We start from the raw sequence: 144,179 nt of genomic DNA, 5'->3' as shown, positions 1-144,179 counted from the left end.
ACAGCAAATTGGCCTGAAGGTCAATTCCTCCCAGTGTTATCAATAGCAATCAAGGCTCAACTACAATAAGACTGTGCATGCAGCCCACAAATGATGCACCAAGAGTGTTTACCTCAGGTGACTGGAGAGGCTGAGCCACTGGGCCCTATTAGACACCTACCACACAAGGCCACTCTATCGACTGAAGACTTAGCAGCTACCCAATACATAGAAACAAACACAGGGAAGCAGCCAAAATGTAGAGACAAAGAAATATGTCACAAATGAAAGAAAACAAAATACTGAATATAAAATTCAAAACCACAGTTATAAGGTAACTCAAGAATCTTCTGGAAACCTCTGTAGAACATAGTCAGACCTTCAAATATCTTAGTGAGAAAGCCAAAAAAAAAAAAAAAAAAAAAAAAATGGAAAAGTACCATCAAAAATTAAACATACACTGACTAAAATAAAGCATAATATACAGAGATTCAATAGTAACTAGAGGATCCCAAGAATCAAATCAAAGATTTGATATACAAGAAAGCAAAAAACATCCAACTGGAACAGCAAAAAGAAAAAAGAATCCAAAAAATATGAAGGTAGTGCAAAGATCCTCTGGCACAACTTCAAGCATATCAACATCCGAATTATGGTGGTGCCAGAAGAAGAGAGAGAGCAAGATATTGAAAATCTATTTGAAAAAAAATGACAGAAAACTTCCCCTACCTGGTGAAAGAAATAGACTTACAAGTCTACGAAGTGCAGAGAACCCTAAACAAGAGAAAACCAAAGAGGACCACACCAAGACGCATCATAATTAAAATGCCAAGGACAAAAGAAGAAGAGAATCTTAAAAGCAGCAAGAGAAAAAACAGTTACCTACAAGGGAGTATCCATATGACTGTCAGCTGATTTACCAACAGAAACTATGCAGGACAGAAGGGAGTGGCAAGAACTATTTAAAATGATGACTAACAAGAATCTACAACCAAGATTACTCTACCCAGCAAAGCTATCATTTAGAATTGAAGGTCAGATAAAGAGCTTCACCAATAAGAAAAAGCTAAAGGGTTCATTACCAACATACATGTATTATATGAAATGCTTAAGGATAGTCTTTAAGGAGAGGAAGAAGAAGAAAAAGGTAAAGATAAAAAATTAATTACAACAAAGTCACAATAAATACATATCTATCAAAAAGTGAATCTAAAAATCAAATAAAAAATCTGATGAACAGAATAAACTGGTGAATATAATAGAATCAGGGGCATGGAAAGGGAGCAGACTGATAAATTTCAGGGGTAAGGGGATGTGGGGGATGTGGGAAGAGATTGGACAAAGATCTTACACCTATGAATGAGGAAAATGGAGGACAAGGGCCTGGGATGAGTGGGAACCGGGTAGAGGGGAGCTTTGGGGGTAAAGAAGAACATTTGTAATAATCTGAACAACAAAGATTAAAAAAGAGATAGCAGCATAAGAAGAAAAAACACTAAACAGTTCAGCCCAGCAATGACTGTTACAGAAAAACAAAGCTTGAGAAGAATAAATACAATCTTTCACATGTAAAAACAGTGTTAGCATTAAAAAAAAATTTTAAAAATTGAAACCTGTAAAGAATTTTTGTGAGTTTATTTGAGCCAAACTGTCAACATATGCCAGGAAGGAGAACATCAAGGAATTGAGATAATGCTCCAGAGACTGGCCAGTTGCATTGCAATCAAAGGATGGACATAGGTGGGTTACATAAAATTCATTGTTGATAGATTAAGGAGGTAGGATGAAGCAAAGTGGTGGAAAACCTTTAGGATTGGATAAAAAGTAAAATGATGGACACATACTTAGGTGGGTGCAGGAACAATTAACATGATAATAAAGGAATTTGTGACATCTGTCCTGGTGCCCATCACATTCAGTTGTGCCTCAGGGGCTCCAGGAGAAGGAAAGTTACAAGTTACACAGACATCTCACAGATATGTTATCTTGGAGAAAAAAGGGCAAATGGGCTCAGGAAAGAAGATCTAAGTTGGTCTTTGTCAGGAAAAATATCAGCCTAGGACATAACTACTCACTATAACCTGTTTACAGTTAAATATTTAATTTTCAGACCATATTTTGTGGTTATTTTAGGTCTCTGAGTTTTCAAGACTGCCACGCAGGCCTCCTCTGAGCTTGTCAGGTTAGCATGTGGCTCCTTTCATCGACAACAGCAACGGAGGACAAAAATACCTCCTGCACAGCACTGTGGTACAATGAAAGAGAGGGAAATGGATGGATGAAAAAAATTAAAGCAATATAGGGAACTTTTACATGTTAATAGAAATTTACAAGTTTCTAAATTAGAATTAGGAATATGTTGAAAAAGTGTAAGGCATCTAAGAAATTAGAATGTGTCTACAGATGTTTGATCCAAGTGTTACCCCAAAGAAAGAAATTAGAGACTACAAACAGATAACAAGCCAAGCTCAAACTAAAAGTTTGTCTCTTATCTCAAAGTGGCTAAAGAGTTAAACATATTCCTCATTTAGAAAGCGTGCACTTCAAGAGACTCCCATGCATTATTTATAGTACTTTGTATTTAGTGGATTATGCATCTTTTTATTCTTCTCTTTCCAACCCCTGCTCTCCAGTTCCTATTAGCACAGTAACCCACTATTAAAATAAAGTAGAATAGATTGACATATTCTTGATGGCAAAGTAAAATATTTGGATTTTGGCATACACTTGAGGAAGAGGAAGAGGGAGAGTGACTGAAAGGGGAAAAATATTTTACTTCAAATTTCTCTTCCAAGAGAAGCCGGTATCTCTTTATTATGGCTCAAGAAATTAAGGTTCCACCAGATGTGTATGCTTCCAAAGTCCTTGAACTATATACAGGGGGAAAGAGCCAATATTTATTTGGCATCTACTTTCTGGTCTTAGAGAACCTAGTGAGATAAAATGTGACAGTATAAGCACAATGCCTGATAAAAAGTAGCTGCCCGTTTAAGTTTTCTTCTACATTTTGTGTCTGCCTGCTATACAAATGTAATTCAAATTGGCTCATGTTTCTTCTTAATGCCTTAGCTTGCAACATTTGAAGTTGAAAAACTCCTTTAACATTCTGAAAAGAGAAACACCTGAGGACAGTTGAATTGAACTGACAGTTTGATCTCCATTTTCATGCTCAGGCAGGACAAACGATCCTAATTGAGTTTGCCAACCATCGATTTCCCAGAACTTTGCTATAAAACCAGTACTCTGTAGGATTATCCCCAATTGGAGAGGCCAAACCTATAGTCTGTTTAATCACACGTGTGCCACACACTTGTACCATTCACAAAAGACAAGTCCAAAGACCTTTGCAAATTCCCACATGTATAAATGTCACTACAGCATATAATTTCCCACATAAATCTGTTGAGTGTAATGATTCATTTAAATAACCCCTTCAAACTTCCAAGGAGGGCTTCTGTATACCTGATGATAAGCCAAGAACAACAGACATGTTGATATTGAGAAACAGTGCTTGATGAGGCTCACCTAGGGCCCCGTGGCTTTTTTCCACTCAGATTGGCCTCAAAGACTCAGTGTTTGCGTCATGAGCCTCAAACATGTGTAAGTACTGCAAGCCATGAACTTTCCAGATTTTCTGTGTCTCGTCAAAGCCAGGAGCATTAAATCCGTGAATGATAAGGGTCCATTTGCCATGAGAGCAATTCAGGAGAACATCGGGAGGTGAAAGACACTTGCTAGAATAGGAAATGAAATCAAGCACATAAACCCCCCACAGGGTCACAAATGAGAGACTGCATATATCTGACTCTGTCTTTACATAATCAGGAAAGATGTGCAACAACTGAGAATAGACAGGAACCAACAGCCTGAGTAACAAGCTCTGCCATCAGAAATAAATATCCCATGCTCCCATTATGCAATGAACATCCATTAACATATAACCCTCAACTTACAAGGGCACATGGGAGTCCTGCCAACAGGACACTATGTGTCGAAGATGATTAAATCAGCATTGCAGAGAGGAGAGCACAAAAAAAGAGAGGACTTCTAAGCAATTTAATTACCAGCCCCATGTTTACTGGAAGACGGAGTTGGAAATCTCTTATCACCAGTTATTTGTAAGCTGAAATTTCAGACTAGTAGGAGAAAGACAACATACCAGATGCACTTTCTCACCAACCAACTCTGCTGTTCTGTTACAAATGCCTTTCCACTTTAGTGTTGGGTATTCACATAAATACTAAACTCTAGTAAGCGGTGGTGGTGGTGATGATGATGATGATGGTGATGATGATGGAAGTCACTGACACTTACTAAATGCTTTCTATCTACCAGGCTCCATGCATGTACTAAACATGATTTATGACATTTAACCATCTCAACTTCTGTAAGTAAATTTTATTGTTTCCCCATTTTATAAGAAAGAGGAAAGATGCACGAAACTAGTAAGCATATCAGTAAAGACAGAACTCAAAATAAGATGTTTTGGCTCCAGGGTCTGAGCTCTAAGTTTCCTGAAGCATAATTAACAGCCCTTCCAGGCCACCTTCTCCATCACACCTTCTGGAGTTAGCTCAGCCCCACAGACTGGCTGCAGGCACATGGCATTGGAGGACATTTGGTCTATTTCCCATCCAATACCAGGCCATTGTTACAAGATCCTTGACAGCTGGTCATCAGCCCACCACTTCCAGGGCAGGCAATGCAGTACTCTGATCTCCCCACCTTGCCCTGTTTTTGTTTTGTTTTTTTTGTTTTTTTAGATTTTATATATATATTGTGTATATATATATATATATATATATATATATATATATATATATATATGATCGGCCTAAGTGACCATCCAACTGACCATTCGACCTTTCAACCAGTAGCTATGATGTGCACTGATGACTAGGGTGCAGATGTTCAATGCCCAGGCATGGGAACGTGGAACAGACTAATGAATCTCAGAGGGATGGACGGAGGGGGCTGGGTGGGAAGAGATTAACCAAAGATCTTATATGCATACAAGAGGCCCAGTGCAGGGATTCATGCACCTATGGAGTCTCTTGGCCACACCTGCAGGGATTGGGCCAAAACCAGCTCTCTGACATCCCCCAAAGAGTCCCAGATTATGAGAGGATGCAGGGCAGGCCGAGGGACCTCACTAGTACACAAATCTGTGCACCAGGCCTCTAGTTGACATATAACAATGCATTAGTTTCAGGTGTCCAACATAGTGATTAGATATGTGTATATATTGAATACTTGTGCTTTCTCACTATAAAAAATGACTATTTCACCAAATTCTTGGTGAAATCCACCTGCCATATTTTGTCAATTTTAAGATATTTTTTTCAATTATAAAATCTCTGTGAACTTTTACAATTGCTATTAGCTATATGGCAAATTATGGTATTGCATGTATATTTTTCAACCACAAAAGTATCACTATCAAAACATGTATTAGTGTCAATATCTTAAACAATAAAAGGTAGCTTTACCTAATCATATCTATTGAATAGTTTTTAACAAGAATGCTGTAATATTTATTTTGGAATTGAGATGAATTATTTTGGAATTTAAGAAATATACTCATTTGCAAATTGTTGGGTTCAAGGGAGCAGATAAAAATCAATAGTTACTTATTAAGGGGAAAAATAAAGTTATTCTTTTATGAATAAGAGTTGGATCTGAGCATGAAAATCAGATACCTTTCAAATTCTATGCCAAAATAAAATATAAGATACCTGCCTTAGACCAAGTATCATATTATCATGTCAACAAGGGATACAAAGATTATGGTTATGAAGGCAACTGTAGAATTAATACACCCTGAGTCTTTCCACTCTTTCCTTTTAGAAAAGTTATTCCACTCACACAATGTGCTCAAGTATATGAAAAACATGTGTAGTCCAATGCTAGGTCACTGAGCAATGGGCATTTACTATCTCTACAGCTATATTTATTCACTTCTCAACTTCTATATGCCAAACACTTTGAAAAGCACTATAAATATAAAGATAGACAAAATGAGTTCCTACTCTGAAGGAGACCACATGCAAGCAAAGAAGACAATTTTATAAGATTACTGAAAATGGCCCTCATTTTTACCTGGCTTATGATGGGACTAAACCTTCCTGTCCATTGGAGATTGGAAGAAGGAGACTATATGATCCAAGATGGGCCAATTATTTTGTCTCTGCTGTCTCTCAAGAATCTAAATTGATATGGATGCAACATCAGTAGTTGGATCAAATGGTGAAGAGCAAGCATGACTTTCCAGGGAACCCTGCCCCTATTCAATACTTTTGTTGCCTCTTTTCAATACTTCTTTGTCCACTATGTCAAAATTTCTCTGAATTACATGAGATTGGAACCCCCAAATAAACCTTTTACTAGAGGTTTGTGATCCTTTCAAGCAAGAAGGGGAAAGGTAATTCAAGCAGAATGATATACAATAAAATACGATAAAACATAAATGATAAGTATGAGAAGGAAAAATTTAAGTATGATTAAAATATCTTAAATAAAAATTTTCTTTCCAAAGTTGTTCATCATATGCATTGTGAAGTAACTTAAACAAGGAGGCCATTAGACAGGTGGCTCTAATGTCTTGGCAGCCTATATAAGCAAACCAAATTCTAAAATTGTGAATGCTTAAAAGTTATGAAATCAAAGCCTAAGGACATCCAGTCACAAACAGCCATCTAGGCTCTGAACTGTAGCCAATCAATGATCTCCTTACTCTTCTCTATACAAGTCTATCCCCACCTCCTGTTGGTGGAACACTCCAAATCACTTCCAGTTTGATGCAAACCAATTCAAATGCATTTTTATTCAAATAACTCTAAAATATTTAGTATCCCACAATTTACCTTATATATAATGTTCATACAAAATCATTATCTATAATAATAAAAGGCCAGGCATCACGACCATAAAGACCAATGAACAAGTTGCTATGAGGTGCATTGACCACCACTCAGTCTCTCCCCCCATCCCAAAGGCTCCCATCACTGGATGGCCAACGGGGAACCACAGGAACTGGGCTGGGTGGCAGCAGAGTGGGACTGGGAACTGGACTGGTGGGGCAGTGACAGCATCATGAAGGGTCAAGAGGTGGTGGCACCATAGTGGAACATGGCAGGGTGGTGATGAGGACCTTCACAGAGCGTTCCAGGGCAGCAGTGAGCAGGGTCATAGAGCAGCAGACATGGCTCTGGGACCCTACACATGCATGATTTCATGCACTGGGCCTCTAGTATATAATATGTATGCATATATACATATATACATGTCATGTGTGTATGTATATATACATATACACATTTATGCATGTATGATATGTATGACTACCAACATAAAATAAATACAAAACAAAACATTGTTATATTGCAAAGCAAACTAGTAGTTTTATATTTTTCTTTATTTCTTGCTCTTTCCATTCCTTCTTCCTTCTCTTCTTTGGAAATTCATGTTGTTGAACTATTCTGCATTTAAGCACCAGCTCTAGTAAATTTGGTATTTTTAACTTTTCCTTTAAGGTCTAATTTTAGTCTTAGTTTTATAATTATATTTATAATGCAAATATATAATAAAGTTATTATCAATGTTTCTTAAACACTTAAAATTTTTTTATGGTTGTAATATTATTTTATTGTTTAACAAAAGTGATCAGATTAGCCCTGGCTGGTTTGGCAAAGCGGATAGAGCATGGGCCTGGGAATCAAAGGGTCTTGGGTTTTATTCCAGTCAAAGGCACATTAAAAAAAAAAAAAAAGACAATTAGATCTTCAAAACAAAAGTGGTCCAATTAAACAAAAAGAAAAATAGAAATAAACTGATTTAGAGATGAGTGTAGCTGTAAAGGAACAGGAGAGGAGAACAATGCTACTTTTGTGATTTTTAAATCCATTATTTTTAGCACCATAATATTATAATTGAATTGAGAAAATATCAATTAATTTGTTCATTCAAATATCTATTGAGAACTACCAATTGAAACAACTGTTTTAAACACTAATGTGACAGCCTTTAAAAACTTACAATCTAGAGTAAGAAAAATCAGGCATGCCTAAATTTTTCAGTTTCTAAATTTAACATAAGGTTAAAAATTCTAAGGGTTACATTGACATAAAGGCAGACATATAACCAATGGGACAGAAAACAGTATCCAAAAATAACCCCATACATATACAGTCAAATGATTTTTACAAGGTTGCCAAGACTACACAATGGGTAAAAGACTGTCTTTTCAGATAACGGTGCTTAGACATGCAAAAGAATGAAATTGGACCCTTATTATATACCATGCACAAAATCAACTTAAAATAGATTAAAGACTTAAACATAGCCCCATAGCTATAAAACTTCTAAAAGAAAACATAGGGGTGGGAGGATTCACAGCACTGGGCTTGACAATAATTTCTTGGATATTATAACAAAAGTATAGACAACAAAAGCAAAAAAAAAAAAAAAAAAAAAAGCCAAACAGAATTATATCAAACTAATAAGCTTCTGTAGAGCAAAGGAAACAATCAAGAGTGAAAAGACAACTAAAGAATGGGAGAAAATCTTTGCAAATCATAATTTGAAATGGGGTTACTATAAAAATATATAAGGAATTCATACAACTAAATAGCCAAAAATAACCCAATTTAAAAAAAAAATGGATAAAGGATCTGAGCAGACATTTCTCCCATAAAGGAAAACATACAAGTAGAATAAAGAATATGAAAAGATATTCAACATCACTAATTATCAGGGGACTGCAAACTGAAACTACAATGATATATCACCTCATACCTGTTAGGATAGGTAGACATTATAAAAAGGGAGTAAATAGAAAATACTAAATGTTGGTGAGGAAGTGGAAAAAAAGGAAACCTTTGTGCAGTTAGTGGGAATGTAAAGTGGTACAGCTGCAACGGAAAACAGTATGGAGGTTCCACTTATAATTAAGAATAGAACTACCATAATGCAGCAACCTCACTTTTGGGAATTTGTCCAAAAGAACTGCTATCCTGATCCCAAAGAGATATTTGTTTCCCTGTGTTTACTGCAGCATTATTCACAATAGCTAAGAGGTAGAAAGAATCTACATGTCCATTAAGGAATAAATGGGTAAAGAAATGTAATTACACACATACACACACACACACACACACACACACACTAAAATTGTAGTCAGCCTCAGAAATAAAACAGTCACAGAAGGACAAACACTGAGTGATTCCACTTATACAAGGGAGTATCTAAGACAGTGGAACTCATGGAAGCAGAGAATAGGATTATGGTTGCTTGGGCCTTGGAGGAGAGGGAAGTGGAGAGTTGCTGTTCAGTGGGTGCAAGATGAAAAGTTCTCAATACCTACTGGACAACAATGTGCATACAGTAAACAACAATGTTCACTTAAAATTTGTTAAGAGGGTATACTTCATTTACGTGTTTTGTTTTGTTTACCATAATTAAAAAATTATAAGGGTCAAATAAAATAGCAGATAAAGGAGAGATTTCAGGAGAAGGAAAGGTTATCAGAGAAAGCTCCAAGGGAGAGGTTGAATAAGTCACAGGTCTTCACGATTTGGACTTTTGGAGATTATTTGCAAGACTGGTGGAGGCCCCATAGGAACACAGCAGTAACGTGAAGGAAGGGGACTGAGATATTTCAGGACATGGTGACTAGTACATCTGCGCTGGAGCAGAGCATGTGAGAAACAGAAAAGTAGGACAAATAGAACCTAGGGTTAGATTAACTAGGTTCTGATTATGGGACATCCTGGAAAACAGGCTAAGCAACGCAGATTTCACATTTCCACATGTTATGAAGAACTGAACATTCTGGGTCTTTAACGATATGAAATGACAGGGATAATATTTAAAATCCTTAGGATGCTATATTTGCAGTTAATAGAAACATTGGCAATAGTGGACCTTTATAAGACAAAAAAAATAAATATATTCATAATGTTTAATTTTCCTTTTTTTCTTATAGATTCATTGAACGTAATCTATACTAATAAAGGGGTAATATGCTAATTGGACAGGATAGACCAGATGTCTTCCGAACCTCATTCCAGATGTCCTTCCTGATAAAGCCAGTGGCATGACCAGCCTGAGGACCCTCACCCTGACCAGCCCTGCTCTCCAGTGGGGACCCCCCCACCCCAATCTGGGGTGTGGTTAGCCTGCAAACCCCCAGTGGCCCCAAACGCAGGCCAGCCCCACCCCTCAGCAAGGACTCCGACCCCAATTAGGGGCATGGCTGGCCTGCAACCTCCCAATGACCCCTCACCCAGGCTGGCTCTGGCTCCCAGTGGTGACCCCCACCCTGATTGGGAGCATGGCTAGCCTGCAAACCCTCTGCAGCCCCAAGCCCAGGCCTGCCCCACCCCCCAGTGGAAACACCAACTCTGATCAGGGCATGGCCAGTCTGCAAACTCTGGCGGCGCCTTGCCCAGGCAGGCCCTGCCCCCCAGGGGGGACCCAGATCTGGAGCTCCCTTCAGGGCAGGCCAGCCACCCCCACCTGTGCACCAGGCCTCTTATCCTATATAATAAAAGGGTAATATGTAAATTGACCTAATGGCAGAACGACCAAAACAACCACTGGATCAGTCTCTATGAGACTCACTGACCACCTCTTTGTCCCTTTCCCTGCCGGAAGGCTCCGATCACCTAATGGCCACCCACGGCAGAGGTGGGATTGACGAGCGGGCAGGTGGAACAGCCAACCTCTAGGTCCTTTACCCCGGCCGTCAGGCACCAATCACTTCATAGAGAATGGGGAACTGGGGGAGGGAGGGGGGTAGCAGCGGTGGATAGGGCTGGCTGCGAGCAGCTGGGAAAGATAGCCCTGATCACAGGCCAGGCCTAGGGACCATACCCATGCATGAATTTCATGTGCCAGGCCTCTAGTCCTATATAATAAAATTAATATGCAAACTGACTGAATGGCAGAATGACTGGTTGCTATGGCAAGCACTGACCACCAGGGGCATAAACTCAACACAGGAGCTTCCCCCTGGTGGTCAGTGTGCTCCCAGAGGGAGAGCTCCACTCAGCAAGAAGCTGGGCTTACGGCTGGTGAGTGCAGTGGTGGTGGCAGGAGCCTCTCCTTCCTCCAAGGCAGGGCTACGGACCCCTCAGGGAATGCTCACCTGCCAGCTTAGGCCCATTCCCATGGCAGATGGACAGCACTTGAGGGGTCCCAGACTATGAGAGCGCGCAGGCTGGGCTGAGGCACGACCTCCCACCCCCCTTCCCCAGTGCATGAATGTCGAACAGTGGGCCTCTAGTAATAATTATAAATCTCAAATGTTTACTGTACTTATATAGGCGTCCTAGATATAGGGAAATAAGAAAGGGGCATAAAATACTAAATACTACCTTTGCCTTAAGTAACCCTTTTATCTAGTTAAGAACACAAACTATGTCATGCAAGGCAATACGCAATTGGAATGTGACCAAATAATTCATGTTAGGGTCAAATTAATATGTAGTTTCAGTGAATGGAAAAACCAGGGAGGGCTGGCTTAATTAAGGAAGGTTAGCCGGAGTCAATGTAGATTAGTGGTTAAGGAAACACGCTCTGGAATTAGAATAAATTGTGTCCAAATCCCTACTGTTTAATTAACTGAGTGATTTGGGGCAGAGTAACTTAACTATTTGGGATGTTTCTTACTCTATAAAATTGGGAGGATTCTAGAAAAATTTATGTCAAGCCCAGAATTGTTCTATGCACACAGTAGACCAAATCATATAGTCATTTATTTCTTTCTCTTTTTCCTTTCCCATAAGAATAAATCAGAAATATCAGAAAAAGAAATCAGAAAATATACTATTCATTTTTGGCTAAAAAAATAACATAAATTATCAGGATTTTTTAATAAAAACACACGAAAAAGGGAATAAAAGAAAAAAGGCTCTGTAGTTCTACCTCACAAAATACACTGAGATTTTGTTCTCTATGTGAGAAAGAGAAAGAGATCCTGCTTTACTGCCTGATAATATAAGGACTGCTTTCCTACATGTGAATAAGCATTCTTAGGGCAGGACAGCCAGCTCCCACCAGGCACCAGCAAGATCTCTGTGCCTAAAGTTTTGCAAACATCATTATTTCCTTAAGAAAGAGTTTTTAAAAAGTCATTGTTATCATTATTGTTATTTGTTTCCTGGAGTTCTCTCTCCTGTGAAAATTTCTAAGCTCCCGAAAGAAAGTTTAAGTCCAAGAAGAGATCACTCCCAGTCGCAACTGCCTTTGTTAGCCAACAAGTCCTCTTATTTTGGGTTGTTACCGGTATGACTCCCACGTGGTACAAGTCTGCTGTCCCCAGTCTCATCTAGGGAAATACATACTAACTCTGAAAATGGTAACCTAGCAACGTGAGGGTGCCAATATCCACTGAAGAAAGGTGCTAAGTGATCTAGCTTCTAATCCAGGAAAAATCAACCTTTTTATTTTTCCTGTCAATACTGAATGTACATACCTTGGGATTATTTTTAATGATTAGATTATTGTTTATAATAAAGATTAAGCACACAGCCATTAAACAAGTATTCATTGAACATCTCCTATGCTCAATTAGGAGCACTGTTCTGAGCACTCAAAATAGAGCAGTGGACAAAGACAGACAAAATCTTTGCTTATGGTTCCTAATTTTGGTGTTATTTTTTAAAAATAATTATTTTTTTCTCCTTTTTTATTAAATTTATTGGGGTAACATTGGTTAATATTATATAGGTTTCAGGTGTGAGTTTCTATGTTATAAGATCTGTATATTGCACTGTGTGCCCACCACCCAAAGTTAAATCTGCTTCTAATCTTTCATTACTGTAAGCCACTCAGCAATATCTCTATGCCTAAAGTTTTGCAAATATCTCTGTTTATTTCCTTAAGAAAGAGTTCTGGAAGTAAAAATAAAAAACACAAATTTCATAAAGACTCTTAAAACATATAATAAGCATGATTTCTAGACAAGCTGAGCCAGTTTTACTTTGACCAATCATATGAGAGTATTCAATTCATCACCCTTCTGCCAGGATATTTTTTTCATCACAGACACAAATACATTTACATACACACACATTCTGTCATCTTTATTATTCAACAAAAATAACTAGGCTTATAATTATACTAAACGTGTCAATCATGTTGTGAATCGGGTGAATGTCATGACAGCAAAGGTCACTGCTTGTGACTGAAAGCTATATTCAACAGATAAAACCTGGAATGGGCACCTTATTTATAAGCTGGCCAGATCTATGAGATAATTTAACCTAAAGGAATTTAGTCCAAATCTTAGCCAATTCTTTAAAATTTGAAATCTTAAAATATAGAGATAATTCATCAATTTGCATGATTGAAATTAAAGAGATCCTATATAATAAAGAGCTAATATGCAAATAGACCCAACGGCAGAACAACCAAACAACTGAACAACCAGTTGCTATAAAGTGTCCTGACTATCAGGGGGTGCATGCAGAACATGGCGGGCATTGGCAGCAGGCAGCAGAGCACAGAACATGGCAGGCGTTGGCCGCAGCGGGATAGTGGAGCAGGTGAGCAGGGGAGCCAAATTAAGGTGGGGCGCCGGTTGCTGTCATTGGGGTGAGCCTCTGGTGGTCACTGAAAATTCTTTGCTCCCGTGTGTGCTGTAATCCCATCCCGCACTCGTACCTGCTGCCACACTAGCCCCACTTGCACCTCCTGCCTGCACAGGAGCCACTGCTCACACCCGTGGCCGATGCCTGTTGCTGGTTCCATTCACCCCTCAGGGCTTCTTCACCTCCCCCTGCTCCCGAGGGGCGATCAGGGCTGGCAGCCGCCTCTCACTCCCGCTGCCAGCGATGACCCTGCTCGCACCCGCTGCTGGTGCCTAGCACCGGTCCTGATCACTTCGTGCCATCAGTAGGTGCAAACAGCAGCTGCCTTCCCTGATCACCCCTGAGGGTTTCTCCACATCCCCCTACTCCTGAGGGGAGAACAGGGCAAAAGCTGCTGCTCACACTCAATGATAACGCTGGCTCCTCTCTCGCCCACTGCTGGCACTGGCCCAAATCGCTCCACACTGTCAGCAAGTGTAAGCGATGGCAGTGGGAGCGGGGCTGCCAGCAGATAGGGGACCAGGGGCCATGGCAGCAGACACTGGGCAGGGGCATGGAGGATGGGCTGAGAACTGCCCCTTTGCCTACTTCAGCCTCAAGGCCCACAATTCCTTTCAAGGCGCACGAATTTATTCATTGGATCCCTAGTATGTAATAAAAGACCATGTGGAAAACAAACCTATTTATGAAATAAAACCTCTGAGCTAACAGAAGCTATGAAATAAAAAGAAAGTAAGTACTGAGGATAATGTATAAAAGCAAGAATTAGACATGAGAAAAAAAATTAAAGTTTGACAAAGGAAACTAGAGATACTATGAAATATTAGGAGAGTCAGAAGAGAGACGCCAAGAAGAGAGCCCAAAACAATCACAGTGTTGGCAGAACTGTGTTGTAAATTATCCTTCAGCCTGTTCACTGGCCCACAAGACAGAGCTGGAGTGCCGGTGGCAGAGGTAAACAGAAGCACACAGAAGCATGAGCATGTGACTGGCAGGGGAAGCACTGGAAATGCTGTGGAAAACAAAGAGAAAGGCTGTGTAGAGACAAACTATTGAAAACACTTAGCTCAGCCCTGGAGCAGAACTGCAGCTCCATAACCTATCTGTGTGCCCTTCCCATAATGCCATTCTCTGAAGTTACCTAAACATTCTCATTTCCTGCAACTCAAAATAAACTAAAACAATAATGTTTTGCCATTTATAAAATATTTTCTCCTAAAGTGTTTCATCTAAACCCCCCCCCCACCCCCCAAAAAAATGTTCAAAGTAATTATGGCTCTCTCTTTATTGTTCTTTTGTTTTGCAGATAGGGCTCAGAGAGATTAAACAATTCATTCCATCAGTTCTGTTGATTCCAAGTCATCTCATTTAGAAAAATGTACTAAGAAATAGTAAAGTAGCAGAAATCATACGCCCACACACACACATACACACACACACACACACACACACACACACACACACACACTGCAAAGATACAGTTTCTGGCATCAACAAGCTCACGGTAGAATAGGAGAGATAAGCAAGAAAACAGTAAATTATGGTACTTATTGTAATTATAATGATACTTATATGCATAGGACTTTAATTACAGAGGCAAGATCTCACATACAAATGTCAATGACAGCAGTGAGTACTAGTGCTATTCAGTGGGTAGCCAGAGCAATGGGAATTGAAGTCAAGGAATATAGAGCAACTAGACAGAGAAGGCTTCATGAAGTAGAGAGATAACAGTACCTGTCACATCAAAGATAGTCAATCAATTTCTATTGAATGAAGAAATGAGCTAATAATAATCCCAGAAGTTATTATTGAAACACTGGTAGGGGTTAGCCAGGTAGACAAAGAGACAGAAGATTATATTTAGGAGGAAAAAGGAATTATGGAATCTTTGGGGAAGTTATTTGAGATGATTGGGGGAGTGAGAACATGAATGGGAATTTAAATATTGAGAGGGAGTTGGATATCAAATCATGCAAGGCTTTTTTTAAAGCCATTTTAAGAAACTTGGCCCTTATTATCCTGAAGTCCTTAAATAATATGAATTGTAGTTATACAATCACATTTGCATTTTAGAAATTTGTGCCTGGTGGCCACATGAAAAATGGGTTGGAGGAAGACAAAAATAGAACAAGCAGGTAAGAAAGGATTCTCACGGTAGCCAAGGAATGACACATATGGTTGATACTAGAGGCCTGGTGCACAAAATCCATGCATGGCTAGGGTCCCTGGGCCTGGCCAGTGATCAGGGCTGATCAGGGCCTGCCAGCTGCTGACAGAGGGGGCCCCATCCACCTGCCAAAGCACCACCGGGCAGGTAGCCTCCCTCCGCAAGCTGATTGATTGTGGACCCCCACCACCACCACCAAATTGATCACCCCACAGAGGGTGTCTTGAGCCTTGCTCTGTGGGGGCAATTGTGGGGCAATGGTGAGTCCCCCTACCAATTGCATCACACTCACCTTAGCTGGCCTAGTGCCAGTGCATGTCATATCATGGACTTCCGGATGGTCATTGGACAATCTTTCTGTCGTTCAATTGTTTGGTTGATTTGCATATTATGCATTTATTATTATAAACTAGAGGCCTGGTGCATAAAAATCCATGCACTGGAGTGGGGGTCACTCAGCTCAGACTGCCCCCTCTCAGAGTTTGGGAGCCCTCAGGGGCAGAAGGCCACCCAGTGATCAGGAGGAGGCGACACCCCCATCCCACGTCTGCTGTTGCCACTGCTGGCAGTGTAAGTTTTGGGCAGCCCTGGTTACCTGAGTCTCAGGCGGCCCTGGGCAGGTGGGCAGCTGACATCTGAGGCTTGCCTATGCCTCAGGCCAGCCCTGGGCAGCTGGGCTGAGGATGGGTCCAGCCACACCGTGCACCTGCCACACACACACACACACACACACTCACACACACACACACACACACTCACACACACAAATACACACACACACAAACACACACACAAATACACACACACACAAACACACTCACACACACACACACTCACACACACACACACTCACACACACTCACACACACACAAACACACACACACAAATACACACACACACACAAACACACAAATACACACACACACAAACACACTCACACACTCACACACAAACACACTCACACACACACACACACATACACACTCACACACACACACACTCACACACACACACACTCACACACACTCACACACACACACACTCACACACACACACAAACACTCACACAGACACACACTCACACACACACACACAAACACACTCACACACACACACACACACACACACACTCACACACACACACACACCCAGTAGGGCTGAAAGGACTGAAAGGACTGAGAGACTCTGGTGGGGCTGAGGGGAGGGGGCACCGCCATCTTTGTGAATGTGTGACAGTCAATTTGCATATTTCCTCTTTATTTTATAGGAAGAGACAGAGAGCATCAAACTGAGTAAGAGGGCACAAGTCAAATGAGGAATTCAACAATTCATTAGCTCAGGTGTCAGTTATCATTTAGTTGTATAGAGTGATGGACAAAAGGGATAATGCACTGACTTTCAGGTCACTTTTGGCACTTTCAGGAGCCATTAACCAAATATTGAATGAAACAATAGAACAGATTAAGAAGAAACTAAGGAATAGAAGAAAAACCAGGAGGCAGTGGTGTCAGGGGCTGAGAGAAATTAAATAAAAAGGGAACGGCCATAATGTCAAGTGGCAAAGTGATGTCAAATAAAATATGGACCAACACATGTCTGTGAGATTTGGCGACTGGAGCACTGGTGGCCTGTGCAGCAGCTGTTTCCATGAAATAGTGGGGACAGATGGCGGAGAGCAGCTGGCAGAAGGACTGGAATTGAAACAAGAGATGAAACCAAAGGCCCAGAGACTTTTTCCCTACACCTTGTTAGTAATACCTTGCAAAAGTTATCCACACTGAGGAAATATTAGAGTATTAAGATTCAGCTAGTCATTCAAGGGTCATGTAATTATGCTATCAGTGCAAAATATGTGGCACATACTTAGAATCCGTCACTAGATGAAGTGCATTAGTTTTCAGAATGAATTGTCCCTGTTAGACTATAAATTCCAAAGCATCAGGAATTGTGCCTGTCTTATTTCCAATTACACAAATGCTTGGCGATTATTAAATATGAAGTAGCTAACTTTCTCATCTCTATTTTTGTTCTCTTATCATGCCAGTAGAAATTCCCCTACATGTAGTATTTTTCAATCCCTTGGTTTGTTTTTTCTCTCTCCCTCCCTCCCCTGCTCTCTCTCTTTCTCACTTTCTCTGTCTTATTTTCTTCCTCCTTCCCTCATTCCCTCCCTTCTCACCCTCTGCTTCATCTAACCTCTTTCTCCCTGTGCTTGTAATATGATAGAATCTGTTATACCTATATATACTACCTTATAATTACTTTTATGTACTTTTAGTGTATGTCTCTGACTAGAATATTTATCAGACATGTTCCAGCAGAGTAACAGAACCTCTATGGGTAATTTTTAGTGGTTTCCTTACTTCAGTTCTATCTGTTACTCCTATTATACATACAGTGCTAGGCTTGAAGTAAACTGGGTCTGCAGTCAGGAAGGAAAGATACACATGGAAAAAAAAAAAACAGAGCAAGGACAAACTGAAATCCATAAGAATGAACTTTAGCCTACAAGGATAAACAAAGCTGCATCTGTCTCTCACTGGAACGTGTCTTCCTCTCATCCCTCCTGCAAGCCTCTAGCCTCCCACTGCAATGGTGCAGTTTTCCTGCAGACCTTCTGCACTTCACCATGAGCTGCATTTGAAACTTTCCCGGGATTTTTAGAAGTGAATGAAGACATCCAGCAAGACCTGGAGATGAGCCTGCAGGTCCATAACACCATGCACCAGATGCAACTGTACTTGTGCCTGCACCAACCTTCAGAGTCCACATGACTGCTGGTTCTCTTATACCTTCCATATCTCACACAAATTTCTCTTGTGGTCAGCCCCAACCCAGAAGCATGGAGATAAAAGAATCCAGACTTAGTTAAGTGGGCACATTACAAAGTCACCACAGTCCACCCTTCATTAACTTGGCATCACATACATTTCTTTTTATCACACTTAACTTCCAAATAAAAGCAATAACTGAATCATGTATTCAGTGACTGAGCATGATACATCTATCTTTTGTACAACCAAAACTATGCTAACCCTCTCCTCAGTAAAGCATGTAAAGTCATTCTATTCATCTTTGGATTGTATTAACTTATTATCTAGCTAAGTCATGTTCCTCCTGTTACCCTATCACAATAGGAGGTTCACTATTATCACATGTAATGTTTAGACTGTAGGGGAATGGAAGAAAGAATGAAAAAAGTGGTTAAATATACATAAATAAATTTATATCAAAATAAGAAAGAAATCCTGATGACTATTTCAGTCCTCATTTTTTCAACTGGGTGCATGTCATAACAGCTGGCATTCACTATATCTTTCTCTTCCTACTCATTTCATGTGTGCATTGCCCTCAGCAAGCATCTTGGTCAGTGTGGTTATCCAAATCTTCATTCTTGAAGGCCATTAATTGTCCTATGAGATTGTAACATTTTTTCCTCCACTGCATTTAATCACAGAAACTAAAATCACTAAGAAGTGGCCCAGAGGATCTCCTACAGAGAGACTCCTCCTTAACCTATATGAGGCAATAGCAAACCAATTTCCCCCTGATAGTCAGGATCAATTACCATAGCCAGGACAGCTCTGGGGTCAAGTTCAACCATTCCTGTGGCCCCTGGTGGAAAAATTTCTTTCTTGGGAACTAGTATCTCTCAGCCAGCTGCAAGTAGTAGAATGAGAAGTCACTCAAATTTTCACAACTTGATTCCTATATTTATGAATCCTACTATAGAGGAAACATCACCATATTTAAACCATATGTCACATTCTGATGGCCATTATGCCTGCTTGCAAATTGTTGCCAAAACTGGCACCAAAATTCAATCTTTAAAACACCACGCCACACACCTATCAAACCAGATACCTCAAGGTGATGGAGGACATAGTAAGACCAGTGAATCCCACAATCATAGCCCATAGTCACATTTTATTCTCTCTCTTGGTCAGAAATAGTATGGGGAATGCCAAAACAATGACTAAATCATTTCTAGGTCTCTGTATGGTGGTTTTGGAAGAATAATAGAGGAAAATTAAGGCAAGTCCATATCCAAAATAAATATGAGAACAAATTATAGCTCTTTTCATCAAGGAATTGAATCAATATAACCAATTTGCCACAGTTGGCTGGCTGATCATCTCAGAGAATAGTACCCTATTAGGGACTGAGTGTTGGTCTCTGCTCTTGATGTACTGGGCACTCAGCAGTGGCTATAGCCATTCATCCTCGGTGACTGAGAGTCCATTTGTTGAGTTCATGCATAACCTCCATTTCTACCACAATCGAGAATTTGTGAGCCAGGGAGCAAGCACAAGAATGGCTGGGGATAGAATGTATCATTTTGTCTAGATTATTATTAAACTCTTCCTCTGCCAAGTTTGCTCTGTGGTGAGCATACACATAGATATAAATGACTTGCACACTCTATCCCATTCAGAGAGATGTGCCATAAACCTCTACCCCTAGCACTTACTCACTGTATTTCTGTGTGTCTTCCAAGTTCATTAATATCTAACCAATAGCCACTGATGAAACAGTGCTCTGGCCATTTCTCCCTCAAGGTTTAAAGTTCTGCTAAGTAGGGGTATATACTTTCACTACTGTCTTTCAGAGCCATACCAGAGTATAACTTTGGTACTATACATGTCTAATTTTGGGTAATATTAGCACATTGTTCAGAGTCAACTTTGCATTTTTTTAAACTCCTCAAAGGCTGACATCATGTCTAAAATAGCATCTTGCTTGTGGAAGTCACTCAACAAACATAATTATTAGCATGAATTTAAAATGTCTCATTTTAACTAATAATGTGGTTGTCTCCTAGGAGCAGCAAGGGAAGATGAATGGGATAGAAAATTCTCCCTTTTGATTCATTTGAAATTTGAACCATTAAATATATTGCTTATTTTTCATTTCAGTTGGGGACAATAAATTCCACAACTTGTAATCTTCTTAAAGGAATTATTTCACTCTACATAACTTAAATAAATTTTAATGTATTTTAAATGTATTTCAACTGCTTTATATTAGAATTTTTATGTCAGTAGTGATATAATGGAGAGTGACTTTCTTTTTTATTTATTGGGCAAAATTTGCACAGCTTTAAAGTAAGCCATGCTTACATAATACATGCATTAACCTTTTGGAAAAAAAGTCATTATGCATGCATGTTCACACAATGGCAATGAATATCAGATGTTACTCAAATCCACTCTACCATTTCTAATCACATCAAACAAATTTCTTCTGGCTTCTTTCACTCAACAATTAATTGTTTTATACAAACTGTCGATATGACTTCAGAGAAGAGTTACCTTGTAAAACTTTGAAATAGTAGCTTCCTTTCATTCTCCTACTAAAGAAAGCTCAAGAAAATATGCTGGTCATTTCTCTCACAGGCTATAGGGGTGAAATTACTTCCATACATACCACCTTTTGAATCAAATTTCTTTGTTGGTGCAGAAACATGTGTGAATACATATGTACTCTAAGACTAATTAAGATATTCCTATTTATTCCCTGTTCTGCATGTTTTATTCATGTTTGAATTAGGGTTCCCATACCAGTACTTTTCAAGTTTCCCAAGTGCAGTCTTGGAATGAATGAATGGGGTTTGATTTTAAAATTATGATCAAGTATCAGTTCTCATCATAACTTATTAATAGCATTTGACATATTTCATCACTGCCTCCTTATAATACCATTTTCTTCTTGGCTCTCTTGCTGTTCTATCTATATTACTGTACACTACTTCTCAGGTTCTTTTGTTGGATTCTCTTTATCTCCACAATCTCTAAATACTGCAGTCTATAAAACATGGTCTTTTCTTCTTTACCTACTTTTATTCCTAAATGATCTACTGTCTCTGGATTCTAAAAACCTTCAATTACTAATTCCCAAATTTATGTCATCCCAGAACTCTATGCTAATTTCATATTTAACTACTAAGTCAACATGTCCACTTGGATGTCTGATATCTGAAATGCAATATGTCAAAACCCAACTCTTGATTCCCAAATACCCCTAAAGGTCACATATCCCATAGTCTTTCTATTTTCATAAGTGACCATTTTATCCACCTATTTCATCAGACCAAAATCATTGACAACTTTTGTTCACATTCACAGCACTTACCCATCACCTACTTATTAGTGAATCCTATCAACCACTTCTTTCTCACCTCTCCCATAATTATTTAAATTAATATCACATCTCACCAAGTTCATAAAAAGAGCTAGTTTTTTGTCTTACATCCTAGCCCACACAAAGATTCCAGAGTAATCACTTACAATAATTACAGATCTTGACAGTCCTCAAAACCCTCCAGTAAAACTAATATTAGTTATCATTATTAAAATGACAAGATTTCTAGTCTTAATGAAATCAAAATGCCACATAAAATGGGGTATAAAAGAGATGAAGTAAATTAACAAATACTGTACTGGCAAAAAGAACAAAAAGAATGATATGATTCTGGGAGGGAGAGCAGTGCAGGAAAGATGTTGTAAAAAGGTGATGTTCAATCCAGGTGTTGAATAATGAATAGAAGAAGGCTCTCAAATTAAATCTAAAAATGGGAAATGGCACATGTATAAGAGCATGAGGAAAGATTACTGTTCATTAGAATTTGGCCTCTGGGTTCAAGGTAGAGGAGTAGCAAAGGCAAGAATAAATAAATAAGTAGATATAAAATGATATGATTTTTGTGTCACAAAACAGTTGAGGCTGTAACCTTAAGTTAAACAAAGGCAGATGGGAGGAAAGGCAGCTCAAGACAAAGAATGGAAATAATAGTTCAGGAGTCAGGAAGAGAATCAGGAGTGTGAATTACTAAACGAGAAAAGAGGAAAAAATTAAAAAGTGACTGGTTGTCAGAGAAAGACAACTATCACATGATCTCACTCATACATGGAATCTAATGAACAAAATAAACTGAGGGACAAAGTAGATCCAGAGACACAGATGCATGAAACAGACTGATGAATCTCAGAGGAAAGGTGAGGGTGGGTGGATGGTGGGGAGACATTAATCAAAGAACTTATATGCATATATGCATAACCATGGGCACAGACAATAAAATAGTGTGGTGAAGGCCTGTGGTGGGGCGGTGGGGGGATGGGAGGTGTGGGGTAGAGGGGGTCAATGGGAAAAGAAAGGTGACATCTGTAATACTTTCAACAATAAAGATACATTTTTAAAAAGTGACTGGTCAATGGGGTCACATTATTTTTTAAAATTGAATTTATTGGTGTTTCATTGGTTAATAAAATTATGTAGGTTTCAGGGGTACAATTCCATAATAGATCATCTGTAGATGGTATTGTGTGTTCCCCACCCCAAGTCATGTATCTTTGCATCATCATGTATCCCCTTTTACAAACCCCATTCCCTCTGGTAATGACCATACTGTTGTCTAGGAGTTTGTTTTTGCCTAATCCCTTCACTGTTTTTAAACAACTTCCTCCACTCTGATAACTGTCAGTTAACAACTATCTATGTATCTATGATTCTGTTTCTATTGTATTTATTTTGTTCATTAAGATTCCACATGTAAGTGAAATGATATGGTATTTATCTTTCTCTGGGTGGCTTATTTCACTTAACATAATACTCTCCAGGTCCACACATGCTATAGTAAAGGGTAATATTTCCTTCTTCTTTATGCCATATAGTATTCCATGGTGTAAATGTACCACAGCTTGTTTATCCATTTATTTATTGATGGGCACTTGGGCTGCTTCTGAATCTTGGCTATTATATATAATGCTGCAATGAACATAGGGGTGTATATATTCTTTCAAATTAGCAATTTAGAGCTTCTTTGGATAAATTCCCAGAAGCTGAATTGCTGGATCATAAAGCAGATTTATTTTGAATTTTTTGAGGTAGCTCCTTATTGTTTTCCACAGTGGCTGCACCAGTCTGTATTCCCAACAATAGTCCTGAGGGCTCCCTTTTCTTCACATCCTCACCAATGCTTGTTTGTTGATTTATTGATGATAGTCATTCTGACAGGCACAAGGTGGTATCTCATTGTGGTTTTAATCTGCATCTCTCTGGTGATTAGTGTTGCCGAGCATCTTTTTATATGTCTATTGGCCAAATGTATGCCCTATTTGGAGAAGTTTCTATTCAGGTCCTTTGCCCATTTTTTAATTGGATTGTTTGTGGGATTTTTGGTGCTGAATTTTATAAATTCTTTATCAATTTTGGGTATTCAGCCCTTATCAGATGTATCATCGGTGAATATGTTCTCACAGAGTGCTTTGTTTTTTCTTTTTTCAAATGTGTCACATCTCTCCAAAACCGGTTTGGCTCAATGGATAGAGCATCAGCCTGTGGAGTGAAAGGTCCCAGGTTTGATTCCGGTCAAGGGCATGTACCTTGACTGCGGGCACATCCTCAGTAGGGGGTGTGCAAGAGGCAACTGATCGATGGTTCTCTCTCATAGATGTTTCTAACTCTCTATCCCTCTCTCTTCCTCTCTGTAAAAAATCAATAAAATATATATATATATATTTTTAAAAAGTGTCGCATCTCAAGGGAAATCAAAGAGGTTAAAAGATAATGTGTAAACAGTTGATAATTTGGCAATCACACAACTGCTTGACACATCCCACCATATAACAGAAATTGATCTTCACTAGATGTCAATGGGAACCAATTTTCTTTCCATTTATTTGATATGCACTTACATGTCTCTGTTATTTCGTGGCTAATAAATAGCCCCTTAGATTAAAATAGACGTTTTAGATGCTCTAAAACAAAGCCTCTTTCCCTCATCATAGAAAGTCTTTGTTCCCTAAGATCAGTCAAAGTTTTGCCCATTTCTCTTTACCAATACATTCATCCTGAAACTCAACAAAAATGTCAAAATTTCAAACATTAATTTTATTGATCTTTAATTAGACATATCTGTATTATCCTTCAAACAATCTTTCATCCCTTTTATCTCTTTTATAGAAAGGGCAGCACCTTTATGTTTTGTTTTTGCAACCTTCATCAAAAGGTTTAGACTTTATAGAAGCTTCCATTGGTCACTGTCTGAATTATGGCCTTTGCCCCACCTTACTTGCAGCTTACTCATTTTATAAGTCAAAGAGAAAGCATAAGATGAAAGTCAACATAAGATGAAAGATGAAAGTGAGCATTATAAAAGAAGGGAAGCTGGAAAAAGTTGGCTTCTTGAACTCCTGTGAACAATAAGAGAACATCATTCATAAGGAAGCACTTTGCTGGAAGCATTCTTTCAAGAATGTAGTAAGGTGCACAACCTTGGAGAGAGAAGGTGAAGCCATGCTACTATAAAGACATTTCTTTTCCTCCAGCCTCAATCTATAAGACAAAGACTTCTTCTCTTCTTGCAATACTCAGTGGTGTAGTGGCAACATTCATTCTGAACTAACCCTAGTTTTCCATCCTGAAAATAGGAAAGGGTGCAACCCGAATGCAAAAGAGGAAACCTGTGGTCATGAATTAGGTTTGGGTGAGCAGGATACCCAAGTCCTTTTAAAAAGGTGAGAAGAGCACAGCAGCTTTCAGTTACACCTAAGCCAACTGACCTCATGCAGAACATCTGGTAACTTTCCATTGCAAATTCTCAAAGGATTTCACACTTATTAAATTCTTATTAAAATTAATAGCAGGCCTGCAGGGCATGGTGATATTTGAACAACCCTTTATCTGGAAAATAAAATCAGCTGAGATAATAAGGCTACTTTCCACTGTAAGAACATCAAGGCCAATACTATCTACAGGAAATTAGTTGAATTTATTTCTGGAAAATGTTATTCTTTTCCACACAATATTCACACGCTGGTCATTTATTCGTAATGCAATGTCAGGGATATTAAAGATGAATACCTCTAAAGGACTAAAATAGGGATTTCCACAAGACCCAAATTCTAATGATGCCCTTTCATATATTCTCTTCGTCTATAATTAAATGGTTTCGGTGACTGAAATATCATTTCACCTGTTGTGTCACTGCCACCGTGGAATAAATGTCACCTGTAACAAAGGCCATCTTTCACATAGCCTAAATCATTCCTACCTAATAGATTTATTTAGAAATGGATATTCTTATTTACCTTTATTTCATCATTTTTCAACATAATCTTTTATACCCCCACTTCAACTCTAATGCCTGCGCATTCTCTGTCTCTCTCTGTCTCTCTCTGTTTCTCTCTGTCTCTCTCTGTCTCTCTCTCTCTTTCTCTCTCTCTCTCTCTCTCTCTCTCTCTCTCTCTCTCTCTCTCTGTGTGTGTGTGTGTGTGTGTGTGTGTGTGTGGTAAGTTTTGTTTTTCTTTTATGTGTATTGCATGTGGCTACTATATCCTTTTTGCTATGATGTTTGTGTGTATGTATGGGTTATGATTCTTTTTTTCATGAGATAAAATTCATGTAGTGTAAAGTTCACCATTTTAACCACTTTAATGCAGTGGTCTTTAGTGTATTCACAATCTCTGCGACCAACACCATTAAGTCCAGAACATTTTCATTACATCAAAAGGAAAGACAGTACTTATTGAGCAACTGATCCCATTTCTTCTCCCAACGGCCCTTGGCAACCACTCATCTTAACTTCTGTATTTTTAGTTATCAAGGACAACTGAAGATCCTCCAAAGGGTCAGTCCTAGGAGAATAAGAATCACACCTCTTCCCCAGATTCCCCCATATAAGTGGACAGAGAGCCTGCTCATTAACAAGTGCAAAATTACCTGGGCAGGAAACTGCAAAATTAAAATAAAAGCTATATGTCACAAAAGGTGGAATTAAGAAAGCTTTGCAAATGTCCAAGTATCTTCTACATATTACATTGAAATTGCTATTTGCCACACTCTCCAAAATCACAATTGTAAGTCAAAGATCACATCATGTCATCATCTTCACAATCGCCTTCTATTCCCAAATGACTATCAAAAATTTGCAAACTCCTTAATATGTCTTGCCAGCAGATACATAATATATCCACAAATCACTACCTTAAAATCACCCACTGCTTTCTTCCACTCCATTCTAACCCTTAGTTATGCACCTTAAATGCAACATGTCCCTTGTACTTAAGATACCTTTGCTTTTCAGGTCCTCAACACCTCCTTTAAAATAAAGTCAAATGTAATCACCTTGCTGTAGTTTCTCCCTATACTCTCATCTCAATCATTGATACACCGCATTTTAAAAACAGCTCTCTTGCTGAAACCGGTTTGGCTCAGTAGACAGAGCATCAGCCTGCAGACTTAAAAGATCTCAGGTTCGATTCCAGTCATGGGCATGTACCTTGGTTGCAGGCACATCCCCAGTTGGGCTTGTGCAGGAGGCAACTGATCAATGTTTCTCTCTCATTGATGTTTCTAACTCTCTATCCCTCTCCCTTCCTCTCTGTGAAAAATCAATAAAATATATTTTTTTTAAAATAAAAAGAGCTCTCTTCTGGCTTTGATCATAATTCTTTATGGCTATATCTTTACTTTTCTATATCTATTTATTCTAAAGTGTGATATTCTTGAATGTTTTCCTCAGTTTTGGATATCTAGTGTTTAACATGATGGCTGGCACACACTAGGTTCTGAATAAATTTTGGTAGAATTAGATAAATTTTTACATTTATTTTAGGTAATATGGAATTTACATTGCTTAATAAGAGCTGAAAGTGAGAGGAAGAAAAAGAAGATGAAACAAAATACAAATAAGAACATTATCCCCAAGCCCAATCATAGAGAAAGAATACCTGGACACAAGCCCATCTATCATCTTTGTGACTGCTGAGCCAAGTAGAGCACTCCTGTGTGTGCAGCTGGTGAACAGTGCCACATTAGTGATGACAGTGGATGGGCATTTGGGGAAACTTGCTGAGTAACATGGATCACTGAAGCAGCAATCCTTCGCAAATCAATTTCAGTGTCTCAAAGGCTGAGTAAGTAGTGATATTTCAAAGCAATCTCCAGAGATGCACTCAAGCATCAGCAGGAGATCCTAAGCTATTATTCCATTTCCGCAGATGATCCACACCCAAATGTGAATATGGAAGTATCAGGTGTTGTTTCTATAATTTTTTAAAAGAAAAGAAAACTCAAAAAAAAAAAAAAAAAAAAACTTCAGTGAAGGCATAAATCAACACAGATTCACTCATCTCCAGAGGAAAGTTCAATTTGTTCGATCATTACTTCTTTAAGTTGATGGTCCATACCAATTTCTAAAAGACAAATAAGACTTAACAATGAGAAGATTAATGGAGACTTAAAACTGGAAATATAATGGGGAAATAAAATGGGAAATATAACAGTTCTCAGCATTGCAGCTGACATTGAGGCTATAATAGACATTGTGCATGTCCTGCTACCACTCACTCCACTCACTCCAAGTGCCTTAGTCAGTACTGTCACCTGCCCCTGAGAAGTCCAATCCCTGCTCATTATATCTTTGTGTTGTGATGAATGCCTCAAGAAGAATCCCAGAGAATGTGTGGGTTTCAAACATAATACTCCCGGTATTAAACAATAGCAATCTCATCTCATTTTAATGGGGGTTAATAACTTCTTAGCACAGTAACTCCTCTCTTTGCCTGTTAATTTAATAGCACAAAGAGCCTCAACTAACCTGGAAGCAGCTATATAGTGAAACTGTTACTGTGTCCCCTGGTAGAAATGCCCAATCTCTGCCCCCAAGATCAAGACCTCTAACCCAGCACAGGGCACAGGAAGCAAAGTTTCCTCAAGCAGGTCACTAGGAAGAGTGAAAGGGGCCTCCCAGTCTTCACCCCAGTTCCTGGATTCTTGTATTCTGTTGCAAACACATCATCATAGAGTTGCCTTTGAATGAAAGTGATACACATCTTAAAGGGTAGTACCTCAATTCTGCAAGACGGTACTTCACTGTTCTTTTAACATGCTATCCCAATGTTTCAGTAGGCCAGCTACTTCAAGGCTAAATGATATATATGGTAGGACTAGTGAAATTCATTATTATTTGCCTCCTTTGCCAAAAAAGTAGGTTCCTGGTCCAAAGCAATATAATTATGAGATACCATACATGTAAGTTCTCAGATAATGAGCAATTGAGAATGTATCAACAAAAGGAAATCAATACTCAGTGAGGAAGTCACTGTCACCTCCAGAATTCAGTGCCATGACCTGGTTTTTGTCTAGCCTGTTTTATTTGGATAATCCTAAGAAGCTTTAGATGGGGAGAGGTGATATGACACAGGAAACCAATACAATGTGTGTGTGTGTGCGCACCTGGGCAGCAGGGACTCAATCTTCCTGAGGATATCTTGAAGACAGTATGGAATATGCTTTAGAGTTGCCCCAACCATGGGACAAGAAAACCAGGGTATTTTTACCCCAACTTTCATTCATATTTCTCCTGTGGCTTTAATTCTCCATAACTAACTGTATGCCTTGTGCAAAGGCTGAAAAAAGTCCTCAGGCAGAGAGATACTAGGGCACTTGTGTATATAATGAAGTATTGAATACAGAGGAGACATAGGCAGGGCAGCCACGGAGTCTCTTACACTCAGCATTTGACAAGACAATCCTTACCTTAAGAGGAGAAAAGATATTCAACTGGTTTGCTAGGCACCCCGTTTCAGTTGTTTATACTGGTGTTTCTTCTGATTGGTCAGTAGCTGTGCTCTATTGATTAATTCTGATGCATGTTACCTTCTTTAAAGGTATGCAGTAACTCCCTAGTTAGTGAATACAAGTATAGGATGAACTGTGGTTCAAAACCCAGAGGTAAGAAAAAGAGTTCTAAACGTTTAACAAACACAGGAAGTTGTCAGCACCTTGGACACTTTAAAAACACCATCCATTTATGTCGCCAACTGGTCTTGGTGAGAAAAGCTAATTGTTGGTGGTGACTCAAGCAGAAAGCTTAGGTTTTTAAAACAGGATGAGATCAGATTTGTGTATGGGCCCTTGAAGCTGAAATAATCCTGACACTCATATGTAGGGAGCGGCTACAGGGTTAAGCTGGACTCACCTGCTGGCAAAGCCACAAACAAGTCCCACCTTAGAGAGCTCTTAGCATAGTTAAGCTTGACCTTATGACACTCCCTAGATCCTTCCTGGGTAGCTAATCGGCTGTGAGAGGTGCAGCAAATTCTGCCAAAATAAGTGAAACTCACAAGAACATTGTAACTATGGTGACCACTACCTTGTTTACCTCTGACTATAAAACAAAGGCTCAGCTTGCAGTCTGGATATGTTTTGTGGTCTCAGCCAGGCACAGAAGATCCACCTAGACCCAGCTTATTCTCTTTGTCTGTCTTTTCTTCATCCTTTGCCATCTCCCCTAAGGCTCACTGAACCCTTGGTTGTGCTGGTGCGGCACACTCCTAGTGACAAAGTATCTTCTACATCCTGAATTTGTTCACAGTTTCTTTAAGTAAAGTGGGCTTGTTAGCAATCCTGTGTCAGGGTTATATGCTTTGTCAATCTTGTGTAGAAGAAAACTAACTCTAAAATGATCATCTAAAAAAGACCAAGTTAGTTCTATCTTCCAGTCCGTCAATAGCCTTAAAATGTAAGTAGCATGCTAAATATTGTACAATAAACATATAAATAAAGCCAGCCTCTGTGCTTTTAGTTCAAAGTTCTACCCAATAAAGAGATCACCTTGCCTCTTATTTAAAACTTCTCGATGGTAAGATTATTTTTCAGTCATTTTCAAAAGGACAAACCTAGCACGAAACACAAGCCAATGCCATATGGAACAGAGAATAAAGTGAATTAGCATATTATTAATTGCATACCATTAATTTTCAAGGACAATTGCAAATTAGAACAACTCATTCACTTCTAAAAAGGAGCTCATGTAAGGGGAATATCTTCATGTCTCAGACAGGTTACCCATTTATTAAAATTAAAATATTTCCTTTCACTCTCAGTTCTCTGAAGGGTACCACAAAAAGGGGACAGATGTTGAATGGGAAGTGTGAGAATTTGTAGCCATAAGCCTAGCATGATAAATCAAGGAGAAAAAGAGCAGGCAAATAGCATAAAGGACAAGGAAGCTGCTTCTGCTGTGGTCCAAACAACCAGTCCAGGCACATGCAGAGAAAGAAAAACCATTTTAATATTACCAGTCATGAGAAACTAAGACCTTTATAGCAATAATCTATTTTTCCCCTTTGCTATTGCCTTCATTAGCCAGCTGATGTCAGTGAGGCAAGACTCTGGAGTTTTACTCCTGAATTGTTCACAGCACACTAACAATGTGCTCCCCATTGCCCCAGGCTCCTAAAGTCTGGTTGAAGTAGTCACAGCAATTCAAACATAAAAATGCCATCTGAGAAGGGGATTAAATCTTGAGGTGCAAGGGTGCATGTAACATTATTAACTATAACATCACATAGCTGGTAATTAAGCAAAGAGCACTTCCATTTTGCCACCCTCAGCAACCCATATCAAAAGGCCACTATGTAAATTAAGTCAACCTATGACCTTGAGGTGACTTATGATTTGTCAAACTCCTAACACTACATATAAGTAATTCAAATAAATTTAAATAATCAGAATTGAATGCTTCAGATTTACATGACCTCTTGATGTTTTAAAACCAAAACACATGGTGATTTTTACACTCTGGAACCATTTTACAAGTCATCAAAACAAAGAAATATAGCAGTGTGAAATGACTCATCTAACATGGTTATCAGCTAAGTCTCATCCCTATGGGTAAATTTATGAAGAGTAGTTGAGTAAATCAACAATATATGCAACTGTGGCAGATTTAATCAATACTTAAACATCAGTGAAGTTGGTTCCACTATGCCCAAGTCAAATAAAATCATTATTAACTATATTTAACTGAATTAAATTCCACATCATATAGCACGATAATTAATCATGTGGTCAGACTCATCTCTTAGCTCATAATGTCCTCAAGCAGGATCCATCATTCTACATGTATCTATTATAATAAGCTCCTAATTCAGTTCCATGAACTTGCGGTGTCGAAAGATGATGCAAGGCTGATTCCTTTTTCTTAAATCTTATCCTTCCTAGCCTTTTCTCAACTCTTTGTAATGTAAGTGAAATTAAGCTGTTAATTTTCAGGATTCTGCCACTAAACATGGCAATCCTGAGTATTTCTTGAATAACAGGACTATTTACAGAGGTTTAAGTAGATTTAAGAGCCTCCTAAGCAAGCAGTGGTGAAGTACTCTGGAACCAACAACAATAGAAAATCATTACAATCCCTGGAATTGTAATGGGGGAAGAAAGATATTAGAAATCACCTGACAGCCAAAACCGGTTTGGCTCAGAGGATAGAGCGTTGGCCTGAGGACTGAAAGGTCCCAGGTTTGATTCTGGTCAAGGGCATGTACCTTAGTTGCAGGCACATTCCCAGTAGGGGGTGTGCAAGAGGCAGCTGATTGATGATTCTCTCTCATCGGTGTTTCTAACTCTCTATCCCTCTCTCTTCCTCTCTGTAAAAAATCAATAGAAATATTAAAAAAAAGAAGTCACCTGACAGAAGCTACAGCAGCCACTGACCAAGCCACAACAAGGTGGGGAAGGAGATGGGAACCTCAGTTTGTTCCACCCATTGGCTGGAATCAATCAGGAGGCAAAAAAGTCAAGGTGATGCAAATGGTAGGTGTCAGACTGCTGGGGCATAAGCAAGATAGAAAAGAAGAAAGAATATACAACACAATAATTAGATATAGTTAAATATCCTATTTTGCATCTGACCAGTAAATATGTTTATTAAATATACTAGTGGCCCAGTGCACAAAATTTATGCATGGGGTGGGGGATTCCCCTCAGCTCAGCCTGCACCCTCTCCAATCAGGGACCCCTTGGGGGATGTCTGACAGCCAATCTATGCTCCCAATCCTGTGGGATTGGGCCTAAACTGGCAGTCGGACATCCCTCTCACAATCTGGGACCACTGGATCCTAACCACTCACCTGCCTCCCTGATCTCGCTCCTAACTGCTCTCCCCTGCCGGCCTGATTGCCTCTAGCTGTCTCTGCCTTCCTAATCACCCCTAACTGCCCTCTCTGTCTCGGCCCCCATCACCATGGCTTTGTCCCTTAAGGAAGTCGGACATCCAGAAGTTGGCTGGTTGACCCAGTCTAATTAGCATATTACCTTTATATTAGTATAGATAATCTGTGGTCTCATCTACTAAAACTATAACAATTATTTTCTATCTTAAGTCTGGTCCTTTTCTTACAGTAATTCATTTCTATTTCACACACACACACACACACATACTGAGTGAAGAGATTATTATGCATTCAGAGATCATAATAATCTGGCCACTCAATGTATTTGACTAAGTAAAACATTCCTTAGCAGGATGCTGAGTATGGGTGTGAGTGAGCCCAGACTAAAGTAGATTAATAAGAAGAAAGATAGAAAGACTGTTGACAGAGGAGGAGTGGCAGTTTCTAAATCTTAGAGGTGGAGCATGCCTTCTAATGACTAAGTTCATACTGGTGTTTTGTAGTAGAGTAGAAATGAAGGTGAGTGATTCAAGGAAGGAGAGGAACTATTCAATTAAGAGATTTAATGAACCATCAACAAAAATAAAAGTGGGAGTGAGTTACAAAGGAAAAGGCATAATGCCTGCTTGTAACCTCCTTTGTTATTCTTTCTCAATCAATTAATGTTAAAATGTTAACCTCATATATTCATAGGGATCCAATTCTTCTTCTATTTTTCAGTGCTTGCTTCTCAAATGTATGTAGATATGTTAATCAATTTATACAACACCATCAAACTGGAACTGGAACTATTTCTATAGTTGGTGAGTTGATCCAGTATGATAAAATGTTTTAAATTCTTTAAAAATTAATAGAAATATTCAATGTACTTTACTAACCACAATAAACATAGTCTTTTCAACATCTTTTTAAACAAACTGGAATCCAGAGCCCATGTTATTTTTGACACTATTATGCCTTTCTTCATGAAGATGTGTCCTGTTTTCCAAAAGGAGGGAAACGATAAACATCAAACTTCAATGGAATCACTAGGTTTGTGATTTCTGGCTGCCACCATTATGTGCCTGGAATAAGACCCTTACCGTCAATGAGATGGTGAGCAATCCGGATTGCATCTTACTGGCTGCTTTACTGAACCACTTTTCATACCACCAGAACAACTGAATTCTCCAGAAAGCAAATATTGAGACTGTTTTACTGGAAAGCAAAATCTATGAAAAGAACAAAAGAGAAAAAAAAAGAACTGAGCAGGAGATTTCTACCAGCCAGCCTTCAGGGAGTGTTAATATAACAATTGCTTGTTAGAGAAGTCTCATATTGGGTATGACATTGTCTGAATTAGTCATTGGTTAAGGCCACCCTGAGAAAAATATGATCTTGACTCAAAGGCTGAGGTGGAAATGAAAGAGTTAAAATAAGCTGTCTACTCACCATACTGGTCCAAAGGTACATATCATTGCCTGTCACTGTTTTATTTCTAAAACCTTGTCAAAAGACACTCAAGATTTTGAATTTTGGACCCTCTAGGACATTGACCTGATGCCTCTGAGTAATAATTGCTAAAATAACCTCTGTTGAAGGTCAAGTCCTTAGCTAAAATAACAATGTAGTTCTTGGCCAACCTGGTCCACTATTAAGGATAGAGAATAAGTAAGTGTGACAGGTATTTTTCTTCAGCAAAGTGCGCTGATTCTTCCGTAGACAGCTGCTTTCATGAAGGTGTTTGCAAATTGATTTTCTTATAGTTGTTCTTGATGCTTCTTTCACAGCAAGTCTTATCTGAGTTAATCTATTGCCTTATATATTGCTATGACCATAACTCAGATAAAACATAACACATTTTCATTTTGTCACTCCATTATTTTTGCAGTAAGTCAATATAATCTGAGGTGAAGCATGCCTTGTTCAGCATTTATTGATCCGTCGCTTTGTTCATTGTTTACATCAAAGCACCACTTGTCAGTTCTGGCCCTATTACAATTATCTTCTCATAGGGGAAATGGCAGCTTCGAAGCCCAAATATGAGCTCATGTCCAAGGTGAGTTGCTCTCAAGACGCTGGCACAAAATGTGCATACTACTTCCTCCCTCTAGGCATGAATGATGAATGACTTTTATTTTCTAGCTAAAAAAGAAAAAGCATATATCTATCCTAACAAGGTACTACTTTCTCCAATACAAAAGGCATTTTAATTTTCAGCACAGTGCATGAGCACACAGATGTTCAATAAATGCTAATCATTATTAATATTGGTTCAAGTTGTGAACATATCTGGTCATTAACAGGAATCCATTTTGGTGGGGCAGGGTGGAAAAGGATGAGGTAAGGCAGTTGGAAGCAACTTTCCCAAGACCCACATAAGTTGGTCTTTCAAACTTCTCAGTAGGCAGACAATGAACAATGCTGGGCTTGACTTCTCAGCTGTCTAAGCTTCTTTCTGCTTTGATGAGCAGTACTCTGCAGCCACAGTAACTTTCTAAAGTCATAGAAATATTAATACTTTACTAACTTATTATATTATTCTTTTCTAATTAACTTCTTATTTCACTATCTACTCTTATTTCTAGAAAGCAATTTAACCTCTTTGTTAAAGCAATTTAACCTCACTATACTGACCCAAGCACACATTAACCACATTCCTGATAAAAATGCCTTTTGCTTTTTCCTTTGCATATAAAAGTGATAGTAAACCATTCCTGCCTCAGCTCAAAACCTACCTTTTTAATGAATTCTCATACATAAGAACTACCTACATATGTTTCTGTTACCTCCTATGACATTTTTAATTGTTTTATATGTCTTGGCACTTGAAAGAGAATTGCTTTTCATGTCACTGCCATTCATTGAAACACTTTTTTAAATGCAATCCTAGGAACACACATTGCAGCCTTTCAAGCTAACATTGTGTGTGTGTGCATGTTTTTTGTTAGGCCCTGTGTCTCTGAATCTTGGTTTAGAAATTTGAAGGTTCTTCCCAAATCTATAACTCTGTAATTTTATAAGTTTGGCTTTATTTCTTAGCCTAGTATATGTCCTACACAATTTTTAGTATCCTCTCAGTTAACTCTGTACATGTAAGAACATAAAAAATACATGTTGGATCAATGAATGAATGAATTCACTAATCTAAGGCTTCACTGACTTAGAAAGTATTATTTGGGTAGAGAAATTTAGTTATAGCATCCACTGATTATTTATGTTATTGAAAGCCTTGGCCACTGTTCCACTTAGGTTTAATAGTGACTCACTAACTTTTTATTTTATAAGAGTTTTCCAAACAACAGGATTTGTGTTAGATATACACTTGCAAACCTGAATAACAGATCTGTTTGAATTGAACATTCACTTTCATAGGCAATAATTGTTTTAAATACATTAATCATTTGCATTTTTCTGTTTAAAATTATCTTTGGTGAATTTGTTATAAAGGCAACTCTACTAACTATGTTTAAAATAATTATAAAAGGTAAAGTAGATCAATGTATACATGTATCCAGGCATATATATCTAAATTATCGAAGATGGCTGAAACAGATAGAAGCAATGGCTTAAATTTATCCAATTTTTTTAAATAGTATCCAAAATTGCTCCTCTCTTAAAGGTTATATATTAAATTAAAAGTGAGATTAGGTTAATGATAGGGAACAGATGCTTATCCTGACTAAAATCCAGCAGCATATGATGTTTGTTCTTATTCTGTGAGGACAGCAACAACATGGTTTCTGTTAGACATACACTTGCAAATATAAATGACAGATCTGTTTGAATTGAGCATTCACTTTCATAGGCAATAATTCCTCCTGTTCTCTGCATTGGTGAGAGAGGAATCTCCCACCCAAATTACTAGAAGATGACTGAGCACGTGATACCCAACATTTACACATGAGATTGTGAGATGTATGTTAGTCACATGTACTCATAGCTTAAGGGGAAAAGACGCCCCATACCAGGCAGGACAGCATGTGGTGAACCAACGTCGCAAGTTTTGTATGAGGTGACCCCTGGTTCCTGCTGTAGGATGTGGCTGGCTCGTTTGAATACTTAATCTCATGGGCTGGAAGGGAAGGGAAATCCATTAAGTTGAGGACCAGTTAGAGTGCAGCTAGTCCCGTTGCTAAGGTAACTAGCTGAGGAGAAGCCTTTCCACCTGGTGGGAAGTATGTGTGACAAGAATAGGGGAACTTTCAGATAGACCTTTGAGTTCTGTGAGACTCAAAGTTGTCAAGACAGCAGTTGAAATTTTAGCCCATAAGTACTTGAGCAGATTTCAATATGAGACCAGGATCAGTTTATATGAAAGGGGAGGAAATTGTTAGACATTTATGGTTGTTTAAAAAGTTTTTCCACAAATTAGGCCTCTATTTTATATACTATGTATATACTAATTAAAGGGTAATATGCTAATTAGACCAGGTAACCAGCCATCTTCCAGATGTCCAACTTTCTTCTGGACAAACCCATGGTGGTGGGGCCAAGAAGAGGTGGTTAGGAGTGATCAGGCCAGCATGGGAGGGCAGTTGGGGGCCATCAGGCTGGCAGGGCAGGGCAGTTGGGGGCCATCAGGCAGGCAGGCAGGCAAGTGGTTAGGAGCAAGCTGTCCTGAATTATGAGAGGGATGTCAGATTGCCTGTTTAGGCCCAATCCCACAGGCAGTCAAAAATCCCCTGAGGGGTCCCAGACTGGATAGGGTGCAGGTCAGGCTAAGGGATACCACCCCATATGTATGAATTTCATGCACTGGGCCTCTAAGATAGATTATATAGCCTATATAATAGAAGGCTAATATGCAAATTGCCCCCTTAGGAGTTTGACCTACCAAGAGTTCAACTGCTCGCTATGATGTGTGCTGAGTGCCAGGGGGGTGGTGCGGAACAAAGGAAGGCCTCAGCTGGCAGCCAACAGCTAGGGGATAAAGGCCCTAATCTTCCCTGATTGCTAGCCAGGCCTAGGGACCCTACCCATGAACGAATTTTGTGCACCAGGCCTCCTCTAGTGTGTGTGTGTATGCAACAAAAAATAATACCTAAATGGGTGTTAGTGACACCTGAAATTTACTGAATATTTGGTATTTATAGATATATAATATGGTAGATTTCTTAAGTAATTTTATTAATTTATGGAGAAATCTATTCTGTAATATTATGTAAACTGGACATTTAATTTAGCTAACATATAAGTTGGTAAAGAATAAATAGGATGAGAAAAGTAAGAAGCCAAAACAGGTAAAAGAAGGTAATGAAAGAGGTAAAAAAGAAAAATCAGGAGGAGAAAAGGTGACTTTCCCTCCATGCCACCACACCCTCACATGTAAGTACAGATCTCATCAGACTCAATACAGGAATGGTCAAAAAATATTATACAATGAGACTGAAATTATTAAGAGCTTGGGAAATTACAATTCATATCATGAAAATACAAGTATTAAGAACTCACAAGCTATAGCTGAATATATCCATCAAGCTGTCAGAGCCATAGAATAAGCTTTCATCCCAAGTTTAACTGTAACTACTTCAGAGAGTATGAACATCAAGCTCTCCTCCAGGAATTCCATTTGCCATTCAGCCAACCCTGGGGAAAAGGTTTCAGACAGAGACTGGCTGTGTCCCTGTCAACATGAGACTGGGCCGGGGACAAATCCGAAGCATTTTACTGAATCTTGTAAAACACCCCTTTATTCTTTTAGGGAATAAATCATTTCATACTTATCCATTTTTATCAAGATGTGTACAGTACTACTTATTCCCTGGAAAATAAAATATAGCCACCCTTTTGCCCAAATGCGTGTAATGTCCTCTCAATCAGTCCCCGAAGCCAAGTGCTGTAAGCTGTTACTGAGACGCTGCAAATGCTTTTGCATGGGAGGACCGGGCGGTTCTGATGCTTAGAGGTATAGGGCAGGGCAGGGCATGCATAAATGAATATAACCAGTGAAGCTTTCCTTAAAGTATCAGTCACTTTGTCTGACTGACAAAAATGAGAAATTTCCAGCACCTTCTAGATTTTGACCTGGGTATCTTAAAAGAAAAGAATTTTATAAATTCAAGTAGAATTAGCCTATAAATCTGAGTGAAGCAGACGCAAAGCTAATGGGTTCATTTTAAAACACACACACACACACACACACACACACACACACACACACACAATATAGCTTTTGCACTGAGGGTATACATAGAAACTGAATTAAATCCCTGCATTCTAACATAGAGCTATAAAATCCAGTTGAAAAATGGCTCCTAATGTGAATATTTTTGAAAGACATTTACCTTTGTTTAGAATTGCAAATTCTCTCAGCCTTGGATATTACCTTATCTGTTCCTCCTGTTGAAGCACAAATCTTTTTTTTTTTTAATCCTCACCCGTGGATATTTTTCCGCTGATGTTTATAAAGGGTGGCCATTGTTTTAGTGGAAGGGAAAGGGAGAGAGAGAAAGAAACATCCATTTGAGAGAGACACATCAATTAGTTCACTCCCCACACACCCCAGACCAGGCCAGGGATTGAGTCTGCAACTGAGAATCTAACCCTAGACACTTCAATCCGAGGGCTGTTTTTCCATCCACTGAGTCAAACTGGCTAGAGCTGAAACACAGGTCTTGTCAGATTCCAGTCTACACACTTTTTCTCTCCTCTTCCCTTTTTAGAGAGTATACTCCAGTTATTTATTATCTTCTCTCCTCTCTTCTTCTTTCTCCTCCTCCTCCTCTTCCCCCTCTCTATCCTCCCCCTCCCCCTCCCTTCCCCTCTCCTCCCCTCCTCCCCCCTTCTCCTCTCTCCTCCCCCTCCTCCTCCTCCCCCTCCTCCTCCTCCTCCTCCTCTTCTTCTCCTTCTTCTCCTTCTTCTCCTTCTTCTTCTCCTTCTCCTTCTCCTTCTCCTTCTCCTTCTCCTTCTCCTTCTCCTTCTCCTTCTCCTTCTCCTTCTCCTTCTCCTTCTCCTTCTCCTTCTCCTTCTCCTTCTCCTTCTCTCTCTCTCTCTCTCTCTCTCTCTCTCTCTCTCTCTCTCTCTCTCTCTCTCTCTCTCTCCCTTTCAATGCTCTAATGTGCTTTAATTCTATCTACATCTTAAAATTTTAATCTATATCTTGACTTCATATCCTCCACCCCTAGTATCCACACTATCTCTCTGCTCCGCCCCACAAAGATTCTTCAGAGTTGAGAGAGTCTTTAATTCCTCATTTGCCACTCACTCTTCACCTAATTTCAGATGGTATTTGTTCCCACCATGCTATTGATAAAGCTCTTTCAAATGTCAACAAATACCTATGTTGTGAAACCCAGGGTCCTCTTTTTTGCTTGTACCTTACTTAGTTTATCATTCAAAATAGACTAGGTTTTCCTTCAGTAACAAAAGACCCAAACAACAACAACAAGGGCTCATTTTTCACTCACGTTACATATCCATCACAGCTCAGCTATGCTGTGCTCCACTTTGCTTCTCCCCAGGAGCCAGGCTGGTGTTGCATGGTCTCCATAGAACACTGACTGTGCCATGGCTAAAGAAAAAAGGGTATGCCGAAACTAGTTTGGCTCAGTGGATAGAGCGTCGGCCTGCAGACTGAAGGGTCCCAGGTTCTATTCCAGTCAAGGGCATGTACCTTGGTTGCGGGCACATCCCCAGTGGGGGGTGTGCAGGAGGCAGCTGATCAATGATTCTCTCTCATCGATGTTTCTAGCTCTCTGCCCCTCTCTCTTCCTCTCTGTAAAAAAATCAATAAAATATATTTTTAAAAAGAAAAAGAAAAAAGGGTAGTGAAGTATGTGCTAGCTGGAAGTGACTCCTGGCACTTCCAGTCAAAGCAAGCCCATATCTATTCATGACTTTAACAGGGGAGTAATTTTTAACTTACCACAGTCTATTTTTAAACAATATTGTACAATTTTGAATAATGCAATAACTCTGTAACAGTATCCTCCCACTATCCTCTCTCACAGTTGTTTCACTGGGCTACAAACCTTTACTTTTATAATTTTCCCTACATCTCCCTCCTTCTCTATTTATAACTCCCACATCAAAATGAATTCATCTTTATTAATGTCTTTTCTAAGTCATAATTGTCCAATAACATCCCCTAAGAAAAACAATTGCTTAGTTTAGTGATTAAGATTCCAATTCTTTTCATATGTACCTCAGAGGAAGTTGTAGAGATAAAATAAATAGATAATGTACTCAAACACACATTTAATCTTTAAAAAAATTACAGCCCAGCCCATGTGGGTCAGTGGCTGAGCATTGCCTCATGACCCAGGAGGTCACAATTAGATTCCCATTCAGGGCACGTGCCTGGGTTGCGGGCTCGATCCCCAGTGTGGGATGTGTAGGAGGCAGCCAATCAATGATTCTCTCCCATCGTTGATGTGTCTCTTTCCCTCTCCCTTCCTCTTTGAAATCAATAAAAATATTTTCAAAAAAATAATTACATATGAATCTTCATATTTGCCCACGAATTTTTACAAGTAAACATATATAGTCCTCAATAGAAACATAGCAAGGCATCTATGTAAATTCAGTACTTTGAAATGTGTGAATGGACATGAATGCAATTCAGGCTACCGAGCTACAATTTACTTTTATGCTTTTCATAAAATGCAATTTGATAACTAAATAATACTGTAAACATGGCAAATTTACTTTGCATATTTAACTGTGAAGGACAGAAAACTATTATTAAAATGCCACAGAATCAATATCTTTACATTAAAAGGATTAAGATGATTAAAATCTTTTTGAAAAGCACAAATGGATACTTTCAATTATGTACTCTACTCCATCCTCTCCAGTCTCAGTGAGCGGTTAATCATTATAGCCCCAAGTCGCAAAGCTGTATTTCTTTTGAAATATACTATAATTCAGATTTCACATCAAGTTGTAGTGACCTTCCTTTCAGTCAGTGTGAGTTAGTGGGGTTTTAAACTATTTTTTATCACATAAATACTGTAAATAGCAATTGAACCTACAGCCATCCCTCCATATTTGAGAATTGGTTGCTAGAGGATCTAGAAAGAGAATAATTGCTTTCATTGTATAGCTTTTATATTCCTTGAATTTCTTTACCATGAATATAAATTACTTTTTCTATTTAAAAAGCTGACTAATAAAACCATTGTCATATAATTTCATAATTGTATTGTGCATCTTCCATTTTAGTTTATAAACTGCCAATATGTATGAGTACCTAGCTTTTATTACCATTATGTCTGAAACAGTATTTGTGCACAATTGACTACTGTTTGTTACACTTTAAATGAGTATAAATATGAAGCATTCGTATACTAAATATAAATAATTAGTGACGAATAAAAACACTTTTTCTTGACAGTGCTAAATAGCTAATAAAATATTAAAATGTGCTAGTAATTGAGTCCTATTAAAATTAAAATTTAATCAATGAGCTCACCCTGAAGGCCAGCACACAAATGCTCCAATGGATCTTTGGAAGTCAGATAAAGATGCAGTGAATTCTTCTTTGAAATGCAGTATGTCCCATTCCTTTTCTGCAGAATGTTAAGTATAATAAAAGTATCAGCTTTCTCCTTCCCTTTCAGGAAGGTATGCTGTGTTTAGCATGATTAACTAGTGTTTAGTGTCATGGGTGGCTCCCGGGGGTGCAATCTTTCTAAGTATGTTCATCAGTAGATTCTTTCTCCTCCTTCCCAGTCTTCTTTGCCTCTCGGACAGCTCAAGTGGCTCTATATTGGCTAAACAATTTAAATAAAAGTCCTATCCTCAAGTTTGAAGACTTACCACAACTGATACAGCACTAATTCCCATTTTAGATATAGACTCCTGTTCCATTCTATCAAGTCACACTCCTCCTCTTCAGTCTTTGGAATGAGATTCATCTTTCCACTTCAGGTTGTACACAACCCTGAACAATTTTGTTTTTCACCAACCTTGTTAGTTAAACCATTTCAGACCTATCCATTAATCTTAGAATGACTCAAAATCCTCGACCATGATCTGCAAGACTACAAAGGATCTGGCATCCCTCTCTGATTGCAATCCACCGCTAATTTCTCCCTTGTTTCGGACACACCAGCGAGACAGGGTTTCTCTCCATTTCTTGAGCACACCATGGTTTCTACTGTCTCTAGGTTTTCCCATCTGCTCTTAGCTCTGTCGAATTTCCCCCTCCTTCTGTCCCTTACACTTCAAATCCACAGAAAAGCCTTTCCTGATGCCTTTATTTCAGGACTGCCAAATTGGCAAATATATAAATAACAATAGCAGCAACATCCATGATAATACTACTTAATGAAATGGATACGAGAGGCCCAATGCTTGAAATTCATGCAAGAGTAGGCCTTCCTTCCCTGAGCTACCAGAACCAGTTTCCCTCCGGCTGCCTGCAGGCACCCAGGACCCGGGTTTTGCTCCGGCCCAGGCTTCTTCGGGAAGGATATCTGGGATGATGTTTGGAAGGATGCCTGGTCTAATTAGCATGTCACCCTTTTATTATTATAGATTCCTTTTTTATAGACTCTGTTTTAGACATTTTGACGTATTTATCAATTTATCTTTCAAATACCCTAAAGAAATAGACACCATTATTGTCCCATTCTACAAACAAGGAAAACTTAAAGTCAATGAGCAACTCACCCAGGTCTCTTTGCCAAGAAGTGAGGCGCTGAGCTTCACCAAGGCAGCCTGACTCTAGGTCCCACACTCTTAAACAGTGGCACATCATGATGCTTTCTCAACCTAAGGCAGACAATGCATAAATTTCAGGACACCAAGAGGTAAAGATTCATTAGTTTTCATAGGCCCTTTACCTTTGTTAAGTACAATGTCAAATCTGATACTATTGCACTGCTTACAGCCTTCTGTCTGAAATTGGGAATTTTCAATTACCCAGTTTCATATGTTCCCTCAATGGGTGGGATGCACTGATTCTTAGGGAGGGTCACAGGAAGGTGCCTGGATCCTGGGAATGTTTCTTTGGAGCTCCTACAATGCCCATGATCAAGATCTCTATGCAAGGAGTCATTCAACGGGCAGTGCACTGGCCTTTTTCCTTAAGGTTGCGCAGCAAGTGCCTATCAGAATCTTGGGCCTCCTCACAGAGTTCTGACCCTCAGAAAACCTTCCATTGGAGTCTCAATTTGATGCTTTTTAATGAACCAGTTCCAAAACTCCCATTTGGCCTTTTTCCTATGCTTGCCTCCTGTGCTTTTTAGTATGATAAGTTCCAATACCTACCTTCACCTTTATGAAGATAAAATGAACCTGACATTGCTGGTCCATTATCATCTGAAAATACAGGTCAAATAGAAAGAGAAGTCCTCGGAAATTAAATTGACTTCAAAAAACAATGACCTTTCCCGGTACTATCAACATTTAATATTGCTTTTACAAAAGGATTTCACTTGCTTCTCTATTATTTTGGTATCCCACAATTTTTTTTGAAAATAATAGTCAGACATTCCATACACTGGGTGGCCACAGGGGAAATTTAGCCAGCATTCAGACTTTCATGCATGAGCACTGAAGGAGACATGAGAGGATTCAGCAGAGTGAAGGCCAGTCCTTTACAAATGTAGGGGCATAAATCAAGATTAGGTAAAGTCTGTTTCCACTGGTCCCGGGAATAGTCCTGGCATGCCCTATACCATTCAGATGGCTGAATGTTGAAAGGAATAGAGTCCTAAATTATTACCGATGAAATGAGTATAAAAAGGAACTGTCTAGTGGGATCCATCTATATTTTTGTTGTCTCTCCATGTTCTGCATGACCTGCATGACAAATCCAACGCAAGGCATGGAAGTCAAATCTAATGAGGAAACAGCTTCTTCTGATTCCTGCACAACATTATTTCCCCTGATTCCACTGATAGACAGCTGATTTCCACATAGAACTTTCTCAAGATGCTCTTTTTAGAATAATGGATCATACGCCATGCTTTTAGCATGATAGTTTTGCAGAAACCAATGTGCCAGTTATTTTTTTCTGAACCATATTCTAGTTTTAAACGTGATGATTGGACCCCTTAATCAATAGAGTCTTTAATTGCAGCAGAGAGAATGTTCTCCTACCGATAAGGGTAGTTCATGGTCTCCCATTGCAGTATGTCCTTTGTAGCCATAATGAATTCTCTTTTGGCAGCATTGTGCCACGTTTCAAGGCATATGGTGAAGATATTTATTTGATGAATGACTTGGCAGCACAGTACTTGTACATTATATTCAGTCTAATGTTTTAGAAAGCCTCTTTATCTTAAGTAGGGCCAGCAGAGTCTGCCAACATGTGATACTTAAATACTTTGGGTCTAGTTTAGTAGTGCGAGGGAACAATGGAATAAAATTAGCCTCAGCTTTTAAGCGCGGGTGTTAATTTTTGGAATTGTTATTATCTTAAATGCTGGCTTTTACTGAACAGCTTCTTTTCTGTATTTGGAAACATTTAAAATATCTTGTGATCACATAGACTGCTACACATGGTAGGAGGAAAGTGAGAGCACAGCCTACATGATATTGTATATGAAATGACTAACTAGGCATATCACACATACCTTAAGGCACAAGGAGACATTGAACTGATGCAGCCACGAGTGTAAGTTTAACAGTTTAACCTGAAAGTATCATGGACACAATACTTCTATGACGGATGGGAAAGTGAAAGGGTAATGATTGATTTTTACATGAAAACCTCAATTAGGAAGTTACTCATTTCCTTCCAAAGGTACATAAGCACCCCTCTTTTTGTTGTCAGGCAGCAGAGAACAAAGGAACTGAATACATAGGCAACTAGTCAGGGAGTTTATTTTAAAGAACAGAAATAAAGCTTCAAGAAGAAAAAAAAAAGACAAAATAGCAGACATATTGTGGGAAGTGGTTCTCCTTATTCATATAATTGATAAATAGCTTACTTAAGGGAAACACTGAGCATATGTAAGTAAAAACCATATTGTAATAATGACTCGACTCTAAATTATAACAAATTGGCACAGGTCAGTTTTATCTAAGACTAAAAAGAGTCAGAGAAACATGGAAATTTTAAGAATAATCTAAAGTATCAATAACCACAGAAATAAATGGTATGATTTTTGAATATTTACTATTTTCCAGACACCTTTCAAAAGACTTCATGTAAAGACCATGATTTAATCTTCACAATAAACCTATGGAGGAAATGCTTACTTAAATATCCATTTTATAAGAAAAGAAATTGAGCCTGGCTGGCATGGCTCAGTGGTTTAGTGTCAGCCTATGAACCAGGAGGTCACGGTTCTGATTCCCGATCAGGGCACCTGCTCAGGTTGTGGGCTTGATTCCCAATAGGGAGTGTGAAGGAGGCAGCCAATCAATGATTCTCTCTCATCATTGATGCTTCTATCTCTCCATTCTTCCTCTCTGAAATAAATAAAAATACATTTAAATTTTAAAAAAAAATAAATTGATGCTCGGTGTGGTCAAAGAATTTGTCAAGCATAAGTGGTAAAACAAGACCGTGACCCAGTCAGAATGATGCCTCTTATGCTCTTAACACACCTTATGAAGAAATAATGTGCAGACAAAGCAGATCTCCCCTCCCCCCACCAATGGATTCACTAGTTTTTTAATAAAAATGAGTTAAGCCAATTAACTCATATAAGTAAATAAGGATTCCAACTTACATAAGAGTCTCAGTAAATAACATTTGTACTTTTTTTTAATATTTTATTGATTTTTTACAGAGAGGAAGGGAGAGAGATAGAGAGCTAGAAATGTCGATGAGAGAGAAACATCGACCAGCTGCCTCTTGCACACCCCCTACGGGGGATGTGCCCGCAACCAAGGTACATGCCCTTGACTGGAATCAAACCCGGGACCTTTCAGTCCGCAGATCGACGCTCTACCACTGAGCCAAACGGGTTTCGGCAACATTTGTACTTTTTGTATAACCTTATGCTCAACTTTCTAGAAAAATCTGTGTGCTTCTAATTACAAAGTAAGAATTTAGTCATTGTCGAAAATTGTTCCATAATTTTCTTGAAGTTTCAAATTAAAGTCTTAATTCCAGATCCCATGTGGAAAAGAGCATACTGTATAGAATATTTTATAAGACATAATTCATGTTACAGAAATACCAACCACAGGTACAACTGATGTCATTTTTATTGGCTGCAAAGTTCATGAGCTTTATAAGACAATTTTTACTAACAACTTCTCTATCTCCTTTTGAGGTATGTGTGCTTTCTTTGTATATAAAAAAAATTTTCCCCACCTATATTTTTCCACAAAAAAAAACTTATTTGCACACACATGCATAAATGCATACATTCATACTTACATACTTTACATATATGTAAACAAGTACTCACACCACAGATTTTTTAATTTCAAGGCTACTGTGGTTGAGCTAATTGATAGCTTAGCAGTTATATTCATGCAGTGTCAGCAACTGCCCAGGCTATGGTGATATAAGGGTGCTAATGACATTATATTCACTGAGCTGCCATAATAAGTTTCCAGAGAAAGATAACTTAATTGGAAGCCTATTATCAGAATACGTATATGGGTGCTCTGGCATTTGGAATGTGCTCATTGAAGCCGGGGTAATTGAGGCATCAGGTGATTTGAATAATGGTGATAAGAATCATCTGTGTGCAAAGTGCAGTGAGTAAGAACATGTGTAGGAAAGATCCTTTTTATGAGTCATTTAACTGTTGAGACCCCTGAATAACCTTGCTATTCTTTTACCCTTCTCACTTCTACATCTACTATTAATGCAAGTTGGAAATACTTTAGGCAAATATTTCAGAGATCAAATTTTTTAACAATAGCTAGGTCTTAGAGTAAATATATATATATATATATATATATATATATATATATATATATATATTTAAAGATAAACTTTACCTAAAATTCTTATTCTCATAACTGTACATTTAAAATCATCCAATAATCTTGTTTTACAGTTAAGAAAATCAGAAATGATTTTTGATATTTTAAAAAATTTAACATGATGATAGTTTCTGATGGAACTCATACAGAGTTCTAGATTTGTTACTGTTGAGAGGGAAATGTCCATATCATATCTGTGTAAACACAAAGAAAATTCATGATGAATAGGTTTAACTTCCTACTTATTAATAAAGTGAATCCTGTTAATAAATATTAAAGAACACATCCACTTATTCTGGATTAGACTGCATAAATTCTAAGTTTTATTCTAACTCCCATTATATCTGGGTTACTTAATATTGGTTGTGGTGGAGAAATATTATAATACACAAAGAAAGCACAAATCCCTAGGATTTGTTGTATAAACTATTAGTAAAAATTATTATTCTAAATAGAAAAGGCCAGAGAGAGATAAAAAGCTTACCTGATTTTTTTTATTCTCAAATTGGTGCTCACAGATACTTGTTATATTACTGAATGTACATTCAGGGATCAGAGTTTGGTAATCTGAACAGGGTCATAGTAATTTCCTTTGGGATTATTTTCCAAATAGGGTGGAATTTTAAACACTATGTCAAGTCGCTAACAACCTGTAAAATACATTATTCCAAATACTGATTGGTAAATTTTACTAAATGAGAGTCAGTTTGATCATGCCTGAATTATCACTGAGTGCTTGTACAAAGAACCATTTTCCAAAATTGAGGGAAATGGTAGAAATTGGCCCTTTTATGAAGGTGATGTTAATGAGGCCATGGAAATAACCATTTCCATGAGTTAAATAGACAATGGGGAAGCATCAGAGCCAATTCCATGGCAGGTCACTAGATCCTGGGGACCCCTTCCCTTCCCAGCTCACAGAAACTAGGTCACAGCCCTGCCTATATGACCTTTCTATATCATTTCTCTTAAAAAAAAGTGTGAGTAAGCCTTAATTCTTTAACAAAATAGGCTTGGTGAAAAAGTATCATTATTAGCATTATCTACTCACAAGAAAGACTTACACTTGAAGATAACCTTTCTTTTCCTTTAATCCAAGTCTCTAGTTTTCTTGTGTCAGGGTTTATCATAACCACTTTATATTTAACAACAACAAAAAAAAAAACTTTCTTGTGGATAGAATCTAATTACATTGTGGGTAAGCTCTGAAGAACAGATGTTTAGAAAGGTAAAACAAGAGGTCATGTCTGCTGAACACAACCCTATGCAATGAAACTCCTAATGCATCCTAATAACTGACATCAGAATAGCCGCCCTAATAGGTTAATTAGTGCTGCCAATAAAGAAAGAAAACAAAATTGTTACCTAACATGACTTCTTTCAACTAATATTTTCTAGAATAGCTCTGATAAAAGGAGGTTGGAAGCTACAAGGCAGTCATTGATTTCATGAAAAGACCTTCCTTGTCAATCAGTCTCATACATCACTGAGGAAGGGAATCATTAAAAACCTATAATGCTTTTTTTAAATTTTAACGAAGAGGTGCAGTTGCTAGGATTTATCAGTCTCACAGATAGCATGGAGTCCTTTGTAATTTTTCTCAATGTTCACATTTCTTTTTAATCATCTTCCCTGAAAAATAAACTCACTTTCCTGATTCCCTTGTGTCACTCGATACTACTATCATCCTTCTCGTCACCAAGAAAGAAAAATCTAGGTATAATATCCAGATCCTTTCATTCATCAAATCCTATCATTGTTTCTCTTGGGATTTTTCTCAGGTCTGGGCTCTTCCTTTGAATTTCTGTTGCAATTAACAACAGTAGAGGTAGATCCGGGAATTCCTGGAACCTCAAGACTTGACACACATTGATGAACATGATAAAAAATCTAAGGGCATGAGCAGAGGGGGCAGAGGGACAATGGAGGAATAAGGACACATATGTAATACCTTAATCAATGTTTTAAAAAGGTTAAAAATATAAGGAAATCTGTTGTGTTTTGCAGCTCAACATCCGTTTATCTTTCTTTTTCTTTTTTTTATTGATTTTTAGAGAGAAGAAGGGAGAGGAATAGAAATATCGATGAGAGAGAAACATTAATCAGCTGCCTCCTACACACACCCTCTCCTCCCCCCCCCCCCCCCCCCCGAAGGATCCAGCCTGCAACCCAGGCATATGTCCTGACCAGGAATCAAACCAAGGACCTCTTGGTTCACAGGTCAATGCTTAACTACTGAACACTGGCCAGGCTTTCTTTTAGTATTTATCTCTTACACAGTGAATATATTCTTGGCACAGAGTGTTTACTAGATTTTATCTTCTTAAAAAAGTTTGGGAAAGCTTTCCCTGAGAAATTTAATCTGAAGCTGAGCTATGAAATAGGAATAGGAAAAACCTAAGCAATATAGAGAAGGAAGGGTGACCCAGGCTGATGGAGTATCACATACAAAGGCTCTGTGGTGGTGAATACACGGGAAGGAAGGAAGGCAGGCTCATGCCTCTCCAGCAGGGGGAAATGGGGAACTTGAATGAGCTTGGAATGGAAGAGAGGAAGAGAATCATTCAGTCCTGAAGGACATATTAAAGAATAATTTATCCAAAAATCACGGGATATTTCATGAAACCTCAAATGCGACACAATGAAAAAAGGAACAGTCTTTACCTTGGACCCCAATTTCTCCTCCTTGATTGCCTACTTCTTGTTGGTGCCATCCACCCAGTGTCTAAAACAGAGGGGCTTCCCTCTTCCGCTACTCAATTGGTCTTTGTGGTGAGTCTATTCTGCCTCCTACATATGCCCCAAACATACGCCATTTCTATCACTGCTGATTAACTTAGACCTCATCATTTTTTCTTGATTTACCTCATTTGATTTTCCCTGTTCCCTAACTCAGCCTCACTCCAATGTATGCTCCTCACTGCTTTCCAGGGTAACTTTTAACATTATCAATATATTAATCCCCTGCTCAGAATCCTTCGTAGTAATACTAACTTTCAGTTTGTATTTTTATAATACAAGTCATTACCTAAATTTTTATTCCCAATCTTACAACCTCACTACATGCTTTCTTGATTTCAATATGAGCTTCTTACAACATAAATGAGACAAGTGTTCATGACTACAGGCTCTTGAGCATGATGTTCTCTTAACTTGGGCTCCCCTCTCCAGCCTTATCAACATAATGCCTTGACTTCTAGCTGACTTTACAGTAGTTTCAACTAAAGAAAAACCCTAATATACAAATCCCTTCTCTGGCTGCATCAACTGTTAACAGAGTACTTATAAAAGGTTTAGTAATGGTTAGTTTTAAGGTTGTTGCCTCCACAGATTACAGTCCAGTTGAGTACACAGGATATCGTATCCATCAGCATTGCTTCGGTACTTAGAACAATGCTTTAATCATCAACAATTCTTTGTCAAACTAGATTTTACATGACAATTAAATTTTATAATATTGTGCAGGAAACTGTTTTAAACCTATTAAAGTTGAAACTATGACTCAGAGAGGGTAAGTATCTTGTTCAAGCAACAGCTCTTCAACTAAGAGGCTCTCTGACCCATGAAATGGAAAGCCAATGTTTATATTATAGATAGCTCTTTAATGTTGGACATATAATTTAGTCTCACTTTTTATTGTCTACTCGTGGGCCATATTCACATTACATGTAATTCAGTCAAGAGATTCTACTTGAAGGCTTCATTGTGAAGTGTATGTATATACAATATATGGTTTTGCAATTATAATGTCCTAAGAGTAATAACAATATCAACAGTAATCTGAGAAATCTCCACTATTTCAGGCCAATAGCATCTCTAACATATAAACATAGTGCTCCTAACATCATTAAGCGATTTTTGTGAATTTTAAACTCTAAGCCGTGATTAATGATGAAAGGGGGAAATATAACTTAGAGTGTTTCAGAGAAGGAGTTTTCAATTTTCATCAGGGAAGGTCTCACTGTAAGAGTGACATTTGATCAAACACCTAAAGTGAAGCTGACTTAGAAGCCTGAAAAAGAGAAACCAGACCAGCAGGGATTGTCAAGGCAACCGAAACAGAGACCCACACAGGATCAAGTGGGAAAAGCATGTGAGGAAGGAAGGAGGGACATTGGCAAATGCTACAAGGTGGCCATATAAGATCAAGACTGGGAAACAAAGACAAAAACAGGAAAAACAAACAAACAAACAAACAAGAGTGTTTAAGAAGAGAATTCAGCATATGTAAATAACTTTCCGGTAAACAGGCACTTGCATCCCTCCACATTGAATCCATCAAGAAATCATGTGTCTGTTCTCTCGTGAAAATATATCCACATCTTACCACTATTCATCCCTTCCAATACTATCCCTAATCTAAGCCACCAGTCTCTCATCTAGTCAGTTCATACAGCCTCCTAATTGGCCATTCTGCTTACACCCTAGTCTTTTTGCTACACAAATGGCAAGAATATTTTAGTTACGATATCACTTTTCAAATAAAAACCCACCGATATCTTCCCTTTCAAGGTCTTTGCAATGGCCACAGACCATATATGACCCGTCCCCTACTACTACCTTGATGACCTAAATTCTAAAAATGCCTACTTCCCTCACTCATACTTCCCATACTGGCCTCAATATATTCCTCAAATTAATGAATTAGGGTTTTGCCCAGGACGTTTGAGTAATGCTGTTTCTGCTGCAGAAAATACTCTTCTCTTCAGATACTTCTATAATTTCTTCCTTCCTATCTTTCAGATCTTTATACCGACAGTATCCTTTTGGTGAGGTCTTCACTGAGAAATTAATACAAACTTGCTAACTTTTCTCCCTGATCTCTCTATATCCATTTTATGCTTTTCTTTTCTTTTCTTTTCTTTTAATATATTTTTATTGATTTCAGAAAGAAAGGGAGAGGTAGAGAGTGATATAGAAACATCATTGATGAGATAGAATCATTGATTGGCTGCCTCCTGCATGCCCACAATGGGGATCAAGCCTGCAAATGGGGCAAGTGCCTGGACCAGGTTTTGAACCATGACACTCTGGTTCATAGGCCAGGCTCGTGCTTTTCTTTTTCCCATAGCACTAATGAAGAGGGAATGTGCTAACTGACTGTCACACCCTCACAAAGATGGTGACACCCACAGCCAATAAGGAGGGAATATGCTAATTGATTGTCACGCCCTCAAACATGGAGGTTCTCACAGCCACAAGATGGCAGTGCCCGGTCCCCTCAGTCCTGCCAGGGGGACTCAGACACACTGAGTTGCCAGGCCCACCCCCAAGTGGTTCCAGCCACTCTCTGTGCCTGCCCACAGAGTCTCCCAGTCCCCTCAGCCCCGGAGCTGCTTAGGGCCCACCTAAGGAGCAGACAAGCCTCGGATGTCGGCTGCCCAGTCACCCAGGGCTGAACCAAGGCACAGGCAAGCCTCAGATGGCAGCTGTCCAGCCACCCAGGGCCACCCAAGGCTCAGGTAACCAAGGCAGGCCAAGGCTTGCACTGCTGGCAGTGGCAGCAACAGAGGTGTGATTGGGGGGCGGGGGGGGGGTCATCTTCCGCCCCTTAGAGCTCCCAGACTGTGAGAGGGGGCAGGCTGGGCTGAGGGACCCCCCTCCAGTGCATGAATTTTCATGCATCAGCATCTAGTTGTCATATAAAATTCTATCTATTTTATATACTTCCTAGTTTATCATATGTCTCTATCCAATATAACATTAGCTTCATCAGAGCAAGGATTGGTATTCACTGTATCTCTAGTACCTAGGATATGCTAGTCACATAACAAGTATTGAATTAGTATTTGTCAAATAAATGAAAGAGTAGGTGTCAAGAGAAAGAGATTAGTTGGAAGATGCAAAGGTTCATGGAAGGTCTTATAAATATGGGCGATAACAGAACATGTTTATAGATACTGACAAAACTAAGAGATAAGAGAAAATAAAATATTGAATATACTGGTATATAAGAAAATAAAATATTATTGAAAGACCAAAGTCCTGAAGCCACAGGAAAGCATTAGTTTTCATAAAATATAGAATTACAAGTGGATAGATCTATATTTATTGAGATTCTGTGTTCACTACTCTTAATATTAATTCTCAGAAATAAACTTAAATGCAAAAATGGAAGTTAAAACAACTTATGGCATGTCAAAAACAAGTTATTTGCCATTGTATTTTCATAAAAATAAATGTTGTCATACAAATTGATGTTATTATTCATTGTTCTTAAGAATTACACTAATCAGCTGAAACCGGTTTGGCTCAGTGGTAGAGCATCGGTCTGCGGACTGAAAGGTCCCAGGTTTGATTCTGGTCAGGGGCATATACGTTGGTATAGGCACATCCCCAGTAGGGGTGTGCAAGAGGCAGCTGGTCGATGTTTCTCTCTCATCGACGTTTCTAGCTCTCTATCTCTCTCCCTTCCTCTCTGTAAAAAATCAATAAAATATATTTTTAAAAAAAGAATTACACTAATCATTAGTTGGTGTCACTATAACTGGTTTAAATGTGCTATACAGTTTCCGTCAAAATACTATTTCCATTCTTTTTTTCTTTATTGTTAAAAGTATTATGTATATCTCCTTTGTACCCCCAATGACCTCTTCTAACCCTCCCCAGGCCTTCTCCATCCTATTATCTGTGTCCATTGGTTATGCACATATGCATACAAGTCCTTTAGTTGATCTCTTCCCGCCCACCCACCCTCCCCTGTCTTCCCTCTGAGATTAGACAGTCTGCTCCATACTTATATGTCTATTTTGTTCAACAGTTTATTTTGTTCATTAGATTCTACATATGAGTGAGATCATGTGATACTTATCTTTCTCTGACTGGCTTATTTCATTCATGCTTTCTTAAGGAAGAATACAGAGCACCATCAAAACATGTCCAAGTCAGTAAGCCATTAAGAAAGCCCAACTGTTGGAAATAATCAACACATTTTTAAAGATATTTGTAAGGTTAATTTGCTAGATTAAAGGAGACCCATTATTATTATTCCATCTGGATTCAGCATTGCACAAATTAAGATAAAAGCTAAATTGGATTTTCTTTTTTACTACCTGAGAAATAAAATCAAAGAACTCAAACATCACATCAAACAAAGTATCCTCACACCAATTTCTGACATGCCAATTTCTGACAGTGTGTAAACAAGGGACTTGTGGAGGGTTCACACACTTGGCAGCAGATTTGGCTCTTCTACTTCCTGGTCTATTTCCATTTCCCAAGAGTTCCTCCAAGAATTGTACATTCCTTCTCTGCAAGTATATTCTATCTTCTCTAATTTCCCTTCCACTATTCTATATCAAGCTCTTGTCACCTCTCTCAGGCACCATTACAGGGGTCTCCTTACCAACCGTCTCACTTTGTAATACTTACGACCAAGTGGCTGCATGCATATGATTAAGTGATCGCCCCATCGATCTCACATAGTTACATATCTTCTATGTAAGTTTTGTGTGTGTGTGTTTTTTTAATATATTTTATTGATTTTTTACAGAGAGGAAGAGAGAGGGACAGAGAGTTAAAAACATCGATGAGAAACATAGATCAGCTGCCTCTTGCACATCCCCTACTAGGGATGCGCCCGCAACTAGGGTACATGCCCTTGACCAGAACCGAAGCTGGGACCTTTCAGTCTGCAGGCCAACGCTCTATCTACTGAGCCAAACCGGTTTCGGCTCTTCTATGGAAGTTTTAATGACAAGAGTGCTCCAAGCTAGTCAAACTCCAAGTGTCTTACAGAATCACAAATTAACCTTAAATTGTCTGTAGATGGAATTTCCTATAGAGAAACCTTTAGATTAGTTAAAATATACTCTAAGCTCAGCCAGAATTGGCATCAACCCATGAACCAGGAATTCATGGTTCAACTCCTGGTCAGAGTATGCGTCTGGGTTGTGGGCTTGATCCCCAGTAGAGGGTATCCAGCAGGCAGCCAATCAATTATTCCCTCTCACTGTTTATGTCTCTCTTTCTCTCTTTCTTTCTCTCTCTCCTTTTCCTCTCCCTCTCTCTCCCTCTCCTCTCCCTTCCTCTCTCTGAAATCAATAAAAACAGTGTGTAAACACTTTTAATAACACAGATAATAAAACTTTTTTTTTCACATAACACCTCTCTTTGATTAGCACCTCTTCTCTGTAGTTCTCTTGAGTTGTCTCCTTTTGCATGCTGGCTTCATTCCCCAGACTGAATGGACAGTGGTGGCAGCAAGTTCAGGTATCACTTCCAGACATCGCAATATCCAGAAGTGAAAAAGGGGTTGTGTCTGCTACCATCTCCTACTTAGGAATGTGAGAACTTTCCAGAAGATCTCTGTAGTGTGTTGAATTGTGTCTACCAAAAAGATATCTGCGATTGGGGGCTTATTTGTAAATTAAGATCTTTGCAGATGTCATTTAGTTAGGATGATGTCATGTTCAATCCATGAAAAACAAAACATCAATTTAAAAAAAAAAAAAAAAAAAAAGCCCTTTACTGTCTTTAATTAAAAACAGTATTCTTGGTCAAGGTGAGCCCCAAAACTAATGGCAGGTGTCCTGGTGTCCTTGTAAGAATATCATGTGGCAGAAACCGGTTTGGCTCAATGGATAAAGCGTCGGCTTGGGGACTGAAGGGACCCGGGTTCGATTCCGGTCAAGGGCATGTACCTTGGTTGCGGGCGTATCCCCAGTGGGGGTGTGCAAGAGGCAGCTGATGGATGACTCTCTCTCGTCGATGTTTCTAGCTCTCTATCTCTCTCCCTTCCTCTCTGTATAAAATCAATAAAATATATTTATTAAAAAAAAAAAAGAATATCATGTGAACACACAGAAAAACAAAGGAGAAACACAGGAGAGAAGGTGCTGTAGAAACGGAGGCAAGGACTGGGGCGATCCAGCTTCGAAATAAGGAATGACAAGGATTGTGGGCACCTGCCGGAAGTTAGGAGAGAAACATGCATGGGTTCTCCCTCAGGCCTCCAGAGGGAGCCAACTCTGCGGACACCTTGGTTTCATATTTCTGACCTCCAGAACTGTGAGTGAATAAATTCCTGTTGTATTAAGCTACTCTGTTTGTGGTTACTTATTACAGAAGCCTTAGCAAACTAATACAATGCTGAAACCCATCTTCCTGAAGGTCATATTTGCCAGGATTAGTCTGAAGTTCATTCCTACACAGGTTACTGGCAAGGAGGATGGATGATGATTATTGATTTGGACTAGTTGGTGGTGGTGGTCAGATTCAATCCTAAGAACCATCACAGTCAGCTTTCACTTCTCCCTCTTCCTTACCACCCTCTCAATCAATCACCAAGTTTTATAGATTGCGCTTGGTAAATATGCCTTTTGTCTGCATGCCTTCATTTTATATTTTATCATTTGACTCTGCATAGCATTTACCTGGTGCAAAAATAATATTACAGCCCTAGCTGGTTTGGCTCAATGGATAGAGTGTTGGCCTGTGGACCAAAGGGTCCCAGGTTCAATTCTGGTCAAGGGCGCATACCTTGGTTGTAGGCTCCTTCCAGGCCCAGACCCTGGTTAGAGCTCATGCAGGAGGCAACTGATTGAGGTGTTTCTCTCACATCAATATTTCTCTCTGTCTTTCCCTCTCTTTTCCACTCTCCATAAATAAATAAATAAATAAATAAATAAATAAATAAATAAATAAAAACAAATGGAAAAATATCCTCAGGTGAGGATTAAATAATAATTAATAATAACAGTATTACAAAAGAAAAAAAATCACACTCAGAAATCTTCTTCCCACCCATGTCCCCCTCACTATTCTCCAACCACCACCCACACTCAGACAGCTTTCAGAAATTTGTTTCAGATATTAGTTTCAGGTCTATCTTTCCAGTTTTTCTTTGTGCAAATATAAAACGATGAATGTCCCTTAAACAAATGGTAGCACTTTAGTTTGGTTTGTTTGATTTTTAATCTATATTATATCCTAGAGATTTTTTCTCTAAATATTTTTAACATCCTTCTGCATTTTTCATCTACTTCACCATTCTCCCACATTAAGCCACAGTATTTATCTTTAGGGGAGTGCAACTATTTCCAAATAGTAATATTGTGCTCAGGGTTAGCCCAAACCAAACAGCGGTAATAGTGACCTTTCTAAACTTTCATCTGTCCTTGTCACTTTACTTGAGAGGCCCCGTAAATAAAAATTACACCATTTGTATATCCCAGGACAAAATTAAAATGCAGGGCCACTGGTTCAAGAAATACTGAGAATTTCAAGATGTTAATAACAGAGAATTGAGACAAGCATGGGCTATTATTATTATTATTATTATTATTATTATTATTGATTTGAGAGATGAAGGGAGAGGGAGAGAGAGATAGAATCGTTGATTGACTGCCTCCTACACACTCCACACTGGGGATCAAGTTCACAACCCAAGCAGGTACCCTGATCTCCTGGTTCATAGGTCAACACTCTACCACTGAGCCATGCTGTCTGGGTAGGCATGAGCTTTTTCTAAGCAAAGAGCCCTGTAAGCAAAAAGCACAAGTTTCACACCCAGGAAGCCATCCCCGAGTCTACATATTATTTGTAAACTATTAATCTGACCCTAAATATTCTTCCTAACCCTGTACTCAAGTGCCCATGACATTCTATGCCACAGCCATACTAGCCTATTTCTTATGTTCTAGAAGCTAATGGTCAATTGGATTTTATTGAATATTATAGTCAGTTTCTTAAGTCCTAGATTTTTCTCTCACCTAACACCTCAGGTTCTATTCTCTCTTCTTCTTTCCTGCTTCTTCACCTAATTGTGTGTATCCTTCATGTCTTGGCTAACATTTTACTTCCTCTGGGAGACCTTCTGTGAATCCTTATACTAAGTAAGAGTTCTCCTACAGTATGCTCACAAAGCCCTCTGTAATCCAACTCATAAACCACACTTAAAAATAATTAACTTATGCCTGATTCTCCTGATGTTAGTGGTTTTAGTATTTATTGAGCGTTTACTATGTGGCAGGGACTAGCGTGAAGTGAGTGAGGCACTTGCCTCGGGCACTAAAATATTTTTTTAATACTTTAAAATTTATTTTTATTGTTGAGAGTAGAACAGATGTCCCCTAGCCTTGGGCATAAAACTTAAGAGGGTACCAAAGGACTATGTAAGTAAGATTGATAAAATTTTAATGTGACATTTCAAAAATATTACAATTAATACACAAAATCCATGATGAACAAAATATTAACATCTTAATTAAAGACAAGCTCTTTACTGTCTCTGACTAAAGGCAGTGGTACTGATTTTTCTTTCTGCCTCAGGCTACAATATGACTGTACTGGTGCCAGCATTGTGCTAAGCCCTCTACATACTTCAACTAAATTAATTCTCAAAACAGTTTGGTTATAAAGAGATCATCATTACCTTCCTTGTACAAATGAGCTATCCTTAGGCATAAAGAGGTTAAGCAACTGGGTCAGTGCCAGGGCGAAGGAGCAGTGCTGAGATTCACACTCTAGCCAGTCTGCCTCCAAGGCCCCTGCTTTTAATCACTGCTAAATCACCTCCCAGCAAGTGGATAATTAAAAAACTTAGCCATATACTTCCCATTTTAAATACATGTTTAGACACAGCATACATTAATGGACCCCAACACGCTTTTTGGGAGGAGGGGAAAAATAACATGAGAGAACATTTATAGAAATACAAACAAAAACATGTGGTTTCTTAAGATACCATGTATCAAAGGCTAGAGAATGTAGTCATTACTGAATGTCAAATACCAACACCTTCATTCTTACAGAAATTTATTTTTTTAAATGTTAACAATCTTCATGTAACAAATAGTCATTTCATCTGGCCCTAAGGACCTGTCCATATTAGAAAAGTAAAGGCATGTCTATATTAGAAAAATATAGGGTGGTGCAAAAGTGAGTTTTCAGTTGTTCATGTGGGAAATAATACAATAAAATAAAAACTGTTTCTTGCACACACAACTGTAAACCTGCTTTTCCCACACCGTGTATATCCATTCCAGTTAACACACTAGTCAAATCAACTCTGTACACTAATTTGCATTCAGAGGCTGAAAACATGTTAAATCCTGTTGTGTGCTTTTTTTCTTCTATTTTATCTGATGATCATCCTATTATAATCAGTTGTATGATTTAGTGAAAAGAAATGATACAAATGAGATTTCGCTACAGTGAGGATAAACAACATTACTAATTTTTTCAGCTTTTCCATCTCACTCCTTATGCATATTGGTTGTCAAGTAATTCTATTCTTCATTTTTGATGTTTTCTTAATGTTTCAAAATAAATAGAATAACAACAATTTTATTAATGATATACCCACTCCAAAGTGTTTAAAAAATGGCTCTTTGGGAGATTGTTACAATCTTTTCAAAGATCATTATGCAATAAAGAGAGAGCAAATGTTTCCATTTGCATTTTACACTTGACAAAATAGACATACCGATAAGCTCAGTGACTTACCCCAGATGACTCAGAAATCAACATTATATTTGGATAGTACTGTTGAATTTTCCTATTGTAATCTGATTCTGAAACTTAGGTAGGTGAAGAAGAGAAAAGGGTTTCTGATTAAGAGAAAACAGAATACGTGATAAACTAGGGGTGAGAGGAGATGGAGTAAACCTGGGACATTTAAAGTAATGTAAACTCTATAAACAAAACTATTTGCATAGTAATGTATCATGCAATGGGTTCGTAACACTATATGTTTACAATAACACATTTAAACGGGAAATATACATAGGAATAAACTGAAAATCAATGTCTACCATTCTTTTCTTTTTAATCATTCCATAAAAATGAAGAAAGACTTGCCCGGCTGAGTGGCTCAGTTGGTTGGAGCATCATCCCATATGCCAAAGATTTCAAGTTTGATTCCTAGTCAGGGCACATACCTAAGTTGCATGTTCAATCCCCAGTCAGGGCACATACAGGAGGCAACTAATGGATGTTTCTCTCTCTTTCACATGCATGTTTCTCTCTCTCTCTCTCTCTCTCTCTCTCTCTATATATATATATATATATATATATATATATATATAAAATATTTTTTTAATTGCGCCTCTCTATATATAAAATATCTTTTATATATATATAATATATATATTTCCTCTAAAATCAATAAAATCATATCCTCATGTAATTATTTTTTAAAAATGAAGAAAGACTTAATTGTAGTATATCTAAGTAACTGATGGAATCTCTAGATACTAAAACTTAATTTACAAAATTTGCTTTTAATAATTTAGGTATTAATATGAAAAAAATGAGTGACATTTTTAAAATTTAATAGAAATGCACTTATTAAAACTTAGCTAAGATATTTAGATACTTTTTATAAGTTAGGTGAAATGTAAGTTACTAAGTTTACTCTAATTTATGTTACTTTTTTGACATCAGAATGCTTACCAATCAATATAGTAGCCCATGGGGCGTAATTCTGAGGGAAACAGGTGGAAAACTAAAATCTCTCGATGTTTCTTAGTTCAAAACTCTCCGGGAAACAGAAATTGAAGCAAGGATTAAGTACTGGTCTTTAATTGTGGAGAAGAGGGAAATTCAGGGCAGAGAAAGTGATGGAAACTGAAGTTAGGCCAAAGGTGGCAAGCATTGCAGGGTGCAGTATTGCTGGGTCAGCCACTGCTTCCCCAGGGGCCGCACAGGCACATCCAGGCCGTCGGCAGATACAGGTGCAGAATATCTCAAGACAATTGTAAAATATTTTTTTTAATTGCGCCTCAGAACAGCACAGTAGAAGGACAAAATAAGGAATCAATTTTCACACATCCTACCCAACTCCTGTTTTCCACTAGAACTCAATTCCTTGCCTTTCTGGAATCTTGTCCTTTAGCAACCTCTCTTGAGAAGTATTCTCCCAGGCCCCACAGTATGGCCAGCAGGTCCTAGGCAGTAAACCATGCGAGTACACATAGGTCAACCATGACAGTGGCTGAAGGAGAGCCAGACATCTCTTAAGCCATCTTTACTCTTTTTCATGCTGTTTTTCTTCTCAGACTGGATGAATTCTACTGCCCTGTAGTTACGTTTGCTGATCTTTTTTTATTTGATCTTGTCCATTGCTGAGCCCCTCTGTTGAAATTTTTAATGCAGTTTGTGTATTCTTCCATCCTATAATTTCTGTTTGGTACTTTCTAATATTTGCTGTCTCTTTGTTGAAATGCTCATTTTGTTCATGCATTGCTCTCCTGACCTTCCGGAGGATCTTTACTGTTATTTTGAGCTCTCTACCTGGTAAATCACTTATCTCCACTTCACTTAAATTGGTATCTGGATATTTATATTTTTCTTGTTTGTCACATATTCCTTTATTTACTCATTTTCCTTGATATTCTGTACTAGATTCTATGCATTAGATGAAATAGCCACCTTCCCAATATTGACATGCTGGTCTCATGTAGGACAGAAACCTTGTCAAACAGCCTGGTTTCAGCTCCTGGTTTTCTCTCAAACTTCTGTGACCGTCCAAGCCACAATCTTTGTTCTTAGCAGTAGTCCAAGGTGTGCCAAGACCCCTGAGTGTCTCATAGTAGAAGATCACAATAAGCATCTAGATGCTGGCTGATTAGAAACTGGACCCTCAGACAGCAGCTTGTAAAGTCTGCCACTAGCCCCTTCCAGAGAAAGACTGGAGGAAGATGGGTGATTTTGCAGGTGCTTCTGCAGGAAGCCTGGGCAGAGATAGTCACGGTGAGGGCTGGTGCACTTGTTAAAAATTGTTTTTGTCTCTTGTAATCTTCTGGGTCTCCTAGACACAAACCTCATGGCCTTTCGAACTAGGTGTTTGGGGGTGTCTATCCTTTATATGGGATCCTTAAAAGTTGAGATGCTAAATGTGCAGGTCAAACTCGCTGCTCCTCGGGGAGAAGCTGAATATTGGGATTCCTTCCCGATTATATGGCATTATGCCAGGGGTTGGGTGCATAGTGAGAGTGTGTCTGAACCTTTCCCACTTACTTCAATATGGGGACATCCTCACGCTCCCAACATGGAGAATCACTCAGCTGGTGTCTGGATTTCTCACTGAGGGAACTGATCCAGGTGTAGCTGCACATTCAGTGTGTCCAAGGCAGGAAGGAAATCCAGGGGAATCCTATATCACCATCATAGTAAGGAGTCAAATGTTAATTTGAATTACCTTGGCTTTCCTCTTTAGTTGGCATTTAATTTCTTAATTAGTTTTAATAATTATCTTAAGATCTATAATCATAGAGATTTATAGTTATTTTATAGCTGCACACATTTATGTAGTATTAAAAATAATTTGCAGCCACACCAGAAATCCAAGAGAATTGCAGTGGTTTCTGTAAAAGTGTTCCATAATTTCTGCTTGAGATATGCTGCATTATACTGTCGCCTGGTTGATTTCCCCAATTATGTTATCCTGCTACACAAAATCTTTAAGAGCTTCTCATTGTCTGTAAAATTAAGTTCAGATTTATGGAGCTAGCATTCCCATATATATGTTCTCCTCCACTGTAACAGGACTCATCTTTGTTTCCTAAACTTTACCTCCCCATACATACTCATACACATGCACACAACATACTTATTCATGTTCTTCTTTGCTACTGTCTCCTCCTGGGCAATGCCATCCACACATTAAGATCCATGAGACCTTGCCTGATCCTTCAAGCACTTGGGTCTGACACTCCATTAGTCCTGGGACAATTTTTTGCATATTGTTGCTAAGACAATTATAGTTGTTTGAATACATATATATCTTAACAAAGTCATCTTCTCATCATCTGACTATTCTTCAATGAGCCTAGATTAGTATTTTGGACAGGTTATCTGTTCAATAAGTACGTGTTAAGCTATTGTAAGACACAAAACAAAATTAGCAGCCACATATTTGAAAATGCCTATGTACTGTGAAAGTGATCACCACAAAATTATTGATGGCTGAATATGAAACAAGGAAAGCTCTAGAGCAGTGAATTTGTGTATAATTTGTTGAGCACCTAGTAAATAGTGACATTCTAAATGTAGCATTTTATAAGGTAGGACAAGCATTGGAATCTCGGATTGTATGGTAGTATTGATTAAAATCACTAATGAGGAAAAAAAATAGCAAATAAAAGCCTAAAATAGTTCTTTGTTGGACTGCAATTAACTGCTAATCCGTTTGCTTTCCACTATTAGCGGAAATGATAAAATTAGCTATACACAGGAAAAACAAATTATTGCCTACATTCACTTTTGCCCTGAGACCAGTATAATTCAGCAAACTTGTACAATAAAATGGCCTCCAAAACAGTTTAAAATAATGCAAGCTTTTAACCCAACTTGCTTAAAATGTGTTTTTTTTTAATAGTAAAATCCTAAATATTTACAGAAGTGAGAAAATTTGTTTCCTCAAGTGATTTTAGAATACTCCTATGTTTTAAACTTCTGATCGGCTCTCTGCATCTAGAAAACAATCTAAATCCCTGCTGATGTATCCTTACACTTTTGGCAGGCGTTCTTTGCTCCTGGGCACAGGACAGATTTGTTAATAATGGCAAATCCTTTCAGTCACTGGTTGGTGCAGGTGAGGCTTTGATTGACAAGGCAATAAAAGTGTTAATGAGACAGAGTGGCACAGTGAGAGATCAATAGTTGCCAATAAGAAAAACATTCCTGATACTTAATTTTGTAGCATTCCCTTACACCAGTTAAACACCCTTTGCATTGAAAACTTTCCACTTTACTATTGATTTTTAAAATCCTGGGCCAAAGCTGTCATACACATTGCATTAAAGCATAGCCATGCCTAGAATGGGTACCGTTCACATAATCAGGCCTGCATTCCTCCGCTGGCCATTCAGAGATTGCTGGCTCTTCAGAGAGTGTGCTGTCAAAATAGACTGCAGGCAGAACAGACCTTTCATCCACTTCACTCAACAGTTGGGTGACATAGGACAAGTTTTTAAACTTCCCTGGTTCTACATCTGTCCGAAGACTTTACAATCACTCACCTTGCAAGGCACTCATTAGGACTAAATTACAATATATAAAATATGTAAACAAGTGAACAGAATGACACATAGAACTTTCAGATATAATAGCTATTATTACCTTTAAAAGCATATTGCAATTTTCCCTCAGTTAAGACTGGTTTAAAACTTAAGTAAAGGTTTGGGGTTTCTTCCTGTACTTCATATTAGAGGTCCATGATATATTGAACGTATAGAAGCACTTATATTCAGAAGGTATAAATGGATACTTACAATTGTTTTTTTAGTGCTTTGTTTTCACTTGATCTTTGCTCTATTTTTATTCCATGTTCTATTATGTCGGGGTCTCTCTTTTCCCCATCCAGCACAGAAAGAGAGATGAACCGGTTCTGAGTAGAGGTGCTGGGGGTTGAGAAATAAAAGAAAGAGACAAGACACAAAATGGAAGGAAAAAGCTGGGAACCAGGTAGGACCACTGCCCTCTTCTGCTGGAAAGATGATGATCCAGAGCCAATACAACATGTTTATTTTATACCCCCACATACCAGGATGTTTCACCAAAAGTCAAGACAAAGGAGATCATTTGCATTCTTGAGTAGGCCTGAGCATTCCTGGTGCTTGATTGGATTTACATATCAAAATACACTAACCAACACCTGGGCTGGAAAGAAGGTCAAGCTGATAACACCCTTGCCTTTTTGGCAAAGCCTATTCCCAGGGCATTGCTTTGCCTGTTGCATTGGGTTCAGCTGACAATAATTAAAGAATGCCCATGTGCCTTCTCAGGCATTGTCTATGTTCTATCCCTTTGATTCAGTTAGAATTTGCTTCACAACAAATCACTTCTAAAATCAATGGGTTTAATAAACATTTATTCTCACAATTCTATGGGTCAGCTGCACGCATTTCTGGTCTAGGCTATCCTAACTGTATCAGGATGATAGAGGGTAACCTCTTCCAGGTCTAGCCATTGGTCTGATGTCAGTGGAGGCCCAGAGATGATTTGGCCTCATGAGTCTCATCTCCCTGCAGGTTAGTCCAAGTGGTACACATGCTGTAATCATAGGAATCCCAAGAGAAACAAGAGATAGAAAGCCCACTGAGCTTGTACTTTTTAAGTCAGCTTCTGTTACATCTGCTACCATCAAGTCACATTGTCAAGCCCAGAGTAAGAGAGGAAAGAACTACTCCTGGGCATATATATAAAGAAGTGAATTACTGAGGCCATTTATGCAGCAAACTACCACACCCTCATTCTATTTCCTCAGATGTACCCAAGAAGCATATAAATATTCCTATCTAGACTAATAATAGCCTAGGGCCATCATGACCAGATGGACTACCAAACACCTGGGTCCCAGTGGTGGCAGCAGTGGCAGTGGGAGTCAGGCCTGGGTCCATCACCAGTTAGAAGGCATCTCAGGGTGAGGACCATCACTTCAGCCAGAACTCAAGTTGGTCACCTGACCTGATCTGGCCCCTCCTCAGAGGCAATCCCTTTCCTCCATGTACACTGCAGAGGACAGACAAGGATGCCTAAGACGCTGGGCCATGGTACCCCATCCCTACCCTACTCTCCTGGCCTCCTCTACTGTGGCCCCCACAGAAAGATATGTATGAGAGCCCTTCCCCCTGCTACCTCTCACCACTGTCTCTGACCATCCCTCAGCACACAGGCATATCGGCTTTCAGACTTGCCCTACTCACTTCCTCTCACCCACTTCCAGGGCCTCTGCTCTGGATGGCGCTTTTGGAATCCAGGGCTCTGGGGTTTTACAACAGAGCTGGGGTGGGAAAGGGTAGACAGCACCAAAGATGGCTGATATGGCCACCCACCTCTGCCTCAGCTTGACCAATTAGTTGACAATCAGAAAGGATCCCTACTTCCCTAGCAATGAACGGCTCTAGGGCCTCAGCCCCAGTGACAACCTCCTCTTTCCCTTGGCCTCCCCACAGCTGCAGCTCCCTGTGCCTTACTTAACCACCCCTTCCTTCCCTGTTCCTACAAAGGAGGCCGCATCTTTGTATGTTATATTCATATAATCTTTGTAACGTTTTGGGGGAAAAGACGATGACCAAGAGAATGCCGCAGTCAACGTTTGGAGTCCGGCTCAGGAGAAGGAGAGAAGGGAGAGTTCCATAAGTTGGCCGATGCGAAGATATTTCTGAGTGACTGCCTGGTGTGTGACAATTGTGTTACCGCAGAGGAAGGAGTCCAAGTTTCTCAGCAGACCACCAAGGACTTCTTCCATGTTCTGAACCTTTGCTTTGGTTTTCAGAATTCCCTGTTCCCCATCTGTCGGCTCCTTCCCTCTGAGGTACACTGTCGTCATCACATGGGTGTAACTGGAATATTGAATCTCGAGAGGATTGCCCCAATGTATGTATCCTTTTATCCGATGATGAAAAAATCCCAGGGAATAAGAATGGAGACAGAACACTGTCCTTTAGGCTTTAAAACAAACAAATAAAACAAAACACGAAATGTCCTGCAAAGATCTGAGACTGAGACTTGGTTCTGTCCACGCATCTCAGAGAGATTGGATGAGGAAATAGCCCAGTTTGGCCCTGACTTTACCCACTTATGTTACTCTTGAAGGTGTCTTTGCCACAATGAGAATAAACTGCCACCTTTTGGAATAGAGGCTCATAGGAAAGTCTACATTTCCAACTTTTCTTGAATCAGATCTATGTTCTGCAGCTGTGGCCGCCATCTTGAGACCAGGTCTTGTTACTGGGAATCAGGGGGCACTGGAGTGGAGCCCCTCCCCCGTGCCCTTTCACATTCATGGATTGAGCTGAACTCACTTTTGGGAGGCCTGGCCAGGGTGACAGGTGTCACAGATGGAAGGATGGAGAGTGGAGAGGCAGACACCCTGGGTGGGGTCAGGCGGATGAAGGCCGGCCAGCATGCCCCACATTGGGTGAGATAGCATCCTCTGTGTCCACCTCTCACCCCGTGGGCTGGGCCACTCCCCTCAGCTCCGGGCAGCCCTCTGCGTTCCACAACAGCATGCTCTGCCCTCACATGCTGCTCGCCCTAAATGAGAAGGAAGAGAGCAGTCGGCCCACAGACAACTACACAGAAAGATAGGACTCACAGCTGGTGAGCACAATGGCGGTGGCAGGAGCCTCTCCTGCCTCTATGGCAGCGCTAAGGAGCAGCGAGCCAAGTGGTAAGGAGCAGCAAGCAGGCTGGTGGTAAGGAGCTAGGGGTTCCAGACAGTGAGAGGGTGCGGGCCAGGATGAGACACCCCCCCACACACACACTCCAGTATACTAATTTTGTGCACTGGACCTCTAGTAGAATATAATTTATTTCAAATATAACATAATCAGTGTCAAATATATGCAAAGCTCTTAATATGCTCTTATTCTTTTTCCACTGAATGTCTGATTAGCTTTTAATTATACATAGTGCTGAGAAAAATTACACATCTATTTGAAAAAAATAGGTGGCTTATACTATATGTGATCTTTTTGTTGGATGCTTTTTGTCCTATGGAAAAACAATGTTAGTTTTATCTCTCCAGTGTAGAAAGCATGGTTTCTCCTTTGTTATGATTCTGTGTTGTTGTTTTTTTATCTTCAATATATTACTCTGAGATTAATTACATTTCAGTTTTAGAAGGGAACCAATATAATCTCAAAATCTGATTTGTTCATATGACTTTGTGTTGAAATTTCTTTTTACTCGTCTGCTTTATTCTATATAACTAGAGGCCTGGTGTGCAAAATTCATTCATGGGGATGGGGGCTGTCCAACAACCTGGCCTGTGCCTTCTCACAATCCAGGACCACTAGCTCTTAACCACTCACTTGCCTGCCAGCCTGATCACTCCCTAACCTCTCCACTGCCTGCCTGATTGACACCTAATTGCTCCCCTGCCAGCCTGGTCGCCCCCAACTGCCCTCCCCTGTTATGACCCACCTTTTCCGCCAGGACCCACCTCCTCCACGCTGTGCAGAGCAGCAGTACCCCCAGACCTCACAATGTGGAGGAGCTGCAGGGCCTGCTGCCTCCACTGTGTGTGTGGTCATCTTGTGGCAGCCATCTTGTGAGGACATCAGCCATCACTTGAGGACCTTGTGTGAGAGTGTGATGCCACCTAGGCTTTTATTATACAGGATGTGGCTCCAGAACAAAATGTATCTCCTCTGAGAAATGTCAAAAAAAGACAGGGGAACATTTAGTTTGTAGGGCTGCCATAACAAAACACCACAGACTGAGTGGCTTAAACAACAGAATTTCTCTTTTTACAGTTCTAGTTGTTAGAAATCCAAGATCAAGGTGCGGGTTTGGGGTGAGAGCTCTCCTCATGGCTCTCTTTCTTGCTGTCCTCACGTGGCAGGGAGAGAAAGAGCTCCCTGGCATCTCTTTTCACAAGGGAGCTGATGACAATAGATCAGGGCCCCAACATTATGACCTTATTTAAGCTTTATCTCTTCTTTAGAGGCCTTATCTCTAAATATAGCTACAATGGGTATTAGTGCCTCAACATATAAATTTGAGCACGAGATACAATTGAGTCCATAGCAGGAAAATTGAAAGTTAGTAAACGCCAAAAACTTAAAATTTTATGAACTTCACCAATTTAAATAAGATAGGCTTAACTGCATTGCATGTGGTAATTACACAAACATCTATGACTCTCTATGCAACATTGGCTAATCACAAGATAGTTGGGAAAAAAACAAACCTAAATTGTAACCAAGAATGATCCCCTGCCCTAGTCGGTGCGGCTCAGTTGGTTAAGCACTTTCCCATGTACCAGGAGGTTCGGTTCTAGGTAAGGACACACACCTAAGTTGTGGGCTCAATCTCCTGTAAGGGGGGGACAGGAGGAAGCCAATTGATGGTTTTCTTTCACATCTCTCTCTTTCTCACTCATCTCTATCTCTCCCTTCCTCTCTTTACAAAAAAAAAAAAAAAAGAAATCAATATAAAAATATTTTTAAAAAGTAAGCAGTATTACCTGCACATATGTAACTGAAACTAAAATTTGGCAGGTCTGGCCTGCTGTAGCATCTAGGAAATCCTGTAAAAAACAGCTTGAAGAATCATAAAAAATATAAACTAGTTCTTTCTTTTAATGAACAATATATAGGTTTGGCAAAAGTAGATATAGAGTTGCTTTATGAAAAATAACCCAATATTTAATAAATAATGTAATAATAAACTCTGTGTTTTGTATACCCACACCTGTAAATTTACTTTGCCCCACCCTTGTATATCCTACCTAATAAAAGAGTAATATGCAAATTAACCATCACTCCACTACACCCACAAGCCACATCCACCAGCCAATCAGAGCAAGTATGCAAATTAACCCCAACCAATATGGCTGCAGCCACAGAGAGTAGGAAAGAGGCTTGGGTTTCCCAGGCAATGGAAGAAGCCAAGCTTTCCATACACCCTGGCTGGCCTAGACCTCCACTCAATGATACAAAGTTTCGATTATAGAAGGTAAACAAATCCAAACAGAAATGGTGGCAGCCATGGAGCCAGCAGGATGCTTGGCTCTGCTGCAGGCTACAAAGTTTCAATTGCAGAAGGTAAATAAATTTCAGATACTAGGGCCTCAGCTTGGGTTGCTGGGGGGCGTGGCTGGCCTGCAAACCACCACAGGCCCCTTGCCCAGGTGCCCCACACCCCAAAGGAACCCCCACCCTGATCCGGGACACCCTTCAGGGCAAACCAGCTGGCCCCCACCCATGCACCAGGCCTCTATCCTATCTAATAAAAGAGTAATATGCAGATTGACCATCACTGCAGCACACAAGATGGCTGCCCCCATGTGGTCAAAGATCCTTACCCCATGTGGACACACGATGGCCACCACAATATGGCCAGCAGGGGAGGGTAGTTGGGAGGGACCAGGCCTGCAAAGGAGGGCAGTTGCGGGTGATCAGGCAAGTAAGGGAGGGCAGCTGGGAGGCAGCAGGCCTACAGGGGAGGGCAGTTAGGGGTGACCAGGCTAGCAGAGGAGGGAAGTTGGGGGCAAACAGACTGGCAGGGGAGCAGTTAGACATCAATCAGGCTGGCATGGGAGTGGTTAGGGGGTGATCAGGCTGGCAGGCAGAAGCGGTTAGGGGCAATCAGGAAGGCAGGCAGGCAAGCAGTTTGGAGCCAGCAGTCCTGGATTGTGAGAAGAATGTCCCGGTAGCATCAGGTCTAAATGGGCAGTTGAACATCCCTTGAAGGGTCCCAGATTGGAGAGTATTCAGCCTGAGCTGAGGGACACCCTCCCACCCCATGCATGAATTTCATGCACCAGGCTTCTAGTAAATAAATAATCTTCTAAAATCATCTCTTGTAACACCTTTTTCCACATATTCTTGATGTGTACCTGGTGTCAGCAAGAACTGGTTGGGAAATATTTAATGTGACTTGAATGTAAATGTAAGATTGCACTCCTAAAATAATTTCTTCCCAAAAGTAGTGATTGTTTAAAAGTCTTAAAAGTTTAGCCGAAACCGGTTTGGCTCAGTGCCGAAACCGGTTTGGCTCAGTGGTAGAGCGTCGGTCTGCGGACTGAAGGGTCCCGGGTTCGATTCCGGTCAAGGGCATGTACGTTGGCTGCGGGCACATCCCCGGTGGGGGATGTGCAGGAAGCGGCTGGTCAATGTTTCTCTTTCATCGATGTTTCTGGCTCTCTATCTCTCTCCCTTCCTCTCTGTAAAAAATCAATAAAATATTTAAAAAAAAAAAAATAAATAAAAAATAAAAGTCTTAAAAGTTTAAATTTTATTTTATAAGTATGTGACCCTTTCTGAGAGACATATAATAGATGAACTCGAGGAGTTAAAAATATTTAAAGCATTTTGCACATACCTCTACACATTCCTGGTGAAATGCTTAGTAAAATTTCAGCTATAAAATTCCCTAGGGTATTATATCATTGCTTGTCTTCACAAACTCTGAAGTTTTCTGTCCCCATTATTTCTCCTGTTAGATCTCTTATCAATGCCGATGAGCCTAGATGTGCATCCTTCACCACTTGCAACTGGAAACCCAGACTAGTGAGACAGTGCTAAATTATAAAAGGAGACATTTTTTCATTTACTTCTATACTGAACATGTTACAATTTTTAAACGTATCTTAAATAGCATGGAAATATATAGTATATGCTTACAGATTTTTCTTTCCTAATGAATCCAGGAGCTTAAAACTCTAGGAGGTATCTTAGTCAGCTTTGGTACCATACCAAGCTACCACAGACCTGGTGATTGAAACAACAGAAATGTACTTTCTCACAGTTCTGGGAGCTGGGAAGTCCAAGATCAAGAGTCCAGTTAATTACGTGCTATATTCAAAGTAATGTCCATCAATAGCTACACATTTCCCCATCTTTCAGGTAATTTGTGGATACTGTCCCAATAGAACTTTTCTTGTTTTGAGGCAAACCATTAAGAGACCCAATTTTCCAATTCTTTGTATGTTCTGAAGTGCTGCTCAGAAAGTGCATCTGCCATCAAGCAGAACAAGTGATCATCTGAAGGAGCAAGGTTTGGTGAAAATGGTAGGTGGGTTAATACTGCCCAGGCAAGATCTCTTACCATGATTTTGAAGTGTGTGATGATGTATCATCATGAAGCAAAATTACTCTGCTGTGTTTTCTGGCACATTCTGGTCATTTCATGAAAGATTTATTGTGTTCACTAGTGTCAGATATTGTACAATAAACTCCAGAATCAAATAGCATATCAGAAGTTGATACATGCCAATAATTATTATAATGGGGTAAGAAGGTAGGAAGTGGAGCAAAGGGATAGGTTACAAGAATAAATACAGTAGGCCTCATTGAGAATGTAAAATTTGAGCAAAGACCTAAGAAAGATGAAAATATTAGCTAGGCAGATATTTGGAGGTAGAACATTCCAAGCAGAGAGAACAACTAGAATAAAAACTTTAAGTCCAGTATGTGTCTGTCAGGTGAGCTCCAGAAATATGTAGCAAAGATTCCAGTGGGGTTAGAGCCGAATGAACAAGAGAGAAAGCAATTTGGAGCTGAAGGGAGAGCTCATGGAAGACCTTCTAAGCCACTGTAAACTGATGAAACATTAACTCTGTGCAACTTGTAGTATCGTCTCAGGGGTCTGGAAATGGATGGTATGTTCTGGCTTATTTTAAAACATGTTTTATAGATTTATACCCTATAACCAGAACATAGTTATATTTTAGGTTTCAACTCAATCTGATCAGTCTTTAGGTGAAAAGTTTATTCAATTTGTTGTGATTGCAAAATTGGACCATTGCTACCATCTTATTTTGTATCATTTCTCTTTTTCTTTTTTTTAACCTTTTTGTGATTGCTTATTTTTCAATTTCATTTGATAATTTTCTTTTACTCATTTTTAAGTACATTAAAATATTTTTTATTTTAGTTGTTCTTCCAGAAATCCCCCAAAAAACATGCTTATTTAAAATCACCAGTTTTAAATATCTAATAAATACCTTTCTATTTCTTCTGAAGAATACACCTGCCTATCTTAATGTGTTCTATAATTTCCTGCCACTTCAGTGATTGGCAATTACCAAAATGAAGGATTCCCCTTTTTCACACAAGCAACTGAGGGAGTTGGCATGACTTTGCTTTCAAGACCTTCAAGCCATCATGCCCAGATATCTGAGAAAGCACTGTTCCAGCCTCCCCTCATATTGATACCAAAACAATGAAATGTATAGCACAAAAAGAGCTTAACTGCACATTTGCTCTGAACAAGGCCATAAAGAAAAAGTAGTCATAAAAAGAGGTCTATATAACTGAATTCCATGGGGAAACAAAACATGTTCTTTTTTATGAGAAAGTCTTATGCATTGGAGCCCAATTGTAAGGACTGCAATTCAACTCTTATTACTGGGGGGGGGAATAAAAGATGGATTACTCTCTGATCTAACAAAACTCAAATGGCTAGCAGATTGAGCCCTGAAATGTTTGCTCCATTTTTAAAAACATTTGCAATGCAAATAACTGTTCAAGATGCCTTTGGCTACACCAACATTTACTAGTATGTGTGCCGCACCAAATAAAATAGCTATTTATGTGTTTAGAGGAGACCATTTCTTGTTCTGTATACACACACCTGGACTCTCTTCCCTTGAGAAGATGCCTCAACAGTGCTAGCATAACAAGACAATAACAGCAAAATAATAGAGATTTATAGTGATTGTCCAGAAGTCAACAGGGGATGGCTCACACAGTGAGTGTAACCATAACAAGTGTCAGTTTTTTCAAGCAGAAAACAAAAGAAGAGCTGTTTGATGCAATCTAGTGCTTCAGCCACAAAGACACACCAAATCTACAGATTAATCATAGCAGGTTCCTGTTCCCAGAATGGGGCGGGGGGTGGGGGGGGGAGAGGAATAAAAATCATGAAGTATTAAATTTTAAACCCTACAACTCTAATTGCAAATAAAACTCGTTTTTTTGTGTGTGTGTGTGATAATAGCATGATTTTTCATTTCTAAAAATCCTTCCTAAAAGTCCAAAGCAGGCCAGAGATGTTTTTGCTTGACCTGTACAGTAAGAAGGGAATCAGGATATTTCCACATTTAAAAGTCTGGATTTTCAGCATCTTTGAATTATCAGAGGATTCAGCAAATTCAGAATGACATTCCCACATGGTAATAATCAGATCAGCTGAGTAACAGGTGCCCTTTTTGTTAGCATTTCTTTTCTTGTTCAGCACATTCCTCACTACTCCCCATTGTCTTTCATCTCCTACTCTTTTAATAATTATAAACAGTCCTTACTTATTTGCCCCCTCTTGGCATTTGAGTTTGCATTCCCCAATACAAATAAATCCTTCTCTGTTACTGCTCCAGAGTCAGACTTTATTATCAAGGACTTGACATCCCAGAAGACTTTGAGATAGATGTTATGGTGTGAAAAAAAAATTTGCAGTACACACTAGCTGAGGCTTGGAAGTTCTAAAATGACTTACTCATGGAAATTAAGAAAAACCTGTGGAGGAGAACTCTAAAGAGGAGGATAAATGAGGTTCACGTACATTTTCCGATCTGTGAACTTGGAAGAGAATGGCATGGTGGCATACTGGAATAATCCAAAGCCCACTGCTAGCTCTGACTCTGCTTTGGACAGATGATTCTATCTATCTGGGTCTCAGTTTTTTTCATTCCTAAAGTGAGGGAGTTGGGCCCAGTGATAAGAAGGGCCCCCTCTAACTCCTGGTTTCTAAGTGAATCCCAACCTAAGAGGAAAGGATTCTCTTTCTTTATCCTTCCTGGCTCCAGAGAGCAGGGGTAGCTGGCCAAGGGAACAGGTTGATTTTTACCTTCTGGTTGTTGGTAGCCTTAATAAAGAGAAAATTGTATTTAATCAGTATTTCCCAATAAAATACCTTCTCTTTTACTTAATCATACTGAATCCTCATCCACCCAGCATGAGGCAACATGCAGTAAGACATGCTGAAGATCTGAAAGGCTGCCCTAAAATGTCTAGATTTCTGGGATTTTTCTGATGATCATAGATATTTGACTATGCCTTTCTAATACAATAGAAGTGATGACTATTGCTCATTGACTCTCACTAGGTTTCTTGTAAGCACTCCACATGCATTAGTTCATTTAATTCAGATCACCATCTCCCTAACACCATAGCCATTTACTTCTAAGCATCCCTCTTTATTCCCTCTCAAATGAAATGTTCAATGACTATAAAGCCCTTAAAAAAAATAAGCAGGCCCATTTGATCTTGGGCAAAGCACTGTCCACAGTAGGTTTCCAAAACTGTAATTTAGGATGAAAACAAAATGTAAAATCTCATAAATATAAAAATACCCTAGATGGCAGAAACCACCTTACTCCTCTTTTCACACATTACCTCCGTGCACAGTGCCCTGAAACTGTAAGGATTCTTTCCCGCACCACTAACATTAAGGCACATCCCTGTTCCTAAACTTAAATGCCTTTGTCGGATTCTATTGGGATAAACTTATTTTGAACCTTCTGGCTAAAATAATGCCTATTTATTTGAAAAATATTTGTATAATACCCAGGACTCTTTAAAAAAAATTGAAGAGAGGGTCATTATAGTATAGAAAGGACTTCTTTCCTCATTGTGTTTGGAACTCACACTCTGGCAGACCATATGGGCATTCTAGCTGTGACTCAGTATTTAGTATATGTATCCCAGCACTTACTAAGCATTTCTGATTATGGTAAAGTCATGGGACAGTCCACTTTCTAAATTCCCAGGGAAGGATTTAACTGAATGCTGGACTGGTGGTACTTGCACTGCTCTGCCTCTCAAAAAAATGGGATTCACTCTGAGGGAAACAATGAATGTCCCAACCTGGAGCACCATCCACTTTCTACCCCTTCTACCTTAGAATTATTGGAATGAAAGAAAAGAAATCGCCCAGGAGCCTTTCAAGCCTCCTTATTTTTCTCTGTCACATCATTAAAGGTTCAATGAATCTCCAATTAAGTCTCCCTGGCTGCTGTCACCAACCTGATTGATAGATGTCCTTGGCTCACCCTCCACAGGACATGCCAGCACACTAGGCCCCCACCTGCTACCATCAATTATCGCTCTCTTGTCATCAGTGCCCTCACTTGTCAATTTATTAGCCACCAGTCCAGTGAAGCCCTCTAATCAGGGAGGAAAAAAAGAAAAGCTATTCTTCTTTACTTCTGATGGTGGGACTAAGAAAAGTCTTAACAAACCACATACGGTTCATTTTAGAGGAAACTTTGCTTTGGGCTTTTCCATTTTCCTTTCTCCCACTATTCACCAACCTGGCATAGAGACTGGTGTCACAGGGGCTGTCCTGTGAAGGTGTTAACTAAAGGCAAAGAGAAAATTTTTAATATACTTAGAACTTAGAGAAATGCAGACTTTTGACCCTTTGAATCCTAAGCATTTGTCTGGGGAGGAAAAGAAATAATTTAATTTTTTTTCAAAAAAAAAAAACTGATAGCAGGAAGCACAGATTAGAACTGATTGAAAAGAATAAGCAGTTCTTTGGTGTTGGCAAACCTAGTAAACATGATAAATTTTACTTGTCTCCTGCCCCACCTGTTTAATGTTTAAACCTGAAGTGATTGTGGTGCTTGATAACCGATTACCTGTCTAGGACACTGCAATCTTCTGTCTATCGACACAAAAATACAACCTCCCCTGGAGTGCCGATATCCATTCCTGCCTTTGACCGTGAACTGCTCTGCACAAACCCCCAGGAGGCTCAGGTGCATCCAACAGGATCTGGAAGGAGAGATTGATTCCATTTGGATGCCTGTTGGATAATGACCTTTGACTTCTGTACCCAAAGTGACAACAAAAAATGCCAGCTCTTATTCATCTCATGTCCCAGGAAAGACGATTTATTTTTCTAAAGCAGTTAAGAAGATTTTGTGGGGTCTTTTTTCTTTTTATTGAATAAGGAGAAGTAGAAGAGGGGGGAAAAAGAGAGAGGACATTTCATGGGATAAGGAAAGGTGCTGTGTCTTCATATGGGAGTGGGGGGTGGGGAGTAGAAATGTAGGAAGTCACTTCCCTGGTTAAAGATCCCAAGATGACTGATCCTCTCCCTAGACCATCTATTTTATCACTTTGGGAGCACATTACTTACTATTTCATTAAATATATGTGCTGAAAAGATGGATTTGGTTCTCTTAAAGAGGCATGAAATAATCAGGAGAAGGGAGATTACCTCTTTACTCTCTATTCTATATTTAAAATTGTTCCTTCCTGCTGTGATCAAATCACAAAATATGAGCAAGAATCTTATAATGTCAAAATATTTGTGTTGTAGTGCTAAGTGCCTGCATGAGTAAGTAGCTATTGAGCCAGTGTCTGCAGGACTACAGCCTGCCACTATTTGATGAATATTGTACCCTGCAGTGTCATTATGTTAGTTCTTCTATGGGCAGTCTTACCCAAGAAAAAGTACAATTAGTTTTAATGTTTGCTGCTTTTGTTTTTAATCTACATTTTGTTTTGCTTTCTCATGACCTGTCTGGGGACTTACTAGTACCTTTTAATGTTTTAAAACATTTGTCATCTTAATGGTCCCTGTTACAGGAGCCTGCCCTTAAGAAGAGGAATTCACTAAAAGGCAAAATTACCTGTAAATGAAACCATATTGTAAATGTCCTTACATATTTATTGCTAAATTGTGCACAGTAACCAATATTCCAACCCTAGAAATTAGTCTAGGGCAGATAACCATGAAGTTGTTTGGGCTTAGTGATTACAGGCCTGATTTATAAAGCCATATTTCACTCCTCCCATAGATGTTTCTGCACAAGAGAAAGCAAATTAATCAGTATTTCAGTCAAAGCCTAATCCAGGTAATTTGGCTGCATGATCACCAACAATGGCATTGCCCATTATGCAACCTAAGCAGTTTGGAAATAAAATTTCTATATTAGAACACATTTAGTTCACCCCCAAATCCAAAGCAACTGATTCTCAGTTCATATCTGAGTGATGCCAAGGAGTTCTCCTACTTACCTTGGGGGACTTTGACCCTTGATTTGTTCTTAGACCTGAATGTCAGTAGAGACATTTTGCCAGAGGCCAGAGCATAACAGCATTAACATGAAAGTGCAAAAGAAACACTGGAGGAAGACCAATGGACCTGGATCTCAGCAGGGCAGGTTTCAGCACAAGATTGCTCCTGCTGTGACTGCGATGGCTTGAGGCAATTTCCTGACCTGATAATCTTTAAATTGTTTACTAAATTTTACCTTTGATCTTCCTGTACACATTGCTAAAGGGCAAATGTGTAACCAAAACTGAATAAAAAGCAGGAAAGTCCTGGACTCCTGGGTCCTCTTCATGCAAGAGGTTCCACCTGCCTTCTTCTCTCCCCCCCCCCCCAATGCCTTCATAATTCATATTTCTTGTATAGTGTATTGGGTGTCTACCCTCCTATCAAGTCATCCTGAACCTATCATGGGGTTGTGGCAACATTTGTCTTTGGTAATACAAATATCCACATTATTCATTCTAACTACATATTATACTTCAAAATTATTTTGCTTCCCATTTGTCGCCAAAACCTTGTCTTTATTATACCAGACAAAAATAATAATAACATAAAATATTTTAGCTCTCCTCTTTTCCACATAAATCCAGTTATTCCATCATGCATTTACTCTTTTCTCTTTACCAAGTTTTTAACCACACAGACACACCTGTCACCTGTGAATTTTCCATATTTAATGTGCATTATCTTCTTATGGTCCACCATAGGAAAGAAACGTTAAAAATTTTTTAAAGTTAAAAAATAATCATTTGAATGACTGTCCCTGTGATTCTGTGGAACCACTGTTGATTCTGCTCAGCTACATTTCTAATTTAGACAGTGAATGCTGCAGTCCTTAAATGTCAACCACCTTAACATTCAAGGGTCCATCGTTTATCCCTCGGTTTTTGCCAGGACCATCCACTTCTGGCAACTGTGCTTTTAAATTTTTTAACTGAAAGAGAAATCCTCCTGTGTAAACAAAGAATTCTGAGCCTATACTTACGTTACACTTTCTAAGAACTAGTTGTTTCTTAGAGCAATGCTTCTGGAAATTCATGTGCACGCCAGTCACCTGGGCATCTTGTTAAATTGCAGATTCCAGCTCCGTAAATTGAGGGTGGGACCTGAGACTCTGTGTGTCTAATAAGCTCCCAGGTAATATTGATGCTACCGGTCCATGGACCACACTATGAGATACAATACATTAGAACAGGCCCAGCACAGGCTTCTCACTGTTTCACAAGATAAACAGCATCCCCTGCTCCATGTGATTGGCTTGCTAAATATTTTTACTAACCTAAACTCTAAACAACAAATAGTAAAATTATTTTTAATGGAACATCTGAGGTTTACATTTCTAAACTAAAACCTCTGAGAAACAGTGCAAGTACCACAGTAGATGCAAAACCTCTGTTGACAAAATGTTTTATCTTCTTTTATTTTTCTATTCTCCATAATAGTCCTTCTCAAGCACAGTAGGCATAAAAATATCCTGAGGAATGTATTAAAGGTGCAGATTATGATCTCTAATCTCTAAGTTTGATGCAGAAGAATTGGTGGGAGGGAGGAAAGGGGAGACACCTGAGAATCTGGATTTAACAAGCAAGTCCATGTGGTCCTTACACAGTGGTGAGCAGACTACTCTCAGAAAAACTGCCATAAGATAATAAACCACTTTGTGCCCATCTGAAAGGCATTTTAATTTGGGCGTAAAACAGACTACATCATATCATTTACTCTTGCAAAGTTGGGACTGAAACCTTGTCTGTCGTAAGTAAATATCCTCTAAGTTTCAGGGTGAAAGAAGCTATTAATATGCTTGGTACTGTTGCAGATTGGGAAATAGAATGCTCCTTCTTAAAGACAGAAGAGCTCCGGGAGGGTAGAATAAATACTTCATTTGACCTCGTAACTAAATCTTAAAATTGTTAGTTATTCAACCTTAGACTTTATTAAGATATTACATTATAAAAGAAGCTCACAAGAGCCAATGAGCTAACGGCATCAGAGGACCTCTCTGGGGGCCTTGTCTTAATTAGAAATTCAGTAAAAAAAAAAATCATACTACAGAATAAATAGCATCTCCTGACCATTTTCAACTTTGTAATTTCTTTTAATTTACTTCTGGAGGAAGAAGACACACATAAAAGAGGAGCCACATAGAGAACATAACACGATTCTGTGGAACCATTGTTGGTTTTTGCCAGAAGTGGATGGTTCTGGTAAAAACCAAGGGATAAACAATGGACCCTTGAATGTTAAGATGGTTGATGTTTAAGGACTGCAGCATTCACTGTCTAAATTAGAAACATAGCTGAGCAGAATCAACAATGGTTCCACAGAATCGCAGAGATATAGGACATTTCTTACTAGTTTGTTAGGTGAGCCTTGGGAGAGGACAAATAAAGCCAATGACTATCTCTTGTGCATGGTGACCTAATAAAGGAGCAAAAGGAAACACATGTTTAGGCTACCCTTGAGCCCTGGGGGAAATCACAGAAATAAAGGAAGGGAAATGTTATGAAAATAACTTATACTAATAATTAACTTATCCATAGGTCATTTTAATGTAATATTTCAAACATCCCACATATAGCCAGGAACCCAGGTAGAGTAAAATGAGGCCTTTGAGAAGTCAAAAATAACTGTGACATGGCATTGTTTGTACCTTGTATGTGAGAGGGAGGACCTTACATCCTCACTCAAAACTTACTCTTATTTTAAGGACAATGCTAAAAAGCTGCCTATCATATTTTCTTAAACTTGCATATTAAAGCACTTATTTGTCCATTGAAAATGTGACAATGTCTAATAAATTAAACACCCTAACATACCTAATGTACAAATCACAAACCAAGAATAGAAAAATATTTAATACAGATACAAATAGGAACATAGATGTACACACACATGGTTACATGTACATAAGGTTAAATCTCATTCTATATCACTTGCATCTTCAGAAGGGATGTTTATGACAATTAAATAAATTAATTTTAAGGAGTTAGGAATGATTCCTGGCTTACTATTATTATCATCATCACCGTTATTCCTATTACCTGGTAATAAAATGTTGGAGTTTTGGACATCATGTACCTGTGCTCAGTTTCAGATTCCATGACTTACTAAATGCTTGACCTTGGGCAAGCTGCTTAACTTCCTTAGTTCTTAGTTTTCTCCTCTACTGAATCATAGCATCCATTTTAAAGGTCTGTGACCAGGTTTAAGTATCATAATGCAAAGTTCTTAGCCCTGTGGCTGGCACACAAGAAGTAATAGCTGTTATTGTTGTCAAATGTGTGGTTGAGAGGAAGATATTAAAATCCCATTTTACAGATGAGAAAAACCAAAGCTCAAAGATGTTCGATAACATGACTGCATTTACACAGATACTAACATAAAGATCAGGCATCAATTGCAGGTCTATCAGAGGTCACAATTCACATGATTTTCACTGAATCAGGCTCCCTCACATCAGTCCCAATTGCATTTTGAAATATATATTTACCAATTACCAGTTTTTAAAGTGTAGAACGCACTCAAATATTTGCAAATTGGACTTAGTCTGTCAAATCATATTTAGAACTCTGATTTCCAAGACCCCAAGAAATTCCTTCCTCCACAGATAAAATCAAAATTCATCCTTCACCTGTATATTATTGTCTGACATCCCACATTATTGATTCTTCCCTTTGTTTCAAAAAAAAAAAAATAGAAATACCCTATATGAATCATTTGTACTTTAGTGTATAGTAAGTTTATCATATTTGGTTTTTATTTTGTTTGTGGTTATTATTTGTGTTGTTGCTTGTTGAATCTGAAAGCAGATTTTGAGTAAGTCAGAATCTAATAGAAAGTGGATAAAGGAGTAATAGATTGAGCCTAATCTCTTTAATATGATCTATAAGACTTTACATAACCTAGCTCCTGCTTATTTCTAAAACTCCATCTCTTGTTATTCCTTCCCTTTTTTTTGGTAGAATATATATTGTTCCCAATTAGTTTCTGCCCTTTTTAAAAAAAGGAATATAACAACCTTGCCCATTGCCATGGACTTATAGTGCCACAAAGGGGAGAAGAATATTTCCCTATTCCATTCATTACTAGCTTGGTCACATGCTTGCTTAACCAAATGCATATGAGCCAATGGGATTGTGATTTGACCTTTTCTATATTTTCCTTCTGTCATGAGAATGTCAAGTCCCAACTAGGAATTGTTCCTCTAGCCTTGGTCCTAAATGGAGACCTAGTGATTAGCACCACAACTCAATAGCAGATCACCTGCAACATGGATGAGAAATAAACCTTTGATGTAATAGCCAACTGAGATGCTGGGGCAGTTACTGCACCAGAACAGTGAAAGCTGACTAATTCAACACTCCACCCACACTAAGCTTTTTTTAATTCCCGTGTCTCGTCTCACCTCACTTTTGGCATTTGTACTGCCATTTCCTTTTGCTTGGATCATACTTGTTCTCCATTTTTTGATGGTGTAACTCTTAGTCAGCCCTATACCTCAGCTTGTAAACCTCCTAGACTATGCTAAGTGCCCTCCTATATGCTCTCACAGCAACCAGGCCTTTCCTATCAGAATACACACCAGGCTGAATTGCAAATGCCTGTTTATTGGTCTATATCCCTCCTGAGACTGCTAGCTTCATGAGAGAAGGCACAGCATCTGTTGTGTCTCTGTTGTTCCCTCACTGCCAAGCCTAGTTCCTGGTCCATAATAAACTCATGCTACAATTTACAGACTGAGTAAATGAGTGAATGAACAACTAAAAAAATAAGAGGCAATATGGTAAAAACATTATCACTAAGCTTAATGTTTTTAAGTCTTTAGATGACCTGGATTCAAACCCAGATTCTCTAACTTTCTATCAGAACTAACTACATAATTTGTGAAACCCAATGCAAATGAAAATGTGGGCCTCTAGTTCAAAAGTGCTTAAGAATTTGGATATGGCAATAGCAGGCTATTAAACCAAGCATCAAGCCCTTCTAAACATGGACCCTGTGCAACAGCGTAGGTTATATGCCAAGAAGCAATCCTGCTGTGTAAATGTGGGCAGCTAACCTCTGTGTAGTTGTTTTCTTGTGTGAAAAAATAGATTTAAATAGGATTTCTGTGAGAACGAAATAAGAGAATATACAGAAAGCCCTTATAATGGAGAATCTTATGTAGATACTGTTTTTATATAGTAGAAACTATGAATGTCGAGGCAAATTTTGATTATTTCAAATTTTGCCTAAGGTTTCCATGCTCACCAGTCTAGATCAGGGGATCTCAACAGGAGGCAATTTTGCTTCCCAAGGGAACATATTTCAAAGTACAGGGAGATTTTGGTTGTCACACTCTTGGCATCTAGTGGATAGAGATACAATGCCACTAAAATCCTACCACACACAAGACAGCCCCACAACAAAGAATTATCCAGTCAAAAATGTCAAGAGTGCCATGCTTGAGAAACCCTGATCTGAAGATTGATTTCTGGGCTTCCAAAGAAAAATTGCTAAATTTTTTAGACTCTCAGCTTCTCCATCCATAAAAGATGGCCAATAACACCTAAGCCTACCCACATTGCAAGGATGTTGTAAAGATAAATTTAAAAGCAAACAGTCCAGCTCTCAGAAGGAAAGGATACTGTTACAGCCCAAAGTGTTATTATCAAGCTGTGCAGCTACTTTCACTCTCAGGAAACCAAATGTTCTACTTGGAAATGATAATTTCCCTCCACTAAATAAGCATTTTACTTCCCGGAGGGAGAAATTTTATTCACCTTTTGCCATCATTACACTGAGCCCATTACAGCTGTTGTTCTTTCCTTATTTGAAATTTCATAACACAGATAACAACAGAACCTCTCCTGAAGGAATGTATAGCTCTATAGTAACAAGCCACACACATGTGCCCATGTGTAAACAATCTGCTAACCCAACCAGCCGTGCATGTTATAAACACTTGCCTCATACCTAAATGCTTTTCAATGAGACTATTGGGTAGAGATGAAAAGATGATGTCCTTTTGAGCCATCATTCACACCAGCCCCTCTCTCAAATCCCGATGTGAGTTAACAGCTAAATGGTAAAGCACAATTCTGATTTTCTATTTATAAAGTGAATGCTCTAGAGACTCATTGGAATGGCAATCAGTAGTAGGCAGGTAAAGAAACAAGAAAAAGTTCAGACACAGAAAATAAAGGAGAAAATCCTAGGGAACCACAATGCACTCGACCAATACTCTCCAATGCCTTAAATGTATAATTAATGGCTAGTTTGTGCGTGAAGATTGCACTGCTTGCATGAACTCGGAATAGAACCACATTATAGCAATTAGAAGGAGCTCATGTTGGTGCATGAGCCCCTAGATGTTTAGATCAATTGTCTAACAAAAATCTGTGTTCACGAGATAATCCCAGGATAGAAATACTAGCAGGGGAAAGATTTACCTAATAGGAATACTATGTCAGCATCCTGCTTTCTTCTCCCCTTTGGTCTGAGAGCAGATTAGTAGGGCTGCCACAGGCGTGTTGTGGAGGATGCTGAAGGTGAAGGCTGAGAGGAAGAGAGCTACTTGGGATAAAGAGAACTATACATAGAGCATGAATCAACTTACCAAGTCCTCTCAGTGCCTGCACAGGGAACTCAAAGATGTGAGAACATCTTTCTTTGGCTTCTTCTGTGACCAGTAGAGGCAGAGAGGGCAGGCAATACCGTGTTTCCCCGAAAATAAGACATCCTCCGAAAATAAGACCTAGCGCATAGGAAAATAAGACATCCCCTGAAAATAAGACCTAGCACATCTTTGGAAGCAAAAATTAATATAAGACACTGTCTTATTTTCGGGGAAACAGGGTAGTAGTGATGGCACCCAAGCATTATGGAAAGCCCTGGGGTCAGGAAAAAGGCCTTGCCTTTCCATTTTCTGGTGCTTCTCTTTGGATGTTCTCAAGTCAATCTACTGCAGTGCAATGGAAGTGGGAGAGGGGAGGAGGCTACAGAGCAATGCTTCCAAATCCTATCCTTCTCCAGCTATTTGACCCAGGCACTCAATATCTGAGCCTCAATTTTCCACTTTATATATACAATGAGGTTAGTGATTGCCGGAAGCCAATTCCAGCATGTCTTAATTATAAGAGTTTCATCAAAAGGTTGATGAAACATGGGGGCTCAACAAGGGCTGAGTCACATATGTAATAATCTGTTCGAGTGGCTGGAGGGCACTTCCCCCAAACCTGAATAGTATGATTGTTTGCTGCCAGACAGCTCAGGGCAACTTAATTTACACGATATTGCCTCCTATTGGCCAAACACCCGAACAGCTCTAGTCTATTCCTCAATTTGACAATGCTTCTACAAACCCTACCCTTTGAAGTGTATTAACTCCACTTTGCCTTAGGAAAAATTGTGCTAATAAAAAACAGGGGTTCTGAAACAAGGGGAAGAAGGATTAAGAAGAAAGAACTTGGAACTTTAGCTCCTTTGGCTGAAGTTCTTCTGACCTCTAATGCCTTTTAAAAATACCTTTTGTCTTTTTTAATACTCTTTTTTAATCTATGCACAGCCTTTCTCCAGATTGCTGAACCCTTCTTAATGCTGGGACAAGAACCCCAGCAAATGATCCTTATGACAGGACTATTCCAAAGATTAAAAGAATTGGTCAGTAGAAAAAGTTATTACACTCAACATGTAGCTATCACTCGATGATATTTATTCATTTTTTGGAAAACCATTTTTTCCTGCTTAGGATTGCCAACTCTCCTATGATACATTATTTAAAATTTACTCCTGTCCCCAAACTATCCTTGACTGGCAGTGCAGCCCTCAGGGCTCTCTTCTACATCACATTCCTTCACCCCTCAGGTATCCATTTGGAGTTACTATACTTCATTCCAGTCAGTGATGCATCTGTGAGGTCCCTCAGTTCTGTCATTCACATGTGTTCCATCTATGCCACAAGCAACGATGACTTTCTGTTGACTGTAACTGACCTTTGCCTGTCTGGAAGTTGTAAAGTGGAAAACATAAATGAATGCTGTCAACTGGGTCAGCTTTTGCATGACCACATTACCACATTCAGGAAAACCAAAAGACTGAATTGGTCCCATCTCACCACAGGCTTCTCTCATGTGAGTTGAACTGAGAGCTCGAGGTCCACCAATTTAGATTCCTCTCCCCCGAAATCTATGTAGTAGAGCAAATGTATGGCTCTACCCGTGGAGGAGAGACTGTTTAATGATGTAACTGCTGCCAGACTCTGGAGCTAGACCTGGGTCAGAACAGGGAGATTGTTTCCCACAAGACTCCCTAGACACTGTTTGATCCTGGTAGATGTTTTCTTCTAGTATAAATCAGAGCCTCTCTCCTACACCCCACTACATGCTGGTTCCAGAACAAGTCTTTGTCCTGACCTGGTCAAGCATATAAAGTAATTTCTCCACCTAGTAGCATTCACTTACTAGTATTTTGACTATCCCCTCATCTCTCACTTACCCTATATCATTATTTGGCACATGAAAAGTGAGGGGAGAGGATACCTACTTTGTCTCAAAGTTGCCAAAGATGTACTTCTTATATGTAAGTTTCTCTTAATGAACTGTTAGTTGTCCAACTAGAGTCATCTACCTCTTTCTTAGGTCTTGCACAGCTGGATTTTCAGTCTTGGGGATTTTCCCTAGGTCTGTGTGTACCAACACTACTATATATCTCTTTGTCCTACTCTTATTATAATTTTTTTTAATTGACAGTGTCTTTTAGGTACATTACCCTGAACACTGATTCCATTATAGTAGATGCACTAATTAATGATACTTAATTTTGCATAACTTTATTTCTTGTGCAATTGATATGCAAAGCCAAGGAAATAAATACACAATCCAAATGAATGGGAACATTCATCATTTTTCCAGACAAGTAAGACTTATTACTTCTGTCAAATAAATTAAGTTACACTACCCAGTGGTATTCAAAATCTAAATTGCTGCACACATGAAACTGAGCCCCTGACTTAATGTGGCCTACTTAACACTAATAAGAACCAGTTGAGGGCCCCTATTCCAGCCTCACTATCCTTTTCTTATATTTCATGTTTTCATCTCACACAATAATGACCATATCAACGTCTTTTAGATTTTGACAACTGACTGTTGCTATTACTTTCGCTAACTAGTTCTGTCCTGTTATTGAACCAGAATGTTTTAAAAATATAAAAGTCAAAGAACAAATGTTCAGTCTTCCATGTGAGCTGTGACAGCTGTTTTGTGGAGCTTTACTTTTTCTGGAGCCTCCCTATGACCTTCTTCCCCTGTGTTCAGATGTCAAACTGGATAGAACTGCACCCAAAGCAACTCTATAATTAGCGGCAATTAACCCTGAGTGGAAGTCAACAAAGGCAACACAATACTCAATTTGCCCCCCTATTCCCAACAATTTAGTCAGAATTCTCACTCATTAAAGCCAAGAGAGCTAAAACAAGCACTACCATCAACACTGACATAGAGAACATTAACAGAGAAGCTCAGATTCATTCACCGCATAAACTGATTGCTATTTGGAAAACGCTTTGTCCATTGCTAATAAAAGCTAGCTATGCTTTGGTGACTTTCTCAGTTCGGCTGAGAATTGTTTTGTTTTTTAGGTTAAATCTTTGCATGATGCCATTTTGGTCAGAAATGACCAAATCATCTGTGACTAATGCTGGGCAACAGGTGATTGGTGCCAGGCCTGTCCTGCTATTAGACAGCGCTCAGAGTTCACTTGGCTCCTCCAGAGATAACGGCAGTCATGTGTTGTCCAGCTGCCCATCCCAGTCTCTACCTCTCACACTCACCACCAAATTGGTGAGGATGCTAGGACAGCTCCCATCCAATCAACAGAGTCCAGGCCAGATGGTGAATTTTGCTGCAGGGGAAGCTAATGGCCTCATGTGATAGTGAGATCATCCCTCAGACTTTCAGGAGAGGAGACAATGCTATTGAATTAGCTTTGCAAAGGATCCTCTTTCAGCTTAATCAACATTTGTGGAAAGAGGAATTAGATTTGAACCGTCTGTGAATGCAGCCAGCCACCTTCCACAGTCAGATGTTGCTGCTCCTCATCACTATGGAGACTGGACTTTATTTGTGCAGCCAGGTCAGGTCTGAGTGCATGTTTATCAGCAATAATGATGGCTCATTGCAAACCCTTAGCATGCTTGCTTTGAAGAAAACAAAGCAGGCAAAAAAAAAAAAAAAAAACTCCAAAATTAAAACACAACATTGCCTCCTAAGTGTAGATTCAGATTAATAGCTACGAGACAAATACAGTTCTTTCCTGGTTGACCTTGAAAATCTTGGTGGTTGAAATCTGTAGAATTCATTGAAATTTGTGAAATGTGTGGAGTTTGCTCCTCTTCTAAGCAAAGAACATCTTTGTAAAGTCCGAGATTGCCTAGCTCGGTTGGTTATAACACAGTATCAATATCATTCCTACAGAACAAATGCCTTTATTCTATCTGTTCCTTGTCCATGAATTCCACCCCTGGACCTAGCCAGGGAAATTCCCACTGATGTTCTTAAGTAGTTTGTATGTAACAGCTCAAACCTGTGGTTAACTCTGGGAGAAAGAGAAAAAGAACACACCCCGACAATGCTGAATAGTTGCCCTGCCACAGGCAGCAGCTTTGTGTGTTGTATAGCATGGACCCGTTGATTGTCCAGTTACATTTCCTTTGAATATATACGTACCCAGAAGTGGGTATATAAGTGCTAGCACTTAAAAGTACTCAATAAATATTGGCTTTTATGAGGATGATAATGTTTAATAATATCTATGATGATAAAGATGATAGTGATGATGAGGATACATCACAGCCCTGGGGAGGAGCCAGGTCTGCTTAGACACTCCGGTGGGGCCCCAGGAACATCGCCATCCTGAGGAGGCTTGGCTGGGCCCGCCTAGCCACTCTAGGAGCAAGCAGCCAGGCCTGCCTTGCCACTCCTGTGAGGTCCCGTGAACATCCCTGCCCTGAGGAGGCAAGGCAAGGCAAGGCTGGGCCCACCTAGCCACGATGCCCAGGGAATATCACAGTCATGGGGTTGCTGAGACCCAGACCGGGCCTCTGGCCACAGATTTACAGCTTCACAGAGACTGAGAGCAGGGATCTGCCTCACCTGCAGAGACAGAGAGGTTCTGCAGTGGCCCTAGGACGTGGTTGGACCCAGCCAGGGATCAAGGGGCATGAATAAACACCTGGGCAGAGGGGCAAGGACCTGCAGCCCTGAGGCGGGGGTTGAGGGGCAGTGCCACCTCAGTGGAAGGATGTGGCACTGCAGGGTACCGGACTAACTGACGTGATTCAGAGAAGCTCGCCCAGACTGCCTTCGCACTTTAGAGACAGCGACTCCTGCTCCTGCCTTGACCCAAAAGCAAGCCTGTGGTGCCCTGCCCCATGCAGAGCATGCCTAGGTGATGAGTGAGAAGACTTTCACCTGCTCCGGAGAAGTGGGGGGCAGTAAAGAATGGGGGCAAGGGACCAGACTGGGGAGAGGAAAGAATGTGGAGCATCCGCAATGAAGAGGTGCTTGAGAAAGAGGCTCGGAAGCCTGACAGGAAGGTTTGTTCTGTTTGGCCTGCGGCTGTACCTTAGGAAGGGCAGAGAGCATAGCTCTGAGGGCTCCCTGTGGGCTAAATCAAGTTCCACAGCCAACTGGAATTGGCCAGAGTTTCCTGGTCTGTAAAAATGGATTAAGTGTGTCCCAGTGCCTTCACTGAGCTTTGATGACCAATTGAGATACTATATAAGGAAGTGAGGGAAGAAGTGAGAAAGAAAAGGAAGGGCGAGCAACACAAAAGAAAGACTGGAAGGAACCTGTAAACCCATTGTCACTTAAATAGGGAATACAGTCAATAGTGTTGTAATGATGGTATGATGCCAGGTGGGTACTGGAATATCAGGGAACACTTTGTAAAGTATATGATTGTCTAACCACTAATCTGTAACTAATATAAAACCTGAAACAAAAAATTGGAGTGAAATTTTTATAAATTTCAAAGTTTAAATAAAGACTGTAAAGGAAAGAAGGGGGAGCATAAAAATAGTGTTTTTCATTTTACCACTTTATTGTCTTTTCAGTACATGAAAAAGACAGTTGTCATTATATGGTGCTTCTATACTTTTCTAAGTAATTATCTCATTTTAATTTCAGGGCAACTTAAAGACAAGATAATTATTCCCTCCACTATTCAAAGAAAGAAGTCTTGGTGTCTAGTCCCAATGATTCAATCCTCAAGCCCTTATTGTAAAGCAGGGTTGGTAAAATTTTCTGTGCAGGGTCATATCTATACTAATAAAAGCTTTGGGGGCAATCAGACTGGCCGAGGAAAAGTTAGGTGCCAATCAGGCTGGCAAGGGAGCAGTTAGGCGGCAGGCAATCAGGCAGGCAGGCGAGCAGTTAGGAGCCAGCGGTCCCAGATTGTAAGAGGGGTGTCCGACTGCAGGGTTAGGCCCAATCCCAGGATGGGGCCTAAACCTGCAGTTGGACATCCCCTGGGGGGTCCCAGATTGGAGAGGGTGCAGCCTGGGCTGAGGGACACACACATGCACCAGGTCTCTAGCATATACATAGAAGTCTAAGCGACCAAATGACCAAACAACCAGAATGACTGGAATAACCAGAATGACCAGTGGACCGGTCATTATGATGTGCACTGAAGTGGAAGTAGCTAAGTATACCCTAGAAGTGAGTATAATACATTCAACTCTTATATGAGGCAAAAATCCAGAAGTTAGCACGGCTGAAAACAAAGTTTTTCACTATTTATAGAGCAACTGTAGAACTGTTCAGCTTGGTATGCTTGCCTCAGATCTCTAATAACCAAAGAACTAGAGATACTGAAGTGGGATTTGGGACTAATGGAACACATACAAATCACACCTGCCTTTCGGTCCATATTTTTAGGTATTACTAAGTCATTTCTTGGAACAGATTGTGACCCAGAGATTAAATTACTATTACACTGGCCTAACCTGAGTGAATTCAGCTCTAAAACATTCTAGAATTTCAGCAGCAAGATGGTAAAGTAACTGCTGAATACATGCTTTGTAATTGTGATTCTACTATACATACTGGGTCACACCCAAATAATTTGCAAGTACCTTCCTCAAAGACAAAAAATGGAAAGAAGCTACAAATGAATGGGGTTAATATAAAACAGTTGATATGCATGGAGGGTTAGAATTTAGAGGAGAACCAAATAGAGTGTCCAAATTGTAGGGTGAACTCAAGTTCAATATCTGCAAGGGTCTATACAATCCAGGGAATTCAATATAGTGGGTAGAAAACAGATTTTCTAGAAATAACAATACTTCAGCAGGTAATTATTAATGGTGTCTGCAAATACCATTAAGGGATGGTGATAGGTAATAGGAAAAGGAAGAAGTGGTGGCAAGGGATAGCGATACAGTTTCAGAGCCCTAAACTAGAGAATGAGGTCCTACCAGGAGAATTGAAGGAAATATAACCAGAAATCTAGACACATGAATTTGGAAAATGCAATGGGGATTTTAACAGCCTGCCTCTCCGGGATCATAGAGGCCCAGGATTAAATACACTATAAACACCAAGCTTATGACAACATGGCAAATAAGAGCCCCCACCTGAGGCTGGTACCATGGGCTTTTCCTAAAATACTGGCTGCCATCAGTGTAGGAGAGCAGACTACAGAACTTGCAGGACTGTCTACAGGCCAAAAACATCAGGGACTGCAAAGGCTAGGGAATGCAGAGCTAGATAACAAGGTAAAACCATACCAACTGTATTCCAAGGCAATTTTTGACTGCCAGATATTTATTCTACTTGAATAAACACATGGAATAAGCTGGAAATATACATTAGCTCAAGTCATATATTTCTAAATACACATGGCATAAAGTTGACCAACAGCCAGGCAGACTGAGCTTTCACAGTTGGGCTAGACATTTTATTCTATGGTAAAATAACTGCTGCACACATGCCACACAATCATGACTCAGCTGTGCATGCTGTGTCATACCGAAATAATTTGCAAGTACTTCCCCCAAAGATGAAAAGCAGGTTACCAAGGAAAGAATAAAATGGGCTCACCACTTACTCATGGAAACTCGTTTTTAATTATCTCATAGTGTCTTTATGTTAACACATCATTTTTATATTAATTCTGAAAATAATCACTTAAAAATAAACACATAACCTATCCAAGGTCATTCTCATGTTACCAGCATTGACTTTCTAGGAAAATGCCTTATCCCATTTAAAATTTCTGATTCAAGCTCCATTTCCACATCTACAGCAGATATCTACAATTTGGAAATGACAAAACCACCCTTTTTAAACACTTGTTCCATAGGCTGCTGCTCATTGAGTAAGAAAAAGGAATCCTAGGAATATAATGACCTTGCCTTTCAGAGAAGGCAACCCTGAAGTCTCTAAGCTTGTACTGTTAGTTCACTGAATAGAAGTGAATCTATTTCTCTTTATCTTGCAATAAAGAGACATTAATATTATAAACATAGGAATGAGATAGGAACACTACTATCTGCTTTCTTTTTAAAAGAATAAAAATACAGCTTAGAGAACTATTAAAAACTCCAGCTACAAAGGAAATGGAAAATGTGAATTGTATGTATTCCTGTCGTCTCCTCATCCATCCATCTTATAATAGCCTTATTGCAACTAGACATGGGGTGATGAATGCAGAAATGCCAGGCACAAAGGAACCTGTAAAGATAAAAGGCTAGAGGGTAAAATAAAAACCCCACACAACAAAGAAGTGACTGCATGTTGCTTTTGTGATCGTTTTGTTTCCAAAAGCTGCCTGATGCTAGTTAAAAGCCAGAATTCCATAAAGATAGAAGCAATCCACAAAAGGACCCTGATGTTTCTGGAAAAAAAAAATTATAATATAGAAAAAAATGAATAAAGCTACCACCAAAAAGTTCTCTCTCAAATAAAGCTAAAAACTTACACACTGAACACCTTTTATTTAAGGATCTCAAAGTACTTTGTGAGCAAATAATTATCCTACCATTTCCTGTTATCAGTTGAAGGCTTAGAAAACTTGAGAGTTAAGTTTAGCAGGAGCTTTCAAGTTCTATTATGCAGAAATAGAGAGTGTAAGTTACTTACTTGAGAGCCACAACCATAAGTAAGAGAACCATTATTCCTTCATTCTGTTTTAACCACTCTCTCTTCTTCACAAAGATTGCTTATTGCAATCTGCCAGAGATAAGGAAACCACCTCCTAAAGAGAATCTTCTCTGTCACCAAATATGTGTCATCTCCTCTACTATGGAATACATTTTACTTAGATCAAATTGTGTTGTGTGTGGAAGAATTTCTCACTGTTAAAAAAAAAAGGCCTACAAATCATCAATTTGTTTATAAGGACTTTGCTTGTTCTAAATTTCTACTGATCCATGATACAAATATTTAAACGGACTTTCTTCCCCAATTGTACTCCTCTTCATTACACATACAAATTATCTCATGTAATAAAAATGAAATTATTGCATTATTTTCCCAGATGCTATGACAGATCCTCTTAAAGATAAATATGATTTAGGAAAGACTTATGGATTTGTGATAAGAATAGAGGGTCTTCCCCAAGAGACTGTATATTATTAGCTGAAGTAGATGTTCAACAATAAGGGAATACATCTCTGCACTAGAAAGAAATGTCTAGAGCTTCTGGAGAATATAAAAAACTGAGAGTGAGAAGTGGAAAGGAAAGAGGACTAAAAGCAGACTAGTAACAACAGTGTCTGGATGATGAACTGTAACCCATGCCAATAATCTCACTCGACAAAATAACTTCACTAAAGTCAATAAAATTGTTCACTCTAGAATGCAAATTAAGGCACAGGTCCTCTCTGCACCAAACTCTCCAGAATAAAATCAGAGTAAAAGGGAGGCATGACTTGGGGGAGAGAGAGAGTCAGAGGGAGATGGATTTAGAAATAAAATGAGTTGAAATTTTGCTTTATATTGATAAGAAAAATAAGTACAACTATGGGTCTCAATTACTTGTAGGAAACTGACAAATAAAAATAGAATGCACCTTTTCAAACAAAGGAGCTAAAATTTGAACAAAGAAAAGTATATCTCCAATCAAAAATGAGAAAGGAAATAAATAATATGGTAAGTATGAATATAAAATAAAGTGTTAGAAGTAGGTCCTTACTTACATTAATTATAATAAATGGAGTTAAATCCACCCTTTATGAGACATAAACTCTCAAAATAAATTTTTCTCCAAATAAGTCCAATAATATGTTACTTTAGAGGCTTAAGTAATAAGAAATATACACAAAAATGAAAACAAAGGTATTAAAATATATGTTGAGCAATATGCACAAAACAAAAAAATAATTTAAAGTAAAAAATTCCAAAAAAAGATAATGAGAATTTCACATTGGAAAGAGAAACAACATATTAATAACACATAATAATCATGAATATACACTCCCAATAATAGGATCACAAAAACATAAAGCAAAAACTGAAATAATTACCGGGAAATTAAATTATTACTATTTAGCACTAGTAGAGATACAAACACATCTATCTAAAACCTTAGGGGGGCATATAAGCATGGCCAATGAACACAAACAATAAGAGAGTGAGGGCCTGTGCTAGGGGCCAGGAGTGGGCTGGGAGAGGTCAATGGAAGGAAAAGGAGACATATGTAATACTTTCAACAATAAAGAATGTTTACGGAGAAACCAAGATGGTGGCATAGATAAACACCTGAACTTGCTGCCTCGCACAACCACTTCAAAACTACAACTAAAAGACAAAATGAACACCATCCAGAACCACAGGAAGGCTGGCTGAGTGGAAATTCTACAACTAGAAGGAAAGAGAAAAGCACCCTGAGACTCAGAGGGGATGCGGAAGTGAAGTGTCGCGCACATGGAAAGGACTGGCAACTGAGGATGCAGTTGTCTTTTTCAATCAGGAGGGAGACACAAGCTCCCGACTTCTCTGAACTCCAATTCTGGATGAGACTCGGGGGACCCAGACTCATGGGCAGAAACTGGACTATCTGGCATTGGGCCCAAACATGAGGGTGGCTGTCTCTCAGAGGTGCTTGCAGCGAGTACCACTGGACATTGAGACCCAGAGGCCTCTTCAGGCTGAGCTGACAGGAAGCCACTGCTGTTTGCTCCACTGGTGATTCCCAGAGACCCTGCCCCACCCAATTTACAACCCCACCCAAGCTGAGTGCAGAGGCTTTGCATATGAATGGCCTGGACTTTTGCAATCTAAGACCTAACAAACTACAGCTGAGTCAGAGAGCCCCAGAACTTCCAAAAGAAGGCCCAAGCCTCCACAGCAGCTTGCACTGCTTCACAGCTGGGCCTAATCTAGGCCCCTCCAAACTCCAAACAAAGAAGAGGAATCTGCAGATCTCTTCATAGCTCCTGATGGGTGGCCTTAGGCAGAGGCTAAATTTGCACCTTCTTGAAGATCCATGAGCTAGTGTACCCAGTGGTCAGAGAGGGACTATCCAGATTATAATTCTTCAAATCCATAAGGGACACACTCAGGGGCAAACTCAGTGAGCACCAATGCTCCACTGAAGCAAGTTTTGCCCCATAAGGTGTCTCCAGCACAGAAGTTCTCCCATCTGTGGGAGAACAATTGGCCTGGAGGTCAAATCCTCCTAGTGATACCAACAACAATCAAGGCTTAACTACAACAAGACTGTGCATATAGCCCACAAAGGAGTGCACCAAGAGTGTCCACCTCAGGTGATTGGGGAGGCTGAGCCACTGGGCCCTATAGAACACCTACCACACAAAGCACTCTATCAACACAGGGAAGCAGCCAAAATGTGGAGACAAAGAAACAGGTCACGAATGACAGAAATGGAGGGAAGCAAACTATTGGATATAGAGTTCAAAACCACAGTTATAAGATTTTTCAAGAAACCTCTGAGAAATTTAGTGAGATCCTTGAGGATATGAAAAAGGAATAACTAGAAATTACATACACTGAATGAAATAAAGAATAAATATACAGAGATCCAACAGCAGACTAGAGGATCCCAAGAATCAAGTCAAAGATTTGAAATATGAAGAAGCAAAAAACATCCAACCAGAAAAACAAAAATAAAAAAGAATCCAAAAATATGAAGATAGTGTAAGGAGGTTTTGGGACAACTTCAAGCTTATCAACATCCAACTTATGGGGATGCGAGAAGAAGATAGAGAGCAAGATATTGAAAACATACGGTATTTGAAGAAATAATGACAGAAAATTTCCGCTACCTGATGAAAGAAATAAACTTACAAGTCCAGGAAGTGCAGAGAACCCCAAACAAAAGGAATCCAAAGAGGACCACACCAAGACATATCATAATTAAAATGCTAAGAGCAAAAGACAAAGAGAGAACATTAAAAGCAGCAAGAGAAAAACAGTTAGCTAGCTACCTACAAGGGAGCACCCATATGATTGTCAGCTGATTTCTCAATAGAAACTGCAGACCAGAAGAGAGTGGCAAGAAATACTCAAAGTGATAAATAGCAAGTACCTACAACCAAGATTACTCTACTCAGCAAAGCTATCATTCAGAATTGAAGGTCAGATAAAGAGCTTCAGAGATAAGTAAAAGCTAAAGGAGTTCAGCACCACCAAACCAGTATTATATGAAATGCTGAAGGGTATTCTTTTAGAAGAGGAAGAAGAAGAAAAAGGTAAAGATAAAAATTATGAACAACAAATACATATCTATCAACTAGTTTATCTAAAAATCAAGTGAATAAAAAATATGATGAACAGAATAAACTGGTGAATATAATAGAATCAGGGGTATAGAAAGGGAGTGGACTGACAATTCTCGTGGGGAAGAGGGTGTGGGGGGTGCAGGAAGAAACTGGACAAAAATCTTACACCTATGGATGAGGACAGTGGGGGGTGGGGGTAAGGGCAGAGGGTGGGGCGGGAACTGATTGGAGGGGAGCTATGGTGGCAGGGGGGAGAAACAACTATAATAATCAGGATTTATTTAAATAAAAGAATTTTTACAATGAATAAATAAATACTAATCAAGCAAAAAGGACAGAGATATTTTTAACAAATATGACCTAATGATATATCAAAAAAGTGTGTATGTCTAGTAAACAAAGAATGTGCTTTCTTTTTACACACAGAAAATGTATTCAGAAATCCATCATAAATCAGATTAAAAGATAATCTGATGAGGAAAAATTATCTTAATACCAAAATCAGACAAAGACAACCACAGATCAATATTTCTCATGAACAGAGACATAAATATCTTCAACAAAATATTTGTAAATTAAATCCAACAATATATAAAATGATCTATACACTGCAACAAAGTGGGATTTATCCCAGACATGCAAAGGTGGTTCAACATTTAAATTCAATTAATATAATCAACAGCATGAAACAAAAAATAATCCTATCAATCCATAAAAAAAAAAAATAGTAGCTGACAAAATCCAACACCCATTTAGCATAACAGCTCTCATTAAACTTGGAATAGAGAGGAAATTTCCTCACATTTATAAAGACACTACAGCTACTGCCATACTTAGTGGTGAGAAACTTGGAGCTTTCCCAATAAGGCCAGAAACAAGGAAAGGATGTCCTTTCTCACCACCTCCTTTTCAACATCATTTTGGAAGTAATAGACAATTCAAAAAGACAACAAAAGGAAATAAAAGATACGCAGACTGGAAAGAAATAAATAAAATGGTCTTATTTGCAGATGAACATTTACATAAAAATCTGAAAAAAAATCAACCAGATACTAGAACTAATAAGCCATTATAACAAGGATGAAGGATACAAAGTTAATATACAGAACACAATCATTTTTCTGTATACCAGCAATAACAAGTGGAATTCAAAATTAAAAACACAATACCATTTACACTAGCACTCCAAAAATGAAATACTTAGGTATAAATCTAATAAGATCTCTATGAGCAAAAATCTGATGAACAAAATCAAAGAACTAAGTAAATGGAGGGATATTCCATATTCATGGATAGGAAAATTCAATATTGTCAAAATGTCTATTCTTCCCAACTTCATCTATAGATTCAATACTATCCCAATCAAAATCTCAGCCAGTGATTTTTGTGGATATTGACAGAGTCTAAAGTTTATATGAATAGGCAAAAGATCCAGAATCATCAACACAAAATTAAAGAGGAAAAAAAGTTGGATAACTAAAACTGCCTAACTCCTGATCCTGCACAGCCTTTGTGCCAGACCTTGGTCTCTTCTCAAGCTGAGCCTCTGGGGTGAGTCTCTACTATACTGTGACCATGACTGGTGAGTCAGGAGAGGTGTTGCTGGGGTTTGGAGTTTGCTTGTTAGGTGGAATGTGCCAGATTCTTAAGGATGAGTTTGGGGTGAGGGGCCTCTGGCACCTGCAGCACCCAGATGGTTCTCATTTAAGACCCCCTTGCCACTCCTGTAGGTCTAGTGAGATGTACCATTAACCTAGAGTAGTCAATGAGATTGGTGAAAGGTAAACTAATGGAACAGTAGAACACAACAGAGAGCCCAGAAATAGACCCATATTAAATACAGTCAACTGCTCTTTGACAGAGCAAAAGCAATAAAAGAAGAAGAAGGAGGAGGAGGAGGAGGAGGAGGAGGAGGAGGAGGAGGGGGAGGAGGAGAAGGGCAGCCTTTTAGATAGATAGCTTTTTCAAAAGTGGTGCTGGAACCATTGGAATCCACATGCAAAAACAAATGAATCTAGACACAGAGCTTATGCTTTTCACAAAAATCAAAACTGACCATAGAAAAATGCAAAACTATGAAGCTCATAGAAGAAAACATTGGAGAAAACCTAAATGGCCCTGGATATGGCAATGACTTTTAGCCAGACATGACATCAAAAGTTAGATGCATTAAAAAATAAGTGATAAGCTGGACTTTATTAAAATTAAAAATTTTTGATATGTGAAAGATAATGTAAAGAAAATAAAATGCAAGCCAAAGACTGGGAGAAAAGATTTGCAAAAGACATATCTGACAAAAGACTGTTATTCAAAATAACACAAAGAACTCTTAAAATACAATGTTAAGAAAAGGAATAATCCAATTAAAATGGGCCAAAACCTTAATAAGTCACCTCATCAAAGAAGATATCTAAATGGCAAATGAGCATATGAAAAGAAGCTCCACATCATATGTTATCAGGAAAATGCAAATTAAAATGAGATACTACTACACACCTATTAGAATAGCCAAAATGTGGGATACTGACAACACCAAATGCTAAGGAGAACTTAAACAGCAGGAATTCTCATTATTGCTGGTGTGAATACAAAATGGTATGGTCACTTTGGGAAGCTATTACTCACAAAACTAAACAAATTCTTACCATAGGATACAGCCATTGTAATCCGTGGTATTTACCCAAAGGAGATGAAATTTTATGTCCACACAAAAACCTGTTCAGGGAAAGCTTATAGCATTTTCATTCATACTTGCCAAAATTTGGAAGCAATCAAGATGTTCTTAGTAAGTGAATGGATAAATAAATTGGGGCACATCCAGACAAGAGCATATTATTCAGTGCTAACGGGAGATGAGCTATAAAACAAAGAAAACAAATAAAGGAAACTTAAAGGTACATTACTAAGTGAAAAAAGCCATTCTGAACAGATTACATACTTTAAGAATCCAACTATATGACATTTCTGGAGAAGGCAAAAGTACGGATACAGTAAGAAGACCAGTGGTTGCCAAGCACTGAGGTAAGAAGCATGAACAGGTGAAGCACAGAAGATTGCTAGGGAAGTGAAATACTCTGTATGATGCTCCTAGTGTAACGATGGCTACTCTGGTGAACCCTGAGGCCCCAGTCCCACATTTGCAAAGGCCCAAGGCGGCAACGACTTGAACGCCTGTAGTTCCATTCTGAAACCTGAATATAGGATGTGTTGGGCCAGCAGAGGACATGAATAGATAAATGGGAGCTCACCTGATAAATGCCGGTGCTGTCAGCTTTGGCCGCCTTCCACTGCAGTCTCCAGCACCCTCCCTCTCCTCCTCCTCCTGCAGACTTGAGTAAGAGCTCCACAAACCCCTCTTCCCTCTTCATTCACACAATTCACACACCCTTGTCCGGGATTCCCCAGGAAGCCAAGCTGGAGGCAGTTGGAGCCCAAAGGGTGTGCTTTTTTCGTTTCGAAGGGGAGTAAGTGCAGTTCCAGGTAGAACAGCTGCGAGAGGATGGGCTGGATGCACTGAGAGCATCACAGGTGGCGCAGGGGACAGTGGGATCAGGCCCAAAGCACTGCCGCCTTGACCACTTTTCGCCAAGGAAGCCCAGTGTAGTGGGATCTCGCGAGATCTGCAGGAGTGGCAAGGGAAGCCTGAATGAGAAACATCTGGGTGCCGCAAGTGCCAGGAGCCCCTTATCCCAGACTCATCCTTCAGGGATCTAGCACATTCCACCTACCAAGCAAACTCCAACCTCCACCAACACCTCCTCTGACTCCCCTATCAGGGTGGCAGTATAGCAGCGCCTCACCCCAGAGGCTCAGCTTGAGAGGGGACCAAGGTCTGGCACAAAGGCTGCACGGGATCAGGACCACTCAGGTCAGAGCCGGGGAGTTAACTGCACAGGCTTGGGCTGTAAATCCGTCTCCTTCCTGAAAGCTAAAGGCCACAGGGTTGCCACGCAGGCTTCTGGCACAGGGCAGAAATCAATGGAATAGCACCAGTAAGAAAGGATTAACAAAACTAAATCTGTTTTTAAAAGGCAACCAAGACAGGCAAGCTCAAGACTCATTAAGAAAGAAATACCTGAAATAAAATAAGCAAAATTCAAATGAGAGAGGGAAACCCACCAAACAGCAGGTTTTAAACATTGTAAATGCATCTTTTGATGGCCAGAATTGGCCAGCAAGAAATAGAAAAGTGTAATAACTCAACAACTACCAAACATAATAGAACGATAGATAAAAAATTCTTTCCAAAAGAAGCCACCAACCAGACAGTTTATTCAGGCAATGTTTACCAACCACCCAAGGAGCACACGATAACCCACAACATCTATAATTCATCCCAGAGAACAGAAATAAAGGCAAAGCTGCCTCTTATTTTTATAAGAACAGCACAGCATAACATAATTCACAAAATCACACAGATATTCAAAAATTATTATACAAGTTATCCCCATTTGTGAGTATATTCACAAAAATTCTATTTTAAGGAGTATCTAAATGAGTCAAACAGTATTTTGTAAAAAAAATAATAATAATAATTTTAATCTTAAGTTGTATATATCAGTTACAACAGAGTATCTAGGAATTAACATAACAAAAGCTTTACAAAGCCATTATGGAAACCTTATGAACATCATTAAATGACATTTATTAGACATCCAAGTATATTAAAATAGGTGAAGAGATATACTGTACACATGAATGAATGAACAGATGGGTAGGAAACCTTATTTATTCATTCAGGAATTTTTATTAACATCCTGTTCTATCAGACTTTCATCTTACAGCAGAAAAGAAACAAAAGTTTGAGGCTTATAGAAAGTAAAAAAAGAAATAAAACTTGAAACTTATAGAGTATATATTAGGTCTAGTAATAATTAATGTCGTTCTCTAATACTTTTTTTAAATCGAATTTATTTAAACAATACAACAAAATTTAATCAACAATATAGTTGCTGTTGTTTTCTACTACTTGTGCCCAACGCTCAGGAAGCATTTTAATCCCTCTGTTGTAAAATTCTTGTGATTTTGATGCAAAAAATTCGGTCAATGCATTTTTGAGGCATTCTTCATTATTAAATTTTTTTCCAAGAAGAAAGTTTTGCAAAGAACGAAACAAATGGTAATCGGAAGGGGCAATATCAGGAGAATATGCAAGTTGGGGGAGAACTTCCCATTCCAACTGGCGCAGTTTTTCAGCAGTGATTCTTGCAGTATGCGGTCGTGCGTTATAGTGGTGAAGAATTACGCCCTTCCGATTAATCAGCGCGGGTTCTTTTTCTCTTAAAGCTTGGGCTAACCTTTCCAATTGGGCACTATACACTGCACTTGTAATGGTTTGGTTAGATGGTAAAAGTTCATAATGAAGAATTCCTTTAAAATTCCACCAAACACACAACATCACTTTTTTCGCATGCAAGTCAGGTTTTGGCGTGGGCTGCGGAGCCTCATTTTTGTCCAACCATTGAGGCCGCCTTTTCAAATTAACATACAGCACCCATTTTTCATCTCCGGTAACAATTTGCTCTAAGAACGGCAAACGGTTTTGACGAGAGAGGAGCGAACTGCAAATTGTGACTCTTTGATTACGGTTGTTGTCGGTCAACTCATGAGGAACCCATTTTCCAAACTTTTGGACTTTGCCAAGTGCATGCAATTGATTGGAAATTGTTTTTTGTGAACAATTTAAAGTTGTCGCAAGCTCTTGTTGGGTAATTTGAGGATTTTGCACCAAAAGAGCTTGAAGAGCTTCTTGATCAAAATTGGACACACGGCCTCGACCACTCTTGTCATCTAACGAAAAATTTCCCTCGCGAAATTTCTCAAACCAACGCTGGCATTTTCTGGCGCTAACTGCATCTTGACCAAGAGCACTACAGATGTTTTTTGCAGCCTCACTTGCTTTTCTTCCTAATTGGAACTTGTAAAGCATGCAGTGCCAAATATGCTCTTCATCCGCCATCTTCTTAGCCCTAGTTCTGCAACAAAAACCAAACCAAACACAAACTTTTTCAAGCAAAACTTGTTAATTGCACTTCACACGTTCTGTAGATACCACGTGTTTGAAGGTTATGTCAATACAAGTCAACGCCAAGCAAGATTTTAAACGAATGTTTAAAAACGACATTAATTATTACTAGACCCGATATAAGTATACAGTTACATGAGCCTATAATAACATTACAAATATGTCAATATTTGCCAAATTAGCCTGCACATTCAATGGCAAATACAGTCAAATATTTTAAGAGTTTAAAGGAATTTATCACAGAACCACATTGCTACAGTTTGTATTTTACATGAATGGTGGTGCCTTTTTGACTTAGCTATGTGGCAGTCCTAATTTGAAAATTATAATATATATATATCATATGCCTAAGTGACCATTGCAACAGAAACAACTGAACAGACAACTGAACAGGCAGTGTGGGAGGACCAGGCCAGCAGGGAGGTTATTGAGGATTAACCAAACAACTGAGCAGCAGGCTATGTGGGGCGACCAAGCCAGCCAGAGGGGTTAGTGAGGGCCAGCCAAAGGACTGAGCAGTGGGCTGCTTGGGGCGACCAGGCTGGCAGGAGGGTCAGTGAAGGGAAGCCAAACGACTGAACAGCAGGCTGCATGGGGTGACCAGGGCAGCGGGGGGTGGGGGGGCAATTGGGAGTGACCAGGCAGAAGCGGGGAGGGGGGATGAGGGGCCAGCAGAGGGGGGCAGTGAAGGGTAACCAGGCTGGTGGGGAGGCAGTTGGGGGCAACCAGGCCAGCAGGAGGGGCAGTTGGGGGTGACCAGGCCAGCAGGGAAGGACAGTTAGGGATGATCAGGCAGGCAGGCAGATGAGTAGTTAGGAGCCAGTGGTCCCAGATTGTGAGAGGGATGCCCTAAGGACTGTGCCTAAACCAGCATTTGGACATGCCCCTGACAGTCCCAGATTAGAGAGGGTGCAGGCGGGGCTAAGGAGACCCCCCACCCTGCACAAATTTTGTGCACTGGGCCTCTAGTCTATAATAATAAAAATGTAATATGCTAATTAGACCAGACGTCCTTTGGGACTACCTTCTGGACGAAGCCGAGGCTGTAAGGGCCGAGGCAAGCCACCATGGCTGTGAGGCCAAGCCTTTTGCATGAATTTCATGCATCAGGCTTCTAGCATGTAATAATAGTCTAAAAATAGCTAAGATAATCATGACAATACACTGGCCTTACTGATATGGATTCTAAATTAGCAAAATAAGCAAACTCCCAACTACAGGGAACAAATTGATGGTTGCCAGAAGGAAAGGGGTTGGGATAAGTGAAAAAAGTGAAGGAATAAAGAAGTGCAAATTTCCAATTATGAAATAATCATGGAAATGTAAAGTACAGCATAGGGAATATAGTTAATAATATTTAAATAAGTATATATGATGTCAGATGGGCACTAGACTTAGTGTGATAAGTCTGTAACATAAAAATGTCTAGTCACAGTGCACGGGGTGTGTGTGTATGTTCCTCAGCTCAGCCTGCACCCTCTCCAATCTTGGACCCCTCAAGGGATGTCTGACTGCCTCTTGAGGCCCGATCCAACCAGCAGCTGGACATCGTTCTCACAATCCAGGACTGCTGGCTCCCAACTGTTTGCCTGTCTGCCTTCCTGATTGACCCTAACTGCTTCTGCCTTCCAGCCTGATCACCCCCTAACCTAGGGGTGTCGAACTCAATCAGAGAAGGGGCCAAAATCTAAAATCCAGCCTAAGTCGCGGGCCGAATGGTTTACTGAACAGTCATAAACTGACAATGTCATAAACTGACAGCGGAGTGCAGTGATGACAGCGCGGTGCGGGCCACATTGCAAGGCCTGGCGGGCTGGATTTGGCCCGCGGGCCTTGTGTTTGACACATGTGCGCCTAACCACTCCCCTGCAGGCCTGATCAACCCTAACTGTCCTCCCCTGAAGACCTGGTAGCCCCCAACTGCCCTCCTCTGCTGGCCATCTTGTGGCAGCCATCTTGCGTCCACATGGGGGCAGCCATCTTGTGTGTTGGAGTGATGGTCAATTTGCATATTACCTCTTTATTATATAGGATATTTATGTCAACTGTAATTGAAAAATAAAAATAAAAATTTTAAAAGACCACAAGTTAGAACAAAAAATACTCCAATACCTTTGTCACTTAGAAAACCACAAAGTTTTTAGGAACTCTGGCCCAGAGCTGAAGACAAAGACTACATATATATTTCTTATTTTAAATGAAAAATTTACAAATGAATTTGGATATCATGCATTAATTGATCAAGCTGGCATTAGGCTGTGACTCTTATTTTGTTCCTTATCTTTGCTTTGTCAATATACTTGAGATCTGTATGTACATCTAGTTCATTGTTTCTCATTGCTATGTGATTTTCCTTACTATGATCCACTACAGTTAACTTAGCCATTCTCCTAGTGATAAAAATCTATTCTGCCTTCATCTTCCCAATACCACAAATAAACCCCCAAACATGTTTTCTTAATAACTTGTGAAAAAATTTCCTGGCATATATCCTTAGGTTGAAGAGGTCATAAGGCATACTTATTCTTAATTCACTAAGGACTGGCGGTTGGTGTCCCAAAAAGAAAAGAAAAGAAAAGAAAAGAAAAGAAAAGAAAAGAGAAGAGAAGAGAAGAGAAGAGAAGAGAAGAGAAGAGAAGAGAAGAGAGAGAGAGAGAGAGAAAGAAAGAAAGAAAGAAAGAAAGAAAGAAAGAAAGAAAGAAAGAAAGAAAATAAATAAATAACCTATTTACATTCTCAATAGCAAAGCATAAATGTTTTAGTTTCCATCGAAACCGGTTTGGCTCAGTGGTAGAGCGTCGGTCTGTGGACTGAAAGGTCCCGGGTTCGATTCTGGTCAAGGGCATGTACCTTGGTTGCAGGCACATCCCCGGTAGGGGGTGTGCAACGTTTCTAGCTCTCTATCTCTCTCCCTTCCTCTCCATAAAAAATCAATAAAATATATATTTTTTAAAAAATGTTTTAATTTCCCCATCATCTCCAACCTTGGTAACATGTTCTTTTTTAATTATGACTAATCTGGTGTATGCAAAACAGTATTTCAGGGTGTTAATTTCCATTTTTGGGGTTATTATTTTATATACTCATTGGTAAATCAGGCTTTCCCATGTCTAAATTGCCAACTCATATCCTTTGCCAATTTTTCATTTCATTTCCTGCCATTTACTTGTTCTTAAAGAATTCACTTAATGTTCTAGAAATTGATCCCTTTTTGATTTTGGAAAATTCAAATACCATCTCCCAAGTAGTCCTTTATCACCTTATTTTGCCTATGGCATCCTTTATTGAGAACAAATGTTTCCATTCAATGTTACCATGTCTAGCCATTTACCTTCTTAAAAGTTGTGCTTTTGAGAATCTCATTTTATTACATTTTGGAGGGGTGACTGACATTGGTTATTGAATCATATGTAAAAGAAATGAATTAGCCTAAGTCCACTCTTATTATTTGGAGCTCCATCTCTGCTTGAGTTTAAGAATTATGTTTTATCCTGTATTATTTAATTAGTAGGTACATGCTCCAGTCTTCAAATTCACTCACCTTTTCAAACCTCCAAACTTATTTGTAAGAGCTTACCCTTACAAAATACTGGTCTGTCCAGTTTCTACTTTTGGGCTGCTAAAACACCATAGATTTCTTGGCAGAGCTTGCCACTAACTTGCTCGCCTATACAAAGCATTGGTCTTCTTGAACTAAATTGTGAGGCTTTTTTAGAATAGCTGCATGAAGTGACAATCAAAAATATTATGCATCATGCATAATAATATATGGGTAATCAAATCTCATGCTTCAAGAAATAAAGTAATTACTGCAAGATTTAGGAACTGCGCCTGCCTTTTCCACAAATAGCATTGTCCAAATCACTGGAGGCTTTGTGTATCAATGTGTATGTGTTTAAGTCTGAGTGTTTATGTGTGTTTGTGTGAGGGAGAGAGACAAATCATGTATATTAATAAAGGCTTTTGAGTGAGACCCTCCTATGCTTTCAATATCACCAGTAGAAGAAATAAGAGCTTAGAATTTGAAGGGTTATATGCTGCATGGGTATAATAAACCCCGGACCTCCACTGTTCATTCATGCCACATCACTCACCAGAGAATAATCTCCTCTGAGGTCCCGCTGGGTCAGAAATGTCAACCAGCATTCATAAAATATTTCTTCTAGAATTTCTTTTGCAAAACAGTTGTTTCTCCCTCTTGTGGTTTGGATACAATTGGCAGGTTTGGAGTAAATCTAACATTTTCTACTGTATCCCACCCACTACATAGAAATACCTCCCATCCAAAAAACCCACTGTAAATGCCTTTTCCATTACAGCTTGGGCTAGTGATAATCCACTCAGAAACAGACATGAAAACTTTTCCCTAATTTCAAAAAGTTTAATGAAAATCGTATTTGTCTTATGCTGTCTTATAATAATCTTTTATTATAAGACAGCATAAGATGTAAATGAGTTGTCTTTGCTTTGGGATTGTAGTACATGAAATCAGTGTACATTGATGCACATGTTTCCCACAAGACAATAATAAACTCCTCGAAAGCCAAAACTATGCTTCCTTCATCTTCACATTCTCGGACAATCAATAAATTAAACTGTTATTCAGTTCTGTTAATATTGATCAGGAGCGCTGACTGGCAGTTTGATTAAAAATATGGACTACAAATTATTACTTTATAAATACAGTATGTTTAAGAAGTGGAGTCCACAGAAGAGGAGGATTCAATTTTCAACATGGGAATCAGGCAATCATACCAATCACTGCATCTCCCCAACTTAAAAATTTCTACAGTGTGAGATATTATATAATGTTGAACACCACAGAAACATAAAATGGATTGAAGAGTAAACTATAACAAACATGGTTCCTTATACATGTGATATACGTTGTTTTCTTGTCAATTCATCTTTAATGTAGCTATGATGATTTGTGTAGAAATTGTGAGGTAATGATGTTATAAGAACCTCCAGTCAAACCTTGGTTCTCAAATGTCTCCCATCTCAAACAATTCAGTTCTCCACCAAGTTGTTCACAGAAAATGTCTCAATTGTTGAACAAAATGTATCAAGCTGACAACCCTTTCATGTTGTTACCTGGTCAAGCCACAAAGGAGAGAATGCTTGAGTATAAATCAACTTACCACGGGATCTCATGTTAATATCTCAGAAAATTGTGCTATGAATATTTTGTGTTTTTTGCTGCTTATTATTATTAAATATGGACTGTAAGAAGGTTAGGGACAGCAGCAAAGTGAAAAGGAAAGTTGTGAAAACAATAGAGCTTAAAAAAAATAATTGCGAAGTATGATAGAGATGGTCACATGTCTGATCACATCCTTTTTGTTAAAATTTCATTTACATTTCATGTCCTTTTTGTTTTTAAAGTGTTTATTGATATATTAAACAGTACATTAGACATGTATTGTATAAGAAAGGTTAAAACAGGGAATAACTTAGGGGTCTGAAATGGATTAATTCAATTTAAATTATTTCTTTTTTTAATATATTTTATTGACTTTTTACAGAGAGGAAGGGGATAGAGAGCTAGGAACATCGATGAAAGAGAAACATCGACCAGCTTCCTCTTGCACACCCCCAACTGGGGATGTGCCCGCACCCAATGTACATGCCCTTGACCGGAATCGAACCTGGGACCCCTCAGTCTGCAGACTGATGCTCTATCCACCTAGCCAAACTGGTTTCAGCAATTTAAATTATTTCTAATGGGGAAAAAATGATTTGGTTTTTGAACAATTTGTTTTTCAAAGAGTCTTCCAGAACAAATAAAGTCTGAGAACCAAGGCTCCACAGTAATATACAATCCTTAGCACAACTAACTGCACCCAGAAATATGCAACCAGGAATAAAACCTGTTTTCTACCATGACCAATATGTTGCTAGATTTTTTAATTGCAACTGAAGAGCCAGAGATACTCAGGGAAATGTGAATGTACATGGCAGCCGAGGGGAGATGGCCAACAACAAGAGAATATGCTAGGGTCAATTTCATAAATCATTTAATTCAGGAAGAAATAGTATAATATATAGTAGAAAAATCACTCCATTTTATGTGAGACAATCTTTAGATAGTAATATAGGCTTATTACTAGTAGTAATAATCCAATAGCTAGTGATTGTACTGATTGCATGCTCATAACTCTATCCATCTCTCTCTCTCTCTTTCTCTCTCTCTCTCTCTCTCTCTCTCTCTCTCTCTCTCTCTCTGGTGCATGAATTTGTGCATGGGTGGAGTCTGGCCAGCCTGGCCATGGGGAGGAGATATGGGCAGTTGACTGGCCTGCCTGCTAGTCAAAATCCTGGTTGAGGGTACAATTTGCATATTAGCCTTTTATTATATAGGATATACAGTGAGTGGCCAGATTATTATGTGTTGAGAGACTATACTATCTAATAAAAGAGTGATATGTAAATTAACCATCACTCCACTACACCCACAAGCCATGCCCACAAGCCAATCAGGAGTGAATATGCAAATAAACCCAACCAAGATGGCTACGGCCACAGAGAGCAGGAGGGAGGCTTGGGTTTCGGCAGCAATGGAGGAAGCTAAGCTTTCCACACACCCTGGCCCCCAGGCCTCCACTTAAGACTACAAAGTTTCAATTATAAATAGAAGGTAAATAAATTCCAACAGAAATGGCTATCCCTACTGAGCAAGCAGAAGGCTTGGTTTTGCTCCAGGCTACAAAGTTTCAATTGTAGAAGGTAAATAAATTCCAGATACCAGGGCCTCCACTTAGGTCACCAGGGGGTGTAGCCAGCCTGAAAACCACCACAGGCCCCTCGCCCAGACCGCCCCATGCCCCAAGGGAACTCCCACCCTGATCCGGGACACCCTTCAGGGCAAACCAGCTGGCCCCCACCCATGCACCAGGCCTCTATCCTATCTAATAAAAGAGTAATATGCAGATTGACCATCACTCCAATACACAAGATGGCTGCCCCTATGTGGACAAAGATCCTACACCCATGTGGACAAAAGATGGCCACCGCAAGATGGCCAGCAGGGGAGGGCAGTTGTGAGGGACCAGGCTAGCAGAGGGGGGAAGTTGGGGGCAATCAAGCCTGCAGGGAAGGGGAGTTAGGGGTGACCAGGCTAGCATAGGAGGGAAGTTGGGGGTGACCAGGCCTGCAGGGGAGGGCAGTTAGGGGCAAACAGGCTGGTTTGTGTGTGTATATATATAATACTAGAGGGCTGGTGCATCAAATTTATGCATGGAGGGGTGGAAAGGGTCCCTCAGCCAGGCCTGCACCCTCTCCAATCCAGGACCCCTTGGGGGATGCCTGACTGCCAGTTTAGGCTGATCCCTGGGAGATGCAGACTAAACAGGCAGTGGAATATCATTCTTACAATCTGGGACCACTGGCTCCTAACCACTCACCTGCCTGCCTGCCATATAACTCCTAACTGCCTTTCCTTACTGGCATGATCACCCCCTAACTTGTCCCTGCCAGCCTGCTCGTCCCCTAACTACCCTCTTGCTGACCTGGACACCTCCTAACTGCCCTCCTGCTGGCCTGGTTGCCCCCTAACTGCCCCCTGCTGGCATGGTCACACACTAACTGTCTGAAAGGAAGTTGGATGTACAGAAGATGTTTGGCTGGGTCATCCCTCTCACTAACACCCCTGCCAGTCTGGTCGCCCCATGCAGCCTGCTGTTTGGTCATTACTGTGAGGGCATCCTGACCAATTTGCATGTTACCCTTTTATTAGTATAGACTAGAGACCTGGTGCATGAAATTCGTGCATGAGGTGGGTCCTCCCCAGCCTAGCCTGCACCCTGTCCAATTCGAGACCTCTCAAGGGATGCCTGCAGGATAGGGCCTAAACCAGCAGTTAGATATCTCTCTTACAATCCAGGACCTCTGGCTTCTAACTTCTCACCTGCCTGCCTGCCTGATTGCCCCCAACTGCCAACCTCATGCCAGCCTGATCACACCTAAACACTTCTGCCTGTCAGCCTGATCACTGCTAACTGCCCCCCCGCTTGCTTGGTCACCCCCAACTGTCCCCCTGCTGGCCTGGTAGCCCCCAACTGCCTCCCTGCCAGCCTGGTCACCCCCAAGTGCCCCTCTGTCAGCCTGGTAGCCCCCAACTGCCTCCCTGCCAGCCTGGTCACCCCCATCTGCCCCTCTGTCAGCCTGGTAGCCCCAACTGTCCCCCCTGCTGGCCTGGTCACCCCTCACTGCTCCTTCCTGCCAGCCTGGTCACCCCCTGCAACCTGCTGTTTCATTGTTACTTTGAGGGTGTCCTGACAAATTTGCATATTACCCTTTTATTAGTGTATTAGAGGCCCAGTGCATGAAATTCATGCACTGAGGGGCCCCTCAGTCCAGCCTGCCTTTCTCACAGTCTGGAAGCCCTCAGGGGATGTCCTAAGCTGCAAGGAGCCCGCCTAAGCCACAGTCTGGCCTCCCTTGTGGAAGGTGACCAGCTGATCAGGGGAAGGCACTGTTCCCATCACCCCCTCGCTGCTGCTGCCTCTGGCCTCCTTCTGTGGGAGGTGACCCTGCAATCTGGGGAAGGTGACTTCCCCATCGTGCCTCTGCTGCTGCCACTGCCAGCCACGAGGCTGCCTGAGCCTCCGTCATTGCAGCCATTGCAGCTTGCCTGAATCTCGCCCATCCCTTATTGCCTGAGCCTTGGGTCCTCACAGCAGCAGAGGCCATTGGCAGCTTGCTGGAGGCCCAGGCCGGCCCTGGGCAAGTGGCAGTGGCCATTGGTCATGAGCTTCCCCATGCTTAACCAATCGGGTGTGCTCATCTGGTGATGGGCAGACCCTGCCTTCCAGGGTTCTCCTGGCTGCATGGGAGGGTGCAGGTCTCCCTTCGGCCCTGGGTCACTGGGTCTGGCTGCTAGAGGAAATTCTCTACATTGGTTGCTTGGACACCTGGATGCCTCCACCAGTTCTCCACCTGAGAGTCGTTGAGGGGGCGATGGAGGCAGCCTGGGAGTTTGAGGAGCCATAGGAAGGAGCTGCCTTTCTCAGAACCCCTGACCTGTGGTGCCGGAGGCCAAGGTGGGACGTGGCTGGGCTGGGAGCTCTTAGCAGTGAAGCTCGGACTTCCCCTCACCTGCCTTCACTGCTGGGCTGTCCCTTGCTCACCTGCCTTTGCTAACGGGTGTGGAGTTTCCAGCAGAGTGGTTCTGCTGCCACTCGGCAGAAGGAACCTGTGGTCCTTCTGGGCAATCAGCAGTGGCCATCGGGAGTGCTCACAGCTGCTGCTGCCAAGTGGGAGAACAGGGCACCCTCTACCGAGCCCCGCTCCCCCACCCCAGCCCTGATGCTGCAAGTCTCCACCCACCCACCCCTGCTGCATGCAGCCTGCTGTTTGGTCATTATGTGATGGTGTCCTGACCAATTTGCATATTGCTCTATTTTATATTATATATATATATATATATATATATATATATATATATATATATAATGTGTGTGTTGGTGAAAACATGAATACTGACTAAAATAAAGCATTCACAACCTACAAATGAGTGGATTTACTTAAGTTTGCAAACTCATGCCTTACAAGAGCACAGAGACTGTATTTTTCTTATAAACCAGGACAATCCTGACTTCGGAATTTTGTACAGTCTCCTGATGGAACAAGCAGTATAGCAAATGCTATTTTGATATTTACTGCACAGAGAAATTGGGACGGTTCCTGAAAGTCTGGGATATATGATCTCTATAACAATAAAAATTACAAAATTTAATGCAAGGACAAGAAAAAGAAAAAAGAAAATTCAGAAGTCAGGCAAACTGCCTAGGAAAATGCCATTAATTTTTAGGGAGAGTGGAAGAGAGGGAAAGAGGGAGAGAGAAACATCGATGTGAGAGAGACATATCAATTGGTTGCCTCCCACACATGCCCCTACATGACTGGATAGAACCTGCAACCCTTTGGTGTGCAGGCCAATGCTCTAACCATTGAGTTCACTGGCCAGGGCAAAAAAATATATATATATTCTTTTAAATAGAAACCTCTGGAACATCAGATTTAGATAGAAAGTCTTCTAATGTACTGCAACTATGTTACCTGTGAAATCTGCATTTAACCAATTACTGAAATATCACAAGTGCCACAAATAGGCAGAATAATTTTCACCTGGAAACACTAACATATTTTCATGGGTGAAGCATTTGTCTAACTATCAATAATCCCCTAAAGCAAGACTGTGTCACCCAGAGAATAAAATGACGGAAAAAAGAAAAGCTAATGAAAGTGTCATTTAGCTAAAATGGGGCTTAAAATGAAATTTGCAGATTCCCAAAGCAAATACATCTTTTTCCCCTGCTCTTTCTCCCTACAAGAAATAAACAAATAGAAAAATAAATTATTTAACAAAGGTATCCTAGCAGGCTTGCCTGTGTATGAGCAGACTGAGAGCTATTTGCCATCAATATCGTTTCAGTCATTCGCCAATATATGCTTTCTCTGCCTCACACTGATTGGAAGGGTTTTCTAATTTCAGTCGCCTTTCAGTCTGCTCATTCAGGCATCCTCCTTCCATAGTGAATTCCTCCTTCCGACAAGGTCACTTTCACCTTACGTCTCTGCCTTCTAGTTGGATGTGCAATACCCAGGTGTTCTGGATTATTAAAACACACACACAGCTTACCCTGCTTGAGAAAGATTATATTCATTTTTCATGGGGTTTTACATCTTATAATAAGCTACTTGTGTGATGAACCATTTTTGTTTTTAATTACAATGTCCTCTAATTTCCCTTTTTGCTCCTACAGACAAAAAAAAATTTAATCAAGTTATATCTTTGTGAGCTCAGAAACAATTAAAATGCAATTCTTGTAGGGTGTTATCAAATCAAGAGATTCTGGAATTAGTTGCTTCTGTTATCATAATCAAAGACAATCTCTCACTCTAAATGTAAAACATGTCTGATAAGCCTTATTACATAAAGTTAAAATGGTGGTTTTAAGAAAGGAAACGGATCCCTGAATCTGGTTATGGGTATTCAGTATCAACTTCACAGGGTGTCTATTATCAAGGAGTGATGAGGATAAGTGCTGTCTTGGAAGGGAGCAAATCCTGAGAAGTAATTGGATTTGCTAAATCTAGACTTGCTTTGGCTTTGGTTCTGGCACCTGCAACAAAAGAGAACAGCTGTTCTGGACACCCACCAAGTAAATACCATTAAGCTCATTAACACACAAACTTTTGGCTACGATCAAGTGAAATATCAGCTTAATGCATTATATGTCTTCTGTCAAGGGACTCACTGGGTCTTGCCCTGCTAATCAGAGAGGTTGTGTGGTAGGGCTTCGAAAACCAACAGAATCCTTTTTGCCTTAATCAGTTATGAGTTTTGTTTATGATACCAGTAAAATGGCATTATAATGACAATAATACCCCGGATGGATAAGCACCTTAATACAAGGGCGCTCAGAGAGCTCTACTGCTATCTACCTAATTAATCCACACCGCATGCTTTGTGAGTCGGCATGTGGCATTATCCCTGGATTACAAATGAGAAAAACGGGGCAAAGGTGACTAGCTTGGGATCACTACGTAAGCTTCTTTGGAGAAAATAATATAGCCAAGACTTCTTATCTCTCAATGCAACTCTGTGATTAAATAGCAATTGTTAAAATTTTAAGATTTCTGGTAAGAACTATTGAGTATGTAGCCATGAAACATTACTACTTGGTAATTGCATGAGATTGCTCCGGGAGTATTAATCAAGCAGAATCAACTAATAGACAAGATAATGGGGAATGTGGATATAACATATCCTCAGATGATCTATCAATCGCTTTTTATTCACATAGGTTGAGCATTGTTTTTGAACCAAATTCCAACTGAATTCAAAGGGAGAAGGAAATTAAGGAAAGCTTTTGAGCAATTCTTCCAAAAGCATTGAGATTGAGAGATGACCAAAAAGTCTATACATTCTGTGACCTGTTTTATGCTTAATGTTTAAGCCTAAGGACTTTACCTTTAAAATTACATAGAGTAAAACAATAATTTTCTCCATATTACTAAAATATTATCATAAATAGAACAATCTGGCAGATGCTATCTGTGTCTAAGATTCCTTTTTAAATCTCAAAGAAAAGTGACCAATAGGATTGAAAATGAGGCACATAAAATGTCAGGGTCTCCATTCTAGGAACCACCTTTCCTCATCCTTATGGGGTCCACCGAGCATTTAGCAACATCTAGCTAACCAGCTAACCAGCCTCCAACATGATACTGCTAGCCTTTTAAACAGTTGAAATTTAACCAGTTGAAAACTAGAGGAAACCTATTCATATTTTCCTGGAGCTGTTTGTTCTCTCTTTTTATAGCTGTGAGGATACTTCAGTTTTTACCTTCTTGCAGCCCATATACAATAAAATGATCAGAAAAAAAAAGGAGAATTGGGTTGAAGTTCAAAAAGGAGATTTTTGTTCCTAGTCCAAAATCTAGATGGATCATAATTTAACTATGTTGGGCTTCTCTGTTTCTGAATAAGAGACAGTGAAGAAAATATAGAATGGATAAAAAAAAAAATAGACATATATCTGTAGCAGAAAATGTTGTATATAGCAAAGAGCCAGCAGCTGATTCATTTTCTAGAAGAGTATTTTTAGTTTGGGTACTCAGAGTTCCTGGAATCCATGCACTGTCCACTCTGGATACATTTAAATCATGGAGTAAAACTCTTAATGAGATAATTAGTAGTTAATTAAGTGTTGATCATTTTTATATGGCAACATCATGCAAATGTATATATAGATATAGATATAGATATAGATATAGATATAGATATAGATATAGATATAGATATAGATATAGATATAGATATAGATAGATAGTAATATAGATATATAGATATATGGATATATATCTTCATATTCCAAGCATTGCATTAATCACTTTCACATTTCTGAGTTATTTAATCCTGACAACAAGCCTATTCTTCTCATAAGTAAATAGATAAACACAAATGTTGGTAGAATAAATGAACGAGAGAGAGAGAGAGAGAGAGAGAGAGAGAGAGAGAGAGAGAGAGAGTTATCCCATCTTAAAGACAGAGGTTCATAAAAATAATGTGATGTGCTTCATGTCATACTCTGCCAATGAGTGCAGAATCTTTCTAATCCTATATAATAAAAGGGTAATATGCAAATTGACCCTAATGGCAGAATGACCACTGGACCACCATGAGGCACACTGTCCGCCTCTTGGTAACTTTCCCTAGCCAGCAGGCTCCAGTCGCCTGATGGCCATCCACAGCAGGGGCAGGGCTGGCAAGCAGGTGGGAACAGCCAACCACTCAGTCCCTTCCCCCTGCTGTCAGGCATCCATCACCCAATGGCAAATGGGGAACCCCGGGGGGGGGGGGGGGGGCAGACGCTGGCAGCTGGGGAAAATGGCCCTGATTGCAGGTCAGGCCTAGGAACTGTACCCATGCACAAATTTTGTGTGCCAGGCCTCTAGTGAGTGCATAACTGCAGAATCCCAATTGTGCAATTGTTTCCCCAAAAGGAAACTAGTTTTTTAATCCCTTTGTTAAAAGTAATTCTGAGGCTATATGGGATGCTATAAGATGTGTCATTTCAAGCTTTTAAGAATTATAAATGGGAGATAAATAATATGCAATCTCATAAAGACATAACTAAGTCCCCCAAAATGTTACCGGTATTTCAATTAGTAACTTAATTCCCATCTCACTTATTCCTTTTAAAATAAATATTTTTTTCAAATGCATCTGGTTTTAAGAGAGCAAAGATTATAACACTTATTTCCTGACCTTCCACAGCCATTAGAATACCACTGAAGCTCCTCATGCCTCGTCCGGTCCTAATTGTCCAGAAAATGTAACTACTTCCTGCAAAGTCACTACAATGAATGAATAAAAAAGAACCGCTGATGAAAGGAGAAAGAAGACCTGAGAAAGTGTTTTGTTTTAAACAACCGTCGTAAGATATCACTTTCACAAACGGTCTTTGAAAAACCAAAGGCAAAAATGTTTGAGTGGCAAACTATGGGAGTTCTAGATCTAAACTCAGAACAGAATGTTCAAAGTTTGGTGTACATTCTTCTTTTATCAATACATCATATGCAAACAATTTCAGAAGCAAACTTCAAAACATTTTGCATTTTAGTTTTAATGAAAAACTTTGAAAATATAAAAATGCCATAGCACATTGAATTTTAAAAGATAGCTTAATATGGCTACTACTAAATGGGACCACTAAGTATTGCCATAATAATTCACACAAAATATTAATTGGTGAACAAATTTTGTGTTCAGTCAGTCAAATTCATACATTAAATTTATGCTCTAATATTATTGTACTATCTTGGTCCTTTTTGGTAAAATCCAGCACTCACATAATAGGGTCTTATATTGTGCTAAAAATATCCATGGACTAATCGTGCAGCCCTGGAGCATAGTCAGTTCTTCAGACCATGGTCTTCATGTCCACAAGTAAATCCCTATATAAGATCCTCCGAGGTATTGTTGTTTTAAATGTATTTTATTGATTTCAGATGGGAGGGAAGAGAGAGAGAGAAGAGAGAGAGAAAGAGAAACATCAGTGAGAATCACTGATGGGCTGCCTCCTGCATGCCCCCTATGGGAGATCAAGCCCATAACCCAGGCATGTGCCCTGACCGTGAATCAGACCTTGACCTCCTGGTTCATAGGTAGATGCTCAACCACTGAACCATGCCAGCTGGGCCAGACTCCTAGGTTTTAAAACACTTCTGAGTGCTGACAATGGACTCAACAGTAATATTAGAACTAAATTATATGAGTTTTTTAAATGTGACATTGATGTGGATTATTATCCTGTGCACATTATCTAAACAGAATCCTAACAAAATACCATAGACTAGGTGTTTTGAACAACCAAAATTTATTTTTTTTTTCTTATAGTTTGGAGGCTGGATTTCTGATTAGGGTATCAGCATAGTCAGTTTCTGGTGACAGCTCTCTTCCTGGCTTGCAGATGGCCAGCTGTTCACTGTGTTTTAATATGGTGAGGAGAGAGAGCAAGAGAGAGCTTACTCTTAACATAAGGGCTCACGTTCATGACCTCATCTAAACCTAATTATCTCCCAAAGACCCTATCTCCAAATACCATCACATTGAGGGTTAGAGCTTCAACATATAAATTTGGATGAGGACACAATTTAATCCGTAGCAAAGCCCTAAATGATGTCAATGAGTGAAGATCTATTGAAAGAAATATTTCAAGTAGGGGGCATAGTAAGTGCAAATGTTATGAAGCAAGAACAAGCTTAGAGTGTTTGAGAAACAAGGAGGTCAGTATAGGTAAGATAGAATGAGCAAGTGAAAGAGAGGTGCAAATGAGTTTGCAGAGACCAACAGAAGCCAGGTCATACAAGGAATTACAAGAGCAATGAGAAATTTAGAGATGATTCTGAATATAATGTAAAGACATAGAAGGGTTTTAAGAAAGAGAATTATTTTATCTAATTCATGAGTTTTAAAAATCACTTTGTCTTCTATGTGGAGAATTGACTAAAGGGACAAAAGTGAAAGCATTCTATATTGGCGGTTCTCAGAAAAGATTACATGAAAAATAATGGTCTCACTTTAATAGTGGTGGAAATAGTAATTGGTGATGGGGCTCAATAGGTAGAGCCAGCAAGACTTGCTGATAGATTAAATGTCTAAAGTAAAAAGACCAATAGAGAGAAATGAAGGCTATGTCCTGAGTTTTGGCCTCAGAAACTACATGAATGGGGTATCATTTATAGAGATTGATTAGATAGGGAGAGGAAAAGTGATAGGGGGATTAAGAGTTAAATTTAACATATAAAGTTTGACATATCTATTAGACATCCCAGTAAAAGCTGGATGTTGATAAGGCCAAAGAGAAAATTGAGGATAAGCATCTAATTTGGAAATAATCCGAAGAAAGGTGATATTTAAAGCTGTAAACTGAATTTGGTCACCTAGCGGAGAACCTCGGAATAGAAGACACCAATATCTGAACTCTGGCACCATACATTTACAGCCTGGTAATAGGGGGGAAAGTCAACAAAGAGATTGAAGGAATGCTGTCAGAGCTATAAAAAGGAAAACCCAGGAGAGTGTGGTACTATGTATTTAATAGAAGAAAGTATTTGTGTCATATTCTGCTGAGAGCTTAATAGGAAGTGAACAGAGAATGGATCATTGGGCTTGACAAGATGGAGGTCAATAGTTACATCCATTTTTAGAGGAGTTTTAATGGAGACAAAAGACTAATCATTACAGGGTAAAAAGAGAATTGGAAATCAGGAAGTGAAGAAAGCAAGCAGAGACAATTCTTTCAAGGACTTTTGCTTTACAGGAGATTAGAGACATATGGCAGCAGCTGAAGAAGGACAATGGATCAAGGAAGACTTTCCTTAATGGGAGCTAATAGTAAGTTTGTGTGCTGATGAGAATTATTCAGGAGAAGAGAAATTAATCAAGGCAGGAGAAAGGGAGAATAAACTACCAGAGCAAAGACCTTGAGTATGGAAGAGTGATGAAATCTATGCCTAAGGAGAAAGGGTGGCCACATGCAATAACAGAGAGAATTCATTGAAGCTGATATGAGGAAAGGCAAGGTGTGGGTTCACATCCGGGTATGTTTTGGATATTTGTTGGAGAAGATATGGAGTAGTTTTCTTCTGAGTAAGAGAAGAGGGGATGGAATTTGAGGTTTAAAGAATGAGTGAGAGTGAGGTAATTACCACAGTGAATGAAAAAGTAAAAGCTTATTTTATGATATCATAAATATTATTTCTCTTAGAACTTAACTCCCATTTGCAATATTATTTGTATGGACAATTATTTTAAATAATGTTATTTATAATAAAGTCCACATTTTCAGGAAATATAACCCTGGTGTTTTTTAAATAAATGGAGTATTCCCTTCTCACAAAACTAATAATACTACACTAATGAAATTTTGCTAACAAAGCCCACCAAATTGTTCATTACTTCCTATTAAGAGCAATATTATATTTAATACTTTCTTTTTTATTAAGTAACTAAAACTGAAACCCTTAACCATACTTAGTTTCTATTTTTGAATAAAGAAATTTTTGGTTTTTCAAATGAGGCAATTCCTTCACAAAAAATAAGTTGGCAATAAAAGGTAAAAAGTAACTTCTAACTGGGTCCTAATATGGCAGAGCGGGGAGGGGACCCTCTGATGTCTCTTGTCACAGTATATTCTGGAAAACATATTCAACATGAATGCTAGGAAACAAAATATTCTGGGCAAATTTCCCTGAAAATTGTAATAAAAAGAGTTTGAATTATGTTTAGAAATTTACTACTTCTTTTTCATTACAATAATAACTTTATTAATAAGTACAAAGCAAAATAAATTCAATATAAAATATTTCAGAAATAGATGTAGATGTTCTATGAAGAATATTATGTATAATCTCATTTATTTAGCGATAGCTCTAGCTTATATGAATCACTATATATATATATATATATATATATATATGTGTGTATGTGTTTCTAGTCCTCACCTACAATCACCTTAGAATTATTTGATATAGGCCGAAGCCAGTTTGGCTCAGTGGTAGAGCGTCGGTCTGCGGAATGAAAGGTCCCAGGTTCGATTCCGGTCAATGGCATGTACTTTGGTTGTGGGCACATCCCTGGTAGGGGGTGTGCAAGAGGCAGCTGGTCGATGTTTCTCTCTCATTGACCTTTCTAGCTCTCTATCTCTCTCCCTTTCTCTCTGTTAAAAATCAATAAAATATATTTTTTTAAATAAAAAAATTAAAAAAGAATTATTTGATCTAGGAGAAATGTCTAATTAACTCTCTGGACTACATGCAATCTTAGAATGTGCAAAATCTAAGATATCACACATTCAATTATAACTCATAAGTGTAAACAGTCGATGCACCCAGGTTTCTTGGGTAGTAAACTCTGAGATAGGGGTTAGCCTGCAGGAAACTTACAAAGGGGTGCATGGTCTGGAATGGTCTAGAATGGTCCTCAGCCTTCATGGCCAGCATAGAAGCTCTGCCAACAGCTTGAGGAAAAGTCCTCCAGTACTGAAGGGGGAGAAGGCCCAGCACCTGGTTCTACAAGACCAAAGACAATCTTATTATCATTGTAAAACTGAGAATCTATAGTAATAAATGACAGTTTCAAGGATTGCCTTTGAAAACGCACAAATTAGTTTTCTCTACAGCTAGAATGCTTTCTGGGAATGGGTGTTAGCAGAGGATTTTCTTTAGCCTGAATATGTGCTGACCTCAAACAGTCCACAGAGGTCCTGAGAACTCTAATAGTCACAAGATTCTTTATAATCATATGGAAGAACTTGGATAGAATATGACAAGGTACCACCTTTATTCTTTGAGGACAATCAATTAAAGATCAGTACAACAACCTGCGGAATGGGATGAAATATTTGCAAATGATACATCAAATAGTGTTAATACCCAAAATATAGTAATAGCCAAGACTGGACACAACCTTGATGTTGTCCATCAATAGATGAATGGATAAAGAACTTATATCTATAGTAATATTTTTCAGCAATAAAATAATACTGAAATGTTACCATTTATGGGAACATTGATGGATCTAGAGAGTATTATGCTAACTGAAATAAGTTAGAAAAAGACAAACATCATATGATCTTATATTTGGAATATAAAAAAATAAGGCAAATGCATAAACAAAATGGACACAAGCCCATAGATATAGAAAACAAGCTAATGGTTGTCAAAAGGAAGGAGGGAATAGGAGTATGAGAATCAATCAATCAATCAATCAATAAATAAATAAATAGTCAGTGCAGGCCATTAACTACAAGTTTGAGGATGACCAGGCTCACAGACCTTCTGAACCCAGGTGCTTCCCTTCCACCCAGGAACAGAGATCATTGGGAATTATCATGGTAGTCTTTCTCTACTGAGGTTCTAAAGAATGTGACCCCAATAGCAACAGTAATGGTGACAGTAGTAATAACAGCAGTTGTAGTAGAAGTAGCAAAATCACTTACCAAGTAACAGATACTTTCTTTGTTCCAGGCATTGTATTAGGATCTCTAGTTTAATTACAAATGGTACAATAATTTTCAAGCCTCCTACTAATCAAGAGCAAAACATAGATCTGGCTACTTGTCTAACTCCAAAATATTCTTTTTTTGCTGGAAATTAGGAGTAGGAATTGACAACTGGTTGTTGCCCTTTGAGTTAAAACAATCAGGCTGAGAAGATCCTGGAGCAGCTGCCATTTGTAAACTTCATTGAGCAACCTGACATAAGGGGATGGCCTGGGCTTTGAACCAAGATGAACACCAGCTGGTCATAGCTAACTTGCAAGATAGTTAGAGGGTTAGACACAAATGTGTGTACAGCTCCTTGAATGGAGCTGAACACAGGCTAGCGCGTGGACAGAATTCATAACATGGGGTACATGGGGAAGAAAGAAAACCAGACTGAATAGGAACAGAGCAACAAATGTATTTTTACTGATTCATATGTCAAGACCTGAAGTTATCATTCAAACAAGAGACAGATAAAAGATGGGCAAGAGGTAAGGAATTTACTCCAGGAGTAGGAGCTCCTACTCATTCTAGTTACATTATGAGAACACTAGGAATTTTGTTAAGTGAGGGCATAGGGAACATTTGAATAACTTAAAGAAGTGAGGTCACCAATGGCCCACTTTGCATATTGATAATATTGCCCAGGGATAGTCCACATCAAACAGGCCCTTTCAATATCCACAGTCAGTAGATCAAAGGGTGCATGAATCACCCAGAAATATACATTGCATCATTTTTAAGAAGCTCTACCTCTAAAAGACACACTGACATAATGGAAACTGCCTTAGATTGAAAATGAAGATATCTGGATTCTAGTCCTATTGACCACTTACTAGTTATGTGACCTTGGGCAACTATCTTACTTGATTCTCAATATCTTTTTCTGTAAAAATGGAAATAATACACCTCCTTGCCTTTCTTAGAAGTTATTTTTTAAAATATATTTTATTGATATTTTACAGACAGGAAGGGAGAGGGATAAAAAGTTAGAAACATCGATAAGAGAGAAACATCGATCAGCTGCCTCTTGCACACCCTCCACTGGAGATGTGCCCGGAACCAAGGTACATGCCCTTTACCGGAATTGAACCCAGGACCCTTCAATCCGCAGGCTGACGCTCTATCCACTGAGCCAAACTGGTTTCGGCTCTTAGAAGTTATTAATGAGGATTTTGTTAAACAATAAATCCAAATATTTCAAGAAACTATAAAATCCTCTACCAGTATCTTATTCTAACAGTTAAGTTCCTAAAAAATCAATTTTCTTTGATATCCCCATTCATAAGCCATACATTTAAGGACTATTTATTTTCTAGATAAGAAAATCATCTTGAACAGGCCAATCTCATTTTCAGCTTCAACTATTCACTTCTGAATTCTCTATTCTACAAACAAATCTTATATTATTCTGACCTAGTGCTTTTACTCAATTTATATGCTTATCCCAGAAAAATATTTTTTTAAGACTCAACTCACATTTGTTTGCCTGTCTTTTCAGATGAACTCAATACATAATGATCTCTTTATTTTTAATATATTTTATTGATTTCAGAGGGGAAGGGAAAGGGAGAGAGAGATAATAACATCCATGATGAGAGAGAATCATTGATCAGCTGTTTCCTGCATGCCCCCTATTGGAGATTGAGCCCACAACCTGGGCATGTGCCCTGACTAGGAATCGAACTGTGACTTCCTGGTTCATAGGTTGATGCTCAACTACTGAGTGCCAACCTATGACCCATGGACACCATTTGGGCCATAATGATCTCTTTAGATCCTGTAATATTGACATTATTAATTTAGTAATAAACAGTATTCTAAGTGGTATTTTTTAATCATTTTTCTAATATCATTGTGCACTTTTATCTCATATGTATTTAAAATATTCTTCTGCTTATGTCTTATCTCTCCAAGTAGACTACCCTTCAATGAAGGATAGTAAGGACTAGACCTTTGACATATTTGCATTTCCTTCATCACTGTGTGGTTGAGGCTCTCTTAAACAGTTTAATCTATTTCACTATTGCTACTATGCTTACTACACTGCTATGAATTTTATAGACACTACCAGGTTCACCATCACCACCCACTGCAGCTGAGCTTGGCCTACCAAATGCAAAACATCAGTCATGATAACATTCTTTAAAGATTCATTCAACTCACTGTGGCTCTGCATGTGTTGTGGTCCTCTGCAAACAGTTAGGAATGCAGGTTTATGTGTGATCATTGAGCTGAGCTTCTTTGCATCACTAATTCCCTGCTTCCCCACTCCAGAAAAAAAGCTCTCAAGGCAGGAAGTCTGACTAAGTAACAAATATTGCCAAATAATTTTTACTTTTCTTGCAATATCTTCCAATATTTGGTTGAGGTGGTTATCAAGAAGCAAGCACTATTTCCCCCTCTTTTCTGCTCCATCAGTAGGAAAAGTAGAGCAGAGACAGGTTGGCAGCTAAAGTTTTTAATGAGAGTGAGCAGGTGAGGGCTGAAGTCTATAGTCTGGCCACTTATTTCCTTATGTATTTTTCTAGCCCTGTGATATCAATACCACTACACATCACCTACATGTTACTTCAAATTTGGCTAGTCTGATTAAAAAAACTTAACTCTTAATTTTAGTTCATTTTAATCCATTAAACTTATAAAATGAAGCAGGGTAAAATAATTTTTCATTAAGTACGACTTTTCTCTTTATTTGCTGAAAATTTAGCATTCACGTTGAGGTATATTATAAGTATACAATACACATTGATTTTTGACAACTTAGTAAGAAAAATGTAAAATAGCTCTTTAAATTTTTATATCAATTACATATTGAATTATATTTGTACATGCACAGCAAATGGAACCATCAACAAAATGAAAAGGAAGCCTACTGCATGGGAGAACATATTTGCCAATGAAACATTGGATAAAGGGTTAATTTCTAATATATATAAAGAACTCACACAACTTAACAAAGGGAAAACAAACAATCCAATTATAAATTGGGCAAAGGATCTAAATAGACACTTCTCCAAAAAGGACATACAGAAGGCCAAGAGACATATGAAAAAAAATGTACAAAGTCACTAATCACCAGAGAGATCAGATTAAAATGGCAATGAGGTGTCACGTCACACCTGCTATAATGGCTACCATCAACAAATGACAAGTGCTGGCAAGGATGTAGACAAAGGGAACCCTGGTTTACTGCTGGTAGGAATGCAGACTTCTACAGCCTCTATGGAAAAGAGTATGGAGTTTCCTCAAAAATTAAAAATAAAACCACCATTTGACCCAATGATCCCATTATATCCTAAAAATGATGAAACATCAATCGAAAGAATGTTCATAGCAGCACAATTTACAATAGCCAAGATCTGGAAACACCTCATTACTAGGTGAATGGATATAAAAAAAAAAAAGCTATGGTACATTTACACCATGGGATACTATGTAGCTGAAAAAAAAATTAAAGAAGGATCTCTTACCCTTTTAGGCAGTGTGGAGGGACCTGAAGAGTATTGTGCTAAGCGAAATAACTCTGTCCGAGAAAGACAATTATCACATGATCTTACTTATATGTGGAACCGAATGAGCAAAATAGATCCAGAGACATGGGTGCATAGAACAGACTGACTAATTTTAGGGGAAAGAGGGGAAGCGGTAGTGGGGTGAGAAGAGATTAACCAAAGAACCTATATGCATATATGCATAACCCATGGACACAGACAATAAAGTAGTGAAGACCTGAGGTAGGTGGCAGGAACAAAGTAGAAGGGGTCACTGGGGGACGAAAAAGGGGGCATCTATAATACTTTCAACAATAAAGAAAAGTGAAAAAAATGTATCTCATTAAAATTAATTTCACTCTGATGGTGTGGCTCAGTTAATTGGGGTTTTATTCTATACACCAAAAGGTGGCAAGTACAATTACTGGTCAGGGTACATGCTCAGGTTTGGGGTTTGAGTTCCTCCCCAGGGACATGTGTGGGAGGATCCGATCATGTTTCTCACATCAATGTTTCTCTCTCTTTCCTTTCTGCTCTTTAAAAGAAAAATCAAGAAAATTAAAAGATAATAACAATTTTATCTATTTCTTTTTACTTTCCTAATGTGGCCACTGGAAATTTTTTAAATTAGATATGTGGCTTGCTTTATACTCCTATTGAACAGAGTTGTTATAGCCTATCACCCAGTATGTTCTAAAATGTTTAATTCTGGCTAAAGATATTATATACACTTCATTTCATGCTCACCACATATTCTTGAGGTATTATCCCTGTTTTATAGATAATGACACTGAGCTGTTGCAAGATTAAATGACTTGTCCAATATCCAAAGTTAATAAGTAATAAGATATTCATACTTAGATCTGACACACACCAAAATACATATTAATTAAATGATTGGGATACTTACCTACCTTGAATTATAAAAGTATTGATCAACTCTGCTCAGAAATATATATTTTTTAAAACAACCTAAATAATCTACCCAATTAAAAACATTGACAAAAATCAGGCAGAAGTTGGACAAAATCCAGTCATAGTCATTTCCAAAACAGAATCCAAATTAGGCCAGCCAAGAATCTGATAATGGCAAAACAGTGAGAGAAAGCTGACAGAGTCACAGAGCAACACAAGTGAAATTAGGCTTAGGTTTAAATATTTCCCAAATCACTAACACAAACGTGTATCGAAACAATGAATAGAGATAATTCATTTGTCACAGTTCTGTCATTTTATTCCTGAAGAAATTTTTTCAAGCAATTCAGAGTCTTGGTCAATTGGCCTTCATCAAAATAACAGGGATATTTCCTAAAGATGGGGAATTGCTCCACAGGAGGCTAATTATTTGAAACTTGAATTTACACTCCCTGCACATTAATTTCTGCACCTTACCAGGCTCTCAAACTGCCTTCAGAAAATAATAGTGACAGTGAAATTCAACCAGGTTTCCCAATGCTTCTTCAGAGACACATTAGCATCTAGAAATAGAATAGGATTCTGTCATTCATTGTGTAAATCTAAATATTTTTTTCTATAACTATTAAGAGTTAAGAATAAGACTGATAAATGAGGCTGGCTGTACAGTTCATCATGTCATTGGAAGTGCTGATTCTCCAGGTTAATTTCCTGAGTAAACAATATAATAGCGATGGAAACTTTGTATGTGAGCTCTTTGAATTATTGGACAGCACAAAAACAAGCTTAAAGGAACCTCTTTGAATTTAATTTGTTTTCCCAACTACAAATACACCCCTTCCCACACACACACACACACACACACACACACACACACACACACACATTTGCATGTGCATTTTTGCATATATGGGTTGCACTTCACTTATATGGGTTGCACTTTGCATTGGACAAGAATGAATGAGGAGGTGTATCGTTTGAAATCAGGTTACACGTCACATTATATAGAGACACTAGGTGATAACGAATTCTTTTTGTTAGTGCTAGCTTCATCCAGTACTGTAAAATAGAAGAAAGGAACTGCTCCTAGTTCTTCCGAGTGGGTTGATAGCAATTTTCCTCCTGAAATCTATAGTATAGCTACCCAGATATCTGGTCTGCATCCCTGTCCAAAGTGGCCTTGTGCTTAACTAGCTGTCAATTAAAGTGTAAGTCAAACATACAGCTAAGGTGCATTCCCTCAAAAGAGTTTACATTTTGATAAGGAATTCTTGAAGCCTGAAAAGATTCATGACACTTGAGAGTGCTTATGTAACGGTATAATATCACAGACAGATGTTGGGGAGAAAAATAAGGAAACACTTACCCATGTTTCCCTGAAAATAAGACATCCTCTGAAAATAAGACCTACTTACATGTTTCCTTCTGAGTGAAATATAAGGCATCCCCTGAAAATAAGGCCCCTCCTAGGCTAAACATGAGAGATTTGGTCCACTGATTCTGAAAGAAATGGAGTCACAAGAAATTCACCAGGAAATTCAGGAATTGGATTGTTATGATGATATTCCAGAAGATGATGACATGATTGTCATTGAATAAATGAGTAAATTCTTGATACTGTAGGATTCACAGTTTGTCTGGTTTGTGTTGACAACTACTGTGCTACCGTACCATATACAGGTAATAAATTTCCTTTATTTTCATTTAACAATAAATGCGTACCATATTCTTTTTCATGGAAAAATAAGACATCCCCTGAAAATGAGACCTAGCGCATCTTTGGGAGCAAAAAATTAATATAAGACACTGTCTTTTTTTTTCCGGGGAAATAGGGTATTTCCTCAAATGTTGCCATTTTGCCTGCTACCTACTCACAGAGCCAGCCTGGTTCTTAGGATTACTGCTTCCTTGGAAATTTACATGCAAGTTTTACCCACCAATCAGTTTTCTCTCCCACTTTCTTTCTTTCCTTCCTCCAATAAATATCCATGGAGAATGCCAAGCATTTATTACCTATGCCAGGCCCATGTAAATACTTGTCTTTTAGATGTGAGTTTAGGTGGTGTGTATAAGCATAAGGAGTAGTCAGAGTCAGCTAACATGAAGCCCTTTAAAAAGAATGGCAGAGACAGGAAAGTAGACGTCCAAACCTCTCTCCTCCGAGAGTGTCCCAAATATCAGTGACCTAAAGCTGGAACCTTTGAGCTGTCTCTGAAGCCACTGTGGCTTGTTTTGTTCCTGGAGCTTCCTCCAGCTGCTGTCACATCTGCCTGAGATCACAGCTAGCTTGGCTGCTTTAATATCTGTTATGTTAACTCCTGCCCAGAACCTGGCACCTCAACTCTCTTATCAGCCCAGATCATCATCATTACCATCCAGGCTGACCTCCGACCCAGCCAGTGGCTCTCACACTACTATGGGAGGCACACCTGAGGCAGCAGTCACAAACAGCTGTGTGAGGGGGTGGTGAGCTGCTACGCTCAGTCCTATTTTATGAAAGCCTCGGCTCTCTGGTTTGATCTTTGCCAGGGTCTGTGACGCAAACAGGTCCCTGCTCACGTGGCTACTGGTGCTCACTAACTTGGTTTTCCCTTTTTGCATAGAGCATCTTGCTGCCCATCTATATGCTGCCTAGCAAAATCAAAGGTCAAAGTAAAAATAGGCACTTTGTACAAAGGGACATCTTTCCATTCACCCATCCTATTGGTTCATTCCAGAGCTGCAAATTTTTGCAAGGCTTTTATTTGTACCTGTCTGGAGGACATCATTAGATTATTTTCTGTCAGTTCCTTTTGGTCTTGGAACAGCGAAGCTTTAAAGAGGCCATGAGGTAAAATAACTCTATGTGTGTTGCACATTAACTTTATTAGATAAATACTTAATATGTTTAACATGTGTCATGAATAATTGAATGATATACTTCAGCAAGAAATGTCAAAAAAAATAGTCTTGTTTTCCTTGTATTTTTAATGGCCCTTAAAAAGAATAGGTCTGATTAATGGAAAATTTGAAACTACTGTCAACTAGAGAATTCTGAAAACCCAAAAAAGTGAAAGTAAGACATGTTGAATGATAGGAATCGCTTGAAGACCTGATATGGGCAGGAATTGTAAAATTTATTCTTCAGGGAATGAGAGTCCATGTGGGATTTAAGAGTAAGAATGGAAATGCCACAGCTTCAGAAAAACCCTTTGAAGAGTGGCAGTCGCAGAAACGGAACAGATGGGCTGCTTACAGACAAAGTCATTCAGGTACAGACTAGGGCAGCAGCGGAGGGAGAGAAAAAAGCTGCAAATAGAAAGGAAAGCAGCAAGATTTGGCAATGGATGCAACAAGTAAAGGGCAGTGATATATAAAGCTCTCCCCATGGTTTGGGGTTTGGATGTCAGAGAAAGACTGACACGCGAAGCTGCTGCCTCCTGTGAAATACTATTAAGGAGATAATTACAGTGGGAAGGACATGAACAAGCAAAAAATAATAACATCTTATCCTGATTCTAAACATCGCCAGATTGACCATCAGCAGGCCTTAATAGACACATTAAACATAGTCCAAAAGGCATTCCAAACTAAATACGTCTACAGTTTCCAATATATGAGAAAAATATGACCAAAGAATGAGCAAAACAAAATCAAACAGGCTTATCAGGCAATGTCAACAGACAGGAGATTAAGTTAAAAGGTTAGTCACTGATTGCTCCAGCTTTTCACTTTTTCACTTTGAAGTAAAATGTGAGCCATAAATAAGAATAAGGAAAAAGGATTATAGACAGGATTTGTGTAAGAGTTGGGTAACCTAGACCTCCTAGTTTCCTTGACATTAATTACCTCATCTGGTTTTCCTTTCACCCAGTGGCTGTTGCTTCTCTGTCTTCACTCCTAGCGATTGCTCAGCTCAATTTCAAGACTTAGTCTTTAGTTTTATTCTCTTCCTGTCCTCCCTCCTTATGAGATACATTATATCTCTACTAGAGGCCTGGTGCATTAAAATTAATGCACTGGAGGGGGTGTCCCTCAGCCTGGTCTGCCCCCTCACAGTCTGGGAGCACTCAGGGGTGGGAGGTGACCTGGCAATCAGGGGAAGGTGATGCCCCATCACACCTCTGCTGCTGCCACTGCAGCAGCACAAGCCTTGGGCTGCCCTGGGAGGCTGGAGGACTGGGGGACTCTGGAGGCAGGCGCATGGAGAGGCCAGGCCTGCCTGCCACCCTGGGCAGGGGGAGGGTGGGTTGGGGGGGTTTGAAGGGGCTGGGTGACACCATCTTTGAGGGCGGGGCAATCAATTAGCATATTCCCTCCTTATTGGCTGTGAGCACCACCATCTTTGTGACGTCATGAGGGTCAGTTAGCACAGTCCCTCTTTATTAGATAGGACTAGAGGCCAGGGGAGAGGCTGTAGTTGGTTGGCCAGCCAGCCTCAACCCTGATTTGTGTAGGGGGAGCTGATCGGGGGTGGGACCAGCTGGCGGGGGGGGGGGGGGGGGGGGGGGGGGGGGGACGGGGGGGGGACGGGGGGGGGGGACGGGGGGGGGGGGGGGGGACTACGGAGGTTGGGGAGCCGATTGGCTGCCATAGTGTGCATCATAACGACCAGTTGTTCTGGTCGTTCTGCCAGTCCAGTTGCTTGGCTTTTATAGATATAAATTCCATGGCTTCAAATATTATCAATATACAGGTGATTCCCAAATTTTTATCTCTAGCACTCACCTCCTCATTCAGCTCTAGACTCATAATCCAACAACCCAATAGCCCACTGGACATGTCTATGATGGTATCTTACATAGTTCATGCATTTCTTCCCCAACCATCCCATTCTTTCCCCAGTATCCCCATCAAAACTTACCAGCATTACCATCAACCTAGATACTGAAGCAGGAAATTAGAAGGTAATCCCATTCCTTTCTTTGGCAAACCCTTGATATTCAAAACATCTTATAAGCATCCTCTTCTCTCAAACTCAAATCTATTACTGTAGTCCACCTTTCATCTGATTATAGTAGCCTATGCAATTCACCTTCTGCCAGAATGATCTTTCAAAAATATACATCAGATCTTACCATTCTCATGCCCTGTGTATGTATACATGTATGCTATGTATAGTATGCAGTAAGTGTCAGTATAAACATAAGTATATTTCCACAGAACTTAGAGTGAAAAACAAATTACTCACCTAGACCTAAAAGCCCTCTGTGATCTGGCCCCACCCACCTACTCAACCTCATCTGGTTACTCACGACACTCCAGACAGAAGTCTTGTTTCTGATTTTCCTGCATGGCAAACTTCAGTCTTTACTCTTGTTCTTCTGATTAACATGTTCTGTCTCATGCCTTTGTCAGCCTGACTTCTCATCTTCATTCAGGTTTCAGTTTGAGGTCACCTCCTCAAGCGGACTTCCTTAAACCCCAACTCTGAAGTGGCCAGTCCTCAACTAGTCAGTCACTCTACCAGATCCCACTGTCTCCTCATCTCAACCATTTCGTGGTTCTCAAGACTATCTGAAATTTTGTTTTCTTAGTTATTTTCTCTCTCTGCTCTTGAATGTGCTCTCTAGGAGAGGAGGGTTATTCCATTTTACATGTTCACCACTCTATCTCTAGCTCCTAGGAAAGTACTTAGCACATAGTAGATGCCCAATAACTATTTATTATTGAATCACTCTGGGTCTCAGTTTCTTCATTTGTAAAATAAAATTTAAAAGAAAAAACCTTTAATAAAATACCCTCAAAATTTCCTCCATCTCTATTATTTATTTTAAATAAAATTAAGTACATAATGGGAAAAGTCTAATAGATGGAATCCCAAGTTAACACCCATAGACATTAAATAAGTGTTTGCTAAATAAACAAAATGATTTCCAACTGCTTCTTAGTACATATGCAACGATGTAGTCACCAGAGCCTCTGATACACCCTCCACTGTGGGAAACAGGGAGGCTGGATTTGTATTCCATTAATCTAAATTCTAATTCTCCAGAGCAAATGCCACCTCAGGCAAAATCTCACAAACATCAGACAATGAGAACTGACATCTGGCTGGAATGTACCAGTACTACTATCCTTCTTGATTACAGGTAATATGTTGTTGAGTATCTTGATGCTTACACAGTTTACTATTCTCCGATCCAAGGTTTATTTAAGCATGTAAATTCCCAGCACTTTCAAACAAGGGTCTTAGTTAGGTACTTTCAGTTAATATAATATTAGCAACAATGGACACTAAGCCAATTTACTATACTAAATCAAGGACCAGAAAGAGTACATGCAGAATATTGGTCATGTTTGTTTATGTTAGTAAGCCTGCTTGGCAATAAAATTGGCATATAATCTTTCCCAAAAGTGGCTGTTAGATTCCTCACTGATTGATTTGGAGCTTGTGGGTTTTATTTTTCTTTTGTATTGTATTTTTCTGAATTGCATTTTGATGAGCCTATTCTGTCTCCTGGAAATAGTTTCCCCAGTTGTTACACAGTCAGTGGTATAACATGTATTCGTTGAAGCTGCAACTGAGATGCACTTGAGAAATGACTTAAAGATGGTGTTGCTGCCATTTGTTTATGTGTTGACTGAGGAAAGCCGGGGTGTCATATGGATTTCTGCCATGTCAAGAATTACTTTATCTTTTAAATGTTTAAATGATGTAGTTGCATAATGGACCATTTTTTGTATGATCTTTTCTCAGTCTCCCCAAGAGATATAGAAAATAAATAAAATCTAATTAAAACAAAAAAGACCAAGCAATACTTAGGCTCAGCCTTTTAGTACAGCAATGAGTCAGCTTTATAATTATTTTAGTGTCAGAACAAATTGTCTTCATCGTATTACAATAACTTAACCATTAGTTAGTGTTCATTGGCCACTTTCCACTTTTCGAAAATCTCATCATTAGTAAAAATTATGTTACATAATGAAATTTCTACTTAACTATCTTGATTTACTAAAATAAAACAGAGTGGATATTTAATAATATAATAGAAGCTGGATTTTTTAAATGAAGCTTAAAGTTTTAAATTCTCAATATTCCTTCTCTATTCATACTCAGAAAAATATTAAAAATACTAGAGGCCCGGTGCACAAAATTCATGCATGGGGGTAGGGGGTGTCCCTCAGGCCAGCCTGCATCCTCTCCAATCTGGGAACCCCTGAGAGATGTCCCACTGCTCATTTAGGTCAGATCCAGTCAGACATCCTTCTCACAATCCAGCACTGCTGACTCTAAACTGCTTGCCTGCCTGCCTTCCTGATTGCTCCTAACCTCTTCTGCCTGCCAGCCTGATCACCCCCTAACCACTCCCATGCCATCCTGATTGATGTCTAACTGCTCCCCTGCCAGCCTGTTTGCCCCCAACTTCCCTCCTCTGTCAGCCTGGTCACCCCTAACTGCCTACCCTGCAGTGTTGATAGCCTCCAACTGCCCTCCTTTCCAGGCCTGGTCCCTCTCAACTGCCCTCCCTTGTAGACCTGGTGCCTCCCAACTACCTTCCCCTGCTGTCCATCCTGTGGTAGCCATCTTGTGTCCACATGGGGGCAGGATCTTTGACCACATGGGTGCAGCCATATTGTGTGTTGGAGTGTGATCAATCTGCATATTACTCTTTTATTAGATAGGATAGAGGCCTGGTGCATGGGTGGGGGTCAGCTTGTTTGCCCTGAAGGGTGTTCCAGATCAGGGTGGGGGTTCCCTTGGGACATGGGGCAGCCTGGGTAAGGGGTCTGTGGTGGTTTGCAGGCCGGCCATGACCCCCAGCAACCCAAGCGAAGACCCTGGTATCTGGAATTTATTTACCTTCTACAATTGAAACTTTGTAGCCTTGAGTGGAGGCTTAGGCCAACAAGGCTAGGCAGAAAGCTTGGCTTCTTCTGTTGCCTCGGAAACCCAAGCCTCCCTCCTGCTCTCTGTGGCTATAGCCATCTTGGTTGGGTTTATTTGCATACTTGCTCTGATTGGCTGGTGGGTGTGGCTGGTGGCCATGGCTTGTGAGCATGGCCGAGTGATGGTTAATTTGCATATTACTCTTTTATTAGGTAGGATTTTCAAAATCACTCCTGTTTCATGGTTTCCTTTAGTTGTCATTTTCTGGTGAGCAACACTAATATAAGGTATGACCTCCCTCTGTGATGAACTGTCTATATCTCACACACTCCATAGGTTCTGAGTTTTGAGGAGAAGGACTTGGGCTCTGTGTCTTCCCATAATGCACAATAACTGGCACATGATAGGCACTCAATTTGAATGAAAATATGAATTTCACAATATTCTACTTTTGCTTGAGCAAGCAAAAATCAATGAGACTGCTTTAACTATTTAACTTTTCTTCAGCTATGACATCTGAGACTTTGACCAACCCAACCCACTTCCTTAATGGGTCTTCATATTTGTATTTCTGGAAATGTTTTTGTTATAGGCAGAAATAATTTCAGAAACAAATTGCATCAAAGCCAAAAACTCAGATGCAGTTTATATTCATGAGTCCACAGTTCAGCCTGAAAAAAACCCGCAAAAAAAGCTTCCTTAGTTTATAAAAGTAACCTATCAAGAAACTCCCAAATTGGCCAAATCCTCCCCCTTCTCCCCCTCCTCCTCGCCCCCTCCCCCCCTCCCCGCTAGGAGTTTAGGCGTTTAACTAGACTTCTTTCAATGTCTTCAGATAAGTGTTGACCATTGGCTCAGTCATAGACCCAATGGGTTCCTCTATTATGAAATATCAATGGAAGCTATACCAAGTGCTCATTTTATAATATTAAGTAAATAAAGCAGGATACATTAGTAGTAGAATACATAATATGAATGCAGTTTGTAAAGCAAAACATTTGTGCATTTATATACTCAGAGGACAAACTAGGGAGATATACACCAACATGCTAATAATAATTTTATCTAGGTAGAAAAAATATCAGTGATCTTTTTCTTCTTATGTTTTTTAAATTTTTTTCCAAAAATATATTTGTAAATTTTATAGATTAGTAGAATTTGTGAATAAGCATATATGCTTTTTGTAAAAATTAAAATGTATGCGCAAATTACCTATAATGTGACATCCAAATCTAGAATAATAAAAAGGTAATATGCTAATTAGACCAGATGTCATTCAGATGGTCTTCTGTGCGAAGCCAAGACTGGAGGGAAGCTGGTGATGCTGGCAGGGAAGGAAAGCCTACTACTCTTGCATGAATTTCATGCATTGGGCCTCTAGTTAAAAAATAGATGTGTAGAATATGTATGCATATTTTCATAATATATGTTTGAAAAAATTATCCCAAAAATTAAACCATGTTTGAAATTATTTTCCAAGCACTTTAACATAAATCTCAGCCCACACAATAACATATATATATGCACACACGTATTGTATGCATGCATGTATGTATGTATGTATGTATATGTATATTTTTACATTCAGTCTATATTATAACTTTCCAGGTAGACTATTATTAACCCATTTACACATGAAAAAACTTAATGATCTGATCCAAGTTCATACCACATTTTAGTAGCAAAATCCAGGTTGAACTCTCTCAATACCCTCCCCTGCTTTCTTTCTAGTACCACTCATTCCTTACACTATTGGATATCCATCAGTGGTATGAAAGGAAGACACATAGTCCATAGTCCATTTTAAATATGTTTCCCCTGGCACTTTTCCTGCTGCTTATTTCAATTTAATATTTGTGCTCATGTCTCCTTTACAGGCTGTACCTCAAGGACTATGACCTTTCTGATTTACTCCCAATGTCTTCACTCCTTTCCCCAAATTTGAACTGCAGCATAATCTATACAACCAACTAAAGAGCATTAGTTTACTTAATAAAAGTGAATTTAAATAAAAGTAACTTATTTAATAAAATTCTGAATTCAGTTGAATTAACTTGAAGTTTTATAAGTTAGCAAAATAACATTTTCACACCTATCCCAATTCTTTTTCAGTTAGCTCTTCCTTCTACCTCCAAGTCTAGTAAATCTTTTATTAAACATTTATTTAGCCTCTATGGAATTAAGATTCTTTTTTTCTATCGGAATCACAAATTTATCCCTGATTTTAAAACCAAAACCATACTCTTCACAACCATTCACTTCCTAATTCATTCTTTTCCTGAAATTTTCCCAATAAATGTCTTGGTTTTGAGTCTCCCTTTGCCATTATAACAAAGGAAAACATTCAAAAGAGATTCTGTTGTCCCTCATGCTTTCTCTGTTGATAAAGTATTACATGACATCCCTCTTTTATAGGTGCTTTGTGGTTCTAAATATTTCTACCACTATTTCTTTAAATCAGCTTTCCTTTTTGTTGTTAAACTCCATTATCCTCTGGCATGCATAGTCTACAATTTCTCATTTCTAGGATGATTTCACCCTTTACCACATCCCTGCCCATCAGTGTACATTCACCCACTTTCCTTCAGCAGTTCGCACACATTGGTTACTAAAGGCTACTGCTCTGATTCTCATGGGAAGGGCTGGCTCTGAGAGTGAATTGGAGATCATTTCAAACCCGCAGAACCATCTACCTACCATCATTTCTCAAATACCATGTAATATTAACTTCAGTACATAAAAAATGAAAATAATAAGGAATACATAAGGCACTACTTTGCAGGAACTAGGAGTTATTCTCCGCTGATTGTTACTCTTCCTTCAAGTTTCTGATACATATCTCAATTTTAATTACCCTGCATTTTGATTAGGTTTGCAAAGTGTAGTGAATCAGATTCACCAACTAATTTAGGCCAAACTGACTTAAAATATTTTTATTTTTATTGTAGAAAATCAAGAACAATAAAGTAACTACCTTTGATTAAAAAATGATGAAGAGAAATGTAAAAACAAACAATAAGACAGAATTTAAAAAAAAAACCATTGTGAAAAATAGAAATATAGAAGGAATGACAAAACATATATTTGTTATCTTTTAAAAGCTGAGGGAGGTGGTTGGCAGAGAGACAAAGAAGGGGAGAAGTTTTTAAAGGAATGAGATTTACTTTAAGAATATAAAGTGGATTTACAATAAAAAAGCTGAAGGAGCCCTAGCAGGTTTGGCTCAGTGGATAGAGCATCAGCAGCCAATCAATGATTCTCTCTCATCATTGATGTTTCCATCTCTCTTTCTCTCTCCTTTTCTCTCTGAAATCAATAAAAATATATTGAAAAAGAAGAAAAAAGCTGAAGGAATTTCCAAAGGCATTTAAATAATTTAAAGAGGAAATACACTTTGAAATACATCATCCATGCAAAATGTGAAGTTAAGATGTTTTTATAGCAAGGCTCCATTAATTTAGCATACAAATCTATATCTATACATATACAATATATTAAAAATTAAACAACACATGAAACTATCATTTATAAAGTGGATTTAAATTTTTATTTAGTTTAATTAAGGAAATGCAAATTTAAAACTACAATGAGATACCCCTAATACCCATGTGAATAGCTAATATTCAAAAGATTAATACTATCTAACTTTGGTAAAAATGTGGAGCAACTCTAATTCTAATGTTTTGCCAGAGAGCATGCAAAATAGTACAGTCATTTTGGAAAGCACTTTCGTAGTTTCTTATAAAGTTACCATACAACCCAGTAATCCCTAAGTATCCATCAATGGATAAAGAAGTTGTGGGGTGTGTGTGTGTGTGTGTGTGTGTGTGTATTTCTGTCATTTAAAAAAGAGGGGGGTTAGAGAGCAACCAAAGGACTTATATGCATGCATATTAGCATAACCAATGGACACAGACACTAGGGCAGTGGGGGCTTGCCTGGGCTGGGAAAGGGTAGGGAGAGGGTCAATTGGGGGAAAAGGAAACATATGTAAAACCTTAGACAATAAAAAAAAAATTAAAGGAAATCTTGCCATTTACGACAATATAGATGGATCTTGAGAACATTATACTAAGTAAAATAATTCAGAGAGAGAAAGAAAAATAGTATATGAATTCACTTATATGTGTGACCTAAAAAAATAATAATAAAGAAAAACCTAAAGTAATAGAAAAAGGTCTGATTTGTAGTTACCAGAGGTAGGGACTGAGGGAAGAGGATGGACAAAGGTACAAATTTCCATTTATAAGATAAATAAGTACTAGGAGTATAATGTACAACATGATGACTACAATTAACACTTTTGTATGGTAAGCATGATGTTTTTCAAGAGTAGATTCTAAGAGTTCTCCTCACAAAGAAAGAAACACTATTTTCTTTTTCTTTCCTTTTTTTGTATCTGTATGGGATGATGGATGTTAACTAAATTTACTGTGGTAATCATTTCACAACATATGTAAGTCAAATATTTACTCTGTACACCTTAAACTTAAATAGCACTGTATCTCATTAGTTATCTCATTAAAACTGGAAAATAATAAAATTTTATTTAAAAATAATCTCACCCTAGCGGTTTGGTTCAGTGGATAGAGCTTTGGCCTGTGGACTGAAGGGTCCTAGGTTCAATTCTGGCCAAGGGCACATGCCTGGGTTGCAGGTTTGATCCCAGTAGGGGGCATGCAGGAGGCAGTGGATCAATGATTCTCTCTCATCATTGATGTTTCTATTTCTCTATCCCTCTACCTTCCTCTCTGAAATCAATAAAAATATTTTTTTTAAATAAGAATCTCTAATGATAATAAAGTTTGTTTTGTTTTGTTTGAACTAGACTTATTATTGCTTTCTGGTATAGAATTTGTTTGGAACAAGTGAAAAAGTACTTTATTTTCATTGACAATTTTTATTCAGCCCCACCAATCAAATAGGTATCTCTAAAGCATATAAAAGGAAATGTTTCATCTACTCACATTTAAATATTATTAAAGTGATAATGATGAAAGATTTTAATTGTCTCTAATAATAAGAGCCCTGAGACAATCTTTGTTCAATTTCAAGCTCCTCATTACTAGCTATCTTCAGACTGCTATAAAGAGCAGAGGCCTAAAGGCTAAAGTGATTCATTCACACGAGAAGGTCAAAAGAACATCAAGGAAGGTACGAAATTAATCCTCATCAATCTGGCCTCAGATTATTCAAAATCAGAACTTTGTGGTATTTGTGGAAACCCTGAACTTTGACACAGTCTAGGCATGAATGATTTTGCATTAAATGATGATTAAGTATCAGTGAATATGATTAAGATAGATAATTTTTTAAAGGCAAGATAGTTCATTATGAATAACTTGGGGACAGAATAATAAATTAATTGTGTCTTGGTATGTTTTTATCCTCAATTCTGTACATATATCAAAATGCATATATATTTTATTCACTTCACTCAGGGATAATTTGATGTCTAACAAACTAGTTAAGGCTAAGCACATTCAAAATTGGCTAATATATAAAACTTAGTGACAACATTTACATTTATAATGAAAAGATTTTCAAAACAATTAAAATGCAACCGATATATATGTATGCATGTAGACATACAGATATACTAGTAAGGAGTTAATATCCAAAGTTTATTAATAACTCATAGCAAAAACACACACACAAATAATCCAATTTTTTAAAATGTAGGACCTGAATAGATGGTTCTACAAAGACATGTAAATGGCCAGGTATATGAAAAGGTGCCAAAAGTCACAAATCAAAACTATAATGAGATGCAACCTCAAACTTGTCAGAATAACTATTATCAGAAACAAACATTAGCAGCCCTGGCCTGGTAGCTCAGTCAGTTAGAGCATTGTCCCAATACACCAAGATAGTGGATTTAATCCTGGTCAGGGTTCATACAAGGATCCACCAGTGAATGCATAAAAAAGTGGAACAACAAATTATCTTTCTCCCTTTTCCTTCCCTCCCTCTTCCTTCCGTCCCTTTTCCTCTCTCTCTCTCTCTCTCTCTCTCTCTCTCTCTCTCTCTCTAAAAAGAATAAATAAAAATAAATAAAAAACAAAGATTATCAAGTGTTGGCAAGAATGTGGAGAAAAGGAAACCCTTGAATACCGTTGGTGGGAATGTAAATTGATGCAGCTACTATGGAAAACAACATGCAAGTTCCTCAAAAATTTAAAAATAGAATTATTTTATGATCCAACAATCAATCCCACTCCTGGGTATATATCTTGAATTGAAATAATGATCTCAAATAAATATTTGCACTCGCATGTTCATTGAAGCACTATTCATACTAGCAAAGATACAGATGAAACCTAAATGTCCATTAATGAACACATGAATAAAGAAAATTTGGTATATACATACAAACCTAAAAGAGAAGAAAATCCTGCTATTTGCAACAATTTACATGGACCTAGTAGACATTATGCTAAATGAAATGTCAGATACAAAAACACAAATTCTGCCGAAACCGGTTTGGCTCAGTGGTAGAGCATCGGTCTGCGGACTGAAGGGTCCCGGGTTTAATTACGGTCAGGGGCATGTACATTGGTTGCGGGCACATCCCCAGTGGGGGGTGTGCAGGAGGCAGCTGGTCGATGTTTCTCTCTCATTGACGTTTCTAGCTCTCTGTCTTTCTCCCTTCCTCTCTGCAAAAAATCAATAAAATATATTTTTTTAAAAACAAAAAATACACATAAATCCTGCATGATTTCACATATATATAGAATCTAAAATAGTCAAACACGTGACATCAGGGAATAGAATGAATGGTGGTTTCCAGTGGCTGTGAGGTATTGCTCAAATGGTACAGAGTTTCAGTTATGCAAAATAAATAAATTCTGGAGTTCTTCTAGACAACATAGGGCCTATGATTAATGTTGAAAAGAAAACCACAGTCCCCAAATGGTGTCACTTATGCTAAAGCCCATGATACCAAACCCATATTTAATGCCTGACCCAATTGCTTTTCAACCTTTCTAGAAACAAAATCTTAATCAACTAACCTGGAATTTTCTGGTTAACACCAATGAGGTATTCTGTCCAGCAGGCCCTTTCCATTCCCCCAGTCTTATAAAACTGTGGTCGGCAAACTGCAGCTCGCGAGCCACATGCAGCCATTTGGCCCCTTGAGCATGTTCTCTTCCACAAAATACCACGGCCTGAGCGAGTCTATTTTGATGAAGTATTGTTAGAAGAAGTTTAAGTTTTAAAAATGTGGCTCTCAAAAGAAATTTCAATCATTATACAGTTGATATTTGGCTCTGTTGACTAATGAGTTTGCCGACCACTGCCATAGAAAGAAGAGGCACTCTGTATGATAAAAACCTTGCTATTTTCCCTCTCCCAAAGAAGAAGTCTTAGTCTAAAAATGCTTCTTTCATTTTGTTAATAACTCCCTTGCCCCACTCTTCTCCCTATAAAAACCTTCCATTTTGTACAAACTCTCCAAATGTCCTTCTAGTTATTAATGGGATGCTGTCAGATTCATGAATCATTTAATAAAGCCAATTAAATCTTCAAATTTACTCAGTAGAATGTTGTTTTTTAATATTTATAACATTGTCTTGTATACTTAAAAGATTGCTAAGATAGTATATCTTACATGATCTTACCACAAAAAGAAACAAGCAAAACAAAAAACAAAGGGAGTGGGAAGAAACTTTGGAGGTGATAGATAAGTTTATAACATTGATACCCTATTTCCCCGAAAATAAGGCAGTGTCTTATATTAATTTTTTCTTCCAAAGTTGTGCTAGGTCTTATTTTCGGAGGATGTCTTATTTTCGGGAAACACCGTAGCAATGATAGCTTCATGGCATATAGTTATCGCCAAACAAATCAAGATGCATACACTCAATGTATGCAGCTTTTTGTAGGTCAATCATACTTCAATAAAGGAGTTAAAAATAAAATTAAGTAGACTTATAATAATAAAACTAGATTTATGGTTAGAACAAAGTTAAAGATTGTGTTACATTAAAGTAAGGATAATCTGACCCAGATTTTAAAGAGAGTTGGGTTACAATTAGTTCCATCCATTAGGCATTGATTCTTGCTATCTTTAAGGTTGCTTTCTCCCCTTGGCCCTAGATACTGAGATGCACAGTTTACTTACAGGTAATATCATCACCTATTCAAATTATATGTGGAGCAATAGTATCCTTTTTGCAATAAAATGCTCTTTCTTAAAGCATGACCTTCAATGATTTGGTGGCATAATGTATTGCTTTCTATTATGTAGCTATGAACAGACTTAAATGAGACTTGACAGGATGATTACTTAATTTCTAAGAAGAAATTATAAGAATGGATATGCTAGGTTTGATCAAATAATTGAATCGATATCATCTCTCCTGGGAAACTGACCTTCAGATCATTTTGCACCTGACATTCCCTTTCATTTAGACCACATTCCATTTGCTAGCACCAGTAATTTTCCTCTCCGTACTTGCCCAGAATCCAGGACACCCAGGGAATTTCCCGCCAAAAAACCCTACCTGGAGTCCTTTAAAATCTCTGACTCCCTGTCCCTGGGAGGTGGTGCTCTTTTGGAGCTCGGCTCATCTGGTTTCCAGACGATCTAACAAACTTAAAGTTCTTTACCACTTTCAGCCTCATGCATTCCTCCTTTGATGACCCTTACAGGACATATCTTGTTTTTTTATTAAACAATATCCCTGTTTTATTTCTGTATTAAGCAATTTATTTTTCAACTCTACTACATGTCAAGCACTGTGCAAGGCACTGGGGAGGTTATGTAAACATGTAGTAGCTCTTACCTTTACAGATTATTCTATACGTAACAGTGAAATGGCATAGCCTTCTATTGTTAAAACAGTATCTCTATGAGGTTCTTCCAATTAGTGAATTTATCTGAATACCTGGCATAGCTTATGTGGTTGGTTAAACTTTCAAGTCTCATAAAGTCAATAAGAACTCACACAGAAATGGGAATTGTAGAATGTACGTTAATAGGTGTAGATTTAAAGAACCTGTAGATTAATTGTCCATTTGACTATTTCTTGGGAAAGTAATTGACTGCTGACTGTGTATGGCCAATAACAAAATGTTATTTGAAATTAATATTAGTTGTTTTTTACCATGCCTTTGGGCCCAAATATTTTTATGAAAATAGTGCTATGAAATTTATAATAAAAGTCAATAGGGAAATGAAAATCTATATTTAATTTCTACTTCACAAATCTCAAATATATCGAATACAAAAAAGCACACATTACAAATATAGTCTTGATGAATTAAAAAGGGAAGAGAAAGAAGGAAACAAAAAATTAAGTAAACAAAAAAAATTAAAATAATGGAAGAGGCAAGAAAAGGGTAATATGATCACTATTAACATGATTATAAGTAGCTAGGATGAGGAAGCCTGATTTCAATTCACTTCTGACATTTGCTGAGATCCCCTAGATGCTGGGCGCTGTGCCAGTTTGGAAGGAAACACCATGATGAGTAAGAAATAGCTCTGCTTCCCCAGGTTGCGCAATTTTGTGGCGATTTATTTTTTTCTCATTCTGATTTCTCTAACTCGGGATGAATAAAGAATATCTGCTTCTAAATGAGTATCTGGACCTCCCTGCTACTACTGGGTTGCTTGAGAGTTAATGAGAGGTTTGAGAGGAGAAGTTAAAACAGTCACAAGAATCCTCCTCTGGTCAGACCCACTCACAGAGTGGTTGAGGTTTTCTGTTGCACGTTCATGGCAATACCTCTCTGGGTTGGTTGTGAGTTCCTCTCATCAGTGAGAAGACCCTTGTGTGCCACCCACCAAGCATGCACTTGCTAATCACTGTTAATTGCCTACAGTTGAGAGCAGCCGACTGTTCACTGAGTGCAGGGTTGAGTACTTAACTTGTTGGCACTGAGGTTTCCTGTGCGCCCATTTCCACTAATGAATCATTTGTCCCGGAAATTGGAAGTCCTGGCATCAATCATACAAACCAGGCTCAGTAGGAAGAAGTGTTTACCTTCCACCTCACCTCCAAAAAGAGGACAATGCATATGGACAGGTGCTTACAAGTGACCAGGTAGCCTTGGTGGAGAGCCAAAGTTCTTTGCTTTACCAATAGAGCTCAAGAAAAAGGAATTCCCAAGAAACAAAACATTCTGGGTCCCAGAGGGTGAGAAGGGGCAGAATCTT

Source organism: Pipistrellus hanaki (genome assembly GCF_964339955.1).
Source record: "Pipistrellus hanaki genome assembly, chromosome: 1".
NCBI classification, from domain to species: Eukaryota; Metazoa; Chordata; class Mammalia; order Chiroptera; family Vespertilionidae; genus Pipistrellus; species Pipistrellus hanaki.
The sequence above is the reverse complement of the archived record's forward strand: the minus strand, read 5'-3'. Positions refer to the sequence as shown.